Source organism: Astatotilapia calliptera, chromosome 16 (genome assembly GCF_964374335.1).
Source record: "Astatotilapia calliptera chromosome 16, fAstCal68.1, whole genome shotgun sequence".
Taxonomy (NCBI): Eukaryota; Metazoa; Chordata; class Actinopteri; order Cichliformes; family Cichlidae; genus Astatotilapia; species Astatotilapia calliptera.
In genome coordinates, this window is record NC_137437.1 from 22,790,485 (window position 1) to 22,897,297 (window position 106,813).

At 40.2% G+C, this 106,813-nt stretch overlaps 2 protein-coding genes across 12 annotated transcripts; one reads left to right on the forward strand and one right to left on the reverse strand.

Moving 5' to 3' along the window:
- Positions 1-36,619: 36,619 nt before the first annotated feature.
- On the forward strand, positions 36,620-52,052 carry prpf40a (PRP40 pre-mRNA processing factor 40 homolog A). Of its 2 annotated transcripts, XM_026143711.2 has the most exons (27): positions 36,653-36,729; positions 38,139-38,219; positions 39,247-39,390; positions 41,086-41,169; positions 41,594-41,612; positions 41,705-41,724; positions 41,852-41,893; positions 42,008-42,118; positions 42,466-42,586; positions 42,893-42,917; positions 43,031-43,246; positions 45,126-45,231; positions 46,331-46,395; positions 46,496-46,660; positions 47,616-47,724; positions 47,881-48,031; positions 48,159-48,292; positions 48,456-48,570; positions 48,914-49,005; positions 49,132-49,248; positions 49,973-50,110; positions 50,244-50,339; positions 50,436-50,522; positions 50,770-50,860; positions 50,958-51,019; positions 51,119-51,274; positions 51,506-52,052. In XM_026143711.2, exons 1-27 carry the CDS (start codon positions 36,727-36,729, stop codon positions 51,593-51,595), a joined length of 2,640 nt encoding a protein of 879 aa, XP_025999496.1. In that variant the 5' UTR covers positions 36,653-36,726; the 3' UTR covers positions 51,596-52,052. The 2 variants fall into 2 exon arrangements, with proteins under 2 accessions (XP_025999497.1, XP_025999496.1); XM_026143712.2 differs by lacking the exon at positions 38,139-38,219 and having other exon boundaries at positions 36,620-36,729.
- Positions 52,053-52,772: 720 nt separating this feature from the next.
- Positions 52,773-106,250, reverse strand: fmnl2a (formin-like 2a). 10 transcript variants are annotated; one of them, XR_013902387.1, is made up of 29 exons: positions 105,553-106,250; positions 91,522-91,605; positions 88,274-88,354; positions 79,268-79,344; positions 74,808-74,891; positions 72,554-72,709; positions 69,220-69,328; positions 68,952-69,028; positions 68,064-68,157; positions 66,787-66,861; positions 65,425-65,535; positions 65,011-65,160; positions 64,602-64,703; positions 64,132-64,453; positions 63,862-64,053; positions 62,195-62,215; positions 61,183-61,307; positions 60,888-61,090; positions 60,526-60,760; positions 60,357-60,425; positions 60,187-60,267; positions 59,972-60,101; positions 58,759-58,922; positions 58,505-58,606; positions 58,291-58,386; positions 57,738-57,861; positions 56,569-56,688; positions 55,151-55,197; positions 54,471-54,653 (listed from the first exon to the last, which is right to left on the reverse strand). XR_013902387.1 is itself a non-coding variant. In XM_080290872.1 (28 exons), the coding sequence occupies exons 1-28, from the start codon at positions 105,664-105,666 to the stop codon at positions 54,648-54,650; spliced, it is 3,231 nt and encodes a 1,076-aa protein (XP_080146998.1). In that variant the 5' UTR covers positions 105,667-106,250; the 3' UTR covers positions 52,773-54,647. The 10 variants fall into 10 exon arrangements, 9 of the variants coding, with proteins under 9 accessions (XP_080146998.1, XP_080146993.1, XP_080146994.1 ...); XM_080290872.1 differs by lacking the exon at positions 56,569-56,688 and having other exon boundaries at positions 52,773-54,653; XM_080290867.1 differs by lacking the exon at positions 56,569-56,688 and having other exon boundaries at positions 52,773-54,653; positions 55,101-55,197.
- Positions 106,251-106,813: the final 563 nt, after the last annotated feature.

A 106,813-nucleotide genomic window follows, 5' to 3' on the forward strand; every position in this document is an offset into this window, starting at 1 on the left:
ATGCAGATGAACACTGGCTTCAGATCAGACCCAAATTATCCACTAGATGTCACTACACGCCCTCCTTGAGTTAGAAAGTAATAAAAAAAATTGAAAATAATACTTCTATTATCATTATTATTAGTAGTAGTAGTTTTAAGACTTTGAGTAACTAGATGGCTTTGGGGAGTATGTTTTTCTACGACAGCTGATGTATAGTATAAAGTTTTTTTCAAGTTTTAGAGTGAGCTCTACTGGCTGGGTAATTGTGAGGGAAATGTAAAGTAAAACTCAGTGGAAATAACCTGAGTTTTGAACTCAAAACTTTATTTCAAAAAAATTCAGAAAGGATTCCTTTTATTGTTTATGACAGGCCAAAGCTGTGAGGTGTGAGGCATAAACCTCCTAAAGGCAAGATAGGAAAACATTGTGCTATAAGCAGGCCTTTTGCATGTGGCAGTGGAAAAAACACTGATTCATATTATTAAATTTGCCTCCAAGCCATTTCAGGGTCCTCATATTGTGCATGTTGGTTCACTGTCATGAACAAAGCCATTGTTACAAACATCTGTAACACTTGTGTTCTTATTATTATCACGGGGAGCTTAAATCAGCCAGCTAAGCATCCAGTCTGGGCGGCTTTAGATCATGTGTAGGAGGGAATATATTTTGGACTTTTAACTTATATTCATAGGTTTCAGCTTTTCCGGGTAATCTGATAATCATCGTTGCCATTCATAAAAAGGAATTAAGTAACAGATCAACAATAACAATTAAAACTACAGAAATTTCTCTCTCTCTTTCGTTTTTTGTTTGCTTTTCAATTCACAGACAAATTCATCAGGACTTTTTCTGTAATTTTACGCATGTATTAACTACATCTTACTACATTTACTACATCATTTACTTCATGTAGAAAAACTGAGACGTGCCGTTTCAGCTGCAACACGCATTTGTAAAGCTTATGAAGCTCACTTTGCATTCGTATATTGAACAGTTCTGGTCTTCAGTATGGCTGCAGGAACACGATGCAAGCTGCTCTGGCCTCTCTCTGACACGGGGTCAGCAAAGACCTGTCAAGGTTTTGAATGAACCACCAACTCAGTAAACCATGCATGCATACACACACCAACACACAGATGGCCGCAAACACCCAAACATACGTAACAGACAGTACGTAATGTCCTACATACATGCACATTAGTAGCACGCATGCGGTCCGGTCGTATGGTGGCGCTCTTGCTGTGCCTTCCTGCCACTGGAAAACAGCGACAGTCTGGCTATTTAACGGCGGGGCTGGTGGCTTCATTCCGCTCTGAAACTGGCAGCACACCACATGAAATCCCCAGTAATGCGATGCCAAAGCAGCTTGTTAAACTCAAGAAGAGCGCTGTCTGATCTGAGGGAACTTGTTCAACTCGCCGCCTCCTCATCTTCACTTTTCACTTGATGACAATTTCTGCCGGATCGTGCCCAGCGCGTCTTTCTCTCTCCGCCTTCCGCATCTGTCGCACGGAAAGTTTGGTTTTGCGAAAGTAGACATGAATAACACCGGCTTCAACCAAACAGAGAGCGGCCTATTCAACAAGACAGAGGAGGTTTTTTGCTGCAACTTTTCATCCGTGGTGACTGATAATGGCTTTGTGGCAGCCGCTCCGGATGAGAGGAGCCTCTTCATCATGAGGGTGGTCCAGATAGCTGTCATGTGCGTTTTATCCCTCACGGTGGTGTTTGGCATATTTTTCTTAGGCTGCAACCTCCTCATAAAGTCAGAGGGGATGATTAACTTTTTGGTAACGGACAGAAGACCGTCAAAAGAAGCGGAAGCAGTTATTGTTGGAGCCTACTGACTGATAAAGACATATACAGTGATCACACTCTGATCAGATGGCCACAGATCGGAGACAGTGTGATGATCAGCCGCCAAAACCGGGCCCCGTTTTCATAATGGTACTTAGAAAAAGAAACAAGAACTCAGAGGAGCGGTCACCTTGCAAGAGGTAACTGAACTCTGCTGGTGGCTGATACTCACGGGGTGGGTCTACCTTATTTCTGCTGGCCTTTAAAGCCAAGAAAGACTCATTCATCTTCTAGAGGTATAGTGCGTTTTAAGCCTATTGTTGTATTAAGTACTGTAGGCTATTTAATCACGCACTGTTGTCATTTCAGTATAGTTTCCCTGTTTGTAAAGCAGCATCCTTTGTCAAAATAGTGGCAAAGTCTTTGTATTTGCTGCTTAGAAATACCTCCTTGCATCGAAAATGCAAGGGCAAAATACATGAATGTTGTATGCCTCTGCATGCAACATGCAGCTCTCTATTTTCTGGTGACAGTTGTTTGCGTGTCTTTGTCGGCAGCGGTGAAAGTCCGTAATGCTGTGTATCATGTTCATTTGAATAAATTCATTCTGTAATTAAAGTTTTCTTCTTAAGATCTGCTTTTCTGTCATATCCTCCACCACGCCCTCTGCCAAAGTAACTGAGATCTCAGAAGCTAAAATTACAGCAGGAGAAAGAGCTCTTTGATTCATACTGTGATAATGACATGATGTTAAAATACAACAGAGGGTACTGATCCCGATGAATATATATTTTTAAGCTTTATCTATATCTATGAAGAGTTGTACAGTTACAGGGAACAAAGAAATAGCTGCTTTTCCCTCTTTTGATTTTTAAAATTAGATTTAGATTTAACATCTAAATATGAATTATTTTACCCAAAAGGATGCCTTAAAAATGCTCTAGAGTCCAAGAAAAAAAAAAGCCTTCCCGCCTTCCCAAGAGAGCCCTGTCTGGGTCAGATTTTGATCCATGCAGCTTTTTACATCCTTCCTCCTTCTGCCAAAACATCTGTTATGCTCATCCCCTGCTTCACCTGGATTCTACCTCCCCTGGAGCCTTAAAAATGACTTGCTTTCTCAGTTCAGAGAGGATGAAGCTATCGGACAATACGCTGCTGTCTGATTGCCCACCTGTGCTCCGCTCGCAGTTAAATAGAATCAACTTAATTTAAAATGCCCTTCACCCCAGTTACTCCATCTGTTTTACCCTTTCTGATCTATGCATCTTGTCTGACACGGCCTTACTCGTCTGATGAATGTTTGTCAAGGTGGAAACTGTCTCAGGCCACATTTGCTGTCCTCATGCTGGATCTGAAGAATTCAAGCAAGCACTTATTTTACTAATCGTGCTGAGGAAAAATAAATGAGTAAGCAGTAATTAGATTTTATACTCTTATAGGTGGAAGACCTACACATGGGTTACATGAAATTAAAACAACTGCTATCAAATATGGCACAATCCAGTAGAGTGGCAATAAATGCTGCATTTGTGAAGCTTATGATGTTGACTTTACTGCGGCTATATTTTATAGTCTTCAACAGTGGGGGGCAAATATTGCCTAGATTCTTTAGAAGAGAGGAGTTTAATGAAAAACCACCAAAAACAACAGCTTGAGAAATTGCAACAACTGAATCAACACCTCTCGGAGTCAGCCTCCACAGAAACCCAGAGCTGGAAATCTTAAATATACAGCTGAGCTGGGTTTATAGGGTTCATATTCTGTTCTTGTCTTGCCTTCTTCAAATTTCTAATAAGAAATAACTGCAAAAGCACACAATCCTGGGAGGTTATTCATAGCAAGTTAATAGGCTTCTTTACATGTAAAATTCACACCCCATAAATTTACCTCTGAATAATTAAGCCACATTTAGTTTTTCAAGCTGAGCAATAGATTTTTTCACATTTTCACCTCAGGTATGACTCTCTGTAGTTAGAGCAACACATTAACAAAGCAAATGATGCAAAGAGAAACATGTCTTTCTCTGTTAATAACAGCATGAAGTGTTATTAATATAAGTAAACATAAAACATAAACACAAAATTTTTTTTGGCCTAACTGAATATGGGATACAATAACAGTAAAAATGCAGCAGGTATAATTGTATTTGTATATATGACTCCAAGTGTTTCTCTTTTCTGTGATTGCTTCTGTTAGGTAGTGTTGAGAATAGCTCTCAAATATTAAATATCCAGCAGAGAACAATCTTCTGTCTGCAGCTGAGCTGTAGTTAGTTTATCCCGCAGTGCTTCATACACATTTATATAGGCTGAAATCTGGCTCATTTTAGAGATCCTGAAAGAAGCAGATCTAAAGTTGGAAATTCAAGTTTAAATACTATAATTTTTCTTCTTATTTAGGATTTTACTTTGGATTTACCACTAGAGGCCATCTCAAAGAATACACACACCTGTCACACACCAATGCTGAGGGAGATTTAGGAGATTCTAACAGCAAACAGTCATCTATACCGCCGGCCTTCCTGCTCTCAGCAATCTGATAGTTCCCCGCAAAGCTTATGTTAAAGTCCTCTCGATATATTTAGGCACACATTAAGAGTTTTACTCGGTGTAAAACAAAAGCACCAAGCTAGGGCTTCATAACATGGTTCAGTTTATAACTTGATGTTACCTGGTTTTGTGTTAATCATCATTTATTCACAAAGTGTTTGGGATTTAAAAAAAAACAAACAAACATGTTCTTATTTTGTTAATACACTTGCAGTCTGGTTAGAGTAACTTATATCACAACCGCAGCACAGGTAAAAACAGCATTAACTCACTTTATCCCATGTGGACTGTATGCCAGCTTTGTTCAACTGTGACTGCATCTGCAGGGTGTTGATTGTGGGCTAAAAGAGGCTTCGGGTCCTGACTCGCTCTCATATGATTGGCTGGTAAGCAGAGATTCAGTCGATGAACTGGATAGTGACTAAAAGCTCCAAATAGCAGCAAGGCACCACAGCCACCTCCTCGGTTTACTCCTATTCTCCCACAGCTTTATTCCCATTCAGTTTATTTTATAGCCGTGATGTGGGAGAAATAAATCTGTTAATGTCGTCTTATGTTTATCTCATTGAATTGTGGTTTGATGAAGTTTTTCTCTGCTGTGTCTTTAAACAGTGAGATGTTTCTTCTCAAAACTACTCAGGCTCAATGTAATTCTTTATTACTTTCCCATTTTTAAAGAGTTGGTACACTGAAATAAGAGTGAAAATTAAAATGTGAAACACATTTTAAAAAGAGGAAAAAAACATAAGCAAATTTAGCCAATTCTCTATTGCTGAATGTGATTAATTTAATTGTATTTAAAACAAAATAGTGTTTGTGCCCATTTCAAAAGAGTTAGGACAGGGGCTTGTTTATATCTACAATTCACTTCTTCTTTGAAAAACCTTGCATAAGCATCACAGGCAAGAGATTTAACTCGTACTATATTTTTATTACAGATACATGCTGCTGCAGCATGTGCAGAATCTGGTTTGACATTGTCGTTCAGAAATAAGCAAGCCTCATCTGGGTACCATATGACACTCCTAAATCTGTATATAATGCAGTTTACACCCAGAATATGATATTATTTTAATGCAGTGTTATCCAAGGGCCTTAAGATTACAATCCTTCTGTATTGGTTTTCACCCATATCACTTGTATGTGGACAGATTTTTAAAGATTTTACATACCACAGCTGAAATCTACTGAAATCTAGACATTTAGACATTTTATTTTATCTTTTATTTTCCTAAAATCTCAAAGCATTTACCGACACCAACTTTCACAGAGACCTGAACCCCCCTTTATCTGTACTTCTGAAAAACACAGGATTTATGGGATTTTCTTTTTATATCCCATCATTTTCCTAATTAGCGTCATTAATTGTGAGACGTTCTACCAGGTGTTTCTTTTGCAGTATTTTCATACCTCTACTCCAGTTTTTTTACAATGTTTGTCTTGCACCCAATTCCAACTGAAAAACATTTTTCATTTTATCTTTGTTGTGCTATTAAATCAATGTAGGGATTTGCCAGTCATTTGGATAGGTTTTTTTTTTTTTAGCATTTACCACAGCCTTCTTGCTTCTTTGGAAACATGGCTGGAAAAAAGCTGAATGCAGACTATAAAATGCAGATATTTTCATCAACAGTAAAATGTATTCGGTCTGAACCAGCTGGTGCAGATGTCATGAGATGCCAAAATCTAACAAAAGCAATAATTGTGGAAGACAAGTTGTGATAAATCCACGAGGACTAGTTCTGAAGACTGATTGCATTACTTCACATCTCGAACAGCAGTTACAGGATGAGTCATGGCTCTGTTGTACTGTTGATTGTTTCACACTGAAGCATCACTGGGATTTAACATCTGAGGAATCCTGCCACTAACACTTTAGTGTAATCCAACGTGTGTGTGCATACATTACTGAAAGAGTAGGAGCAAAAGTCTGTTCACTTTTAGATTACTCTCAAGCTGAACAACTCGTTCACTTTTTGTTTCTTGAAGTGCAGCTGGTAATGAGTAATGCAAAATCCCAACTTGGCTGAACATCACAGCTCCATGAAGCATCATTTTCAGTTTACGGAGTGACTTTAACTGCTTAATGCTGTTGTGTTCATTCATGTCAGGTTCCCGTTTTTTGTGAAAAACCTCTGATTAAGTTACCGTTCAAGCAATTTTACCACTCAATGTAAGGTTTATGGCACAGCTGCCTGAAATTAACACCATTGTTAATTATTGAAATAATTTTTTATGTTTCTGTGTGCCAAATTACAGCTATTTGCTTGCACTCCTGAACAGGAAGAAGTGGAGGAAATTTGATTAATTTCATAGAAATCCAGTGTGCCTGCTCAAATGTTGGTATAAAAACATGAATTCAGTTAGGTTTTTGTTTTTTGACTAATATATAACAATATGATTTATAGTTATAAACAAGTTTTTGACAGATTTCTAAAACATTTGTTGCAGAAATTTAACAAATGACGGGTTGTTAAGAACGCTAACTTGGACAAAACAATAACTGACTGACAAGACTGACAAGATTACTATCTCATAATATAAATGCTAGAATCTATTTATTAATCAACCAACAGGAATACCACATGAGAGGTACCCTGACACTCATGTTGGTGTGAAAAAACAAAGCAAGTCCAAACCCAAAAGCTCATACACTGCATGTGCTAAACAAGAAAGAAAATCTCATTTAGTTTGGCCAGCAGACGCCTTGTTCGTAGAATGTCTTCCAGCTGTTATCATGGCTGCATCAAGGAGGAGATAATACAGGGATAGAGAAACTGCATCCATGCATGCTAGCCTACAATTTAATAAGTATTATCATCTCTCAGTCTACTTACATAAAACTTGATGTTGTGTATGCAGGTTTGTTATCCATGCTGGACAGCGTGGCCTGCAATAAACTTATAAGACTTCTGAAATCTGACAGTCAGTTGGTGCCTTAAAAAGTAGGTTAATATGAGTTTAAGGACAGAGTTGGGATAAAGGTGTGTGTGTGCATGTGTGTTAGTGTGTATTGAAGAAGTAATCGGGTATTTCTATTTTCTAAATAGACACTTGTTAAGTTTTGTAACAGGATCTTACACCGGTTGTGATGCTATCGTGTTGGGAAAATCCACAGTGATAATAAAAAGAACCTGTCAACGTACTCAAAACCTCTTTTGTGACAACGGCCATAATAAAACATCAATAAGTGAAAGACATAAGATACATTATCATGTAAATAAATCTTTAAACATTTGATAAACTTACAAATACAGTCAAAATTTAAAAACAATGTGGGAAGAAATGTGAAGTGTCCCTTTGTAAAATAAAATGTCCCCTTACTCAAAATTTATGGATGCTCTCAGTGCTCTCTGCCAGCTCATATTTGACCTGTAACGCAACAAATGGGCCTTTTTTTGAAGATCTTTACTAAAATGGTGAAAGTGAAAACACATTTTTGTTGTTACATCACTGTTAAAAAAACTGCTTCTGAAGATTGACATGAACCCTTGTTTCAAAAAAAAAAAAAAGCAGAGTGCTTTTCACATATCTAAACTTGAAAACAAGTCAAATGTGACCCAAACACAATATAAGCGTTCCTCCCTTGTAGTTTTAGGCTGATCGACCACCTTAATCTTGATTATCCTCACTCCATGAGGCAACATCTTGCATGGACCTACAGGCTGAAGGCGATTGATGGTCATTTTATATTTCTTCCTTTTCCGGATAATCGCACTAACAGTTGTCACCTTCACACCAAGCTTCTCACTGATGGTTTTGCAGCCCATTCCAGCTTTGTGCAGGTCTGCACTCTTGTCCCTGATGTCTTTTGACAGCTCTTTGGTCTTGCCGGTGGTTGTGGAGAGTTTGGAGTGGAAGAAACTGATTATGTGGACGGGTGTGTTTTATATACATAGCATTTTTTATTTATTTATTGTGATTGATTGATTGTAATCACAAAAAAATCAGCACACAGCTGATATGTAGGACTCTGGATGAGTTGTAGGGGATCAAATTTCACTCAGTAAAATACAAATCAGTTCATAGCTTTTATTTAATGTGATGTTTTTTTCTGAAATTTTTGCTTAATATTCTGTCTCTCACCATTAAAATGAAACTGCCATAAAAACTAGAGACTTTTCATTACCTTGTAAGTCAGTAAACATACAAATTCAGGAGGGGATCAAATAATTATACCCCCCACTCGGAAGACAGACAAAAATGCACCTGCCAAAGTACGCACAGCCACCTTTGTCATAGATGCGGCTGTGGTAGGTGTACCCAACACAGCGCAGTCACAAATAGACTCACAAGGTAAAAGCAATACCAGCTTTGCTATGGCAGCTTGTAATTAGAGGATACATCAGATTTTGCTAAACCAAACAATTTTCACGCTAAAGACAAGATTCATGACAGACAACAGCAGGAACTCATCATTCACTGCAGTCATGCAAGCACAGTGCAGCACAATATGTAATGAGTCTTTGTTGTTTTAAAATAATAGTGGTGTCGATGTGTTATTGAACCTGCAATCCATTACAGCTGTTGCGTGAGTGCGTTTCAGACTTTACTGACCTTCTAACCATGCCACTCTCTGCCAGCTACAATCAGAACAGTGTTGTCACCGAAAGGGAATTATTACTTGACTTTCGGGGGGAAGTTTCTCTATACACCATTACCACCAGGTAATAACCTTTTCAAGAGACCACTCTGACAGAGTATCAAGGGAGGGAGTTGTTTTTTTTTTTGCTTTTTTCTTAAATTGCACTTTCAAACTGATTTTTGATGAATGAGAAGACTTTGCTATCTTTCATTCCTGATATACAAACTGTTTTAGTGTAGTAATATTTCTGGGTAATGATTTGAATCTGTAATCTGTTCATGTGGATGTAGTGTTTTCAACAGCGAGAAGTAATACTGTAACGTGACAAAATGTGGAAAAAGTGAAATGTTGTGATTATTTTCCACACATCGACAGTCAAGAAGTCGAGCTCACTAACTCAAATCACCAGAATAAGCTACAGCTCCTGTCAATCAAAGCAGCCACACCCCTGACTTATTGTCTTATAGATAAGACACACACGAGGGATATCAGTGGCTGCAAAAAGACCCTCAGTTCTGTATGAATCCATAAGAAAAACAGTCCACAGCCCTGACCTGAATGAGTAAATGACTTTAGATTATGGTTTCAAAACATCAAGATGGTGATTTCAAAAACACTCATTGTAAAGCTCACAAATCAGTAGATGATCTCACAGTAGGATCCATCTATTATATACCTTTAACACAATGGACTGAGCAGGAGAGAAACTACAGTTTTTGCCATTTCTGCAATGTCTTCATTTTTACAACTGCTTGATTCTCCAAGAAAACCCATGAATTTGAAAACATTTGGTAATCTATGAGGAGCTGGACAAGTTTTAGTCTGTATTTCTACTCTACCTGAAGCATTCATCCAAACTACTTCAAGCTTGGCTCTGCATTATCAGCAATAGGCCTAAACCCACCAAGTGTAAAGCAGACTGGATGAATGGTACACAACAAAAGCTAAGACCAGCCCCACACAGACAGATTCTTTTATTTATTAATGAGATGGTTTCAACAGAACAACAAAAGACCTTCTGCGCTCTTCCTGCTTTTACAGTTTGCTGCATCACATTTTCCCTGACCTGTCACCATGACCAAAGTGTATTTTTAATCAAGCGGTCTTTATTTTGAGTCAATTGTGTGTGAAGCTGTTTGTGCACTTTCAGTGGCCAGGAAAACAGCTGAAGACCTCAGTTTGACATCTGGCTCACACTGGCATCACACACCCGTCTGTGGGCTTTCATCATCACCACCACCTCAGCTCTCGTGAGACCTGAATGACATAGAGGAGTACTCATTCGAGTGCTTTACCGTTTGAAAGGATAGAGAGAAACAGTGATGGTGCAGTACAATAAAAACAAGCAATTATAAGGTCACACAACCTCTAATTAATAGAGTTAATAACTATTCTGTTTTCAAAAGTACAAAGTCTTCTGCAGCGTTTATGTGAAGAGCTAATCTTTTGGCTGAGCAAAGATACACTGATGAGAAGTGTACTCTTCATTCCTGACCGTAGAAATGAGCCGTGACAGTTTTGGCCTCCCTGCCAAGCACCACTGTCCTATCTGCCTATGCAGTGCACTCCCATGCCCCAGCTGTCAGCTGCACTCAGTCACTGTACCATTAATGAACTACTTTTGGCCAAGCCATACTTTACTATAACATACAGTATTTCTTAACCTGATCATCTTCATCCAAACTGCATCATTTCTACGCTTTGGCCACAACAGACTTTATATACAGCTATACAGTTTGCCCCATGCAGTATACAGATATAGAGTCAAGTCATTTTATTTATATAGGAAATGTAAATACAACAGATGCTGACCGAAGTGCTGCACAATGAATAAAATCATCAAAACACAATGTAAATGATTTAAGGGCAATAAAATGAATAAAAATAATAATTCAATATTTTAAAAAAACATGTAAAAATCTAAAATGATCACAGTAAAAACAACAATTAAAATAATAAACGTAAACAAGAAAGCACTAGGGGAAATGCAGCATGTTCAAAAGTAGTACGAAGCCCAAAAAGCTATTGAAAGGAAATATGTCTTAAGATGGGATTTGAAGAATTTTAGCGAGGTAGATGGCCTAATCTGAGGAGGGAGACTATTCCAGAGTGTTGGTACTGTGACTGAATACACAGTCACCTTTACAAGCCAACTGGGAATTCATAATAATAATAATAATAATAATAATAATATATTTTATTTATACCACCTTTAAAGAGCCTTAAGGTCACCTTACATTAGTGCAGCAAAATAAAAACCTATACAATAAACAGAATCACAATTATAAACCTAATGAAGGTAACAATAGACTAAGACCAAGAGATACTGGATGATGATCCACAACTCTAAGTGAGCAATATGGGGCATAGGAATGTAAAAAGAAATCCACTAGATAATCTGGGGCAAGCCCTTTTAAGCACTTGTATATCACTTTTATATGAGCAAATATATTTTAAAATGGATCGAATATATTATTACAGGACAGATCTGAAAACAGAATGACTACATTTGTAACCTATTCTATGCATCCAATATGAACAATAGGTCAAATGTGACTTGCCAGCTGGGCAAAGTGTCCTTTCTTTCCGATCTGATGCCGTACCTTGGGAATTCATGCCTAATGGTGCACCTTCTGATTCTGTCACAGCACATGAAAGCCTGAATGCTGCATGATAAAACCTCTACAGGGTCATGACTTATTGAGCTACCTCAAATTGCTTCTCACGGTGTTGCAAGCTCTTCCTCCCCCAGGCCTGGCTCCATTATCGCCTGACTCTGTCTGCAGGTTACGGTCACATCCCTGACTTCCTCTATTTAAGTTATACTGCAGCTTAACTCCACAGTGCATGCGATTGATTTGAATTTAGAAAACTTTTAAATTATCACAGGAAAAATAATAATGCCACATGGCTCAGTTTGTGTTAAAGGTGAACACATGAAAGTATACTACAGTAAGCCTTATGAAAGACAATAATTACTCCCATGTATGACTTTTCTATTAAAAGCATCATATTTTATAAGAAAAAGACAGACTTGGTGAGTAAAGATAAGAAGTTGCGTTGACAGAACAGATCTATCATATAGCCGAGGAGACGTGGCGATAGAGAGAGCGAGCAAGAAGAAAAAGTAAAGATAAGAAAAAGATGGAAGTTGAAGCAAATGAGTCAGAAAAGCAGATAACTCGAAGTGCTCTTTCTGTGCAAATGATTTTCATCTGAGTGCAGAAGAAGAGTGCCAATCACTCAGTGTCAAAATTATCCAGCGCACAAGTAACGTGTGTGACATTCAGAAATGTCACTACTGTAACATATAACAGGGCTTCTCCCACATACAGTAAGTGCATGAGCAACAGCCGCTGGGAAGCTGTTGTTGTTGTGTTGCCAAAATAGAAGTAAATAATCTGGCAAATTGATTTTGACTACAGCCGTCCTGATAACATCTTCCTTTCAGGTCTCTTTTCTTCAGCTTGAGCTGCAGTCGCCGCGGTGTTATCTCCACCATGTGGCGTGCGTCTTTATGTGTGTGACACCTTTCTCTCCTCTGCTCATACACTATAAGGGTCTGCATCGCAGGTGCAGCTGCGACCACAAAGTGTTGCAGCAGCGCGTGTGCGAAATGACTTCTCGGCCTAGCGGAGCCGCACCTTACCGCACAACAGCTGTCGCAAAAGATCAGCGCCCAGCCTGCCACACTCCAGGAGCTGCTTTCTGAAAGACCTCTGCTGTTCTGTTGTCCGAGCTGCTTATTCTTACCAATGAAAGGTCAGCTCCATCATATGACAAATAAGCGCCCACCTGTTTGACTGTGTCGGTTTGCATCAGCTCAGGTGTACGGTGCCACAAAGAAGTGTTTGTGGGCTATTAACGGTATAACTTCCAGGTAAAATTAATAAAGAAATGAAGTTTTTCTTCAAAATTATCAAAACATACTTTGAAGTGTTTAAGAAGCTCTTGCTGGATATTAAATATAATGTGCAATAAACGTCTTATCTAAAGCACCAGTCATCCAATCAGCCACCTCAGATGCTCAGATATTATTAGCCTATAAATGGCTATGGTGAGTGACGTCGCTGCATTTTAATTGCCATAGAACCACCAATTTAAAAGACAAAGTCTGACTATAATATTGTGAATTAGCTACACATAAAAGGTTTGATCCCAGAGCTTTGCACCTGGCTAGTGTTAGAGACGCTTTGATCTATTTCTCTGCTTGTTTTCCGCTTTTTTGTAACCATTAAACAGCTCTCTGGTTTCTTTGAGGGGAAATTGATTAGCGATTAAAAAAAGAAAAAAACAGGAAAGAGGAGGAGAGGCGTCTTTGTGTCTGAACAGACTCCCGGGTCTGTGGGTGGTTTTTACAGTGCAGAGTCACTGTTTGGAGAGGACAGCAAGAAGATGTCCGCAATATAACATCTATCTGAAGCTGCTAAAGCAATCGTTTTATGCATATGGAGGTAGTGAAACACTTCACTGTATTTCACATGTACTCTTACTTCCTCTGTGTTAGAAAATTGAATAAAAAGAAACTGATGATGTGATCTTGGCTCATGCAGTAGACAGACTGTGACGCTGGCTGCAGATTCTGAAAGTACTCAGACCCCTGCGCATTTTGCACTAGATTTAATTCCAGATGGATGAAGCTTCCTTTTCAGTAGAAGGCTTTACACATTTGATTTTAACAGCAGTGTAGGTGATTTTTGCTTTAAGGATCCTGTCCAGCACCTTGAGATTGGGTGGTGTCAGTTGTTACATAAAATCTAAAGGTCTGTGCACAGTCAGGGTTCAGTTTGCTAATATTTCCACACATTACCTATTATGTGGAGGTTTGAAGGAACACTTATAGAACAAAGCAGACAGAAACAGAAAAGAAGCTGTAAGAACTTGAATGAACTATTCAATAAAGTGCATTCCTTAAATCTGTATGAATTATCTGATCTCTGCATTGCACTACAAACAAATGTTTAAAGCTCACATTAAAGTCCATTCAAACTGTATTCAAAGATTGTTTGAAAGTATGCAAAGTAGGGCTGGGCCATATCATACCGTTCACGGTATGACCGGTATAATGTTGGGCAACGATATGAAAAATGAAATATCGCGATAGAATATGGGTAAAACACGCATGCCTTTTTTCATACACACCGTGGAAAAAGCATGGCGGTGACGGAGAATGAGAAGGGCGAAAGCAGATCGTTGAATGAAACGGATGAACCAGAATTGGTTTGTAAAAATGCTGCAACTTCAGGGGTGTGGAACTGGTTTAGCTTTCGTCCATCAGATACACAACAAAGCACTATTTTTGGTAGAGCATGCTAGCGGGTCGTCGTTATTACCGTGTTTTTTGGAAAATACGGCACACTTAAAATCAATCCTTTGATTTTTCTGAAAATCAACAGAAAAATAATACCATGTGCCTTATGTATGAATTCTGGTTGTGTTTACTGACCTCGAAACGATTTTATGTGGTACACGGAGCTGGAAAATCTGTCAAATGTTTCAGTACGACTTTGCTAAGCTACGAAGCCGCACCGCTTGATGGATTGTCGGAGCATTACGGCTATCGTAGGCAGGAGCCTCGAGGAGTGATACATACTGTGCTTCAACATAATATTACTGTATTGTGTGTGTATAACCTCTTTTGTGGATATTATACATGGTTATGCTCAGTGTTGGTCAAGTTACTTGAAAAAAGTAATCAGTAACTAATTACTGATTACTTCCCCAAAAAAGTAATCCCATTACTTTACTGATTACTTATTTTCAAAAGTAATTAATTACTTAGTTACTTAGTTACTTTTTAAAAAACACGATTTACAACCTGAAGAGGTGATAAAGCGATAGATCTTTCAGCCCAATTCCACTTTTTCTGCATAATCCATCATACAAAATGTAATCAAATGGAAAAGTCTCTTTTTTTAACTTGTTTTATCAGTTTTATTCTTTTAACTTTATGCATCAAGCAAAAATTTAACTATAAGCAACATTCTCTGACTTGAATAAATTAGTTTAACATTTAAACCTATTTTCTACACATTCCAGCACATAAAATAAAATATTTTTGGTGTTTACACTCAGTCTTTCAAATAGATGCAAGTAAAACACAGCAGAAAATAAATAAAGTCAAAGACTCAGCGGTCCTGTTGCTCTATTTTCACCTGTAAAGCAGGAGTGCGGTAGGCGGAGGTTTACCCTGGTGCAGGTGTGCCGCAGTCAATGGAAGAATCCGCAAGTTTCTCTGTGAATTTCCCATTACGTCGTAGCGCACTCGGTGCTTGCTTGGAAGTTTAGGGGTTTTTTTCACTGTAAAAAGAAGTTTTCTTCCCACGCACGATGGACGCTAATGTTTTTGTCACTTTTTATGGAATCAAACTCAAAGTAAGGTCAGTACTTCCACGCTTTAAACGCTGCACGCTCATACTCTCTCTGAACTCGATATATGATCCATTGTTGATCTGCACACAGCTGTTGTCACTAACGGCGCACTCGCTTATGTCACTGTCGTGAGACATTCTCGCAAAAAATCACGGTTTTAGTAACGCAGTGTTCCTACGGGAAAGTAACGGTAATCTAATTACCGTTTTTGCAATAGTAATCCCTCACTTTACTCGTTACTTGAAAAAGTAATCAGATTACAGTAACGCGTTACCCATCTCTGGTTATGCTGAGGATATGTCGGCCAATTTCCACTGGAAATGCCTTTTGGTTAAACTGTCAGAAAGGAATTTGCATTTGCACTGTTACATTTTTATATAACTTTAATGCACATAAAAAACAACTGCTTGTTTAAGTTAAAATACATTAATGTTGTTGTTGGGGTTTTTTTGCACTAATAAAGTTGTGGAGTTGTGAAGTATTTTGTCCAGTGTCAATTATATCGTCAGTTATATCGTTATCGCAAATTTTTAAATGTATATCGTGATAAATATTTTTGGTTATATCGCCCTGCTCTAATGCAAAGTATGAACTTGGAGGAAAAGATGTGTTTAAAAAAGCATGAATCTAGACAATTATTTAAATTATTTTCTTTGGTCTTAGAAATGCGTTGCCATTTGGAATATGCTGTACGCAAAAAAGGTTGTTGTAATGTAGAGTAAGTTTTTACACTTCCACTTTTACATTAGTTTATTTTCACTGAAGTTATGCAGGAAACAGTTGGTTTAATAAATATGGTTAATTTGTCTTAATACATTATGACACTACATTACACTTTTCTTCAGTTATCCGTCTGCTGCTCCAATCCTTCCTGGTTTAAATAAAAGAGGAGGCTCCTGGTTTTTTTCTTCTTCTGCTACTGCTCCTTCTTCTTCTTGTGCAGAAGGTCCCAGCATTAACAACCTCTTGCAACAAAATACCCAAAATTAAGTCTATCTTTATTTCTCTATTTCACCTTGAGAACTTCTAAAGCTCTTCTATATATTCATTACCAGTGTTGGGACTAACGAGTTATTAAGTAACGCGTTACAGTAACTACGTTATTATTGTGGTAACGAGCATAGTAACTAGTTATTATGCCAAAACCGGGAACGCGTTACTCGTTACTGGGATTTAGATAGGCTCGTTATTCGTTACTTCGTGTGGTGGCTATCGCAGAGCTTCTACAGATTCAATAAAATTAGCAAGTGGTGGAAGCCAGCAGGTGGATGAAGGAAATGGGAGGCAAGAGGAGAGACCCGAAGCGGCCGCTGGTCCGAGAGTGTCAGCTGAACTGAACTTCAGGTAAGAAGTTATGACCTGCAGTCTCTCTGGGTCAGATATGAACCAAGTTTAGGTGGAGTTTATTTTCGTTATTCTGACTTTTTCGTACTGCATGCTAGCTAGCATGACGGAGTTTCTATACAGCTGGGTGGTGCTATGTTACTGATGTTGAACTTTATTTTGTTCATAAGGTTAATTATTAGAGTTGCCAACCGTCACGTAAAAAACAGAATCGTCTCGTATTCAGAGAAAATATTACGCATTTCGTATTTAGGTGAAAAGAAACACAGTTTGTCCCGGACTTCAGCTACAATGAAAAATACACAAAGCTGGAGTTACTGTGTGTTTGCTGCACAGCTGCCTCTTCTTCTCTCCTGTTTCTGCTTCAATCATGAAACTGATCAATGATCAGCTGATCGGCTTTTCTCTCTTGTTTATTTATCGCCCACTTTGCGCCAGGAAGAGGAAACCAGCGGATGTCGCGCTAAACAACAGCAGCACGTTTAAGCTTGATCAGCTGTTGTTAGAATTTATTTAATATTAATTTCTAGTATCAGCTGATGTTTGCTGGAGCCACAGTTGTAAAGCTGCTGGTCATGATATCGGTTTGGTTATGTGGTGAGAGGGAAACATGAAGCTGAAACCAGGAGATGTCCTTACTGAATCATCAGAGCTGTGATGGAGAAACAGGTTTACCTTTTAGGTGACATGAATGAGTTGAAGGGAAGTTATGGACTGTTTCTGAGAGACAAATAACACCAGGATCCTTTTCTAAGTAGCTGACAGCTGATAACTGTGCAGGGGCGGGTCTAGCAAAGTGTTGCCAGGGGTCCATGTAGGGCATTAAAAGGGAAAGGGGGGCACAAGGAAATACTTTCTTATTCTCATTTAAAATGTCTCACTTTTAAAAAAATAATTATCTGAGTCTTGCAACAAACAATTGATAGATTGATACATATATACCATCAGAACAGTGAACATCACAGTCACAACAGTGTTTATTTTCATTCAAAGACTTTATGATTTTTCCTATAATGGTGGGCCGGTCTCTAGTCAAAATGCCCGGGACGATTTTTTTGTCCCAGTCCAGCTCTGTATGCAGCTCATCTGCAGTCTGGTGTTACCTACATCTTCCTATTCAGAAGGCAGAATTTCTGCGTTCTGAGTACAATCGAAAGCACCACGACTGCAGTTTTTGTGTTGGATGTAAAAAGCGAGGATAGAATGGCTAGGATAGAATCAGGCGTGGGATTTCTCTCGTGGAAATGTGCACATTATTTTTTCCTTTCTATTGGTAGGTGGCACAGTGCACTTGTGGCAAGTAAGCAAGCTAGAAGACTGGCACTCTTGCTGGGTATCCAGTTACGGAAGCAACACATTAACAAGAGAATTCTGAGTTAAACCAAAGTTACTTTCCCTAGTAACTAGTTACTCTGAAAGTAATGAGTAACTTGAAGTAACCGAGTTACTTTTGATAGAAGTAACTAGTAATGTAACTAAGTTACTAATTTAAAGTAACTTACCCAACACTGTTCATTACACTTCAGTAACACTGCTACACTTTTCCTTTTCTTATCATTTTTCAGTGTCCTGTATAATGCTTTTCTAATAGCTGCATGGTTGAATTGAACCCTGTATGACCCAATCAAAACCTAGAGAATATGACTTGCCCCACTTTTTCTTATATATTACATAAGTGTCTTCACTTTGACCTGTTGTCTCACCTGTGCTGCAGCTTCTTTTTCATCGTCAGTGCTGTCAATGCTTTTTGCTTCCATTTTACTAAGTGCCATCTCCACCGTTCCCTGTTTAAGTGCCTGTTTGGCCCCAGTACCTGCCATTTCATTTCCTCTTATACCAACGTGTGCAGGTACCCAAATTAACTTAATTACCTTCCTCTTCTTTACCAGGTGAGAACACTGCAGGAGTGCTTCATGCAGTAAATCTGACCCGCTACTTGAACTAAAGTTATGTAAACTAGTCATGTCAACATCTGGAGGAATTTAAGTACAATAGTTACACAGATAATATATAGATTGAGCTGTCTCCCATTTGGACAGGTCAGTGTGTTCAGATATTATTTTTTAAGCATTATTTCTTAGTGGAATTCACTTTAGGTGACTCATTTATTTCTTAAAATAGTTTTTTCATGATAATGTATTTATTTATATTATTTTGCCTTTTTTAAGTGTATAATAAAACCCTTATTTTGAAAATTATACCTGTCCCTGTACATCCTCAGTTGCTTATTCCCTGCCATGTAGAATTGTATCTTTCATCTTTAATTTTAGTTTAATTATTATGATCAAGTATTGATACTTTTGGCTTGTCTGGATGTACTCACACAACTCATCTCTTTTCTGAATTGTCAGCCGAGCACCGTCTTCAGTTGTCTTTACAGACGTTCTTTGAGATTGAGGGCTGGGCTCGTATCAAGCTCAGAGCACGAGAAACAGTCAAAAAAATTGTTTTCGTGAACTGAACTCAGGACGAAGTAATAACAATGAATGTTTAGAGACAAACACTACTTGTCATCAGACTGTTCGGCTCACGTGGCATAGCAACATTCATTGGATTGATAAGTATGAGCAAGAGGAACATGTGTGTTGTGTTGAACAAAAAGTTTTCTTCTAAAATTATTTCCACAAAGTGTCAGTGAGACAATATTAGTATATTTTATCTATTTTCAAGAGCTTTGTTTTCTGTGTCTAAAGTTAAATCAAAGACAGATGTGTCAAGTGTTTTTAAGAGGCTCTGCTTTGGGGCGAGAACAAAAAGAAAACTTGTGTGTACTAAATGGCTGTAAAAGGGAGGGGCTGTGCTGGGGACATATTCATAAAGTGTGAAAAGAGGGATCATTAGAGTGCTATCAGCCTCCTACTCTCCTGCTGCTGTCGCCTGATGCAAAGGGGTCATGGCTGCCATTAATCTGTGCCCTGCAGTAATGTCAGAAACTGCAGCTGGTGTCCCTAAGCCAAACTCTGACCCCCTCTGCTCCACTATTTGCAAAAGTGATCACATCCCTTGAAAATGCCTCACTTTTACCTGTGAATGCAAATTGTTCTGGTACCTTTTGCAGAGAATATGTCCTGTCTTTGCTCTTTTTAATGTTTTTGTTAGCTTGTGGACACGTTAGGCTCTAATTCGGCATGAAATTCTAATTTATGGGCATTTTATTGCATAATGATTGCATTATTTAGCATATAAATTCAATATAAAATAAATTTGCAGGAACATAATAATTAAAGCTAAAATTCAGAATGAATGCTGCTTTCTGGATTACAATTTCAGTTCAGATATTCTGCCGAACAAAGCCACATCCCCTGCTGCTGCCACGCCTCCTGTTCATTCGTTCTCATTTACAGGACTGAATTAAAATCAATGTGTATGAATCCATGGGACTTTCCACTGCAGACAACGACAGCCATCCTGTGACAGTTTCACCAATATCCCAGTCTTCCTCTTACACTGGCAAAGACATATATGGATTACCTCAGTACGCTCACCGGGTTAGACCAGCTCAACACAAAATCCCCAAGCTGACAGCCAGTAAAGGTTGAGCAGGTCCTTGCTGAAGCTGCCCAAGGGCAGAGAGGAAAGTAGTGCTCTACTGCCCCCAGCTTTTATCACGCAACGCACATCAAAGCACCTCAAAACAGGCAGCCTGTGAGGGGGGACCTCTTTGTCATATGTCAGACACGGGCATTACTTTGTCTGGTTGTTTGAAAGATTATCGGAAAGGTAAATTACTTTTCAAAGGTTTGCTCTAAAAATATCTCAGTCCGGGTGGTGCCTTGTCATGTTAGGTTATTTTTACATAGCAGATGTGATACTGGCACAAAATGGATGGAAAAGCCTGGAGATGATCCGATAATATCACTAGCTCCTTTAATCTTTTTCTAACCTGATAAGATACCAGCACAAAACAGGGGCTGTGGAAAGCTAGAAGAAATGCACTGTTCTTCTTAGACTTGACACTGCATTTGTGTTTTTATGATTAATACCCTCTGACAAAGATGAAAGTGACAGCTGTCGTTCTCAGAGCCCTAAAGCATTCACTATATAAGGGTTAGTGAACTCTAAGAGCTTTCAATACCAGCAGCACACAGACACCTGAGAGTGCATGAGAAGCTGTCTCCATTACACAGACTATTTCAGCTGGTCAGCTGCTGATGGATGAAAGCCCTGAAAACTACAGGTGACATTTGGAAAGCTGTTCATTTCATGATGAAAAAGTAATAACAGAACATGGTCAGCTGCCAGATTTCTCAGGTAGACAGTGCTGAAATGGAGCTTCTTTTGTTTTTAGGCGACACTATGAAAACTTTGTCAGATATAAAATATCTCTCTTTCCGTGGATGTTTATCTGTGCATTTATCCATCCTGTTTTAATGGTCTTCAGTCCTCTTCTCTCTACTCCCCCCCATCTCTGCTGTGTCACTCTTTCTGAAGTCCTCAGTGGGACCCTGTTTGCTTTCAGCTTGCATTTTGGTGACACTAGTGTCAAAACACATCAGCTGTTTCAGCATAGGTTTCAGTGCCACCAGGCTCCACAGCTCTGGCTCTGTAAATGCAAATCTCTCACAGGGGCTACAGACACCCACATCTCTCCCTGAAACCACAACATTAAACCTGCTCCTTCATCCTGCAAAATAAATGCATTGTTTTTCCAATCAGAGCCTGCCAGACTGCGCTGAGCTGAAAGGAACATAAATTGAACTCTAATAATACCTATAAATGGGAGAATGTTTTTTGCTGAAGAATGATAGGGCTGTAGACAGCAATGTGCACATTCACAAGATCCAAGGTGTCAAAATAGGGTACATACGTATAAGACTGAAAGTGTTACACGAAACATGTACTGGGATTAACTCTGCCATTAAGAAGCGGCACATTTTTCTAGGCAACTGAGAAATTGTGACACTTATCATTGTTGGCTTTCGAAAAAAACAATCTTAGCTGCAAGGTTTCTGTCTCTAATCAATCATTCTCATTGTGGGTGAACTGAAATACTTACTTCTGGCGTCTGGTCAAGAATGAGACAAGCACACACTGCGAATGACTGGCTCGGTATTGGCTAGCCTCATAATCCCCACTTGATTTTGTAGCATCCAATTTCAGAGGCTCTTCTGGAAATACGCCACTGTGGGCAATGCTCTGATGGAGATCTCTAAGAAGAGAGGGGGGACAACTGTGGTATTAAAAAAATCAAGAGGCTGCATCTAGAAACTGCCAGTTGTTGGTCTGCAAAAACATAGCTTGTATTATGGCCACAGTGCATTGGGGTACACACTAAAGCTAGCTGTTTGCATACTAATAAAGCAAAACCTTGAATTTACCCTCATTTGTACAAATAAATCTACGTTTGCACAAATCATTATTTTTGTAGTAATAACATTTTTTACATTTATGACTGATTGAATAAATGTGGATGTCAGGAATACAAAACGCTTCACTCTACCAGCAGACTCTGGACCACACCTCAAACACATGAAGGCTTAAGGCAGACCCGACACCATATTCGCACTTTTCAGCACACTTTATTACGGTTGTCGTTCTCTTACACTCAGCTGCAGCTTTTCAGCTGTCAGCCACACACACTACCACCAACAACAACGTCAGGACCCAGTTCATTCTTCCTAAGCAGGTGACGCATAATTGCTGATGCAGCTCCAGTGTGTCAGCGGTGCCACAGACCACGCCCCACCACAGCATGCTTTGAAAATTCAAATTATTTTTTTGTAAAATAATTCGAAATCATTTTGGGAGGGATGCATGTGAGCTAAAACTACAACAAACCCAAAGGCAGACTCTTTACAAATAAAATTTAAAATGTCTTTATTCTCATGGCGTGGTCACATTTATCCTAAAAAGCTCCAACGTGTTTCAGATTACAACCCTTAAGCGATGAGTTGATTACATGAAAACGCCAGTTGTGAATTTCCACAGTTCCAGGGTGTGAGTGTTATATTCAACCAGTGATGCTCCACTAATAAGAGAAATAAGGTGTTGACACAAAGCCCACAAAACGTAACAACTTTAAATCAAAATTATCCATCAACCACAGATAACATGAAAAAACTGTAAGATCCATGTCATTATTTAAACTGGGATATTTAGAGGTTTTTCATTAAAAATATAAAAAGCTTGCCTTTGGTTACAACTCCTTTGTCTGTCACCTCTTCATAAAGGGCTATGACTAAAACTTTTTTTTAAGTCCTTGTAATATGTTAATATAAATATATGCCATTAAAAAGTGTACAATTTTTTTTGCATTTTCAGTACATTAAACCAAAATTCTACGTAAAATATCAGTCATTCTAAAAGCTGGTCACAAGACCATGGTCAGAAACCTCTTTTCCTATGTCTGTGCACAACGCTGAACAGATCCAATTTCTACAGCGATGCCACAGATATGTAGCTGTGAGCTGTAAGGCTGTGTCTTCTGGAAAGATGCGGTGGGTGACATGGTGCATCGATTTGACAACTGTCATGTTGCGTTAGCCTTTGAATGCAGGCACTGATTACTGGCAGGTTGAACAGGTTTGACAGAAGGCAACTGACACTTTGAGATTCAGTTTTGAGCAGCCAGGACACTGGAATGTAATCTGAGAGCTGGCTGTTAAACATGTGACTGTTGCCTGTGTGATTCTTAAACCATGTTTATGTCCCTCCACAGCATCACGTGCAGAACAGGGTGAGGATCGGTGGACTTCTTTCCTTTCAAGCCCTTCATAACTGAATTAATGTTGCCAGCTCTTGACCTTTACTTCCATGTTTAGGTCTAGAGATAATAGGCATCACATCCTTCAAAGATTCCTGTTATGGAAATGAGCGTGTGAGTGGGCCAGCAGAATTAATAAGTGACTCTAATAAGGGGCAGCTGCCACTCAAACAATAACAACACAATCTTCAGTAAATTTCACTCACTAGATTATTTCATGTTGAATTGAACTGCATTGTACACAACTGCCTTTTAGCTAATCTTAGGATTTATTTTTAAATGGGCGAATGTGAATTTTAGAGTATGTTTCATTGTTTCTTATGATACTCGGACTCAAGATGAAATAAAATAAAAAGAAGAAGAATATTAAAGAAGTAGGATAGCATGATCAAACACCAATACCACAGCAGTACAGTACATTAACCTTTCATGAGGCTGTTAAAATTACTAATCAATCAAAAAAGAAGAAAATAATCACATGTAGGAAGTCAGTGAACCAGTTAATTTTACGCATCACACAACTGTTGCTCGTGTTGATTGATTTCTACAGTTTATCCCTACTTATTTCCATACTTAGTGAAGCTATCTACTGCTTTGTGTGTGCACAGAGGTGGTTGACATGTGTTAGTTGGGTCTGTCTTGGTGTAACACTGAAGATTTATTTATTCTTTCTGAATCCTTCCAACATTGTCTAAAAATAATAAAATGCAACATTTAAAAACAGGCAGATCTTTTTAGGTTCTGTAGTTTTAGGGAAAAGATGCGTTAACTCGATTCGTTATTATTTGTTACTTTTGTAGTAGTGATGTCAAATCAAGGCAGATAGCATACACAATATCGGCAAACATTTTCACCCACCCAACCAAATCACTGAAGCCAGGTGTTCCAATGACTTCCACAGCCACGGGTGCATAAAGTCAAGCACCTATGCATGCAGAGTGCTTCTACGAACATTTGTGAAAGAATGGATCCCTCTCAGGAGCTCAGCAAATTTCAGTGAGGAACCAGGATAGCTGAAATTTCCTTGCTAAATATTCCACAGTCAACTGAAAGTGGTATTATAACAAACTGAAAGCAATGAAGAATGCTAGCAACTCGGCCACGAAGTAAAGCAATGCTGCCACTGGACACTATATAGAGTGTAGATTGGTTTATACACTCATCTGCCATTTAATTGGGTACATTTTTTGTCGATATTGACATGACAGCATCACAGATGCTGCAGGTTTCTCAGCTGCACATCCTTGATGTAAATCATCCTCTCCATCACATCCCAAATATGTAAATAATCCACCGAGTTGCTACCACGTGATCGGCTGGTTGGTTATTTAAATTAATTAGCAGTTGTTAGCAGAACAAGTATATCTAAAAAAAGTGGCCATGAGTGTACATACATCATGATGCTGAACAGGCTGAAAACCTTTCTCAGGTTTCAAGACTATTTTAACTTCTGTTCAACGTATACGTCAGCCATTTGTAAGCGATGCAATGACTTCAATCCAAGCAACTGAACACTGGGGAAAATGGTGTATCAGCAGGCATTTTATTGTTGTTCTTAATTGGCTGCTTGTGCAGTTCTAGAAATTAATCTGCATAAGTGTTTCTCCTGGCACTCTCATTTAATCTACTACATTCACTTCAAGAATCACTTAAATGTGTTATAAATCTCATGGCCTTATTTTCAATCTGTGATCACAAACAACTTCAGAGTGAGTCGAGGGCTTTTATCTGCGCTCAGTGATTGGAGAAGTGCAATTACGGCAACATCTAGGCATCTGTTATCTAAACAATTAAACATTTTCGTGTTGATAAGTATCACAACTTTGCAACAGAGTACAGACGATTGAGAGCACTGTTTAATAATGGTAATGCTCTCAATTTACATTTGAATGTGATAATCATAGATTCGGTCCAAAAACTGATCCGAATGGGCTGAAAGGTTTATCAATATTAATGAAACTGGAGCTGTATTTAAACAGATGAAACACCAGACGTTTTTTCCTTAAATACCACTTAACCAATTGAAGGGAAAGTGATACGGCTCAATGCAAGACAGTGAAAAACAACTAAGAAGTGGTCTTTTAATTAAATGCCTGTCTCAAGTCTGACAGGACAGACCTGTGGTATCACAGCCTCTAAGAAACGGCACAAAAGGATTGCTCCATGTGTGAAGTCAACAGGACTGCAGCAGCCTAAACGAGAGCCAGTGGAGAGATGGCTTCAGCCCAACTGTTTCCTGGAGATAAGGGGGAACAGAGCACTTGGGATGGAGCAAATTAAATAAGTCAGGCAAACAGGGAATGACAGTTTAACATGATATCTAATTAACAATCGGGGATTGCCAGATGCTGACACGTTCAAAAGTGTCCAATTTGGCTGAAATGCGGCACTGAGGAATTGCGAATTTCCCCACATCGTTAGCAGGTTTGATTTATCACAGAAGAAGAAAGAATTTTTTTCCCTTAGAGAATGAAAGAAGTTTCAGCGAATATAAATGACAGCAGATCCCAACTCTAAGATTTAACAGGAACATGAGTCAAGGCTATAAATAAATTTTACCCTAATGGAACAACAACTGAACCCTTGGTACACGTAATTATACATCTATTACTTTTCATCTGTTTAAGTTGAAAGAATCTTTTAGATACTATTCAAATTTTGCCATGTGTTTCCACCCTAATTCACATCAGTGATCACAATCAACCTGAGAGAGAGAGTTGAGAGCTTTTATCCATACTCTGTGATTGGAGGAGTGCCATTATGGCGTCATTTAAGCATCTCTTATCCAACAAATTAGATGTTTTCATGTTGATAAATAACAACATTTTATAATGGACTAAAAAAGATAGGAGACAGCAGTTAACAGCCTTGCAGTAACATGTACATCATCTAATGTTTAAGCATATTTAGTATACCTTTTTTAGCTACAAATTCAAATGTTGTTTTAAATATCTTACTTCCAGTCTCCTCTAATATCATAATATGGAAATGTATGATTGCCCCCATTATTTTTTTATTTATTGCTCACAAAATAATAATAATGTTAAACCATGTTTTGAGAATTTGCCTTGTAGGTTGGAATAATCATGAAAACAAACCTCTGAGGAGAGCGTACCACAGAGAACTGCAGTTTCTCACATTGCAGATTAAGGCAACGCTTAAATGAAATATCAAATATGTCACTCAGCTAAAGGGATTTTTAAATTGAGTCACCACACGAGCGTCAGACATGCGGTCATTTTACCTGGGCTCACAGTTTCCATCAGGTTTTTAGTATTTGGTTGATGTGCAGCAAAGCCTGCACATATACATTGCACATACGGAGCAGGTGCATTCAGCACGCTCAATATCATAATGCTGTGCCAGTCACAACATATGAGATAGCAGTGTCTGACTCTGTGAGGGTATCATGGGTCCCTGGGAAACTCAGAAATTGAGTTTTTAATATAGGGCAGAAAACAGAACCCAGAAGGGAGGGTTGAAAACTGCAGATAAACAACATTTAAAAACTGCAGTCATACATATAAGTGGCATTGCACGTTGCATTAATATTACCATTGTTGACTATCAGTGTTAATGATCAGCTCAGTCGCCTATTTGTCAGCATAGCTTCTTGGGGAGTACTAACAAATTACAGTGGTGTGAAAGAGAAAGTTTTCACAGGACTGGATACAGTGCACTGCTTGATTCAGTAGTCTATAGAACTACCTTCAGTAATAAGCATTTCTCAGTCTCTCATGCAATTGTCGAGGAATTTTGGCCCTCTCTTCTATACAACATTGCTTCATCTCATTGAGTTTGGTGGCTATTTGTTTATATATAGCTCTCTTAAAGTTCTGCCACAGTTTTTCAGCCAGGTTGGGGTCTGAATTTTTTCTGACCCATTGCAACATTGCACCTCGATTCTTCTTTTTCAGTCTGTTCTGTTTTGTGTTGTGCTTTGAATTATTGTCCTGACCAAATTTGGGCAAAGCTTTTGCAGAGCACATTTATCTCTAGAATACTTTTGTACACAGAGAAGTTCAGGGTTGACTCAATGACTCCAAGGTTCCCAGGTCCTGTGTCTGCAAAACAAGCTCAAATCAACCACTCCACCTATGCATTGGCTGTTTATTTGAGATGTTTGTGCTATTATGCTGTGTGTAATATTGCCAAACATGCTACACTTTTGGCCACTTTAGTGACCAAATGACAAGGTTCTAGAAGTCTTGAGGTTTGCAAACCTAACCTTTGCAAATCTAAGCAAAGCCATGTTCTCTCTAGAGAGAAAATACTTTCTCATGGCTTTGATCAGTGGTTGTTGATCAATGGTCATGAGAATCTGCATATTAATGATCAAGGAACAGACCACCCAGCCCATGCTAGTTTCAGTCATTATGCAAATGTACTGTTTATAAGATTGGGGAAACCTGCAGTCAGCTGAGACTGAAGAAGTCACTTGGATGAGTGACAAAACGTTTCTCCCACTGAATACGCTACGTCCAGATGAACAGAATCAACTTTTGGGGATTTACTTACCTGGATGATTGAGCATGCATCAAGATGTCCTAATGGCTACCCGTTAAACAAGCCATACATTCCAACTGAGGCCTGGAGCTCTTGCTTTTCTTCTTTTTTTTTGCAATTTCTGTGTGTGAATTTGCTAGAACATCCATTGCTGGGAAGAGCGTGCCATTTTGTTAACATGCACCTCAAATTGTCAAAACCTCTGCTTTTATAGAGGTGCTCACACTTGCTAATGACCAATTAATCAAATGCTTTTGATTAACAGCATCTGGCTGCTAATTTTTCACAGGACTGGGTTTTTTTTTACATGGCTGTATGCTCAGAATCTCATGTCAGCATGCTATTTCCTGATTAAATACAAAATACATTTAAGGCTGGCTGAAATATCACCAGTTTCTCAGAATCACTGACATTCTATTTTTAGATAGCTATATATAAGAAAGTGTGAAATGTAGGGTGAGATGATTTGGTCACACATTCTACTCCTGAGGTCAGCAATAAGATTTCATGCCTAAAATGATTTTTCTGATATGATAAAGTCTTGGCGAGTTGAATTTTCTGCTTCTTCTCACACATTTTGCTGTAATAACTCACACATGCTCTAAGTGCAATATTTTTTATATTAAAAATCTCTCTACATATATCAGTTTAAGTTTAATGCACAAATGTATATTTAAAAACTAGATTAACATCTGACAACAAAACTTCAAAACAAAATGTTCTGCTCTCTTGTGGCCCCAGTGGTCAGTCTTGCGTGTCTAATTGGTATTGCCAGATGTTTAGAAGCATTCCAGTGTGTTACAGAATTAGTGCTGTTGCATAACAGATGTCAAATGTTTCCTCTGAATGAGCATTTTAGGGAGGTATTTATCTCAAGTTTGTCAAGTGCTCTGGGATTTAACAAGGTGTGGTGAACCTGCCATGACGGCCCCATTTTACAGTAGACTACTCACAGCAGCCCCCTTTGGGATTTGTGTGTCTTTACACACCTGATGTTAGTTACCCACCTGATCTCAGCACTTCTTTTTAAAGCAGCCATGCTTAGTTTCACAAACAGATGTCACGTCAGCCCTATAGATGGGAATCTTTTACTTCTGATTGTATAATTCAGAAAGTTTAGTGAGCATCATTATCTCCATGGAGATACCCTTCCTGTCTGATTGACAGGAAGGGTATTAATAACACACAAATGAGTACTGTAATAGCTAATTGACCGCTCATTCGTGTCCTGAACACAATGTTCCATGAAGAGTGGAGGGACTATACTAGCAATTACATTGAGCAGTGTAAGTCAATGTGCTTATCGATTCTGTGTATTTTCCCCTTCCTTTGGAAAAGAAAGACCTGTGCTGTTCCTTTGAGATAGGACGGCTTTAAATGGGCTTTGGTGTTGAAAGAAGCTTAAAATTTGAAGTAATCTTGTGAGAGCAGTATGGAGACTTTGGTAAAAGCCATATCTGATCCAGAGATTACACTGTAACCCATTCCCTCTTCATAGAGATAAGCTGAAGATCCTGTGGCAAATATATTCATCTTGGGTTTGAGGATAAGTCTTATGTATGTGACAGTGTATGTGATGCTGCACTCCATGGAGATCTCATGTGTTAATTAAAGCTGTGGAGTTTACAGATGTGTAATGTGTGGCTGCATAAGACATAAATTTAAGTAATATGCGTCATAAAAAATGGGAGGGTTGAAATGATTTAAACTGCTGCACAGACAGAATAAGAATGAGCTTATGAGCTTTATTCATCATCATCTTCTCATTTATATGTCAAACAAGCAATTACAGTGGACACATCTCTATGCACTGTTAATTTCTACCATGTCTGTGATGCCATTTTCTTAAGCAAAAAATTTATTTTTCATTAAATATTAATTTGTGATTAGATTTCACAGTGAGTTGAATTACAAACAAAAGTTGATGAACACACTTTAATTCAATTTTACTATAAAGAACTTTTTTCCTTTCTTCAACTTAACTCATAGCTTCATCAGAACGAGTGTTCATAGAAAATAATCTCAGGAAAGAAGCCGTCACAAAACAGACAACAGCAAACTACTGTATGTGCACACGTAGATTTACTGGTTTCATATAAGACAAGCGATTTTCCAGCAGCCCTTCATTCCTGATGAACCCCCCACCACCTCCAATGATGAGAACACATCTCAGTAGCAAAATATTCTGCATGAAATTTGAAATATGGGACATTTCAAAGGCTTCTATTACACATAAATCCCCTGGCATCCTCTTTACGCCTCCAACGCTCCCCCCACCCCCCATTTTTTCCAGCAATTTCCCCTCATTATAGGCCACAGACACGGAGGCGAGTGAGTGCCACTGGCAACAGCTGGACATCAGTGCTCAAATGAAAACAACTCACCACCTTTATTCCTTCCTCAGATGAATCAAATGAGAATCTATATTTTATCCTCCCTGTCTTAATGGAAACAGGCAGAAAATACTGGATATAAGGATTGACTGAAGACAAAGTGAATGACATCTTCAGTATCTAAAGCTGAAATTCAAATAATTTAATGTAAAAGTTTCATTGAGAATGCATATACATATATACATATGTATATATATATATATATATATATATATATATATATATATACATATATATATATATATACATATATATACATATATATATATATATATATATATATATATATATACATATATACATATATACATGTATATACACATATATATATATATATATACACATATATATATATATACATATATATATATATATATACATATATACATATATATATACATATATATATATATATATATATATATATATATATATATATATATATATATATATATATATATATATATATATATACACATATATATATTAGGGGTGCAACGATACACAAAATTCACGGTTCGGTTCGGTTCGATACTTTGGTGTCACGGTTCGATATTTTTTCGATACAAAAAAAATGTTCATGCCTTTTTAATTTGACATTTATTAAAATTATAAATATATATTTTAACTCAAAAGTACAGTTTTTAAATTTAACCCTAACCCTTGTGCGTGTTTTTTATTTTGACAGCGAATGCGCACCTGCGGACCACTTATGTGCAGCCCTGGTTATTTAGCTCGTCATATTGCAGCCACAGAAATTCTTTTGTCCATGAAACCATAAAGCTGCACTTTCTTTTTGCCTTATAGTCTGATTTGTCAAAACTTCTTTGTTTTGTGGTAAGCTTTTCTTTGGCTGTCACTTCTTCACCCTGACCTGTCTTATTTGGCTCAGCAGAACTAAAATATATATCTGTCTGTGAAGGTTCTCAGTCATCCAGGTCATCGTAGTCAAATATAAATCCTGCTGCTTTTACACACGCACTCACACACATAAGCTCAGCGATTCTCTGCGCGATCAACCTCTCACATGTTTAAGCTTGCTGCGGGAGATTTCACTTGTCATGTTTGCATAGTAAGCTAACGATTAATAAGACGATGTCAGAGGAATTGGTGCACAAATTATCATCACTCACAGATCAGTGCTGTCGCTCTCTATACACAGTTCGCACGATTGCAAAGTGAAAGCAAAAAAACAAGCGCAAATTCAAACGCGATTTCAATATGTCACATATTGACAGTGGCTCACCCAATGACATAATTACCCAGCTACATTTCTGAAAGAATGCAAAAGCATTGACATATATTTTTCCTTCCTACAATAGCCCGACAGGCAGGGCAGAGATAGCCCCAGGACGTCAGGCTAGCGATATTGCGAGCCCTGTATCTGATTGAGGAATCATGCATCTTTGGAAAAGAGAGTTTATTACAGAGAAATGGCTCTTTCCAAAATAAAAGCTATACTATCCGCTTCTTCTGGGCTATATTCTCAGCAGCATATTAAACATATCAGGTCTCCATAAGGAGAATCCTGTGCTAACAGCTGTCTAAATGACTCGGCTAAAGTTTGTAGCATGCATGCTTGTTGTTTTTGTCTTTGCACTAGGATGATGTCGGCGTAAATGTGCAGTCATATTCGTTGTGTTCCCACTAGTGCTTTCAGGTTGATCTCGTTGAAATGACCTTAACGCCACAACACGGCAAATCTCCGTTAACGAGCTACCGCCGATCGCCCCGTGCATGGGGCTAGACGGCCAACACGTTAACGAGCTAACTGCGCTAACACACTAGTTCCCACCAATGTAATTGAGCATTGCATGGCACATCCAACATACTGTTTTACTTTAGTCCATGACTCGCTTACCTTCAGGGTCATACGTCACATGAAAACCAAAATAATTCCAAATGCCAGATCTGAATGAGGGTGGGGGAGGTGCCCTGCGCTCTTCCTTCTGACTATGCTGTCTGTGTTGAGCGCTCAGTGGATCTGCGCTCGACAGTGCAGCCTAGGCGGAGTAGTCGAACACAGATTCACTGAGCGCTCAACAAAGACAGCATCGTCAGAAGGAAAGTTGATAAAATAAATTACAAATGCGTCAAAGCCACTGTCAATATACATATGCGTACCGAACCGAAAGCACTGTATCGAACGGTTCAATATCGATACGAATATCGTTGCACCCCTAATATATATATATATATATATATATATATATATATATATATATATATATATATATATATATATAGAGAGAGAGAGAGAGAGAGAGAGAGAGAGAGAGAGAGAGAGCTAGATAGATAGATAGATAGATAGATAGATAGATAGATAGATAGATAGATAGATAGATAGATAGATAGATAGATAGATAGATAGAGCAACAAAGCCATTTCTGAGCCTTTGAGACTCCAGTATACCACAGTGAGATCCATTATCCACAGATGGAGAAAACTGATGATATCCATGGGAGAGTTCCAATGTGAAAACTACTATGGACCAAAAAGAACACAATGGCTCATCTCACATTTGCCCCCCAAAAAACAACTTCTTGATAATCTCCTCTAAGTTTTTTGGGAAAAAGCAAGAAAAAAGCTGATGATCTAGTGTAAAACTAACACAGCATTTCATTAAGAAAAACATCATACTAACAGTCAAACATGCACACAAATATGCAAATATAGACAGACAGATTGGCCTGCTGGAAGTAGCCATCAGAAGATCAGCTCAGGAGTAATATTCAGCTGAAAATGAGATCCATTAGAGTAGGCAATTTTTTTTTCTTTTGTCAAATTTTGATGCCTTCCTGAAATCTCAAAGCGATTTATGAACTCTCCCAATTCTCACAGAGAACTGCTGCTAGCTGAATACTTTTTTGGGACCATTCTTTTGAAACCCTGGAGATGGTCACCACGAATTGCTTTAGCAGCCCCCCAAAATATCTACACACCAAACTAACATTAGGTCTTCTGGTAGTAACTTAATACCTAAAGTATTCCCAATACTTAAAGTTAATTGATATGTATTAATTACTTAATTACATGGAAATTGCAATTCAAGTCCAGAAAGTCTGACCATCTAGATACCATTCTGATGTAGTTTTAGCAAGACTTAACTTCATTCATATTTTTTATGATATCTATATCAGTGTTAGTAAACATATTAAATCACCCATGCAGGGGCTTGCAGATGAGACAGTGTGAACGTGTTGTATGCACACGTTTGCTTTCAAACTAAATTAGAGTCTCTGAATTCATCTGGTATACCAAAACATTCAGTGGAAACTTACAAGTGCTGAACATCTCTTACTTATCAGACAAGAAATAGTCATATTTCAGCAACTCAGAAAGTCAACCTTTTCAAGTTGTCTCTTTACTCTATAGACTAATCTTTCAGAGATTTTCTAAGTGAAGTCTAAAAAGTGTACAAATAACACCAAGTACAGTGTCTGACATTTCCCGTGACATTCAATGAGATGCCTGCTTACTTTACTCCGCTTTGCCCTGGTGCCGTGGTCATAGGTTTTCTGTCATTTCTGTCTGAGAAAGCAACGAACGCATGTGTGTGGGTGGCATTGCAAAGGGAAAGAAACAGACCATTTGACCAAAATGACTGATATCTGTGAAATCAGCAACTCTTTCAGAAGCAGAGACTGTGACTAGCTGGTGCTCGGCAATCAACAGATTTGTGTTGTGTGAGATAATTGCACCCCAGCCAAGAATCTTGCCAAAAATAGTTTTTCAACTCCTGCAATAAATTTTCTCTGCAGAACACAGGGTGAGAAAAATTACATCCCTAATTTGCGATCTCTTGAATTCCTAGAAGCAGTACAATGTAAAGTCAAGTAGAAACCAGGCAGCATATAGCAAGGACGCCATATGTCATGTTTGACTTTTTTTTTTAAGAGCAGGGCTGAGAGGTCATGATTTCATTGATTATGTGGCTCAATAATCACCCACAGGTTAAAAAGGCTTTTAGAAAGAAAAAAAATATTTTCTCAAGAAACATAAAAAGCACAAGAGCTTTGGTTAAGCAGCGTGCCTTTGCTTGTCAAAGAAATAACTGGAGGCAATGTGAACATAAAAAAAATCTTAACTAAAAAGAGCTAAAAATAAATCATGAAAAAAATCCATTAATATGCGTCTACAACCCAAAATTGTTTTTTCTTTGTAAAATCTGTGCAGCTGAGAGAAGAAAAAACTAATCTTAACAAAGCTTCTTCTGCTCCTTTATTTTATGAGAAGAAATGGAAAAGCAAGCTGGAATTGTAATACTGTGTTTTGTAGATAGTTAATGTGACTGTGGTTGACAGGAAGCCAATTGTCAGATGAGAGAAGAGTGCCTGTAAGGCAGGTCAGCAGCAGGCTGGGCTCAAAGCTCACTGGGTAAAATGGCCAGAAGCAAACATTGACCACATCAAATATTGTGAATCAATCACAGACAAACAGACACACACACACACAAACACAAGAATGAGGTTCTGGCAAACAGTGAAACTATGGAACACCAATGCGCATAAATATACAGCGTATAGGACTGAAGAGTGAAAACTAGTTTGGAAACATCATAGCATTCTCAAGGATTTTAAATATAATATGTCTTTATTCATAAAAAATAAATCAGTTTGTCAAAGCAGCTATGTACAAGCGATGCTGACGCATGGCTGTTTTTTTGTTTGTTTGATGCACTGTGGTTGACTGACTCCCATCATTAGACTGAAGCCTGATCTATCTCTGCCCCTCACTGTCACTTCCTTTTTTTGTTTTTTAGCTTGTTAAGATAATCGATAGGGAATTCTCCTGCGCTTGTCAGGAAATGCATCAGAGTTTATTGCAGTCTGCCTCAAGTGAGGGCTCATCTGTTTTCCAACTCTTTGTTGCATGCTTCACACCTCGGTGGCACTCTAAATCCCAGGGACAACTCCGGTAAACAACTTCACTGACAAGCATAAAGATAAACCGGACATCGCGTATACCTGTATAATCGATTTTTCATTTTGAAAAGATCTGAACACACACGCACGGATCTGATTGTTCAAAATCTTTAATATAGAGTCCAGGCGATCTGCAGAGCAAGAACAGCAATAAATGAAAACATGTTCATTAGGCCATCAAACTAATTTTCTGTTTGAATAAACACCTTAATGGGTGAGCTACTCCTTAACCTTGTTTTGTGTGGAAAATATATGACTGGAATGCAGAAGCAAGAAGGAAAGGAGAAAAAGTGAGTGCTGCAGCCATGTGAAAGGCACTTAAAGCTAAACTGTGTAGACTGACTGCTTTATAATTTCCGCTGTCATGGGGAGTCTTTGCAGCACCACAGAGGTCTAAGAGCTGTGTCACAGAAGCCAATAATTGGAAAATCACAGCCGGTCCTTCAAATGATCCCCAATACACTGAGGTAATTTTGCTGTGTCTGAACACCAGCTACCTCGGCTTCTGAAATAGGTACCTGTTATAACAGCAAAAATAAAAAAGGGAATCACTCTCTGTTACGGTGTAAAGAGCAACCTGATCGGTATTTATTCACGAACACTAAAACAGTTAAAAATAAGGATTTAACAGTTCGTAAATTAGTGCCATAATGACAATTACCTCTTACCAGGTGTTCCTAATTATTTAAGGCAACAAATGAAAAATAAACTAATTGATTAGTAATATGCATTAAGCTGCTTATCTGATTTGATAAGCTGTTGAATACTATCGATCATGGATGGGCCTCCCCGGAGCCTCGACCTCAACATAATTGAAGCAATCATCCTGACAGATAACAGAACAAAAGGCAGCCAGCATTCAAAGAAGAACTTTGAATGTCCCTCAAGAAGCCTGGATAACTGTTCATGAAGACTACCTTCCTGAAGAAATTACAAGATAGCTTGCCTAAGAGATTTCAGGCTCTGTTGAGGAATAAAGATGGTCAAACAAAATATTGATTTTCAAGCTTGTTAGAATGATTCAGTCTCTGTTTTTGGCTTATATTTTTATTTCCATGTACGTTTACGCAGATTTTAATAAATTCTTGCGCCTATTGCCCATTCTACCTAGCAAAATATGAAGAAATGAGGATTGGATCAAGACTGTTGCACAGTACCATATATCGTATTAATGAGACAAGTCTATGTGGCTTTCTCTATATTTGCATATATTGTATGGCATAAATTAAATTTCATAATAGAAAATAGAATTTGTTTATTTATTTATTCATTCATGCAGCTTTTTACTTTAAGCTATTTAACATCAAGAAACATATAATTTTATGTTTAAGTTTGACTATAGCGTATTGACTTAAAGTGGACTTTTTTTTCCATCGCTGTTTCTTCCTTGGTTAACACGCCAGTTTCTTTTGGAGGAAACGGTGGTGTTGCGCATTGGTGCGCATTTCCAACGCAGAATGACGCTACAGAATTGTTACCTTTGACCTCTGAGCGCTAGGCGGAAGCTCAACCAATCGTTTTGCTTGTTGTTGAGAAGTGCTCAAATTTCTCGGAGGTTGTTCTCTTCAACATGGTGAGTGCAGGCGTTCAAAAAATAGTTTATAGCGGTAACGAAAAAGACGAAAACTGTTAAGACTATGTGTATGAATTTTTAAGGCCTTGTTAGCAGCCATCTTCTTCTCTAAACTATACCGTTACAATGCCGTGTATCAAAGACCACGGGTTAGCATTTCTTGTTAGCAGTGGGCTAATAAAGCGGTATGTGCCTACCTTCGTGTTATAAGCGGTTTCCTTTAGCTGAAGCTTTTTTGGGTATAGCACGCCCTTTGATTTGTTAATGTGTAAAATCAGCAAAACGTGTTACGGTATTCGTGAAGTAAAATTACGGTGGTGAAAGTGTATTTGGTTAGTTGAATAATTAAGCAGTTGAACTCTTGCGTTAGCCTTTTACGATTCATTTCCAGAGATTAGACGGAGCCTGCAGTCATTCATCACAAACAGCAGCAGTTATCTCAGGTTCTTACGATTGTTACCAGTCCACATAATTTACATTAGCACAGCCAACGTTACTGATCAGATTAAGTCAGGAGTTAAGTGAACTTTATCGGTTAAAAGTAGTAATTTCGTAGTAGTAAAATAGAATATCCCACTCATGCACCCAAATGAGTGGACTTAAATAGACCATATTTGACATATGATCACCGAAAACAATCATTACTATGCTATTTCATGATAATATATTGTCTGGTTAAACTACAAGGCTTTCTTTAGGGTTCGTTATTCAGATACAAAAAATGTTAAAGCTTCACGCATGAATTTGTTGTTACCCAGGCTATGGGTACATGTGTTTGCCTGTGCCATATGTAATGTTGGTGTCCGCATTAGAGGACCCTTATTCATTCTGAATAAACCGGAAGTCTTTGAAATATTCTTTATGTAAAAAGAAAAAGGAAGCACTTGTTTAAAAGGTGTAGATTAAGGTAGGCACCGTTTCATCCTCAGTTAATGATGAAGATATTACTTTTTAAATTAATACGTTTTTTTAAATAAACCAAATGCTTGATAATTTGTCGCAAAACGAGAATTGTGTAGTTTTTCTAGTCTTTTGTCTTTAGACATTATAAGCTTTATATATGTCAAATTAAAACTGATTTCATATAATGTTTTGATTACTGACACCCCAATTAGTACTACCTCATTTAAACTTTCAAACCAAATATTCACACACTCGTTGTGGTTTCATGTAACTGCACTAATTGAAATGGGCAATGTAGCTATTACTTTACTTTTTATGTGCATTTTTTATTTGGGAGCAGCCAAATTTATTTAGAGTGCTTTATTAGCTGTAAACTACTTAATTTCACAATTCCTTAAACACATATCTGGAGAAATGGTAGTTTTCCTGATTGAAGCACACTGCTAACTGCACAACTGGCTGTTGGGAGTTCACTAACTCTGTGTGGTGTTTCTTACTCCTCACAGTCTTCGTCGGAAGCTAATAATGGGCCGAGCCAAGCACCGCCTTATCCAGGTGTACCGCCCGCGGCGATACCTCCCCCATTTGTAAGTCATCAAAATGCAGTTTTGTTTACAGATCCAAAAGAACATAATTTGAATTACTTTGATTTCTGCATTGATTACTTATAAATTTGCTGGGGGTTAAAGTTAGAATTATAGGCAGTTATATGAATAAATTTCTTAGGCAAGAATACCAGTAAACTCTTGCTTCCTATAGCAGCAGCAACATCTTACAAAAACTGTTTCCAGTAGCTGTTTAAGTAATGATACAAACTCCCTTTTTTTCTTTTCTTTTGTTTTAAGGAAAAAAAGAAAGGACCTTTCCAGACATTGATTTTATCTTTGCACACATTTCTGCAGGTTTTCAATATTGCATATTGGGCTGATTGGGCTCGTGTCTAGGTACATTTAGAAACTGAGGGGATTTTTTCATGCTCAAACATTTTTTCTGTGCAGGAGAAACCCTGACAGTCTTACTTGTATTTATGTATTTATAGGTGACCCAATCTCAACAAAACTGTACAAACGTCCTCTCTCACACAGTAATTATTAACATCTGTATATTTAAAACAATAACTTTACTATAAATCACAATTCTTTTGATTTTCATATTAATCATCCTCCTGCAAACCTGATCATATATTCTTCACTTGCGTTTGTTTCGCATGTCAACTTCCACATCTGTAGATTTGATTTAGTTTTTTGCTCTTTCCAGTTTAGTGCATGTGTAGTGCTTCTCCTAAGGTCCTGTGAAAGTTAGTGTGACTGAAGCACAGTTCCTCTGCCATGTTCATCACACACTGTGGCAGCCAGTGTTCACACACTCCCTATTTTATCTCCTCAGCTAGAACACCTAACTTAAATTAGCCTTTGAAGGAGCAGAGAGTTGCACTTGCTTTCTTTCATTTCCCTCTTTTAGGTCTTACTCATTATGTGTAATTAACTGTGATTCAGTATAATGTTAGATTGCATATTATATGGAACACTGCAGAGATCCAGGTAATTTCAGAGGGTTAAGAAAGTATTTCTTCTAACTACGATATAATGTTTTTGTCTTCCTTCTTCTATGAAGATGGGACCACCTGGAATACCACCTCATTTCCCTCCCATTGGAATGCCCCCTATGGGACAGCGACCTCCCAGCATGACACCAATGCCTCCTGGTATAATTCCCCCGGGTATAATGCCACCAATGGGGGCACCGCCAATGGGACAGGTGAGCTTTGTAGTAACCTCATAGATTTGTTTGTATTGGGGGTTTTTTTCCCTCTTTTTGTCCTCTGTGCCTTATAAAGTCTAGGGACTAGGCAGCCTATTTATTTCTCCCTCCACTTTAATAATTTAGGGAGAAGCATAACCTTAAATGAGACACATCTCAAAATGTTTTAAAGTGAAAGAATTAACATTTTTTTCTAGTTATTTGCTTGAATTGTTCTGATCATTGTTGCATGTATCAAGTGGTTATACTTTCATGTTAGCCACATCCATCAACATTTACAGACCAGGTATATTTTCTTATCTTGTAGCGCTCCAAATGCTTGATAGGGGCGCTAATTAACTGAAGAAAAAATGTTGTTCGTCGTAGGGCTGGGCCATATCATACCGTTTACGGTAATACCAGTATAATGTTGGGCAACGATAGAAAAATGAAATATCGCGATAGAATATGGGTAAAACGTGCATGCGCAGTGCCTTTGTTTTCATATGCACACGGCAGAAAAAGCATGGCGGCGAAAGCAGATCGTTAAATGAAACAGATGAACCAGAACTGGTTTGTAAAAATGCTGCAACTTCAGGGGTGTGGAACTGGTTTAGCTTTCGTCCGTCAAAAACACAACAAAGCACTATTTTTGGTAGCGCAAGCTAGCGGGCCGTCGTTGTTGCTGTGTTTTTTGGAAAATACGGCACATTTAAAATCAATCCTTTGATTTTTCTGAAAATCGACAGTGCCCCTTATAATCCAGTGGGCCTTATGTATGAATTCTGGTTGTGTTTACTGACCTCGAAACGATTGTATGTGGTACACGGCGCTCGAAAATCTGTCAAATGTTTTAGTACGACTTTGCTAAGCTACAAACCCGCACCGCTTGATGGATTGTCGGAGCATTACGACTACCATAGTCAGGAGCCTCGCGGAGTGATACGTACTGTGCTTCAACATAATATTACCGTATTGTGTGTGTAATACCTCTTTTTAAGTTTTGTGGATATTATACATGGTTATGCTGAGGATATGTCGGCCAATTTCCACTGGAAATGCCCTTTGGTTAAACTGTCAGAAAGGAATTTGCATTTGCACTGTTAAATTTTTATATAACTTTAATGCACATAAAACAGCTGCTTGTTTAAGTGAAAATACATTGATGTTGTTGTTTTGGGGTTTTTTTGCACTAATAAAGTTGTGGAGTTGTAAAGTATTTTGTCTGGTGTCAATTATATCGTCAGTTATATCGTTATCGCAAATTTTCAAATGTTTATCGTGATAAATATTTTTGGACATATCGCCCTGCTCTAGTTCGTCAGTTTAAATCTCTTTCATTAGCTGACAGTTAATGAATAAATAGGCATGATGTAGCTGTAGTCTTTTTTTCTTTTTTTTTATCTAGTGATTAAAAAAAAGTGGATCATGCATGTAATCCTGTCATGCATAAATAGGCGTGATCATGGGGAGGAGTGTTTGATCAGAGTGCCAGAAACGCAAGTCTGAAGAGGTGGTGAAACACTGTAGTTTGGCATATTGCTGCTTCACAGGTGTCAGGCTGTGGCATCACACTTTCAGTAAGCGCAGCATAATCAGTCAAGCAGCCTTCTACACACCAGCAACCTGTTTCACACTGTGTCTAAATACCTCTGCCTGGATTAGGTAGCATGGAAATACCAGATGAATATTTCATGGTGCCTCTTTTATTAGATGCCAGGCATGATGCCACCTATGATGCCAGGAATGATGATGCCCCCTCGCATACCAGCTGCGGCTGTACAGCCAACGGGACCGGTAACTCTTTTCACTATGTTTCTTGAGTGCTCTGCTTCACACTTCTTAAAATACACTGCAGTCTGTGAAATGCCTAATGAAACATTTGCACAGCCATGGAACATGGCTATAAATTTATAACCTTCCATAAAAAATATATTTTCATGTTGAAACAAAACAGCTAAAAAACCTAATTAAACACTAGCTAATGAAAATTTTACACTTGCATGCAATGTGTCTATTATTGTCCAGATGGGTTTAGTGATCATAAGACACATGTAACCAAACACTAGCTATACATCTTGAGGTTGTGGAGTAATGTACTGATTAGTAAAGCTGTGTCTCTTACTGTTTTGTTGTTAATAATGAATCTGTAGATGTGCACTTTAAGACTGGGAAAAAAAATAATCCACCAATAACATTGTTATTTTTTTCCTGTCGACAGCCTGGTGTTGACTCCACAGGTAGGATTTTTTACTTAATGCAGTAAAATTAATGTTTAGGCGTATTTAGAAGTTTAAAGTCTGACTACTTTTTGTCTTGTTTATTTTCACAGCTGCTGCTCCTGGAACATCTGTAAGTATAACTTTTTTTTGATATGTAGTAATTGGAAGTCTACGAGCTTTGACAATTTTGAGCTACCATCATTAGCTCCAGTATTTTTCCTGCTGTCTCACAACCTTTATTTCCGTTCCCCCTGCAGAGTACCACAAATGGATCCCCGCAGGAAGAACAGCCAAAGAAGGTTTGTGCACATGAAACATTGAAAGACTAGACACAATTAACAAGGAACTATAAAATCATTCAAAATGCAACCAAAATAATTATCTGATTTATCTGTCGTGTTTGTTTGCTTCAGAAATCCGTGTGGACTGAACATAAATCACTAGATGGAAAGACCTATTATTATAACACAGAGACTAAGCAATCCACATGGGAGAAACCGGATGAACTCAAATCTCCTGCAGAGGTACAGAGCTTTTAATTTGAACTATTTATATTACTTGCATATTCACATACATTTAATTCATTTGGCACTTAGCAATTGCAGTGCTCACGTATTAAAATTACAGTAATGGTAAATGTACCAGATTAAGCTAAATTGGATTTTGCCCCACTCATTTTGGGGGAATTATTTAAATCCTTTGTGTGCATATATTAAACAATTTTATTTTTAAAATATGTGCGTCATCTATACTTAAAAAAACTGATTTGTTATTGGACTATGGATATTGACTCACACTAATTACCGATAAGGCCTTGCTGTTCATTTAAACTATTAAAAAAACCTTTCCCATCATTCTTTGAATTCTTTAGCAAATGCTGTCAAAATGCCCCTGGAAGGAGTACAAGTCAGACACAGGGAAGCCTTATTATTACAACTCTCAGACAAAGGAGTCAAGATGGACAAAACCCAAAGAGCTGGAGGACCTGGAAGGTAAAGCGCGGTATCTGATTATATCAAAGCTGTTGTATGAAAGGCAGGGATTTTTATATTGAAAAATGTTGCCTTCTACAGAAAAGCCTTTAATGGCACAATGACTGGAAGAATGCTGACTTTGTCAACAGATCACTCCATACATTAGGGGATGTGGTGTGATTGATGTGCAAACAAAGGACTTACAAAACACAGGACACTTGTTGGCTCCTTTAGTACATTTATCTTTGAAAAGGTCTCTTGATCTGCTGCATGATTAAAAATGAAAGCAAGCGCCTTAACTGTTATCTCTTTTGTCAATTCCAGCTATGATCAAAGCAGAGGAGAATGGGTAAGAGTTTGCTGTTACTCTGGATGTCTTCATTTTGTATTGAGGTTAACAAATACAGCAGTCATCAACAATTATTAATCTCGTATGGCTTTATTGTCATGATCTTACATTAGGACTGCAGAGGCAGCGGCTCCTGGAACCACTGCAGCTCCTGCTGTGCAAGCAGATAATGTAGCTCCTGCAGCGACTGTAGTGGAGGCGGAAACTGCGGTAGTAGTCTCAGAGGAACAACCATCCCAGGCAGCAGTGACTCAAACACCTGAGGTGAAGACGGCTGATGCACCTGTGGCTTCCTCTGAGACTTCAGCAGCTACCGAGGCTGTAGCCAGGTAAACAATTATAAATCTAGGGTTTAACTGAGCAAGCGCAATGACATGTCTGCCTGTGTGGCTATCTCCAAGCATACCTGCTGTTGTGGTTGAAGTGGATTATGAATCAGAAGGTGTAGTGATTAATAAATGGACTCAAAGCCAGCCACATTGCTGCTCTCATCGATCTGGAACAGCTGTGCTGGTCAGAGTGATGCATGACAACAATAGCTCGGCAAATGAAAAGAGGCCTCTCCAGGAAATGACATTATTGTGAGAATGGTTCAGAGCAGTGGAGAGAGACCACATAGCTCCACAAATCTGCAGCAAGATGCAGATGGTGGATTTTTTTTTTTAATTTAACTTTTACAGTATTGATGTAAATAAATAATAAAAATTGATTAATTCTCACACTGATATAACCACAGCAGTCTGAGCTATTCTAGTTTTATTATTATTAAACAGTCATATCATAAGATATGACTCAACGGCTGTATCATAATCCATTTCAGAAAATAAATAATGAATGGGCTTTGGCTTAAGAAGAAGTTGGAAAGTAGGCTGTAATGCACAATGATCTGCTGATTTAGCCAGAGATTTTCCTCAGTTTTGTACCATCTTCCTCTCAATTAGTTAAACACAGTAGATACTATGTTTATGACAGTGTATTCCACCATAGTACTCATAAAATCCTAGGGTTCTGATTGATTGTTGTACACCCTGCTGCCTTTTGGTGGCTACAGGGAGTAAGGAATTGAAGGAAAAGGTCTTCATACAGTTTTATGCAGATGTTAACATGAAATACTCAAAGTATCAGTTACAGTGTTTTACATTTTAAACTTGTTGTAATTGAATGGAAGCCTCTGAAGTAATTCATTTTGAAAGTTAGTTTAAGAATTGTTTAAAAATTTTGCTGTTTTTGTTTTCATAAAATCACTATAGTGGTGCTAGAAACCCATGTGATTGTGAGAAGTTAATATAATGCAAGCTTGTAACACATCTGCCATCAAAATACCAACAGCTTAGATTGCGCTTCCTCATTTAATTGAACATGATGGTCAAAGCAAATTTTTAAATGGACCTGTTATGCTTTTCCTCATTTCCTGTCACGTATTGTTAAACCGGTGCTCTTATTAAATGTGGGTAAAGTTTCAAACAATGAGGTCAGCAGTGTTGGGAAGGTTACTTTTAATTGGTAAATGGCCTGTATTTGTATAGCGCCTTATTAGTCCCTAAGGACCCCAAAGCGCTTTACACATCCAGTCATCCACCCATTCACACACACACTCAGATTGGTGATGGCAAGCTACATTGTAGCCACAGCCACCCTGGGGTGCACTTTTAAAATATATTCCACTACAGATTACAGAATACATGCCACAAAATGTATTCTGTAACGTATTCCGTTACGTTACTCAATGAGAGTAATGTATTTTGAATACTTAGGATTACTTAATATGTTATCAAGCTTTTTACAACTACATGACTGTACTATTGCTGTGTGATTTATTACTATTACTGTTACGCCACCAATACCAACACGGTTTTTAAATATTAATATAAAATGAGTAACAGTAGTGTGGACATTAGGTAAGGCTGCACTTTTTGCAGCGATCTTGTGGAAAACTATTCCGTGCATATAAAAAAGGTCCGCTGCTCCAAACTGTAGTAAAGGGACCTCTGGCTAATACGTCAGGTTCCATGTCGGGCTTGTAACCAAAAACTAGCTTTAAAGGGTATCCCCATTATGGTCATCTCAGGCCACCACAGCTCTGTTGGGTTAGCGTTCACAGAGCACTTTCTACTTATAATATTGGTGTAACAAAGCCGTTTTTTAATGCATCTTTGATTGCAGAGAACTACAAAAGTGCTCAGTGTCAATAATTTTCTTTGCTCTTAGTGTCGAGGTTGTAAAAGAAGAAAGGCCAGAACTTCAGAAGAAAACGTACAAATGGAATACAAAAGAAGAAGCCAAGCAGGCCTTCAAAGAGCTGCTGAAGGAGAAGGTGAGTCAGGCTGTTAACAAGCTGTAGGAGAGAAGGCACGCCTTTACTGCAGGGGAGTAATTCTTGTTTTCAGATTCTGACTCTAAAATGTTCTCTATGTTTCAGTGTATAAATTAATTATGTGAGATGTTAGGCAGTCAACAAGTGTGCAGCAAAATTTGATTCATGATGTTGCACGAATTTGGTTCTTTAATCAAGCAGAGTGTGTTTTAAATCAGAAAGCAAATATCTGATAATTTGCTACATTTTTGTGCCCAAAAAGTCATCCTACAGCTTTTCAACTGTCTCCATTGAGGGTTGTTTTTTTAATGTGTGTGTTTAAGTATCCATTGACTGTTGCTCTGTTGTTGGCACTGGAATCCAAATCTTGATTTGTTTTTAAGACTACTTTTGCCACCTCAGTGTTCTCTAGTGCCTGATGTGTTCATCATCACATCATTTGCATTCAGACCTGGATCTAATCCCTGTCCCTGCTCTTGAGCCCCTGGGAGGCCTATTAAACCTCACCTCCTGTTGCTGTGGACGTGTTGTGTGTTCGGCTTGCACGGCGGCCTAGCACCACCCACCTTGAATGTTGCTATATTTAGGAGCTTTTTAATTTTGTGCACAAAGCTCTCCTCTGAGATTGCTTGCCATTTCCTGCAAGATCTTAATGGCTGTGTCTTTATGATTAGCTTTATTGGATCAAAGGCACGAGGACTGGCTGGGATTAAGACAGCGAGAGAAAGTGGCATGCCTGAGTGAGTTAGAATAACTGTGACAACTGACAAGACCGAGGCACATAGTGGAATCAGTCATAATGGATGAAGTAGTCACTCCTTGGGAGAGGCAAGTGACAGAAAGGGCACTTACAAAGGTCCTTGGTGGCACTTCTTGATTTATTGCCACTCCACACCTTTTAACCCACCATCTATTAGTAATTAAGAAAATGTGTTCTGTTCTAGACCAAAGCAGCAAAAAGCTCCATTTTCGTATCCAGGTCGATGTACTTTTTTCTAACAGGACAACAAGGCAATCCATGTGAATATTTTTGAAATATTTCTTGAGTGCAGATTTTATTTGAAACCATCATGAATATTTCTTATCCTTTGTATTTCAGGGTGTATCCTCCAACTCCTCTTGGGAACAGGCCATGAAATTGATTATCAATGATCCTCGCTACAGGTACAATGCTTTCCAGAGATCTGTTTATCCTTCATACAATAGTAAGTTTAAACTGTCACCATCTCTGACTTACAATTTGTTACTTTTCTTGTCAACAAAGTGCACTTCCGAAGCTGAGCGAAAAGAAGCAGGCGTTCAATGCATACAAAGTCCAGACAGAGAAGGAAGAAAAGGAGGAGGCCAGAATTAAATACAAAGAGTCAAAAGAGACTTTTCAGAGATTCTTGGAGAACCATGAAAAGATGACATCTACCACTAGATACAAGTAAGTGTTACTGTGATATGGCAATAAAGTATTTTGTTTTTTTCCCCCCTGCATTGATTTGCAGTTCTCTGAACTGTCAATATGATTATGCAGACTGGTTGAGTGAGAGGACATCTGTGGCGCTTGCACACCATCGTGCAGTTACAGCACTGTTGACTTCCACTTAAGCTGCTTTGACCTGTTAGTGCTAGTCACGTTGATATTGCTGAATTTGTTTACACAATAACAAATTGTTACAAGGTCAAAGTTTCGCATGTGTAATGAGTTCATTAGAAAGTTAATGATTGATGAATCTATTCAAAGTCAAGGTGCATGTGACATAAAGGTTATATCTAATTCAAAATCTCTTAGCTTTTTTTGTTGTTGATTTTGTTTGCTAATGTCTACAACAGCTTTCCAACAAACACACTTATTGGAAACTTACTCGATCTCAGTGAACAACACATAAACACTTAAAATATCATATAACTTCTTAATAAATTCTTGGAACGTCTTTTTCATCGGCACTCTTTAGTTTTTGGATGAAAGTCGTGATGATGGGCAGAGGAAAAGGGGTAATCAACTGGTGACCTTGACAACAAGCCAGCTTCAGTGTTCTGCTGGCACTGGGTTTGTAGTCTGGGGTGGCACACAACAGGCAGTTGGATGGTGAGAGCAAGGCTTTCTGATGCTGTGTGGGTGTATGTCCTTGCATTTAATACCTTGTTTTAGCCTGTAACACCGAGTGACTCTTCTGAGCAACAGGGTTTCAACAGACGTCAAATATATTGAATATTTTCAGCACACATCTTAAAAGACATAACTTTTCTGTGTTGTGCCTGGGATGGCTCGCAAAAAACCATAACTGGTGCCTTAAAGCTAAATTTGGCAAGTGAAATGGTGCCCTCATGTGGCTTTGTGGGAAAAATATTCTAAAGTGTCTGTGTGTGTCTGTGTGCGTACTCTTGCAATCCAGGAAAGCAGAACAGATGTTTGGTGAGCTTGAAGTGTGGAGCTGCGTGCCAGAGAGAGACAGGCTAGAGATCTATGAAGACGTGTTGTTCTACCTTGCTAAAAAAGAGAAGGTAAGGGCTCCAAAGTGCATTAGGAATCTTTGATTTTATTTTTAGTTAGCATGTTTGGCATAATTATTGTGTATAAGTCCTCTTTCAGTGTCCTATTTAGGAGTAGGAGCTTTATGGTCTAGTGCAATTACCATCTGGTTGTATTCTCTACTTTAGGAGCAAGCCAAGCAGCTGAGAAAAAGGAACTGGGAAGCTTTGAAGAACATTTTGGACAACATGGCAAACGTCACATACCGCACCACCTGGTCTGAGGCCCAGCAGTATCTGCTAGATAACCCTACCTTTGCAGAGGATGAGGAGCTGCAAAGTATGAGATAATACAATGGTTTTAGTAGAATTAGAAGAAAAACATTTCTTATCAGGTCATTGTGCTTCTGCATGAATGTGTGTTTGTATATGTTCAGCCAACTGATAGTGCCGTTATTTGCTTACAGATATGGACAAAGAAGATGCCCTTATATGTTTTGAGGAGCATATTCGGGCTCTGGAGAAGGAGGAGGAGGAAGAGAAGCAAAAGACACTTCTCAGGGAAAGAAGACGGCAGCGCAAGAATAGAGAGGCCTTCCAGGTGAGAAGCAAAAACAAAGAATTGATGTCTCAAAAAGAAACAAAAAAAATGCGCTGCATGTAATTTTTCACATTTAATCTGGTTAATAACAGTTTTAATATAAGCCAAAAGAAGAGGCCACATGTACTTTCCCGATCCTCATCTCTTCTTGTTGTTTTCTCAGAAATTTCTGGACGAGCTTCATGATCACGGCCAACTTCACTCTATGTCTGCTTGGATGGAGATGTACCCGACACTGAGCTCAGACATCCGCTTTGCCAACATGCTGGGCCAGCCGGGTAGGACAGCGGGCCACACGCACACATGTCTGCATGAGCTGAATGTGACAGTCGGACTTGAATCATAGCATAAACACTGAAATAAAACATTCACAACTGACAACATAAATGATTTATGAATCACAGTTTAGCTTTTTGAGGTTATATTTTCTTTTAATTTCCATATTTTTTCCTTTTTAATTTTCATACTTATTCCGATAATACACTAGTCTCTAAATCTTTAATTATTTGGCTTCACTGTTTTGCACCCTTGTTGTGGTCCATTGATGCTGTTGAACCTTGTTTATTTGCTGCAAGGATCAATATTTACACATTTTTAAATTTAATGTTGTTTGTTGCGCAGGTTCCACTCCCCTGGACCTCTTCAAATTTTATGTGGAAGACTTGAAAGCACGCTATCATGATGAAAAGAGAATAATCAAAGATATTCTTAAGGTATTACTCTAACCTCATAAAATGTTATTTATATTTGGTATTTTTAAGGAACAGTTCGCACTCGTGCACCTTCCTTGCGTTGATCCAATTATACATCTAATAATTATCTGATGTGTTCTTTCCCAGGACAAAGGATTCCTGGTTGAAGTCAACACCAGCTTTGATGACTTTGGATCAGTCATCAGCTCGGATAAGAGAGCTACCACGCTGGATGCAGGAAATATAAAGCTAGCCTTCAACAGTGTAAGACTCCAGCTCTGCATCATATGCTTTGAGTTGGCACCTGTTCGTAAACATTAATGGACACAAATATTGATATTAAAGTAGGGTGAACTGTTAAGTAGCTGACCCTACAGCAGCTGGGTTTAATCTATTAAATCAGCATAATAAATGTAAAACAGGTCACAGTTTAAATAACCAGCACCTCTCCTTCGCTTAGAGAGCTTTACGTTTTATCCTGTTGTTAGGTGTTAAAATACGTTCATCATATCCATTTGAATTAATAATTATTTTAAAACTCATGTTAGATCTTTCCACACAGTTAAAAGTGATCTCATCAGTTCTGTATCCACATGTAATCCACCTATCCCCGTCACAAGATGTGTCAATGCTGAGCCTACTTGTTTCTACGGCCCCCAAATAAACAAAAAAATGTTATTACAGATTATAAAATTATGGAAAAAGGAGAATAATACACCTTTCAGGATAAACAGGCCCAAATCAATGAAATTTTAATGAGTATACATAAGCACAGGCCTTGACCTGCTTGTTTGAGGATGTATGCAGGTTTGAATTGGCTGTAAGTGTGGATATGGTGACCTTTCCTGGGTGTACCCCACCTTTTGCTCTGTGCCCTGTCCCATCTGAAAGACTTCACTTGGGATGAAAGATGTGTGCGTTGAACCATGGCTGTTTGTTGTATTTCATTATAAGATTAACTCACTTAGAAACCCTTTTTCCTAATTAGTTGCTTGAGAAAGCTGAAGCCAGAGAGAGGGAGCGAGAGAAGGAGGAGGCCAGGAAGATGAAAAGGAAAGAAGCTGCTTTCAAGAACATGCTGAAGCAGGCCACACCGCCACTGGAGCCAGAGACTACGTGGGAGGGAGTATGTACTTTCAATGCGGATCAAATTCGTGTGTTTTCGCAACACAGTTTATTTTCTGTTTTTATCCTCATCCCTTTTTTCCAGTCTTGATTGTGTTTAATGTTTCCTGATAACTGACATTTTACCATTTCAGGTCAGAGAGAGGTTCCTAAAAGAGCCTGCCTTTGAAGACGTGACTCTGGAGTCGGAGAGGAAAAGAATATTCAAAGATTTCATGCATGTCTTGGAGGTGAGTCATGACGCTAGCAGGGGCATGAAGTTTTTAAACTTGACGACGACTATAATGATGTTTAACCTGGTATTTACTTTTTATTTAATTTAACAGCATGAGTGCCAGCATCACCACTCGAGGACCAAGAAACACTCAAAGAAGTCCAAAAAGCACCACAGGAAGCGCTCCCGCTCTCGATCAGTTAGTACCACCACAAGAAAATGAACATTTTATACACTTAAATCACAGATCAAATGTTTAAAAAAACATGTTTTTAAAAAAAAATACTTTTCTGCCCACTGTTTTAGTCAAATACAGGGTTTAACTGAATGCACATCATTCCATTCTGTATTTTATGTAAAGATTTACTGGAAAATGATGTAGCAAAGCACACTTTACAAAAAGCATTGCTCATATCATGCACTGCTAATCTGTAATGTTTTAATAGGGCTCCGAGTCTGAGGATGAGGAATACCACAAGAAGAAAAAGAGGTCACAGTCCAAATCCCCCTCAGAACGTTCATCTAGTGGAGAATCTGGTGAGTGTTTTTACAGCTCCGATCAGTTGATTTGTGTATCTAGGAAGGGAAAAAGTGCCACAATGTGTGTTCATTGACATGTTCTACCTGAAAACAGAGAGAAGCTATAAAAAATCCAAGAAGCACAAGAAGAAGGGCAAGAAGAGACGCCACAAGTCTGTAAGTGTGCAGGAAGAAACAAATGTGTGCGCTTGATGTCTTAAATACAAATGTACTGGCAACACTGGTGTGTGCACTAACTGTAATTATGACAAACAGGCGTCTCCAGATTCTGACAACGAGAAGAAAGGAAGAGACCGTGATGGGAAGCGAGAAAAGGAGGTAGAGAAGGAGAAAGAGAACGACAAGTCTCGGGGGAAATCTCGCTCAGAGTCCAAACAGAAATCTCCCAAAAGGAAAGCAGCCAAAGAGGAGGTGAATGTTACTATTACTATTATTATTATTATTATTATAAAAAATTGCCCCTATATTGTGAGATTAGCTGGGGGGCTCAGGTCAAAGTCAGTGTTTTAAAGAAGTCTCGAGCGTATATGTTAGCTTACAGTTTCTAGCATGAGATAAAGGTCTTGCGGTTAACTAGTTATTTAAAAAGATCAAATTTTCACTATGACTGAATCTTTGTATTTTTTTAATGGTGCATTTAAGGGTGGCTGGGACACGTCGGGCAGTGAGCTGAGTGAAGGAGAGCTGGAGAAAAGGAGAAGAAACTTGCTGGAACAGCTGGACGCACCTTGATAATAATTCATGCTGCTCTCTCCTCTCCAAACATGCATTCCCCTTCAAGCTCATCTGACCGTGCTGGTCATACGCCCATAATGGACTGATTTGTGGTATTTATGGGAATGCCATATACTGAGCTTTTACATAGACTTTGACTAATTTCATATCAGGAAACTGATCAGCTGTTAAATACTGAGTTGTTTTTTTGTTAGCTTACCTTTCTTCAGTTGGCTGTAGTTATACATGTTTTCCATTGACAATTTTTTTTATATTCACTTAAAAGCATATCTTTATGACACACTGCAAATGTGTAGAAATACAAGAAACTTGTCCACATGTCCAGGAATACTGGGGGTTACGTCTGATTTGAAGTAATTTAACTGCAGCTGGTTTGAATGAATGAAAGGTTTTAATTGGAGGATTTGCTGAAATCGATACTTTAGTTAAATGTAATAAAACAGTTTCACTGGAAGTTGTCTGCAGGTGTTGCTTTGACTTACTTAGACGATAAATTGTTGCCAAACCTTCCAAGATTATAGGATTGTTGCCATGCTGTTGCAGATTTACAAATAGCCAACAAAGAAGACTAAATGGGTGATGCCATTGTTGGTTTATTAGGAACACCTATGCTGTCTAATGTTGTCTCAGTCTTTGCATTAACCTTTTGATAATTTTCAGGGATATAGTTTGCATTGCATTGCAGTTGATTTGTAGTATTTTTTAATTCTGGGAAACAAGTGGTCCAATATTGATATTCGGCAAACATTAAGTGGGTGAATATTAACTCCTTGTGTTGCGGAAACACAAAATTACATCTATTGCTAGTTATTGGTAACACTTTACTAACACAAATGCAGCCATAACCACTTAATGTATCTTTCTGCTTATTTTAAGGGACAGAGTTTGCATTGTGGTTCAGTTATGGTGTACTTTACTACTGGTTAATATTCAGTCACTGTCCTAAATATGAATAAGTCAGACAAACACTGTGTATGGACTGTAACTACTTACAGTTTAAACACATAATATAAGGTTGAATTGACATTGCTTAAATAGAACAAATGGAGAAACACTGGTTAGCTTTTTAATGTGAGGTTCTGCTCTTGGCAAAAAAACAAAAGCTACATGAATGCATCTGCACTCACGAACTTATATTTTCATCGTTTTGACAAGAATCAGACAACAAACCACAGAGAGTAAAGAACTTTATATTTAATGTAAATAGTTTATTTGAACATATTGAAAATCTCATCACCTAATTTAAAAATTGTTACTTTGTTATAAGCACAAACTGCCTAAAATACATTTCTGGTGAACGTCCAAGAGAAAAGCATGCTGGTAATATCCAGTTCGAGAAGTTACGCTGCCACAGACAGTGAAGTGCAAAGAAAAGGAGCCGATGGCGTCACATGCTTCAGTGGAGACAATGAACAGAACTACTTTTGATTGTTAGTGTAGCCATTAAGTTGGCGTGTATAAACATCTGCACATCAGAACCTTTTCCAGACTTTCTTTGTTTTTATGCACCTCTGACACCCTAACAGGTAAAGTGCGTGACCCCACTGCCGTCTGCATAACAGTAAAAGATGATCAAACACACTACTGTAGATTTCTGGCTGAATTTGGCTTAATTAAATATACAAAAATGGGGGGAAAAACTAAGTTAAAATAACATTCAAGCTGTATAGCACAAGGCAGGGAAAACTTCTGTTTAAACAATATGTACAATATTAACCATCTGGTGATGTGAATTAGGTAAAAAAAAACAGTTTGTAGCAAAATATCTGTACATTTAGGAAACTTTTTATGTTGTATACTTTTGTTTTGCCCCGTTTTAAAACACACATTAGATGACGACATAAGCTTAAATGAATCTTTTAAGTGGTTAAATACTATACATTAAAATTACAGTAAAGCGAGTAGACTCGGTGACCTGGAATGTTGTTAACCTGTAAAACGCTCGCAGAAGCACGACGTTTAGTTATGTCCAGTTCTGACAATAAGATCATCCAGTAAAGTTTCGCATCTTGCGTGCAGTTTCTACCCCCAACAGAAAAGGTATTCGGTTTTCTTGCTCTGCATAATTCCTTCCACAAAACCAGCTGTGCAGCTACAGATATGCACAACTTGAAAATAAGTTGTTTTTTAATGGATTAGAAGCTACAAATTCAGCCCTTACTGATCACTCGTAATAAGACATGACAGAAGAATCAGTATGGAGATACCTGCTATAAACAGAATTCACATTAAACTGGTCTTTATTTACCTTTATAGTTGCTTTAGTACAAATATAGAGTTCATACCACATTAACAGCCCTTTAATAATTTGAGAAACCCTCATGAGATGTAAAATTTTTTTTAAAAAGTGCAGGTTGAGCATGTTCATGTTGTTAGAGGAGCGGACTAAAGGGCCGTAACAATAATATTTGTAACAGCTAAAAAGAGAACCCGTCCTGTACATTCTACATCTTTCCCCACGTAACGCCATTTCACGTGGCTCTTAAGGCCACCGCATGTCCAGTTTTACACATCTGAAAAATTAAAGCCAGGTCACGTTGTATTGCTCAGAGTGGGATTATTAAGAACAGTCATTAGGCAAACACGGCAACGTGACGTGAAACCACAAAAAAACAACAACAATAAAATTCAGGCACTTGGCTCGTCAAAGGTTTTTAAATCAACCTTTCAGACACTTTAAATTCAGTCCCATACGTGTCCCAGTCCTTCATAGTAAAATGCTGCTAATACTATAGCACAGATGTGGAATATTGAGTATTCTTATGTAATATATATACATAATCATCTCACATGTTGCTACAAACACCTGACTTTCACGCGTCATCCTTCACTCTGCTTCGATCTTTTTGTCACTCCTTACTCTCTTTCTCTCTCTCTCTCTACCCCCCCAATACCTTTCTCCCTTCCCCCCCATCCCCAGCCCTAGCACATGCACTATTCCCTCGTCACATGACTACGTCGCCATTGTTGACCGGCCGCAGGTTCTGATCATCAAAGCGTCTCCTGACACTCCTCCGTACGGCGTCCGCTCTCCTGTAAGGCTGATTCCTCAAATCTGAGATAGAAAAGAAGGGTCGGGGATGGGCATGGATAAAAAGATGGTGTCAGGCGTCTTCATCGGGGTGTTTTGATGAGCTCACATGTTCACAGTGCTGGCAGCCTGTCTTTCAAAGCAGTGTGATGTCTACACAAACAACAGCCAAACAACCTGTCTTTGGTTTTTAAACATGAGACAGTCCACAGAATTTTTTTAAAAACCTCTGCCAGAAATCTAGGAAATCTCTCATGCATATTGTGAATGCATGAAAATGTATCTTTTCTCTACAATAAAGCCAAAGCGACAAGTGAGGAGAGTAAGGTTATGTGCTAATCACTACACACAGAAACTTCCTGCTACAAAGGAGCATTAATGAGTACATCGATGAACAGAAGTAGGTCAATGATGAGTGGACTTGAAATGAAAGAAGTATGACAGAAACTGAGGTAATAAAGAGATGCTTGCCAGGTTTGGGGCACATCCACTACAGGGGTGCTACTGGAGGAGTTCCTTACCCTCGAGTAGACATTGGGAAATTTAGTAATATTATTCTTCTTTAGGGCTAGATGAAGAGAAGACAAAATGAAGGTTAAAAATGGAGAAGGAGGCTGACCGGTGCACGTCAGCCAAACAATTCACACTGGCTTTACTAAAAGAGCGCTGCAAGAGCCAAGCGGTGTGGCAGTAGGCTGGATGTAGAAAAGCTAGAGCTGGGTAAGGACACGAGAGAGGACAGAGCTAGAGGTTGTTAACTGTTTCAACTGGCGGAGGAGGGAGGAGGGAGTGGAGAGAAGGATAAAAGCTTTTTCTTTCTCCTTGTTACTAGACCCAGACTGCTTTGCAAAGTGGCTACCAGCAAGATGGAAGAGAGCCCATTTCTACCTTTCTGTGCAGCACAACTGTAAACTGAAACAAACACAATTCATCACCACCAAAAAAAACAAAACACTGAAGCATGCATGCAGCCAGGGAAAAACACTGACAACCAGTGATTCAAACACCTCAAAACCTTCAGTGAAGCAACCTGGTTGCATGTTAGTAGCACACACAAACTCCTGAAATGCACCAGATGATCTATATGCACACACCATGCAGAATAGCAACGAGCCTGACAGACCACACCGAGTCACCGAGAAGTGACCCAGAGTGGCAAAGCGAGCGTGGCACATGGACTAACTGGGAGAGCAGGGGGTGCAGTAGGAGCAAGCAGCAGGGATGAAGCAATCAGCATGCACACAACTATGAACATGTGATAATGACATGTGATAGTGAACAAACATGAATTTTGAATGAAAACACTCTTTGAAAACACACAAAAAAAAGCAAGGTATAATGCCACAGACACTTCTACATCATACCTGCTGTGAAGATGATGACCTTAGCTTGTATATTGCAAGATGTAGTGCGACATGTTAATGTCAAAGTGACCCAATTAGAGGCTAAGAAGAGAAAAACTTTTTAAGTATGTTCATAGCTCAGTAATTGTTTTTGAGTCTTGGCCACTAGATGGCAGCAGCCAGCTTAACGGCGTTTCTTTACTTCTCAGCACTCTTAAAGTCCAGATTGGAAACTGCTCTCTCTGTGACATTATGGTTTGCTGTATTTGATAAAACAATGATGATCAATGTGGGTGTCACACTCCATGCATTTGTGGAAAGAAAACTGTTACCCCAGCACCTTATGATGGTCAGTGAGGGAGAAAATGTGAACACACGTGGGGTGAGGGAGAATTGTTTTGAAAAAGACAAAAAAAAAAAACAAGAAACACAACACCCGCACTCGGGCATGTCTCCAGGGCTTGTCACAGTGCACATGCACAGGTCCGAGGTGTGAGAGGTGAGCGTAACTGTTAAAGGAGAATCGTGGGGGGGAAGGCATGCAGAGGAGGAAGGAGAGAAGGACACCAAGAAGAGAACTGTTTGTTTCCAGCAACCTTTGAGAAGATAGAGAGTTCTACAAGCTTAGTAATGGTACTCCTCATTGAGAGCGGACTCGCAGAAGAACCGAGAGCCACGCTTGGCTGTGCGGGCGGTAAAGGGCACGGTCTTCAGCACTGCATTGGAAACGACAGGGACAACAGCCAAGACAAAACAAGACAAATACAATGTAAGAAAAGCAGACTCCTACAGGGGTTTAGCACTGGTTAGCACTAAGCAAAATACCCAACAACACCATCTCGATGCAAAGGCGAAGTCTTTTTTTAAAGAAGGTCACAGCGAATTCTACGGCCGAATTCTCCCAAAAACAGATGATATCAAGGTTATACTGTTAAGGAGACATCAGTAACATTTTACTGTTATAGCTCTTTGATAATGAGCCAACTGTCACCACTTTATCTTTAAAGCCTGGGTTGTTACTGTTACAATCCATTAGATGTTTTGTATTTTTATAAAAGTAGCCTGTGTTCTGTAGAAACTATCTAACATTTCTCTCTAAAATGTAATTAAATATAAAAGATAAAACTAAATACTTAAAGTTCATCTTTTATTGCTGCTTCTCAGAACTTCTGTTTGCCAGGGGCAGCCAATCAGTAGAGAGATGGCTTAAAGGGAGGTTGGTGTTAAACTGAACTGAAGAGATTCAATGAGGCCTAGTTTAAGCTATACAAAGACTATAATAAAAGCTAGAGTGCCTAAAAAATACACTGAAGCTTACTTAGGTACTGAACTGAGTTAATACACTCAGTTGCTCGAGTTTACTCAAGTTTTATCTCCCCTCAGTAAACAAAGGGTGAATTTCATCCCTAAGTTTTTATTGCTGGAGATAGTCATATCCGGGATTGCCTATGTACAGATGGTGTTACAAAGCAAAGACAAAGCAGATAAGCCACGATGAGACACATTTGAGTTGAACAGATTGCCGTCAGTGCATGTTTGGACTAGTCAGGTATTACCTTTGGTTCTCAAGAACCTGACAGTTGAAACTTAAAAGAGCCAAAGTCATTGTGTTAGTTTTGAATCCTTCTGTTAATGACTGCTTTTATAGCAGAAAAGGACCTTCATGCAGGGCACCAAGTGTGTGTGTGTGTGTCTGTGTGAGTGTGGATGTGTGTAAATATGAGTTTAGCCACAGACTGTAGCCACGTGATCCGGGGGACGTTACCCGTAATGATGTCCTCGATCGCTCCGTCTTTGCCTTCGTAGACGTGGCGACTGTCTTTCACCTGTTTCCTTCTGAGCTCCTGGATCAACTCTTGCTGCTGCCTCTTGCTCTTATGGGATGGAGACTGAGGAAGACACAGGCACATAAAAGTGTTACGGCCAGTAAGTAAAATATCTTCGACAAAGGATTCTCCCACTTGTAATTTGTTTCAGCTCAAAAAATGCCTCGGTTCATTCAGGCGTGTGTGTGAGTTAATTGAACCGTTCAAGTCGTATAATCGCCGATTCTGAGTTGATGCGATGTGACTCAGCAGGGCGTAAGACTGCAGAACTAGATACAAGCGCGCCCAGCAGGCAGTCGGCACTCAACTAATCCTGTGATCAAGAGTCTGGAGGAAATTAGGATGAAGCGGAAGGGGAGGAAGTGGAGCTGTCTTACCTTCTGGTCATTGTTATCCTCTGTAGACTCCTGTCCTAGAAAGTAGGGGGTTGGGGATAAGTAGAAAAGGGTAGTTGGAGAGCTGGGAAAGGAGGGTGGGAGGTGGGGTGCTTACTTTCTGGTCTTCCTCCATCATGGCTTCTTGCTCCATAAGTTTTTCCAGCATAATCTGCTCCTGTCTTTTCCTTTGCTCATTGTCCTCCTCCGCTTGCTGAGAAGATTTCACATTCATGTTCAAATTCAATTCAATTAAATGAAGTGAAGACTACTATTTATCATGTGTGTTTTGTCTGTTTCTGTCCAATGTGCGAGACTAATATCCAACTCACCCTGTAGGCCTTAACAAATCGCACAAACACAGGGAAGAAGACTGATGGCGGTGTGGTTTTGGCATTCTCGCCGAAGAATTTCACCACCTCATCAAAAGCATCCTTAAAAAAAAGCAAAAACAAGAGCAAAAGGCACAGATATCTGTCAAATGAAGTAACACAGACTCATTGCCTGCACTGTATGTGGACCAATCACGTTTGCATGCAAATACATGCCCCAGTGTCTGACAGCGAGCCACGAATCACCCTTTTACCTGTGCGATCTTGGCATCATCCTGCAGCTTCTTTAGCTTGCTCTCATTGTGTGCAATGAACTCTTTGAGCATGGTGTTGTGGCCATGCATGCTGTATTCTCTTTTGGTCAGCTCCATGCCTCTCTGCAGCTCCTTAACATCCAGCAGGACGTTCTCCAGCGACACTGTGAACACAGAGAAGTTTAGCTTACATGACACAAACCTGTACATGTAAAGTGTGTAGCATCTTCTAGATCTAAATCACATTGTTCTCCTGTGGGCTGTAGTGCAGTTTGAGCATCTAGATTGTTGTGGCATGAGTTGTCTAGCTTTCTACATTTCTGCCATTTTCTTTCTATTCCCTTACTCTCACAGTCAGATACATGCATGGAGTAGATTAACTTCTTCTTCCAACTGCTCCCTTTAGCGGTCGCCACAGTGGATCATCTGACTCCATCTCACCCTAATCCTCCCATCCTCCACTGTCACACTAACCCTCTGCATGTCCCTCCTTCACTACATCTATGAATCTGCTCTGCGTTCCCTCCTGCCTGGTAGCTCCATATTCAACATGGTTTGTACTTTATATCCAGTCTCCCTCCTCTACACATGTCCAAACCATCTCAGCCCTGTCCCGTACTCATTTTTAATCTCATCCATCCTGGTGGTCGCTCCCACTGAAAATCTTAACATCTTGCGCTCTGCTTTTGTCAGTGCCACCATCTCCAAACCGTACATCACAGCGGGTCTCACTACCATCTTGTAAACCGCTCCTTTTACTCATCCTGCCATCCTTCTGACACTCGTTTCCACCTGCTCCACCCTGCCTGCACCCTTCTTCACCTCTCGTGTGCACTGTCTGTTACTTTACATGGTGGACCCCAGATATTTAAACTCATGTACCTTCACTACCTTTACTCCTGTTACACTTGTCTCTATTCTAAATTGTCCATATGTGTGAATCACCCTATCATAGACAGCTGACCTATGCCTGGTGCCTTTCACCCTAAAACAGACTACAACTCACATCTGCACAGGTTGGCAACTCACACTGCAATAATCTAGATTCTAGATGGATAAATTGCACCGCCGGCTAGAGAAAGAAATACACAATTAAATTCTGGAGTTTATTCCAAGAGAAACATGATAAGATTCTGTCTGTTTCTCACTGACAGACGCAGTCAGATTATGCGCTGTTCACTTCCGCCCAACTTAACTTCACTGTACGACTCACCTGCTGCAGCTTTCTCCACATAGTGCATCTCATTGTAGAAAAGGGAAACTTGTGTGTATTTCTCTCTAACCACATTGGCTATGTAGTGTAATAATGTTTGTTTCCGGTCTGTAGACTTGGTATCAAGTAGCTGCAAAGAAAGAAAACACAGACATGTTGAAACATTTTCTAAAAGTCTTTAAAGTTTTGCTAAAAGGTAACAAAATGCAACTTACCAAGTCTAAACTCTGCAGCTTGAATCCATACACCGCTCCTCTTTTGCTGCTGTTCATGTAGTTTCCAAGAGCTAAGATAATCTGCAGGACAGGAGCAAACAAGAATGAAAAAGGAAACCACGCATGCATTTGACACGATGCGTCATAAGGGACGCAAATGGTTCCGTTACCTCTAAAATCTTCTTCAGTTTCTGTGATGACTTGATGGACACAGATGCTGCAATGACTGCATGCAGTTGCTGTGGGTGAGAATGAGACATCAAATCCAGCACAGCGCTGTTGCTTTCTAAGGTTGCAGCATAAAAACATTAAGAATGACAACGTAGCGTCGTTATTCACCGGTGTAAGCATCTGCACGCTTTCGGCGAAGTTGCCGATGAAGGCCATGATGGTCATCTTCTGCATGAGCCTCTCGATCTTACTGAACTGCATCATGAAGCGGTCCTCATCCGTCAAGCTTTCGAGAGGCTTGCGCTCCTTCTCGAACTGTCGCAGGACTTTAATCTCGTTCTCCGTGGGCTGGAAGCGCATTAGACACTCCACGAAGTCCACCGGCAGAGTCCGTAAATCAAACCTGGACGATGAGGAGACACAAGGGCACGTGTTATGAACCATTAGTCTATTTTATAAGAAAAACAGGCATACAGCTATGTGAGTTTAGGAAAACAGACTGCATGCAGGAACACCAGTTGAAGGCTTACAGTTGAATGGCTTTGCAGATCTCCTCGGGTGTCTTGCCCACTTTCCTCAGCGTGATGGCCAGGTTCTTTGCCCTGTTGGAGTCCAGCAAAGTCACCTTGTTGGGTCCCTTCTGGATGACCTTCTGCTTGCTTGCAGTGAGGTCGATGGGCGGGCCCTGGGCTTTCGTCTTAAACATCTCCTCGAACTCATCAACATTCAGGTCCTAAAAAGCAACAGCAGTCAATTCGTGATTCATTTTCCTGGGATATAGGCAGGAAACGGATGCGTAACCTCTGAATCAGCGGAGAACTTTACCTCCAGTATCCTCTCATCATCAATCTCATTGAAAACAGTCCCGTTGATCTGGTTTGGTTTCAGGGCCACCCAGTTGAAGACGGGCATACGGAACTTGGTCTTTATGGGTTTCTTGATCTTAACAGCTTAAACAGAATACAGACAAGTTAGCACAGGCTGTCTATCTACAATCAACAGTTCACATAAGCATGCAGGTGAAAGGGTAGACAAGTACCTGGGACTGGTAACACACATGGATATGACTCTCTGGGTAGCTAGATGCCATATCTGTCTAATCTCTAAAAACAAAGTCCCACTTTGTGTTATTTACATGAACTAAATGCTTTCTGTAAGCCCTTCAAAATAAAACAGAAACTACGCTGCCTTGTATGTATTTTTTCCCCAAATAGAGCAAAGCTTCTTAGCCTTTGGCTGGACAGTAAAGGCCAAAGGGGATCGGTGTACCTGTTAAGTAAACGGTGTATGCGGTAAGCCTGATGACAAACTATTTATTGGACAGATTATAGCTATTTGTAGCCACCACTGCTGCTTCATTGAAGCTGAACATTGACATGGTGCCCTGATTCCCCACACGGACAAGGTGTCAGCAGGGACAAATAAGATAAGGCCGTCATGGGAAAGGTAAACAGCATTCCAGTATGCACGGCGCCTATCGCTTTAATCATCTGCATGCCACAGCAGGTCACTGTGCCTCAGCATGCACTCAACTCTTTCTGATGTTGCCAGATTTCATTCAAATAAACACTTAAACAAACACTGGAGTAATACTGCAGAAATGTGGAGATTGCAGTGTTTTTCAAGGGAAAACTAGTTGGGGATGTGTTGCTTTATATAGCATGTTGGCAAGCGCACGTTAATGAAAATGGTGAAAGAAGACAGAAAGTGTTTGAGAAACGTGAAAATACAGCATGAATACAGCAAAGAGGTTTGTGTTTTTAACTGGGGAAGTGAAATGTGGGACACTAGAGGGAGGGGTGGGGACAAAACAGCAAACACGACAAGCATAACCTACAGAAGAGTTTGATGGGTCCCTCTGGTCGGCAAAAAAAGGAAACAATTATAAGACAAATAAAAAGGAGGGTTAGTGAGAATTAATGCACATCTCAAATCACACAGTACAGTATAGAATCTGCTCTCCGAGGGGGAAATATTTACCCCCATCTACATACAGTAAGAGCTGATTAGTGACAGAACTTAGTCATCAAGTCACACAAGGGTCACTTATCAATACTAATCCACTGAGCAGAGCAATCCTAGTAAAATAAGTCTGAACGTGTATTGTGGTGTTCTACTCAACACAGATGGGAAACAAAATATATAATAAATATGTTCCTGTCTTTCTATTTATCTGATTGCTGTTTTTTAATATTCTGTTTGAGCCCACCAACTAAAATGAGGCCAATCAGTGGCTACTGTCTAACTCAGTACATCACAAACTGACAGCAGCTCTACAGTAAAAAGCCTCCCAGCAGTATCTCTGGAGTTAGATGGTCCTTTCAGCTGCTTGTTTATCTCCCAAGAGGTCACCACAGCAGACGATTTGGCGTGTTTAGTCTTACGCCAGATGCCCTTCCTGACATAACTCTTGACCACAATGTAAGAGTGACACTGCTGAAAGTAATACTTATTAAGAAAAGGAGTTTTACAGGAGAATCGGTACAAAACCCCCCACATTTTTATGCAAAGGAGACACATCGGTAACAGGATTGTTAAGATCATACGGAGCTGAAGAATTCAGCCAGTCCTAGGAAACACTTGTAAGTGACTGGTAATAAAAAAATGTTTTAAAAAAACTGGCACAAAGTAAGAGGCAAAAGTTCCTTTAGGGCTAAAATACATCTTTAAGCAACCAAAGTTTTCCCACTTGCTAAATTGTTCAAACTTGCTGTGGTTTTTCTTTGTATTTAAAGTAATCGCCATATGACTCCATATGCAGTGATTTCTGTGCACTTTATGAATCGCAGGGGGAGGTTTTGATTAAAAAGTAGCTCAGAGCAGCTCATTAAACAAAAAAGAAAAAATGAACCAGCTGATTTTTGGGGGGACAGTGAGCTAAATCTAAAGCTCAAAACTTTAATGTCACAACCTGAGTCAAGCCTGACACCAGAGTTTGACGAAACCTTGGTTTTATTTTTAAAAAATTCTTAATAATCTCAGCTAAAAGATTAACTACTTATCTCCCAGAAAGCACGAAGGCAAGAAGTGGTGTCGCCTCAAAAGCCAACCTCAGGCTCGCCTTTACCCAAACTCCCTCACCCATTAATTAGCAATTAAGCCGCAGTGACACCCTGAGACTCCTGTGCGGCCACTGCAAGGCGAGTAGAGGTTGCAGAGGATTGCAAACAGTGAACTATGAATTGAAGCTAGCTTGTTTGAGTCTGTATGAAAGTGAACACTGAACACAAGGTCTTTACTGTGAAGCAGCGGCAACATGTATCAGATAGCCTCAAGGTAAACTAGAAGCAGCTGAGTACATTAGCCGCTGTTATGTAATATTCCAGAAGTTTGTGTGTACAGCAGCAAACCTGTACTAAAGCAAATCAAAAGCAGTGCTAAAGCAGAGCCACATAAACATCACCTCTTGTATTATCCTATATGAACAAATTGTGCATAATCCCTATTCTACACATTTTCACAATGCATTAAAGAACATTGACTCAGTTGATTTGATGACCTTACCTGCTAACCCAGAGTTCATGATAACGGTGGGAGTCCCACAGCCGGGCAGTGGGGGGGCCACTGGAGGAGGCGGAGGAGGGAGAGGGGCTGACGTCTCTGTAGGCATTCCTGGGGGTGGCGGGGGAGGCGGAGGGGGTGGTGGCGGAGGCGGGGGAGCTGCTGCTGGAATTGTTGACGTTGGTCCGTTTGACACTGGGAGAGGGGTAAGAAAAACAGTTCAGGCTGACCCGCTGTTATCGGCTTAATATTCTGAGCTAATATTAAACTTACGTGTGCCGTTCATCGGAAGCGGCGGGGGCGGAGGAGGCGGTGGAGGTGGAACAGGTGTGCCCGCCGTAAGTGCAACATGGTTTGGACTGACGGCTACACCGTTTCCGCCGAACACGGCGCCCGGCGAGCTCTCCGTAGCGGAGGGCGGCGACGTTAGGATTGAGATGTCTCCGTCTCCTTTCTTGTGGATCTTGATGGTGCCCTGCTTCTCCAGCTCGTGGATCTTCTTCTCGAGTTTACTTTGTCGCTGGATGGCCTCGTCCTTCTCCTTCAGCATCTGTCGCAGCGAGTGCACCTGCGAGCTGGCATCTTTATAGACTTCCTGTGTGGTACAGGGAAACAGAAAAAAGGAACATATGAGAAGAACAGAAAAATACCTGTGGCGATATTTTACATTTTCTCTACCGTTAGCTTAACTAGCTATCACCAAGTTTAAGAACTGATGTCAAGGTAGAGAAAGCGGCTCTGACCCTGATGGATTCCAGCTCCTTGTTCCTTTGCATCAGCTGCTTCTCCAGCTCTACAATTTTGGCCATGGCCTCATTCTCCATGTCCTGCAGCTTCTCTGTCATCTATGGGAACAGTATCAGGAAGAAAAGATTGCAGAGTGATGTGAACTAACTGAAGAGACACCATTCGAATCAACATGTTAGCACAGAAATATACTGAGGCACTACGAGGGTTTCATATTTTCATGTATCTGGATTAAAAATGATCTGTCAGGGCCTAAAAGTTCTGCATTTTTCAAAAACAAAACAAAACTTTGCACCATATCAAGTTGCTATTCCATCAACTTCCTATTGTTAATATTCAGACTGCTGCAAGAGAAATAAGATCAAAACGGCAACTTCGCCTCAACCAACACTAGAGGGTTCTCACATGTGATATGTTCTCCTCCAGCTCCTCCACCCGCTCCAGGGCAGCATTTTTGGTCTCCGCATCCTCCAGCAGCGCTCCCACATCAAACACATTATCCAAGTAAGCCTGGATCTGGACCTGCAGCTTATCACTCTCTGTGTGCTTTAGTTTCTGCAGAGCAGATACAACAAGTTAGGGAAGAGGAGCTGTAGTTTGATTTCAGCTCACAGCATTGGGATAACATCGATCTTTCTGCAGAAAGTCAGGAGACAAAGAACTACAAAGCTGACCACTGTTTCTGAAGTAATGGAAAAGCCATTATTGACAGTGGTTGCTGTCTCAGGGGCACTGTAATGACAGCCTATCCTCTGGACTGTGAGTGTTCAGAAGAATGTCTGTCTAGCCATTTTCCTGCAGCACTATGTCTCAACTCACATCTAAGTAGTCGTCCAAACACAGCTTGGTGAAGTCGTACTGTAGATGAACCCTGAAGTTCATGTCCTCCACTGAGTGCACGACGATGTTGATGAACTGCATGCACGCCACCTGGGGAATGGCAGGTAGGAAAGGTTAGCGAGAGAGAGAGTTCACTGCATATGCATTTTCTATATTACACTGTTTATAGGACTGTAAAACACCTTTATAGATCAGTGTGCAACAAGTTTGTGTTTTTATACACCAGTTTGCTACTTCCACGATTTGGTTTTTATGCTCATATATAATATATGTTGCCTTTTATTATGTCTCGGGTATATAAATCCTTATTATTTTGCTTGCTTAGCTGGCAGGGTAGCTTATCTGGCAGATTAAAAGGATCTGAAAAAACAAATGAACAAAAGCTGCCAGTTCAACACTACTATGGGAGCTTGCATAAACAGATCAAGGGGGATCTACTCACAGTTTCTAATGCACACACGCGCGCTTCCCAACGCTAAAATGGGCTTCATGAACATCCTACAACAAGCTCAGCTGCCCCAGTGTGAGAAAGCAGCTTTTGGCAAAGTCTGTTCACTTCAGAGCTGCTGTCAGGTGACGACTGCCTATCGGGAGGACTGCAAGGGAAACTTGTTCAAAGTGAAGCACTATTCAAGCACAGCCTCTGTTGGTTTTCACTCAGATTAATTAGAATGGATTCACAGAGGTGTGACGTATAAAATCAAGCATAAGGTGGCATGTCCATTGATGTTCTTAAGTCTTTTCTGTCAGATTAATTAACACTGCTGAGCCTTGAAAAAACAGAAGGTCTTTGCTTAGGGATCCTCAGGTTTGATCCACTGCAACACACATCTGTAGCTTATGCAGTGACCTTGCACAGAAACTGATAGTACTGCATATCACAAAACTGGAGGAACAGTTTGTTAATTTTTTACACTGAACTCCTGCTCTACCTCCTGGTAGAGGCAGGGCAGGTCATCTACCATTCGAAAGGTTGGTCGTTTAATTTCTGGCTGCCCCAGTCTGCATGTCAAAGTAATCTTGAGGAAGATACCAGACACTGAGCTGCTCTCGATGTGTTCTCTGAGTGCGAATGTGTGTGTGAATGCTAAAAAGAAAAGAATCGGACGCAGAAAACAGTTGTATAAAGAGCTCATTTAGGTACAAGTATGTTTACCATTTAAGTTCGATTGGGGTTTAGACAGGTATATGAGGACCTGTTTCTAACCTCTTCTGCCCACACATTACAGTTCACATCATTTTCTCTGAACTTTTGACACTGAAAAATCATTCGGCTTCACAGAAACGGTTTTCGGGGATTGCAGCACAATTAACAGTCATCACAACTGTGCGTAGGCTGACCATGAAGTCAATGTTGTTGTCCTCATTCTTGAAGTACTCCATTAGCTTCTCGAATCGCTGCTCCTCCGTACACACCTGCAAAGAAAACCACACATTAATTTACTTCATTTGTTTTAGACCAGCTGGAGAAACAAAGCCAGGGATTTAGCCAGGAATTGCACCTCATAGACTTATTAATCATGTGTCAATATGTGGTAAAAACTACTGATGTAAGCTGCAAAATACTTTACAGCTTCCTATGATCTCAGAGAGAGCTGTTTTCGAAGCGATAATTAATAAGATACGTTTTTATGAAGTGCTGCAGGATCATTCTTTTATTTTATTTCAGCTACAGTTTGCACCGTGCACCTGTTTTCAATGTTACTCGCAGTATGTTAAAGCGTGTTTAGAGTGGAATTTGGGAGATAAAAAAGAGGGAGTAGAGAGATGCTGTGCAGTTCAGGGAGTTCATGTGGATGTCAATGAGGCAGACAGAGGATGATAAAGAATTGAGAAGGAAGGGAAGAAGGAAAAAAAGAGGGATGCAATGCTGTGAGCTTTAGCCTGCAGCCCCCATCATTCAGCAACATATCTAAGTTACTCAGAAAAATAGATCTCGCATTATGGTCGACAGTGTCACTTTTCATCTAAAAGGAAAAAAAAGAAAAGAACAACTAAACCCTGCCTCCACCAGAATAGAAAAACATGCTGCCGTGCTTCCTGCACTCACATTATCCAAATGCTTTCTCAAACTTCGTCTCATTAGACGGGCAACATTCTCTCTATGCCTTAATCTCCCATTAATGCCAGTGCCGCTGAGAGCAACGCTCAATATTTCATTCCGGGAGTGTAAATATTACATTAACTGCAGTCAGCCCATGTTTGCGGGCCGTATGCTACAAAATGGGGCTGCTGTTAGCGCTCTCTCCATCACAAACCTCCCACTTCTTTCTCCAGAAGCCAGAATGCCTCATCCAGACAGGCAGAGGTCAGGCAGGGCTATCTGTTACAACTAACTCACTGCTTTTCTGAGCTTTGAAGCTACTGCCAAATCCAGTTAACACGCATATAACTGTTATCACTTGCGGCTGTGTGTGTCGTCCTATGCGACGCAGCTAAACTGGTGTCTGTAATCTGTTGACTAACAGAATTAATTCCTAGACGCTATCCCTTTGAAGCAACGAGGAATACGCCGGCCTCACAACTGCCAGACGAGCATTCCTCCAGGGCTGAGTCACTGTTTGAAGCAAAATGTAATGACATATTCGTCTCCTCCGAACCATCTTTGCAGCTCGTACCTCCTTAAAGTTGTCGAACGCAGAGAGAATAATTTCGTGGCCTCCTCTCACGAGGCAAACCGCCGCCAGGAGCTCCAAGACCAGAGCTTTGGTTCTGAAAAACAGGGAGAAAATGATGTCAGGAATAATTAATGAATGAACAGAAAAGCAGGAGATAATCGCAGAGGAAACAAAGCGGAAAACTGTGTAATTTAGGATCATCTCGCTACTGAAACGTCTGCATAGGACAGATCATAAACAGCAACCACTGTCACAGCGAAACAAATTTTCATTGTGTATTCATTGGTTTAACCTCTTGAGAGTCAAAAGCCCAGAGTTAAAGGGGGGTTAAAGGCCAGGTATAAAAAATGAATACTTCTTGGCCTGATTCATGTGAGTTTATTAAAGTGCATAGACACTGAAAGTGCCGGCTCATCCCGTCTCCAGTTCATTCACGCGGGATTTCTATGTCTGGATGAGATGAAATGTGACAGGTGATGCGAAGTGGTTCCACATCCACTTTTGAGAAAATCCTTAAACCCTGGGGCATGAAGTGAAAACACGACCACACACACACACACAGAGTGCTCCTCGTAGCCGTCTCAGTGAGCAGCTGCCAGTGTGGTGGACTGTGCCAGCGGTGCCTTGACCCGTCTGTCAAGATGAATGTGCCCCTGAGCAACAAGGGCTCCCACTCTCAGACTGTGCAGGTGCACAAAATCTAGCGTTTGTGCTTTTATGGATGTGGGTCCAAGTTGGTAAAACATAAAACCCATCTTATTGAATCTTTTATCCAGCAGCTCTTTTTTTATTTGAAAAAAGAAACTTGAGATTTTGTTCTTTATTTACCTACCTTTTCATTTTTGGTTCCTTTTTTGTTTTTGTTTTTCAACCTTTGGTCGAACTTACCTCGGGTTTTTGTTGTTGAGGCTTAGTGCAATTTCATTCACAGCATGAGGGTGTGACATGACCATGTTGAAGCCATACTGGAAGATGAAAGACAGAGACAAAGCAGTTCATTAACAGAGAAGATGAGACACAGAATAAGCAAGATGGGACTTGTAATAATAAAAACAACTTAGAAAACTGAATTTAGCTTAACAAAATGTGGCTCAGCTCAGAGAGACGTGCAGTCTGTGTGGACTGGATGGTCCCTGTAGAGGCCTTGGGGGCTGACCTGGTAGTTCATGATAGCACGCAGGCACATGATGCAGACGTGGACATCATCTTTTTTGCAGACCAGTCTGGAGTTTTTCAGCGTTCTCCGGCTGGGCAATGTGTTGAAACTAATAAATAAAGATCAGAAGTCAGTATTAAAGGGAATAAAGCTACAGAATAAAATGTTAAGCCTATGTGACTGAACAAAAGAGTTCACAAGAACTGAATAAACAAGATAACAGATGCCATTTGTAAACAAGCCCTCATTGCACACCATCTTCTGCACATAATGAGGCTGTTAAACTGCCAGGGCACCTTATATTAACACACACAAAGGCCATAAAATCTACAACCGAGCACAGAGCCACCGGATGCCTTCTTTCAATTGTTTCAACAGACCTTCATGGAGATATCACTTACAGCTAACACCACAGCAGCCAGTCATTTGCATGCAGCACAGTGATTGTGCAGCTTTATCTGGACAAAAACAAGGCCTCTGCTCCTGGTGCAGCTCCCACACTAAAACAGAAATGCTGGAGCAGCAGTCTAACTGAATAATATGCAAAAAGAGTCGGAGAAAAGGAGTTCATTTTCAGACTTTTATCACGAGGTACAATTACCAAACCCAAGTTCTGGGGAAAAATGTGTCTTCGGGCTACTGACAGACATGCCAATTCGTGTCATCACCCATGCCTGTAGGCGTGACTTCTCTGTGTGTCAAAACACAGTATGTGAGTGTGCATGTGTGTTTGTCTGAAAAGGAACGGAGCTTTCAAGGGAGAGGCAGCGGTTTGAGGATGAAGACGGCTCTAAATTAGCAGTAAAATGAGCTAGATTTTTTTCCTGCTTACACAAGTATCCACATTTGCTATGTGAGCATTACTGCATATTGCATTAAGTAAAGTGCAGCATTAAAATAAATAAATAAACAAATGAAGTAGATAAACAAGCCTTTTCCTGACAGAACAGGAGCACCTGCTTCAAACTGCAGAAATAACCTTCCATCCAGGAGTTTTTCCACTCCTGATTAGGCAACATCCAGGAAATGACTAATCAGCGCTTTCTAATCTCAAACCAGTGAATAGATACATTATTATGTAACACCAACAACATGAAGGAGAAGTTTGAGAGAAAAAGCACAAAGAAGAAGGGAGACAAGGAAAGAAAAATAGAAAAATAGGAAGGTAGGACGATAATGAAAAGAAGGTAGAAGAGATACAGAAGAAACAGAAGAAGACGGAGGAGGAGAAGAACAAGGAGGAAGAAGAAGAACACGAGTATGGCGATCAAGGAGGAGAACGTGAAGGAACAAGAAAGAAGATGAAGAAGGAGGGGAAAGGGAGAAGAAAGACGAGACAAAGAATGAGAAGAAGCAAAAAATAGAGGAGAAGAAGAACAAAGAAGTAAATGAAGCAGAGGTAGAAGAACAAGAAAAAGCAGAAGAATGGGAAGAAGGAAAAGGAGACACAGAGTGAAGCAAATGTAACACCAAAAAATCCTAAATGTAATTTAAATAACAGAACATCAATCACTACAACTCTATTTACAAGCTATCAATAACAGCTCTAACACGGCTACATGTGACTAGCTAACGCTTCACACATACCGTCTTAATTGAGAACACTTTGGACAGCTCAGTGCACTCGGTGTCCTTCAAGTTGGCAGTTTCAAGAAGACATATGGATAAGACTTAATGTGGGATCTAACAGTTTCTCGGTATTTATCATTCTACTTCAAAGCCAGTCTAAAAAGCATAAGGGAAAATAATCTGTATAATGGACAAAATCGATATTATTAGGAATTATAAAACCACTTAGGCCAAAGCAAAAGATTCATAATTCATTTGCCATTTAAAAAAATATAGAAAACAGAAAAAAGCAACCAAAATACAGAAGCTTGTTAGAAGCTACTTATTCTACTCATACTGGTTGTAGCCTAGTGCTGAGCTTTTAATGGTTGTTGTAGAAACTAGGCTAACGTCTGCACAGAATGGCATTTAGGGAGCCACACAAGCAGCACACAGACACACAGGCAGGAACAATGAGTGCAGTAAAATCCATTTGCTCCAAGGAAAGGAGAATTCAGTCACAAGTGCAGGGGGGGTGGGCAAGCAGTACAAATAATTCACATCCCCAACACAGACAGCGGGACAAATAAACTGGGCAGCTCTACCAGGGAGGTATAAAGTACAATGAGGCCGGGGATCGTGCGTGGACATCCATGTGTGTCTCTGCTCGTAGCATTATAAGTGTGTTTGTTTCTCTAGAAGGGACGGGGATGCTGGGGTTACAGCCGAAGAAAGCTCACTCTGAGCCAGCAGAGCGAAACTGAGACCTGCCTGCTGTCGAAGACTGGCAGACAAAAGAGCAGATGACTATAGGAGGGTGGGGGGGCATTAGGACAAAACAGAAAAGACAGTCAGCCAACAGTGATGTCACATCTGGGGCCAGCAGATGTGTAGGTGAGGTGACATGGCATGGGAGGGTGAAGTTATTTATGGGACAATATTGATATTTGACAGTCATTTAAATATCAGTAAAGCATGGATGAAATATGTGCAAGTAACAATAAAACGAGACCTCATCATGTGGTCTGTCTACAACTTCCACATTTAGCAAATTAGCATCTAAATTCCTGGTGAAAAATGTGCAAAAGCCAAAACACCAAGTCAGTTTGTCTGGTCTGCATTTCTTCCATTGCATCTATTTACATATTTATCAAGAAAACACCGCTACTTTGTGACACCACACAACAGGAAAAACAACAAAAAGTGGCTGACTTGATTATCATTTAAGGATCTCATATTAAAAAGACATGTGCTTCCATGAATCAATAGTGCTCTTTGTGTGCAGTGTGTTCAAGTTAACCTCTTCAAACTAAAGGATTAGAGGCCACAGAAGTCAGCAGGAGTGCTGTACCAAAACATTAATGGAATGATGGGAAAGATTAGAGAAATAATGCACAAATGAACAGGATTTATGCACCTATGCTGGCATGGGTTTATAAATAAACTGCTCTGAAATCCTCTACACACTGGATTTTGAGTGAAAAGGTCTGTTTGGTGTTTATAAAAACCTAAACAATAAAACCTGACGAAAACCTAGTTCCATAAGAAGATCTGTCACAGAAATTACTGTTACTCATGTAATCACAGATTATCACAGTCAAAAAATCCAGGCAAATGGTACTTCCCCCCTGCACATATCTTAAGCCATTTAAAGACTTAGACCTCATGACTACACAAAGGACGTGGCTGAGGCATCATATGAAATGTGTGAGTTCTCAAAATAATCACGATTCCCTTGGCTAGTCATTTCGTCAGCCAGAGAGGGCAGTTCGTGTGTGTGCTGTACCGTAACGTGGAATGTCGCCCGACTCGGGTGATACCGTTCCCAGTGATGGGAGATGGTAGGGTGCTTCCTCCATGGAGGTCTTCTATAGAGCGGCTCCAGGGCTTAGACTTATCCATCGCAGCCTCTGGGTTGTTCTCCAGGCACTCGCCATCGAAACTGTTGTAACAAGGAACATCTGCATTTACTCGGATTGCTTTACATCTGATGCTGTTTACAGGCTGTGAACAACAGGTCGTCTAATTTATAAGACTGCAATGCCAATGCAATGCAATCAATCTGAATCAGTCTGTGCCGATAAGTGCAAGTTCTCTGCAAAGCATCTGTTAGCAATAATGACTCAACTTAACTGGCTGCCAACTAGTTGTATTCTGGTTGTTCCTGTGTCATTTTGTAGTTAAACACCATCCTGTAGCAGCTAAGTCATTTGGGGAGGAATTTTTGCTTCGAAATTACAAGGTTATGGCTGGACTCTGAATGTAAATTTTAATGTGAATTTTTCTGAATGTAGACAGCAACTGATTTGTGAGTTTCAGTGTTGCCAACTCCTCAGTAAGGAAAATCGCTATTGGTTGTCCTAAAAGTCGCTAGAAGTCGCTGAATGATGTCATCGCCTAATTTGCATAATTGGTCATGCTAATGTAATTGTAACCTACGCTGTTGGAGAGAGAAATAACATCGTGGAAGAGACATAAAGTCAGTAAAAAAAAACGTCTTAAATGCATTTAGAATTTATTTAGAACTACAAATTAAATTTATTTTAGCAATTATTGTTTTTTTAATGTCACAATTCCAACCCTGCTCCTTCATCCGGGCTTGGACCGGCAAAAGTGACCCGAAATAGGCACTCTGGTGGAGTTACTTTGTGTGTGTTCATAAGTAGTTTTAAACGTTGTGGTCCACAAAACAACATAACGGTAAAAGAAGAACTGACTGCGTTACAGTCAGTGCGGGAGCCCTGCCCTGATAGCAGCTGGGGGAGGACTATCCTCTGCCTGTGAGCGCTTTGGCACGGGCGAGGTGCCCACCGCAGCACCCGCTGCTTATTGAGAGGAGCAATATGCGCTTTCACGTCAAAAAGTCCGTTTTAGGAAAAAAAAAATTTCCTTGGTGTGACTGTAGCATGAAGTAGTTATTTCCTACTACTACAACCAAATCAATACATCGTGTCTGATACACACTTTTTTTTTTTTAAATTTGTTTAACCATGCTTACATGGTTAAACAAAAGTGCCACAAAAGTGCCACAGAAGTGGCACATTGGAACTATGCTCTGCAAAGTGTATGAATTAGCATATTGCTATCATGTTATGAGCAATGTACATGTAGTCATAAGCATTCCTAAAACAAAAATATATTTTTTTCTAGATGTGGGTGTAAATTCACTGAGGACTACAGCAAGGAAAACATGCAGTAAATTTTGAAGCAGTGGCATTAATAGGAAGTGAAAAATGCTGATAATTAGCCAGACTCTTGCTAAGCTAATCGAATGATGCTAGGCTAGCCAGCAGATTTTTAAAAAAGCCACACTGACCAACCGATAACAGATGAGGAATCCATTAGTAAACCACAAACCCTGCTTCTGCCTATAACATATCCAAACATAACATATGCAATCTTATTATCTTATATATTAGGGCTAATTATAATTATATATGAGGCTAATTCTTTTAAAAGTAAAAAAGTGTTCAACTCCATGTTTAAAAAAAGGTAACAAATGTTTTAAAGGGTTTTCGTGTTAGACATGATCCTGTATATTAGAAAAAAGCTCATGTTTTGTTGTAGTTGGCACAAACTATGGAAAGCTGCTTGTTAAATCATACCTTTTATGATCTATTTCAGTTTTTAGACTGGTCCTTTGACTTTAATTTGCTGCTGCAGTGGTACTGTGTAAACACAATTTTACGGCTAACCATTCATAATTTCGACAGACTATAATAACATATGGTGAAGTGGAGTGGTGAATTAAAAATTTAACTGTGTGGCACTCTGGGCCTGAACAGCGACTCTGTGAGTGACTAATAACCACACTGTCAATCCATGAATAGAAGCATATGGTTAGCATAACACACAGTGCCTATGTGTCAGCACTGGGCGTCGAGTGACTCAGTGTTTCTGACAACCGGGCAGCAGCGACGGTGGTGCTGGCCCTGTGTGGAGATGCATCAGCGGTTGTGCAGAATAGCATCGTTGTGTTGATTATGAGTTCTACATATAGACCATTGTGGTGCAAGGAGAAAGAGCTGCTGGAGACTTACGTGACAGCATACTGTGCGAAAGAAAGATAGTCCACCAGCACATCCAGGCCTTTGTTCTCTTCATTTAGGAATTCTCGTACCCACCTGACGAGAAGTGTAAACTATTAAACCAAAAACACTTCAAATGTGTTAAATTAATTGACAATTACAAATTAGGCAAGTTAAAGCAGGACAGTTGTGAGCCTAAACTGTAAAATAGAAAGATGGAAAGGGAGAGTAATACATTGCTTTTAAGAGTACACGGTATTTTAAAAATGTTTATTATCCAGACAGACACCCAGTGTCTGTCTGAAGTCTAGAATTCACCACCAAATTCTGCATTTCCTCCCTTGAGATCCTTAATTGAAGCCACCTTCAGTTGATGCTTGTCTGTGGGTCTCTCTGCATTCAGTACTTAGTAATGGAAAAGCATGCTCTGTTCGGTTGAGATCAGCCAACTGACCATTGAAAAATAATCTGTCTGGTACAAAAAAGTCTGAGCTGTTTTGCAGCATTTGGCTGAATCTGAGCAGAGTTTAGTTCTGTGCACTTCAGAGTTCATCCTGCTTCTTCTATCAGCAGTCATATCATCACGAAGCACTAGTGGCCTGGTTCCACTGGCAGCCATACACGCCCATAATTGCATAACACTGCCTCCACCATATTAGATGTGATATCTGTTCTCTCTTCCTCCACACTTTTCTCTTGCTGTCATTCTGATACAAACTTGTTGGTTAACCTTGTTTTATCTGTCCGAATAATTATTTTTCTGAACTCTGAAGGCTCTTTTAGATGTTTCCTTGCAAAGTCTAATCTGACCTTCCTCCTCTGGAGTATAATCAGTGGTTTACAACACAAACTATATACTATATTTCCATTCATGAATGCGTCTCTTGATTGCAGGCCTTGACAATGATACGCCTACGTCCTCGAGAGTGTCCTTGACTTGGTTAGATGTTGTAAAGGTTCTTTTTTTAACCATGGAAATAATTCTGTCATCATGCATTTTAGCTGTGGTCTTTCAGGTGTTTTGGTGTTGCTCCCTGATAGATTTATTTGGGTTTTTCTGCCTAATTTTGGCTTTACTCATTTGCAACAACATCTCTTTGTGCCTCATATTAGAAATCAAATCTTTGTCCCGAACATTACGTATAACACATTATGTGCAATTAGTTTTTTCTAAACATTCTTCCCGGGCTGTAACCTGGCCTCGGTAGATGTTTTCAGATTATTCACCCTGTCTCTCCTCCTTTGCAGAGAAGAATTGCATTGACCATTTCAAAGCTTCCTGGCTCAGAGAAACAAACGTGTTCACAAACACGCAAATAGAAACTCATTATTAATCTTTTATGTATTTATTTCTCTATCGCTCACACACACTGATAAAGACAAAGCTGAAGAATGATCAAAAGCCCTTTATCGCTTTCCTTACAGCCACTACAGTGGGCCACCCATCCAGCGCTTTGCCTGCTTTCTAGTTTTCATTCTGCACAGAAAAGCTGAGCTTTTCACAGGAAAGCTCCCACCACCTTTGGTATGTGCTGCTCTCCTTTCGTATTTATAAGCACTGTTAGCTGAATCACAGAGGATCTTTATTTAATCGCGTCTTGTGGAGGTGCCGTTTCGTTTTATTGGTCCCACAACTGCTTCGATGGGGCTGATTGCTCAGCGATTAAGTAAATTTGTAGGGCATACACATAATGACACAGGCAGGCTTCAGAGTGGTAGTGCGCTGATGAAAGCTAAACTGCTTTAAAAATCCACTAGCTGCTTCTTTATTAGCTCCCCTGTGGTGTAACTACATGGGACTGAAAAAGACTAACAAGATTGTCCAGTGAACTAGTGCCTAGTGGGGTCGGTGGTGGTTTAAGTAGGCTCGGGGGTGTGGTCTCATAGTAATTATTACCAAAGGACCCTAACTAACAATCCTCCATTCACTGCATGTTGGTGACCAAGTCAGAAGCAGGCTCACATCAGCAGTGCTTATAAAGGGACAATCTGTCTATTATACACAGCCTGCATAATTAATATCTGTTAACCTCTGACACTGTGTTCCAACATCATCAGTCGCTTCTACCCTCCCAATCTCCCTTTCCCTGTCCTTTTGCTATTATGGTACCGCCTCATTGTTTAATCTAGATTAGTGAGACTATTTGTGTAATCTAGTTACCAACAATAAGGTTTCTAAAATAACTTTATCCTTGTAAACATAGCTTCAGCTCTGAAGGCGGACATCGTCTCTGGCTGTGGTTGGAACGTATTTTTGGTTTGAAGAGCAGAATTTGACTATTGTGTAAACAGCGTGTAGGAGTGTGAGAGACAGCGTTGTCAGACACATGAGATAACTTACGTGAGTGTCGCTGACATGGACACACTGAACTAAAACAATATGTGTGTGGGAGGCAGGAAAAGAGAAAACCAGAGAGACTGAGAGATGTAGTTTAGGATATAGAGTATTGTTGCTGTTACAACAGCCTGTGGGCAGCGGATGTTCTCAGGGTTGCTTCATCCAATCCTCGACAGGGTGTCCATGTCTTCTGTGACCATCCAACCCACCATTCTGCTTTGAGTTGCTAACTTTCATTACTCGTACAGTAAATCCAGGTGCCTCATTCACAAGCAGCACAGGTTTTCCACAAGGTTATACTAAAAATATTCACATCTCTTAAGCACGGCCGTGAATCATTCTCCATTGAAGCCCACAATACTAGTTTTGGTCTCTATCGCATATTTTACTATGTAATAACATGTAAATGGTGGTGTATTTATAGTGTAACCCATTTAAATTTTATTAAGGCTTAAAGTAGTGCATTATTAGAGACTTAGATACCACTTTTGGGTGACGCGCAGGTGCTGCAAGCTGACTGCAAGGCCTCACCTCAACAAACTGGAGTCAAGGAAATGTACTCTTTTTTTTCTTTATTATCTTAAAGATTTGTTGTCATTTTTGACTATTGCAGAAATGCAGAAGACAGTAAAGTTCGGAGAAGGGAGGGGACATATAGCAAATGACCGAGGCGCATATTCAAACCGCGGGTCGCTGCACTGCAGCCACGCGGCACGTGGTCGCCTACTCTTTTAAAATGGACCTTTCAAACATGTTTGTTGTGCTGATGCTTTTTACTATGTAATTATCTGACAGATAGCATGGCTTGCTGTGCAGGTAATGGTACTAACAAACCATCCAAAAAGTCTGCTCTCCTGTGTTTGTGAGTGAAATTCTTGTATTTTCTCTGCAGTCTAATTCAATCAGACACAAAAAACAATCCACAGGTGAACGTTTTTAATAGGAAAGCAAAGCGACTGGGAATCTGTGTCTTTAAAAGAAAAACTTTGAGCTCCATTCAAATTCAGGTCTGTGTGTTCTATTGTGCAGAAGAGTGGGTCCGCTCTAGCTCTGCATATTTTTTACACATTTTGTCCTCTTCCAAACTTTAAGCCATCAGCAATAACCAACTATCATTTACACTCGCTTTATGCTAATATTTTCAAAGAGGAAGCAGTGCTCTTGAACCGCTCCCTTTAAAGTATGAACATTTCAAAGGATAGCTGCTTTCGGCTGCTTCCTTGCCACAAGGGGTCGCCACACCAGGTAGCGCTGCATGTTTGAGTTGACAGATTTACACCAGATGCCTTTCCTGGTGCAACCCCAAAGGGGATTTGTATGATTATACCTAATTACAAGAGTCTCTAACCCTTGTTTTGGTTGCTATTTGTTTCTCTAGTACTGCAGTAATAACCTCTTAATTCTTTTAACCAAGCAAAGAATATTTTCTGCTTAGCTGACAAGCAAAAGAAAATTAAACTGTAATTTTTTTTATGTCTCTCTCTAAATGTTTGCACCATCTTCATTTATTTAAGTAGTAATAGAAGTCTCCTGAATCCAACATGTCCCAGAATCCAGTGGGACTCATTAATGTCGAGCAGGCCATCGTTATCCTCATACAGGGTCTCTAGTTAGTGACTCGAGCCCTGTGATCTTCAGCAAGACAAAACACTGAGACCTTGTATGACTCTCACCGAGATATTGATCTTTCCTCAAGGCTAAACATACAGCACTGAATCAATAACAGCTGCAGCCAGTCGAGGCTTGTTACCCTGGAATACCAGAAAATGCAGATGAATGCATCATTGTTTTATCTGTTACAACATCAGTATCTCTTTAGCAACCGTATCAATACGTCTCCAGAATCGCAGACTAGCGAGCAACTATTGCAAGAGAAATGTGTTTCCCCTCCAGACGCCGTTCATGTGTCAGCTGCCTGAAACAATCAATTGATTCATCTTTTCTTCGTCGCCACATGGCTTTCGATGTAATATTAGGTCAGAGCACAGATAGGAATGGGGGATGGTGGTGGTTAGTGTCAGTGTCTGCGTCTCCGGGTGTCTGGAATGCCAGACTTTTCCCCTTAAATCTAATATAGGCAGGTCGCGGACATGCAACGCTACACAAGCCTCGCGCACTTTCTGCAGTGACTCACCCTATATGATTGGTCCGTAACGAAATTTCCAGTTCTCTCAGGACCTGGGTGGACTCCTGTACTCGTCGTCTGAATTTCTGAAGGAGGAAAGAAAGTGGGGGAGGTAAAGTTTCATCATACTCCTGTAAATCAACATGTGGTAGCACAGAGATATTTTGGCTGGAGAAAGCTTTGTTTCTGACAGAAAGGTCAGACAAACAGACAGAAGGAACCACATTGGCATTTAGATATAAAAGCAGGCAGCCTGCACACTGATTACAAAATAAAAGAATGAAAGAGGAGATGGAGCTGTTCCCATAGGTTTCTAAATGATGCTTTTATTTGCCAGTAACCAATAAAGAGGCTAAACAAGAAGGCCAGCTGAGTCATTGGAAACTGTGAAAGTGCATGAGTTGGATTTTTTTTTTTTTTTTATCCACTTATGTTGTTTCTGTTTGCTCATGTTGGTTCTGTAAATAGCAATAATCCCTCCTGGAAGCAGCATGATAAAATCAAGTCACCTAATTGGCTACCTCTCAAGCCTGGCCAGGAGCAGTAGCAGCTACATAAACACACACACACACACACACACACATTCTCAACCCTGTTACTGTGGCTACAGACAGAAGACAGCACGCAGGAAGCTGTGAACTAACTAGTGAGGGAAAGAGAAACGAGAGAACAGAGAAGATGAGCGGGTTCCTCTTTTCTTTCATCCTCTAACGGGAGGTGTTCTGCAAAACCAAAAACAAAAAGGCCCTTCAGGCTGTTATACAATCACAGGAACAAAACAAGAGAAGTGAGTGACCAGTGATGATCAAACAGCCTCACAGTGCAACAGGAGGGCGGGGAGGATCCCTGATCAGAGAGCGGGACAGAGACGGGGAGAGTAAAAGTGTTACATCAGAGGAGTGAGGAGGAGAGGAGGGGAGAAAATTGATTGTATAATAGAGCACTGGCACTGGAGTTTGAAACACAGTGTGTCAAAAGGTGAAAACACCATCTCATATCCCATTGCCGTCTTGTTAATAAAAACTTCAGAAGAGTGTAATCGGAGCGGTGCTTGAACTCAGGCAATTTCCAGTGTTGGAAAGAGCTCGTGAAATATCACCAAACACAAACGTGTGACTGCAAGTTAAAGTTTTAGAGGGAGGAGAAAATGCTAGCATTTGCTCTAAGAGATGGAGAAAGATATTAAAAAAATAAAGGACAGGAGAGGAAGATAAGAAAATAAGGACTGCTCAGCAAGGAAAATTTGATATACTGGAAATTCAAGTTTGGGTAGATTATAAATGTTGCTTTAAATATCTTTTTTTAATCAGTTATTGGATCGAACTTACTTAAGTTGAATGACTTAAAAAAACAATTTAAAGTATATAACTTTTGTATTATTTAAACATTGCATGAGCATGATCTGCAGTTTAGTGCATGTTAAACTAGTTCGTTTCCAGTATTGTGATGAATTTTGCACTAATGCAGCGTATTGGACTGTTATAGGGCAAAATGGGGTGTTTATGGCCGATGTTTGGTTACATCGAGGGTCGTTGAATTCAGTCAAATCCACAAAGAGCACACAGCAGCTGCGCAGGTCAGCTGATCACATCCTGTATGCAGAAAAAACAAACCCAGTGCAGCTCACAAGCCAGTTTTTTATATGTCTTATTTCTAAGTGATCGTATTTTACTCTGCATTGCTACACTGGATATTACGGTACCCACACCAGCCAAATCCCACTTTAACCCCCGGTCTTATAACACTCAGGTATATTCATGCTAATAGTTAGCCGTGTAATCGTTTAGGTATTTTTTCCTGACAAAACAGGATACTGTATGCGCCAAATTTTGATAATCCAGGTTTTACAGATGCACTTTTGAGTAGTCTCCCTTCCCTTGATACTCATCTTTTGATATTGGGTGGTGACCTAAACTGTGTTATTGATCCTGCCTTAGATCGTTCGAATCCTCGGACCCTGACCCAATCCTCTATGTCCAAGTCTATTTCTGAGTTTATGTCTCAGAATGGTTTTGTAGATCCCTGGAGGTTTTCTAACCCTACTGCCAGAGCGTACTCTTTCTTTTCTCAGGTACATCAGTCCTTTTCGCGGATTGATTATTTTTTTGTGGACGGTTCCCTTATTCCAAAAGTACTGTCATCTACATATCATCCTATTGTCATTTCCGATCACGCACCACTTAGCGTTGACATCAAGCTCATAGCCCAGTCCTCTTTTTCCTCACCCTGGAGATTTAACTCTTTGTTGCTTTCGGATGAGGGGTTTGTTACCTTTATCAAATCCGCAATTGATGAATTTATGGTGTTTAACGACAGCAATACTGTTACGAGGTCATTGCTTTGGGAATCTCTTAAGGCATATGTGCGTGGGCAAATAATTTCTTTCTCTGCCCATTCCACTAAAAGCCACAAAGCCAAACTTCAAACTTTGACTACACAAATTTGTGACATAGATAGACAGGTTGTTGACAGTCCCACTCCCGATTTGCATAAAAGACGACTTGACTTGCAGACTGAATTTGATTTACTTTCTACGGCAGATGCTGAACGTCTTTTACTTCGTGCGCGTGCGACTTATTATGAATATGGTGATAAGCCCAGAAGGCTTTTGGCCCATCAGTTAAAACGTCAGGCCTCGTCTCGATTAATTTCCCAGATTAAAGATGCGGCAGGCAACTCGGTCTCTGATTCAAAGGAAGTAAACGAGGTGTTTAAGACGTACTATTCCTCCCTATATGAATCTGAATCTGCTGCTGACGCCTCAGAGATGGATTCTTTTTTTAACGGTCTTACAATGCCCACTGTCGATCCTGTTATAGCTGAACAATTAGATGCCCCTCTTAGGCTGGATGAAATTGTGCATGCAATCAAGACCATGCACAATGGTAAGGCACCAGGACCTGACGGGTTTTCAGTTGAATTTTTAAAAACTTTTATAGACAAGTTAGCCCCACTACTTCTTTCAGTGTATAATGAATCTTTTGAACGTGGTCTATTGCCCCCTACATTGTCTCAAGCACTAATTACTGTTCTCTTAAAGAAGGGTAAGGATCCTACGTCTTGCACCTCGTATAGGCCTATTTCACTGCTGAATGTTGATGTTAAAGTCTTGGCTAAAATTTTAGCAATTCGCCTTGAAAAGGTTCTTCCTACTATTATTTCAGATGAACAGAATGGCTTTATTAAAGGCCGCCAGCTGTTCTTTAATGTCCGCACGCTTTTGAATGTCATTCTTTCCCAACACTCAACCACTAATCCAGAAGTAGTTATCTCACTTGATGCTGAGAAAGCTTTCGATCGTGTAGAGTGGAGCTTTCTCTTTGCGGTCTTGCAAAGATTTGGTTTCAAGGACAGATTCATTTCATGGATTCGACTGTTGTACAGGGCACCCCAAGCCAGTGTCTATACAAATGGTGTTTCCTCTGGCTACTTCTCATTGTCACGCGGGACGAGACAGGGTTGCCCCCTGTCCCCCCTACTTTTTGCTATTGTAATTGAACCCCTATCTGTAGCTTTGAAGGCCCTTCCTCATTTTCGTGGTATTTCCCGGTCAGGCCTTGACGTAAAATTGTCTTTATATGCAGATGACCTGCTTCTATATGTTTCTGATCCCTTATCTAGCATACCATCGATTGTGTCTCTACTAAATAAGTTCGGCTCTCTGTCAGGTTACAAAATAAATCTTCTTAAAAGTGAATGTTTCCCCATAAATTCTTTAAGTCTTACACTTAAACAATCTGACATTCCTTTTAGACTTAGCCCTGCTGGCTTTAAATATTTGGGAGTTAACATGACTCGTACTTTGTCTTCTCTATACTCTTCCAATTTCTCCCCTTTAATGACTCAAATTCAATCAGATTTTCAGAGATGGAAATCGCTACCTTTGTCCCTAATTGGTCGGATCAATGCTGTAAAGATGAACATTTTGCCTCGATTGTTATTTCTGTTTCAGAGTATTCCTATATTTTTACCTAAAGCTTTTTTCAAAAAGTTAGACCAGCTAGTTACATCGTTTTTGTGGGGAGGGAAACACCCCAGGGTGAGGAAATCATTATTACAGAGACTGACATTTGATGGTGGTCTTGCCTTGCCTAACTTTTTATTTTACTATTGGTCCTCTCATGTTCACAAATTGACCCATTGGCTTGAATCTCAAGACCTGCTGTGGTGCAAACTGGAACGCCTGTCGTGCACTTCCTCATCCTTAGAAGCTTTATTATTCTCTCCACTACCACTTAAGCCTTCTCATTTCACCCAAAATCCCGTGGTACAGTCTAGCCTAAGGGTCTGGTCACAATTCAGGAGTCATTTTAAGTACATCTCTGCATCAGTACACATGCCCATCACGCAGAACCATCTGTTTACTCCTGGCCTCATTGATGGTACCTATGTACAGTGGAAGCGTCATGGTATTAATACATTTAAGGATCTCTATAAAGATGGCACTTTCTTAACTTTTTTAGACCTGTGTTCAGAAACAAATCTTCCGGCTACCAATCTATTCCGTTATTTTCAGGCACGGCATTGCACTTCTGCTCTCTTCCCCTCCTACCCTCTTCTCCCAAATGTCCAACCATGGGAGGAATTCTTATCCCTTAAACCCAATAAGAAGTCAATTATATCTTTAATATATAAACAACTTATGGATTTAAATGTCCATTCCGTTGCTAAAATTAGGAGGGCTTGGGAGCAGGAGTTAGGAATAATTTTTTCGGATCAGCAATGGGAGAAAGCAGTATCCAATGTCCGTTATAGTACGTCCTGTGCCAGGTTACAACTCATCCAGTTCAAGGTGTTGTACAGGGTTTACTATTCAAAGTCTCGTCTGTCTGAGATTTACCCACAAGTGATGGATCAGTGTGAGAGATGTCATGCCACCCCATGTGACCTAGGCCATATGTTCTTTCTGTGCCCAAGACTCCATGGCTTCTGGAGTCAGTATTCAGTTATTCTTTCCAAAGCTCTTGGGACCCAAATCTGCATGGACCCTTTTCTAGCTGTTTTTGGGCTTCCAGTCAACACTGGTCTAACCGACCCTACACACTTCAAAATATTAGCCTTTACATCACTTTTGGCTAGACGTTGCATCTTACTCCTTTGGAAATCTTCAAAGCCACCTTCAGTTTCTTTTTGGTTTAGAGATGTGATGTCATCTCTTAAATTGCAAAAGATAGGCCTTGTGGCGAAGGGCAAATACAAAGAATTTTATTCTATCTGGGGCCCCTTCGTGGACTATTGCAAGTCATTAAACGCTCTACCAGCTGATTAATATCATGTCTCTTCCCCCCCCCCCCCCCTTTTTTTTTTTTTTTTTTTTTTCCCCCCTTTTGGGGTTTGTGTTTGTTTTGGGTTTCTTATTAGGTTTTGTTTTGTTTGTTTACTTAAGCGTGTGTGTAGGTGTGCCTGTGTGTGTGTTATTGTGTCTGTTCATGTAAGAAAAACTAAAAAATATGTGAGGGGAACAGATTGTGTTGTCATTGTAAACTACTGTACACTTGTCTCTCAATAAAAATATTAAAAAAAAAAAAAAAAAAAAAAAAACAGGATACTGTAAATTCTACTGTAGACTTTTCATGCTGTTTTATATTCAAGTTAAATAGAAGATAGTTCTGCATTAGTGTTGTCCTGTTTTTCCTGCTGTATATATACAATATACTAAACATTGCCATTGTTTCAAATAACGAGGTCAGCGGAAGTGCAGGCAATCCTCATGAGACTAAAGCAAATACAGTTTTTTCTGCTGTTCTCCATATGATGTCACTGAGAGTGGATATCCCTAATATGGTCATCTTGGGCCGATAGCTGTGGTTGAAAAGAGAAGAGAAGAGAAGAGAAGAGAAGAGAAGAGAAGAGAAGAGAAGAGAAGAGAAGAGAAGAGAAGAGAAGAGAAGAGAAGAGAAGAGAAGACCATCGAGGGTTGGAGGGCCTAGTCACTTTCCATGATGCGTTTGTATCAGGGGGGGAAACGAAGCTCAGTCCCACGTTAACCTATTATTAACATTCACAAGAGCTGTTCCCATAGCTATGACCTGTGTCTTTGGGCTTAGGCGGCGTGTGTCTGGAACATGAGGAGATGAGAAACAGAGTGTTTTTATTAGGGAGGAGTCGTTTGTGCGCTTGTGTGGAAAGCCGAGCAAATTTTGGGAGAACTGCGCAGGCTCTCGGAGCCCCCACCAAACACCCCGCACTCCACACTTTAAGTGCTACCAGCTGCAACACGGAGAAAGCAGGAAGAGAGAGGAGCAGACAGTGGGGAGGGAGGGCGAAGACGACACGAGGGGAAATGAGAAAAAGGAGGAGACGCGGAGGGAGAAGTGAAAGGGGAAAGCAAGCGCATGGAAAGCACTGAAACCGTAGAGAAGGGAGGGTAAAAAAGGGAGTTTTTAGGGAAGTGTGAGCTCAGGAGGGCTCATCCTGGAAACAAATCAATAGCTGATACATTCTTGGGGACTAGTTGGACTGCAGCTCTTCCTCCTTGGCTGCCTATTGGTTGAGAGCTGCCTCGAGGAATGCACCGGAGCCTGCCTATGGAAAAGCAGAGGCAATGACCTCCAGCTCTCTCACAGTGGCACAAAGTGGCAATTGTTTGAGCTTGAAGAAAAGGGGGATGGTGCAGGAATGTAGAAAGAAGCCCATAACTCTTTCTTTTCCTCCACACTCTCTCATGCTTTTTTTGTCTCTCACTCTCTCATTCACTGTCCATCTCTTTCAAATCCCCCCCACCTACCCCTTTAACCCGCTCTATTATTCACTATTTCTTGTTCCCTCCCTCGCCATTACCCGACTCACTTTCTGTTTTCATTTGATTCCCCTGTGCCTGACCACTTGAGGTTTCCGATCAGGGCAAAGAACAGGCAAAGACTTTCCAAAATCCCACATGGCCCACTCAGCCTATGAGACTAATCGGTAAAAATATGATGGTAAATAAATAAAGAGAGCTTTGTTTTATTTAAAGGGGTTTAATATAGATCAGTTAGTCATGTAGACACAGATGACTTTAAGATAAAGAGAAAAGAAGGAGGATGCGACTTGAACCAACAACGAGTGTGCTGAGTGTTTAGACACCAACTCCTTCAAGTATGGCACTGTGGAAAATTTGCTTAGTCAAATTTTACGGGAGATTTGGAGGAGAAAGTTGAGACACCAAATTTAAAGCTGCAACCAGGAGGTGGACAGCTCAGCCTTGCTTACAATTACACCTACTAGCACCACTAAAGCTCAATCAACAACATTGTTTTTGACACCTCAGCTTTAGGCGGATAAAAAAAAAGTTAATTTGAGAGCTTAAAAAGTGCTTGTAGGTGGATTTTGTTACCTTCAGCCAGAACCAGGCTTATGCATTTCCTAGCAACTACAGCTAAACAGATTTATTACACACCTGAAAATATTCTTCCGGTTCTCTTATGAGATAAGAAATGTGAAAATTAAACACAGTGATAGCCAGTAACTACCTCATACTAGGCATTCATGTGTGAAAACTTCAGCAGCATGTGTGAAGGAAGGGAAGAGGAGTACTTCTCCATCTATAGTTTCACAGTCGGTGTCAGTTACCGAGGCAGATTTATACTAGCTGTCAACAAACCTGCACCTCTACCACTGACACAGCCTTTCAGTGTTTTGTCTATCATGTCTCCTTTGACATGCGTCACTTTCTTTGTGCTTTCTGCCTTTATCAGATCTTCTATAAGTGCAATCTCTCAGGCATTACATTAGCCAGATAGGTGAAGCAGTCTCTGTGACGGTCGATACTCCAGATCAGCCTAGTTAGCTCTTTATCGTCACCATCTAACATGCTGCAAATGCAGTTCTTTGTGCCAAAAAGCAAACAAAGTCCCAGCCTGGCAAGGCCGAGAACTAGGAGTCAAACTGCTGAACTTATCATTGAAAAGCATATATTTTGCAGCCTAAGCCACCATCACCAGTCAGTCTTAACCTGAGTGGTTGTAAATTAAACTAGCATTCAAAATGCTCTTAAAATTCTGTGAGAGCCTCGTATTATTGAACTGTCAGCATTTCAACAATTTAGGTGTACTAGGAGTATGTGCAGAGAAAACTTTTATCGCATTAATTTTATGTTCTTTCTCTTTAAAGATTATTGAAGCTACTCTTTCATTCCTGACTAAACTGCATAATTTACCATTAGGAGTCACTCCTCACTGTACCCATTAATAACGCTGATTTTGGCTACACACAGAGAATGTGCTGTCTGGGGTATTTTCTTGCACCAATAAAACATTTCTGCTCCTCTTTTTACCTTAGTCATCACAGCTTTTGTTTGTGCTGCTCTAGCTAACCAGTTGTGCTTTAACATCTTAACTCCAGTCAATCCAAATTGAATTATTCAGCGATTTGTTGTTATTCTGGCAGAGTCTTCTGGTTAATTTGTTTATCACAGACGCTGGTCTCCCAACCTTCCCCCCACAGCTCGCTCAGCAAGGCCAAAAAGACTTCATTTTGGCAAACCCCTAAGAGCTGGCTGATACTTGTCTTCACGAAGCTCCTCCTTTTACTCCCTTCTCCCTTCCAAGCTGCCAGGAAAACAGCCAGAACTGGCTGCTCAGATGACATAAGACCATCTTTATCATGTTGCTGGGACGCTCCTGATCTCTTCAGTTAGTCCCTGCTATGCTACAAGGTGATGTGAGTGCAGCGCTTCATGTGACTGCGTCGCTCTGCATTCAAGTAGCTTGTTTCAAACTTTTATTTCTCCATTGCTCTTTCTGGCAGTGCATGGTGAGTGCAGAGCATGCCCTCAGCCACAGAACAGCAGTGGCCAGTGGTTTTCTCAAACCCGGGCGGTTCCAGATAAACAACTGTCTCCTTTCTATCTAAGTCACTCTGATACCCGTTTTGCAACTAGTTCCCAGGTTGTCTCCTCCAGAACTCATGTGCACAATTTTTCCTCAGTTGTAGAGATATCCTGGACAAGAGATAGAGGGGTCAGAGGGGAAGGAAAAGCCACAGCGCTGAAACGGCCAGTGGAACAGGGAAGCATGTTTTAGCAAGGCCACTCACCTTTCTTGTGACCGCTGGATCTAGATAACTCCTCAGCTTTTGGAGGTACGTGTGAGGCGGGTTTTTCACTTGGAATCGCTCCTGTAAAAAGGAACAAAAAACAAAAATACTGAAATGAGCAGGGGTGGGAGGAAACAAGACGAGAGGAAGAGGAGAACAAGAGCACAGGGCAGAAGCTAAACATCTGGACAGTTCTCGTGTAACAATAGTGGAAGTTATATTCACAGTTTCACAGTTTTGTTTGACAGAGCCACTTTGTTCATTCAGATGACTGCACACACACAGACACACACACCACAGCCTCACAAGTCTGAACTCATGGCTAGTAAACAGCAACCAGCCTTTATATGCAAAACAAATTTCACTGATGATCTTTTCATTAATTTCAGCGTGCTGTAAAGAGCTGCCTGCCTGAGAACTGTGGCCACACCTGGCTACATGAATGTTTAAGTCTCCCAAGTTCAACCAGCAAGACTTTTGACGCCAGACCATTATATACGATGCTCTAAATATATACGATACAGCAGATTAGTGCTGGATTTGGATCACTGTGTTGAGCAGGAAAGAGCGTTTGGATCAGGCTGAGTGCCGCATCGTAGCCCACACTGCATCAGTTTGAGACTGCAGGCCATATCACAGAAAGGAAAATGTGTTCTTCATGCAGTGCGGTCACATTTCTCCAGTGTTCTTCCTAATTTTGAATGCTCTGATCTTGTATAGATTTATAGATCGGGAGGTGATATAGATCGGCGGCTCGTTTCACTTACTAGCAAGAATATTTAAAAAGAAAAAAGAAAGAAAGTTACTGTCCAGCGTCAGATTCCCCAAAAAGAGGAGCGAGAATTTAGCAGGCAGTGACAAGAACTTGATCTCCCAGTGGCTTTCCTCTAACGGACAGCCATATCTCTTCAAACAAATGTAACAGGATACAGTGATTCTGATCTCGTTAAAGGTCAGCGACAGTTACAGGTTGGCCGTACATGTGTGCGAATTACTGGAACACATACACTTGCAAACCTCCCTCACTGGTAACCAAAAGCCATCCATATCACATGCTTTTATGCAAACAACTTCAAACTGTCAGCTTCATCAGCGCAGTATTTGCTGTGCCGCTTTTGTCATGAATCACATCCTGGAAAGGTGTCCACCCTCCGCACACAGATACAGAGAACGGATCGACAACATCACATTTGTCACTGCCACAGGGTCTGTCGCATAAAAACAGGAAAGACGAGAGAGCTGTCAGGAAAAAGAGCCGGCTCTCAGCAGACAGCAACACGCAGGCGGACAGCTCTAAAGCTTGGAAGCTCGAGCTGGAGAGTCTGCAAAATAACGAGCGAACGGTACGGTGCAAATCATGACGAGCGCAAAGACCTGTGAGGTGTGTAAATACCTCACAAATATAAAAGTGTGAATTTATAAAGACCGGTGAAATCACAGTGAGCAAATATGTTTGGTATGTAGAGGAATATAAGCGGGTTTCAACATGCTACGTGGCAATGAAGAGTCCAGAATAGCAGGTTTAAGTTAAGTTTGAGCAGTGATCTTTACTTCCTGCTCTACATCTGAGAAACCTTTTAAAATTAGAGTTGCCAACCAGTTGTTGTACTCTCACAGCGACTCATCTATATGAACTACGCCTCTGTACAACGCTCCGATGGCTAGAAATAGATCACAACCACAGCATTCGACTGGGAAGAGTTGATCGTGCCGATCTCCCTCTTTGTACTCGGGATGTTTTAACCTTGCGTCCACCTCAAGAACAACCTCAACAATTTATCAATATTTCATAAATCCTCATAATTGCTGGAAAGAAAACGTTTAATATTTCATCCGCAAGGGCTGTTTTCCAGAGGGGGTGTGTACCTGTCGTCTCTGCTTCTCTCTGTTGCCATGGTTACATTAAGGGCTTCACTGTAGCTATGACACAGAAAGTAACTTAGTCCCACAGCTGCCTGCAGTGTCATGGGTATAGGTTTATTTTGAAAACAAAAAATGAATAAAGAACTGGAAGAACTGGGTTAGCAATATTCTTTGATGTCAACAGTAAAACTGAGGAAAATGCATTATTTCATTCTACAACTTCAACCTAATACCAAACAAAGTGTAGGAAAGAGATGGAGCATACTTTCAAATGACTGATGTCCACCTTTATTGTCTGAACAGGTTAAGCTTCTAAATTTGGTTTTCCAAATGTAACCTTTCTCATAAGAGAGAATTATATAACTAGATGTTATATCTGACAGGATTAAAGCATTACCATAGTAAATCTATATTTAGATGAATTTACTGTGGTTTTTTCCTTGCTAATTTCAGTACCACACAAATTCATTGCTGTAACTTTCCTGCGCTGAAAATTAGTTTCCTTTCAGAACCGATTTTCTGGCTGGAAAAATTTCCTCCATAGTTTTCCAGCTCAAAGCGGTCTGTCTCAAGGTTCCCATCCTCACAGAAAGGATAAGAAACTTTAAATTCACAATATAAAACGTTTATTATGAACATGAACTGTGGCGAGCATGTTCCCTTCTTCTGTGCGTGACCATCGAGAAGCCAAGACTGTCAGCAAAAATCACCGGGCAACGTTTAGCTTCAATGAAAGCGACTATTTTTACTTCAACTGTGACAGTTTGCAGTCAGCCCCATGAAGATCTCTGACTGCTGGTCAGCAGTCTGGTGGTTTCTCTCTGTTACAGTTCCTCTCAGGGTCAGTAACTATCAATACAGTTTTTGGTGGGTGGTGGTCTTGATCTTGTCTCTGTTTTTCTCCTCTGTTCAAGGAGGCAGAAAAACTTTCTGGCACAGAGGTTGCGGACTGAGTAGAGCGCTCAGACCACAGCTCATTGCACAACGTGCACCCTCTGTTATTTCCTACACGCAGCACTGACGCCAATAAGAGGCTGAGTTTTTTCAACTAGCTAAGTGATGTGCGCTCCCTGCTGTGCCACTTAACCCACTTGACCAAGGAAGCCAGGGTGGCGTGTAAAGATGGCAAAAGGCTTACTGGATAAAGGCAGGGCAATGGAGCATGAGTGTTGCGGTCACGACACACAGTGGGGTGGGACCTTCTCCTAGATTACACGCTCAGCTGACAGTCCAGACAGCACATATAACATCATTCTGTGTGAACCTTACCCAGATGTTTTCAGCATTTAAAATGATTTAGTAATTAAGCAGCTACAATCAATTAAATGTGACTTATGCAGCAGCTACATCGGATCACATCATTTAGATGAGTGGCTGATGCTCACCTGATCACAGATCAGTTCCCACTTCTTCTCATTGTCATACTGTCGCAAGAGCCGCGCTTTGTCTGGAGGAAGATTCATTGAGTTCTGAAAGAGAGAGAAAGGTCCCAGTTAATCAAAACAATGATCAATGTAATGAATAAATACCATCATTAATCCCAAACATAAAATCAAACTAAGAAACCTGTCATCATTGGTAAGATGCAAGCATCTATACACTATACTCTGCACCAACAACATCAGGGTGTCCGTGGCTCCCAAAGAGAGTAATTAAGAGATTGCAAGCTTAATGGACCTCTGACCTAACAGCTGGTTACGGGCTCTCTCGTTGCTAAACATAGCAATGAGCAGGCAACAGAAGAGTTACATTAGCCAAAGTGTGAGTGAGGATCATTAGGGAAAGGTCGCCAAAAATGTTTACATGTGCTCTTCCCTCCTGTTCATTTGGGATAATCCAGCTGTAAATGAAACTGACCCCTCCCTAAGGCGTCTTAGAGGTTTTACAAAAATGGGCCACAATATATAAACAGAAAACAAAAGGAAAGTTTAGAAGGAAACACAAAAAGTTCCACTCTGTTAAGAAGAAAATATTCTGTTCTGTAAACAAGATTGGACAAACAGCGCACAGAAAAAGATTTTCTATGATTAAGGAAATCTGACCATGAATTTGTTTTCCAACTAATATGTGTGTGTGTGTGTGTGTGTGTGTGTGTGTGTGTGTGTGTGTGTGTGTGTGTGTGTGTGTGTGTGTGTGTGTGTGTGTGTGTGTGTGTGTTAGTTTGAGCCTGTTGCTAAGTAGAATTTTTTTTACATTCCTTACAAGATTTTTGCCATCAGTCTACAAATAAAATATCAAGTCTTCCACTAACCAAACAGCTGATGGTTTATCTGTCTTGCCAGATACAGAAATCTGCTGAGGCAGGACAGGTAAACATCTAACCCTGCTTTCTAAGTTACTGCTATGACTCTTCAGCCAGTTATCCCAGGGCAAGAAACGAAGGCGTAAGTACAGAAGTGAGTCTGAAGTAAAGGTGGATGCTCTGAACATCTTTCAGTATTTTGCTTTGAAACTTTTTTTAAAGCTGTTCCTCTTTGATGAGGTTAAGCAAGTGATTTCCTGTGAAGAGCCTGTTGTTCAGTCACACCTAATGTGACCCATGTGTTGGCGAACACATTAAGACTGAAAATAAGCTTAGATCGTGCAAAAAAACACAACTCTTGCACAACTCTTTCTCTTTATCCGGTTTTACTTTATCGACATCTGCTTCATGTACGAACACCTCTGCAGCTGTCCAAAATGTTGCACTTTCCAGCATTATTCACCACACCCTCGTGTGGATTTAGAAAGGCTACAAACAATTATCTAGCGCTCCCAGTATGCTGCGCAAAGAACATGGAAACACAAGTGCGACCCAGCTGGATACTGGTTAACCAGCTATTCTTATAGAAATAAAACAGAAACACATTAAGAGCACAAAAATAGCATAGAGGTGTATAGCTAAACTGAGTGTTTCTGCAGCTTTCGGTCATAGAGAATACACAATAATACAGATGCACAATACAGCTGTGTGAGAGAGAGCCATTCAGCAAAGAGCAGGGGAAAAAATTAGAAAACATAACCATTAGAGTTGAGGTTGTTTTTCCCATCCACACTGGTTGGGCTGCATCATCTATCAGAGCGGGTACCGCACTCAGCTTCTACTTTTCCTTGTTCTAACGTTTGAGTCTAAGGTTTATTTATTAGCACCCGGCGGCTCTTTTTTACTTCTCATCCGTAAATAATCTGCTCTTTCACGTGATTCGGTTTATTTTGAAAAGTCTCAACAGGATCTTGAGCTTTATTGTGAAAGGTTTATGTGGAACACGCGATGGTGTTACCGTCGTTGTTGCTAACCACAACGCTTAAAAACAGGGCTTGTCCGTCTGTAGTGTGGTTATATAAAATATAAGAGAAAGAGAGAACTTTAAGAAATGAATATAGCCACTACAGTGACCATCAAAACGATGAAAAAACATTGCCGTAAAGAGTTTATTTTGCGACACCACGAAACAAACAATAGCGTAAAATGAAACAACAGCCCTACTTGCACCACCTATTTTTTTTTTTTTGTTTTGCCTCCTAGAAGACAGACTTCAGCCAGCAGTGTTGGGGATCTTCTGAAAACTGATGGAAATATGAACATAGAAAAGTATCCTCAGAGTCTGATCCACCAAGTATCATCATCTGGAAAGCTTTTGATTTGTCAGCCTAACATTGATCCCAAACAGTGTCAGTGCAGTGAAACCCCGCATGGATAGAACAAACACGGAGTCAAACACTATCAGCCGTGGATTGGCCTCCCCAAACCATGGACCTCAACATTACTGAAACAACCTGTAATCATCTTGGTGACAAATGGAACGAAAGGCAGCCAACATCCAAAGCTCTGAATGTCTTTTAAGAAGCCTGGAGAACTATTCCTGAAGATGACTTAAATAAATTACAAGAAAGCTTGTGTAAGATAGTTCAGGCAGTGTTGAAGAATAAATGTGGTCATACTAGATATTGACTTTCAAACTTGCTAGAATTGCACAAACTATTTTCTCTTATATACTGTTATACACTCTTATATAAATTGTTCACCCCTTTCTCATTTTCATGGCAAAATAGTAAAAAAAATAGGGGTGGCTAATGGATATGGTAAAAACTCAGGTTGTAGCCTGTAGATATTTAACTAAAGGAAATTGAATTAGTATTCTGCCGAAGCTTTGAGTCGAATGATCGCTGCTGTGCTGACTGCAGGGAATTGGGAGTCATAAGGGTTCTATTGACTCATTCTGGCTGCTGACCAGATGACTAGGCTTTGTATCCATTCGTCTTCCCTGAACACATTAAAATACAATCTGACGCCTGAGCGGACGGTCACATTAAGTGACAGAAAACCACCAGCGGGTTTACTATGTTACACACAGAAGTGCTTTTACATTTTGGAGAGAGAAACCTGAAGGAGGGTAGACTTTTACTTCTAAACGTCTACCGTGTTTTGTTTGGAATTAAGAGTACCTTTGGCCTGGGTGCTTGTGTGGCTTGGGTGGTTTGCTGAGTCGCTGTGGGTGCACTGAACTGCTTGGTGAGGCTCCAACTAAAGCAAAAGACCACTTCTACCAGCCTTCATTTCATCCCACTGCTAATGAGCTGTGACAAGCACTCAGCTCACTGGGTTACCCCATGTCTACAACCACACTGGTATCTGTGCAACTGTGTTATTAATGGGGTGCAGCTGAGGAGGGCTGGGCAGCTTTTAACCAACACCTGATGGCAGACCACCCTGACGAATACGCACCTAAATTTAACTGGTTAGTAAAACAGTAAAGCATAACAGAAATTTGAGACACAGGCAAACACGCTAAAAGGATGCACTCATTCATGCTGAAAATTAATAATAATCTGATATAAAATGGTGGCAAAGCCATTTTAAGTATTGGTAAAGCAGATGCGTGCAACCAGTGCAGCTGCAAGGAAGTTTAAATCCTAAAAAAGCACAATGAAAGGGATTTAGTCAACAAGACAATCCTGTTGGGAGACCCTGACAAAGCATCGGAGACTCCCTCCAGACGGCAACAAAACGCAAGCGACAAGAGGGAGAAAAAAAAAAAGTGTAATTCACTGTGCTAGATGACCATCCCCTCTCAGTGAAATGTGGGGTTTCAATGCTCTCCAGCCTCCCTTCATGCTGCCAAAGTCACATTTCATCTCCAAAGCAGCTGTCCCACATCTGTACAGTTACTGAGTGAGTTCCTTTAGAAACAAAGCTGTAGCCTGAACATGAATCCAGGTCATTAATAACTGTCAGTACTGTGGAGACAACGAGCCAGTATGTCGTGCTAAACTATGCCATATTTACTCAGATACAGGGGGCCAATTTTAGTGTAGCTCAACTTTAACAGTTGCTACTAATAACTTTATGCCAATGTTTAACTCACATCAGAACTTATTAGAGCCCACGTATCCTATCATTATCCAGCTTAAGTCATAAAAGAAGTAAAAATAGACTGCTGGCTCAAAGCCCACCAACCACCACTACCTACCAGGAGGTCTGCTCAGGCACAGCCTTCACAGCACAGCTGGCTAGAAAAGCAAACACACAGCCCACATGAAGGACCTGCTTCAGTCAGTAATGCTTCTACAAGATCTAAACTATATTGACACAACTGGCTAACTAACTACTTGCTTTGGAACGTGTCTAAAATGTAGTGTTTTGCACCTTTAGGTGTGCAAACATACACACACACAAACAAAACACACATTTTTATTTCCATTTTCTTAAAACACCCTGCAGGTCTTCAAATGTGTCACAGAACAAACTAGGAGTAAAACATATACTGTGAAGTATACATAAAAATAGTTATAAACTTCATAACGTCTTTGATGGTAACTGCAGTTGAAACATAGATCTGGGATTAAGGAGAAGCACTTGAATTTTCTGTGACAGCCAACAAAAAAAATGATAAAGCACCAATTTTACATCAGATAGAATCCACAACCACATGTTCACATCATCACTCCACATGCTGCCTGCTGTGATCTCACATACCAAGCAATTTTGGCTTGAGCGAATGCAAACAAAAGAGCTCGATCCAACTAGGAAAATCAAGAAACCCTGGTAGACCACCTATTAAAGAAAACATCCACTTTCAGAACATGCTCCACTGCGTTTACTTGTGTTTACTACACAGTAACATGAGACAGAACCTGACAAAAGTGTGCCGTACATCACCTCACTGTCACCAGCTCTCCTCTCAGATATCTTTCAGCGCAGTGATTGGTTTCTCCTTGAGGATTTGGGTTGCCATGAGTTGGTAGCAAACCCACGCTCCCCTCTTTCTTCCTCTGCGTCTACCTTCTCCCTGCTAACGCACCACAATCCAGAAGAACTTAATCTCTGTGTTCAAACCAACAGATGCGGCATAACTGTTTTGTCAGCATTAATGAAACTAATGACCTTAATAGAAGACCCGTCTTTCTGCTGTAAACAACCAATTTGCATCATTCAAAGCCACGTTCCGACCTCTAATCAATTGCTTTTCGCTAAAACGTCTCACTTGTCTTTTTAAATGAGCAGACTGATGCCACGCTGCGTGCCACAACAAGAAAACCTCACATTGCATCAGTTATTAAAAACTAGTCAGAGCAATAATCCTCAAATTGCTCAACGCTACGGAAATGACTGGATGCTGTACTGGTCTCTCCCAATGCTTGCTTCATCAAATGCTGGGGTGTTTTGTTTCTGAGGCATTTACAAATTTATATTGAGGTTAATGCTGCGCTTCAGGCTAGTGTGAGTTGTAAAACACCATCCCTATGAGTATTAATATGTGACGGCAAAACTGCATAATAAATGATTCACTTCACTTCTTGCTTTTCACGTTAACCTTCAGGGGAGCGGAGGAGCCCCGCAGCTCAGGCAGAATCGAAATCTGTCATATTCATAATGGAGTGTCAGAGATAAGAGCCTACTTAAAGGAGAAAGGAGCTGCACAGCCCCGAGGCGTGTGCTGTCCAAACCGAGCTGTCCTCCACTCATTAGCACAGCGTGGATCTGTAATCCCTGGCGTTCTTTGGGGGCACAGGTGTCCCCTGTCTGTCCTCAGATTAGCTTTGTAATCCCCAGGACCCCCCTGACCTGACAGTAGCGTTTGTGTTTGTGAAGCTGTTCACTAGAATGCCTCTTGACCACTCGGTGAGTCAAATGTTTTTGCCTCTCGTTTTACACATTCCAACGACATTTCATCCATTTACCTCACTGCGCTCACCGATAACATGACATACTGGACTTAGCAGACCATCTGTCAGCTTCACACTCTCTAACAAGAGTGGGTACTCGCTATTCTCATTTTATCCACGCTGCTCACAATGCCATCAAAGTGCCTTCAGCAAGCCTCGCCACAAATGCAGCGAAACGCAGAAGAAGTCAAATGATCGATGTTGAAATCGGAGCCCAACAGCTTTGTTCAATTTTAAAGCATGACACAGAAAAAAATATATATAACACTTTGTGGGTAAAATACACAAAATATTGCAAAAATATGTTTAAGTTGTGGATTAAAAAGAAAGGAAAAAAACTGTGGCTTGAGTGCTGGATGCTATCCAAATTCCGGAAACATCATGGAGGTGGTGTGGAACAGCAGGAAGCTATCCAAATAAAACAAGTGATACATGAACACAGAGGCACTCTGGCCAGACCAGATGTTGTGAGGTTGCGAAAGTGACTGGACTGAGGTGGAGTCCACGTTCCAGAGCGAATATGAACCCGAAATGTTGTTTGTTCAAAACAGTTAATAAAAAATGGCTCGGCTGAGTTAAAAATGATGAGAAAAATTAGTTTACATGGATTATAATATTTAAAAGAACCTTTTAAATCTTCCTCCTGTGGCAGGAAATCTTCAATGAAATGAAAAAGAAGCCGGATGATTTAATACTACTGCTCAATAATAGCATTTAATTTGTCCTTTATTAACACAAGCCTGACAAATACAACCAGCTTAGTGCCTAACTGTAAGCTGTGACAATGATGGCCACATTTGTGTCACTGTGTCGCATTTAGATCTGTAATAAAGTAAAAGTATTCAGCATCCTGTTTTATGTGTGCATTTGGGTGGGTGGGGGTTGTTTTTTATCCTGTTATACACACTTATTCATTAGTCACAAGAGTGGAATTCAAAGGTTAAATGCAATAACGAAACTGATTACATACAAACTTCACAAGAAAAAGTGATAAAATAAAAAGCCTTTGAAATGGCTTCCATGATGTCACCCGCACGCACTGATGGCAGGCATGACGTAACCTGAGAGCTGAGTGCTTTCGCTTTATTTTCACTGGAAAACCAGGAAGCTTTACCGTTGCTTCGAAAGAATTACTGTCCCCTAGTTTGCAGTTTCAACGCCTTTATGTGGCACTGCAGCTAAAACATTACTTTCCTGCTCTGTGACACTTCTGGAAGGCGTGCAAACATTTCTGACAGAATCATGATTACCTCCCCCACAAAAAACCCCCCAAACACACCTGTAAATTTTGACCCTCCAATCCCACCCTGTCTAAACCGGCATCCCTCAAACGCCAAAGAGCCGTACACTCACTTTTTCTAACGAGACGATAGAGGCACTCTGAACAGCAGGTGCCCGCCACAAAAGTACACTTTTGCATGGGAGCTTGAAACCACATGATTACTGAGCACAGAGCTGCTTTTATGGTATAAAAAAAGGGCTGCAAGTGGCATCCCTGTCGAGCACACGGACACGGTGCCTGCAGACTTAACAGTGTGGATCAAACTGTTCAAAGCTGAAACATCTGAACACCAGCGTCAGTGATCACAGGTATTATTCAAACCTGTTCAACTGTCCCATGGTGAGCATCTTAATACAAGATTTTCATAGGAGAGGAAAATTGCCTGCTCACCTGAATTTGAAGGATTCAATCTATTATTATATATTATAGATTTATTTTATAGGTGCATAAAATTATTTACCATTTGTTGGTAACGTGTTTTTTTTTAACGAAAAAGCAATCTGAAGCTTCTACTGTAGGAAAGAAACAAAACTGATGTCTTGCCAATTTCCTATCTCTGTTTTTGAGATTTACTGGAAGCGCTTGAGTTGGTACTGAATCCAAATCATAACCCCGGATAGGCTGGTGCTTCTCTGTAGCTACTTGTAAAGAGTCTAGAGTAAAAGGCAAATCTTCTGTCCAATAAAACCTGAAACAGCAGACTGCCACATTGTCTTCAGGTCTAATGGAGTCCATTCAAATTCAACAGCACCTCCCATTCTGCTCCGCAGATGTTAATTCTGGCAAGTTGCTACCCGACAGAACCTGCCTTTTTTACTGTGGCCATTTCAAAAGCAGCTTATGTCTCACAAAGAATAAAATAATAAAAACGTACTAAAATAAAAGCCTGAAAAAGAATGTTAAAGCTAACTTTTGAGACAAAGTGTTACATCACATCACAACTGAGGACAAAAATTAAGCTCAAGGCCCAGGATTGACAAGTGTCAATCCCAGAGGATAAAGTGTATCCTTGTCATAATGACACTAATAACTGATGAATTTGCTGGAGGTTTTAGATAAAACTCAACATAATTAACATTAACTAATTCTTAAGAGGTCACAACAAAACACCCACTCTTATGCAGAACTTTGACAGACCAAGCAGAATGTCTTTCTAGTGCAGCTGCCACCTTGGAGCCTGGACAGATCCTGACCATAATGCACTTCTCAAAAGAGCTGCAACTCTGTTGCTCTTTTGTGTGAATTTTGGACTGGTCCTGGCAATGGACTGTTACCCACATGAAAGGATCAGACTGGTCTTTTTAAGACTCCATCATCATACACCTGCAGGAAGAATTACACCAAATATAACTATGGATGGCCAAGTCTAAACAATGACTCCAGGCTGATGTCAAAACTCCCAGGGACATTTTCTTTTCCTCTTAACACAGTTGCTAGCTGGCATTCAACATTTCATTGATGCCAAACAAAGTGTTCGGCTGCTTTATTAGTCCACAACCACGCAACTGAAACTTCATTCAGCAGGTAAACAAAAGCAAAGTAAAATCAAAACAAAGTCCAGCTGACAGGTTTAAAGATTATTCTAGAGTCAATGATTTCCTTTGGGTTTATGTGCCACCCACATAGTGGAGTAGAAAACCGAACCCCCGAATGTGCACATGTCAAAACTGAAGTTAGACCAACGATACTGATTGGACCCTAAGTAGTACTCAACTGGGTGGTGACTGCACACAGCTGAGAGACTTTTTCTCACATAATCAGCTGAGCCTCTGCCAGCCAGGCAAGATGCCTCCAGGCTATGCTTTGGGATCTTGAGCAGCACATTATCGCTTCACACCGCAGTACCTCACATCCCCTCTGAGATTTCACAGGCCAGAGCGTTGGTTGCAGGATTTCATTGCTCCCTGAGCATAACATCCTCAGTGCTGTTCTGGCTAATTGGTGGGTGAGTATCCTGGGGATCCAGCACAGCAGAAACCGATACAAACACACACACGCATAGAAACGGGTATGTGTGGAGGCCTCTCGTGGCCTGCCGGCTCTGGGTCCAGTGCCAGGCTCCGTCTTGGGCTTCACACAGAATAAAGAGCAGCTCTGTCTGGTGGTCCTGACGCACGGGATTCAGCCACTGCTCATCCTCTGCACCACAGACAAAACCCACTGTTCTATTTTATTAATGAAGAAGAGTCAACGTGGAAAAACCTAAGAGGTTTAGCTTAGTCACTTCCTGGGTTTCATGTAGCACTGTGTGAGATGCAGGGCTCAGTGTCTTCGCACATTTGAATGACATTCTAACAAAAAGCCAATTTGCATATTACCACCAATGCACTTTGGATACACCTTACCCTGGGAAGTACCAGAAAGCGTTTTCCAGGTAAAAACCCACTCTGGACCTGCCGATGTGACAGATTAGACTTCATTTAAACATGAGGGCTACTCTTGTGATTAATCTGCTGGAGTGGATTTCAGATGCGGTACCTCACAGCAGAAATAACAGCAGATTGTGGTGCGTCGCAGCCTTTAAACAAAGCAGCTTAGACGTAATCTGGGCAGACTACTGAGAAGAGCAACAACAGCATCCAAGCTACAGTCCCCCCCATATGGCATTTAAACAAGTAATGACTCTGAACTTCTCTGTCTCCATGACAGCAGGCACGATACTCAGAGATTCAACTCGACGGTCTCCTGGATGTGGGTGCAATCTAATTTGATTGTCAACTCTGTGGTTAGCTGAGGCAGAAGAGCAGACATGAGGCCTTGGCTGCATTCCTGTTACAGAGTCATTTTCCTTTGGTTCAGTGTGAAGCATATAGACTGACTAATACTGTACATGTGACTCCCAAAGACCGACTGTAATCATTTCACGTGCTTTCAGCTATTGTGCACTTATAAGCCAAGAAACATGTTAAAAATGCCGTTCAGAAATTTTGTCTGGATCTGGCAAGTGCATGGTTAACTGATCAGCAGCACACTGACATGACAGAACTGTGCCGTGCAGATTAGACATCAAGAGGGCTCACTCATGATCATGTGGAACTCATCTGTGGTTGACTTATGTTACCAATACTACGACAACAAGCGAGCAAAGATGCTTTAAAAGAACCAGCAACAATGAGGAGTCATAGAAAGCAGAGAGCCTTGGCATACAAACAAATTCCTATTTATGTCTCTATGACAATCTGCGCCGTCTAAACAAAGATTATTTGGGTTTAATCTCCTTCTGACTGAAGGCCAAGGCTGCATGTGAATCAGGCAGTCCGATCACAGCAGAGGCCTCAGATTACTATTAGCTCAAGTCTGTTTCAGAGATCAGTTCTTGGCCTAATGAGCCACTTCACTGGGAGCTTTTCATTTGGTAGAAACTGCAGACTCCACCAGAGGCAAGCCACTTGTATGACAATCACACACAGTGAGAGCAAACAACCATATCTAAGGAAGGTGGGTTGAAATTTAACTTACTACAGCTTTGAAGGAGCTGAAGGCAGTTAAAACTACATCAGTATAAGTTAGGGTTAGCTCACTGAGCACAGGCAAAGGTTATAGTTTCTATTATTTCTTTGGGTCTTAAATACAAACGTTCAACTATTTTAATGAGATAAATGCGATAAGTACAAAAAAACAACAACAAGATATTACAACGGCCAAGAAGTGGGGACAAATCATTAACTACAGACATAATATGGTGATAAACTTTAACAACACTGAATTTTGCATTGATCTTAACAGTTTATTCTTGACCTTGGAAACATTTTTGCTAAAACAATCTCCAGTGAAGGACCATTTAATGGCATTGACACATTAACTCATCTTGTGGACTGTGCCAAGATCCTGGACTTCCTGGATCTTCTAGCATTCAGTGGGTAGTTTAACAGAACACCGTGACACCAGTTCCTGTACAACACAAGTCAACATTACTTGTGCAGCTACACAAAATCTTTACTGTAGAAACTAGGTTAATTTTACATGTGTGGTTACACACAGATGCAGTCTGCTCAGATGATTTGAGTCACGAGTTCATATTTGAAAAGCTTTTCACATCACACACCGTGCAAATTTTAATAGAGTGTAGTTCTGTGCAAAACTCTTGTCACCCTTCATTTCTCTTTATATTTTGCTTCCAAGGCTCTAGACTTTCATGTAATTTTTAAGTGCTCTTGAGCAACAGTTCTCCACGCTTGCTGAAAGTTTTTCTCTGGGCATTAACTGCTATTTTACTCGGTCTGTTGCAAAAGCATATGTCCTCATTTCTTTAATTGAATTCATGAAAAATGCCAACGATAACACATGAAAGGGTGGTTTTAACGCAGATACTCATAAGGAAGAAAAAACAGAGCAAAGGCTGAGTTATGAAAAATTACACTAGAACTGGACTAAGAATCGGTGGCAACAGGTCTTATTTAGTGATGAATCAAAATTTGTAATCTTTGGATCAAAGTGTCATCATGTGTACGGAGGAGCTCAGAACAATGGATAGAAAAAAAATAAATGATGGAGCAGTATCAGTCGTGGATTGACCTCCTCAGAGCCAACACCTCAGCATTATTGAAGCAGTGACAGAGACAATGAGGAAAGGCAACCAGCATCCAAAGAAGAGCTTTGAATGTCCTTCAAGAAGCCTGGAGAACTAATCCTGAAGACTAATACATAAAGAAATTACAACAAGTGATGGTCAACCTCATTAGAATAGTACAAACTCTGTTTTTGCCTTATATGTTTTGTTTTTAATCTTTCATGTTTGCACACTTTAATAAATCACTGTCTATTTCCCATTTTCCTGACAAAATATCATGAAATGAGGGGCAACTCAAGACTATTGCAAAGAACTATATGTCCTCGATTAAAAAGAAAAAAACAAATACAAAGCTGTGGACAACTTGAATGTGGTTACATACTGTGCAAGCCTTTAATCCAAATGGTTCCCTGCTGTGATCCAAAGCTTGCCTGTTGATCAAATCTATTAAAAGTGGCAAGTAAACAGTCCTGCAGCTATTATTTGACCAATCTGGTGTCAATATGCAACAAGAAGACTAATATCATCATGTCCAAAAGCAGTCATTTAGTTATAGTTTACATAACTGATAAGGGGAAACCAGCCAATCAGATCGATAAAACTTTATGGGTGACTAACAAGGGGCTAAATGGCCCACTTAAATCTTGATCAGCTCTGAAGGCCTCTGTTATGTCAGGACACAAAGCAGAGCGAGGGGAATCATCCTAATCGTTTGCCACTCAAACTGAAGTGAGGTGATCAGAGTCACGTAGTGCCACTTGATAGTGCCAACTGCCATGAGCCACAGCTGAGACACATTAGGGTTTAAACGGCAGTAACTAACACTAAATGCTGTGATTATAGCACTAAGTTCTTTTAATGCTGGAGGGCTTCCATCCCACCAAGAGATGAGGCATCATGCTGGCAGCAAGGAAGAGGAGGGGAGTCAGCGGGGGAGTTCCTGACATGGTATGAGGACGGGCGTTTCAGATAGCCATCCTAAGAAATTTTAGACTTAAATAGTTTGATTAGGGCGGGGGTTTGTATCCTGGGAAGCGTAATAATGATGAGTTTTATAATCAACAAACTAAATTTTCTAGATCCCAACTGTTTTGCTATTTCTCATTTGAGAGGGGAATTCCTAATGCTTGTAAAATGTAGGAAGTAGGTGGTTCTAGTAGCAGATGTGATTAAGAAAAGGGCCTAAATCCCTCGGCAGTGTGACGTCAAACCTCTCTCTCCGTGCTGCCTCCAGGACAGAAAGGGATTCACCAGTGTCTGACAAGCAGCAATCACACCCCAACACAGCACAGCGAATTGACTTCCACCTAAACTGCTTTTTTGTGATGTGCTTACAGGCTAAACGATCTGCCCCGCCACCACTAACATAACAAAAATGCTCTGTAGCGAGTTGAAAAAAAAAAAAGACAAGCTCGAAATGAAAAACCTTCTCCTCGTCTCCGTGACGAGTGCACGACGATGCAGTGATAAGAACCGGCTTGCTCAAGTCAAATTCCTTCTCCTAAAGCAGTTAATGTGTATGAGGGCGCGAGGCCAGGCGACAATCACGTTTGACCCACATTTTGCCGGCTCTCAAATTTCACCTCACTGTTCCTCTGTGCAGGTTTTGATTCACTGACTGGGGCACAAAGCTGGAGAGCAGAAAGTCATGTGTTACTCTGTGATGGCTTAAATAAATAAAATTGTCCAAGAAGATGGTAAATAACACTTTAGTACACCAGTACACCAAGAAATGAGCAACACATCTGGCCAATCAAAACCTATTATATACAAACCTTTTGTGAATCCCTGCAACACAGTCAGTATCTTGATCAACTGTTTAGAACTGTTTTGCATGGAGGACTCTTTATGTTGGTGCCCAGGTAAGGTAACTGTTGACAGATCCACTGCCTGCCTATGATGTGACAGATGTTTCAAAGGACCTGACATGCCAGGCACTTAAAGCTTCAATGGGGAGCTTGTGTCTGGACTCATAAAGTTACCAGTGTAGGTGTCTCATGCATATACTTGTGGAAGTGCTACAATATTAACATTTTATCTTTTTTTTTAAATTTATTTATTTATAGGGCCAAAACGTAGTGTCTGATCTATTTCAGGACTATGTGGTAAAAAGTGTAAAAGCTGACTCAGATACTTGTTGAATCAAAAAGAAAGAAGGTATCAATAAATTCCCAGTCCTGCTACAACTTCATCGCTACTTTGATTACGGTTTAAAAAAAACACACAACAAAGTTTAGAAGTTTTGTCAAGGTCAAAAAACGTCATATCAGAGGAACAGATGCAGATCTTGTGCAAATAAACAAACACTTTTCTGTTTGGAATGACTTTTTTTTTTTTTTAACTGAGCAACAAAGAGAGGATCGGGGCGTGCAGGACGAGAAACAGAGGGTCCAACCTACACACACAGCTGTCCCGTCCCGGGGCACCGGAGCATGGAGGGAACAAAGAGAAGACAGATGCAAACGACTTTTTTCTTACCAAAACGATTGCAAATCTCTCCTCCAGTTCACCTGCGTCTGGCATGGGGAGTTTCAGGGGCATGTTGTGTCCCCTGAGATCAGTGTGGTGGTCCATGCTCCCTGCGTTCCCCATGATTCCTCTTTTGACCAGAAACCCCAACTTTTTCCCCTCTTAGTCCACTTGAGAAAAAAACAAAACAAAAAAAAACTCTGCACGGCGATAAAAAGGGGAAATATCCGCACGCTCTTCGCTTTGCTCAGTCGCCCTGGCAGGATCCTCGCAGGTTTATCCAGATCACTTCTTCTTCTTCTTCAACATAAAGCACATGTGAGGGAAGTAACATAATGCGACGGGTCCGAGCGCAAGCAGCGGCGGTGGCAGAGGAGTCCCTGATGAAACATTTTCACGGCAAAGGGAAGAAACCTGGAAACGTGACTCCTCTTACTCACTCGGACCTTTTCTATGCAGTTATCCGTATCTTGCACAATTTCGGCTCCACTCCCAGCCGGTAGTAATGACGACGAGCATGATTCACGATTACTGCAACCCTATCTGTTACTTAGTAGTGACTGAGTGAATGAGTGAGTGAGTGGGTCCGGCTTTCCTAATCCCTCCACTGCTGACCAGCAAGTTAAGGAGGAGGGGGTGTCCACACGCTCACACACACTTGGACACACTCGCAGCCTGCGCGCACACTCTCATCCCTCTTTTACAATGAGTCCTTTCAGGGGGGCGAGCCTCCCACTTCTTCTTGGGGCGTAGCTCCCAAAGCCGTAGCTAAGGAGATGCTCGGTGTTGCATTGTGGTACTTTGAGTCCAGAGTCAGGGGCCAGTAATCAAGGGACGCCCTCGTGCAAAAAAAGAGCGAGTGCAGGGACTCTGTGAAGTGAATCCATCCTTCTTACGGTGTGTTTTTCACTTTTTGTGTAGATAAACTTAATTTGTTATATAATATCCTGCCAAACTCTGTCACAATGACTTCATTAGTCAAGCGTTTTCTACACATGTATGATTATCAGTTTTGAGCTTAACCAGTTATCATATTGAACAATGTTTTCCAAAAACAGCACATGAGTGTAATAAATCAGTAACTCCAGGCATCATAAGTAGTCACAATGAGATAAGGCTATTTTAATTTACACCTATTTCTAAATTTTGACCATGACTATTTGAGGGAAAAGATTTGCACACAATGACCTTTTCCCTCAGAACAGTCATTTATTAGACAATATTTATTGGCTGAAAATGTGCAAACCAATCACTGCGGTCAAAGCAACAA

Excerpts from the sequence above, each read along its gene's own strand:
- fmnl2a (XM_026143707.2), bottom strand. The coding sequence starts at position 105,666 with ATGGGGAACGCAGGGAGCATGGACCACCACACTGATCTCAGGGGACAC. Across the intron at positions 65,536-66,786 it reads ACAACAACATTGACTTCATG|GTGGCGTGCATGCAGTTCAT; the intron begins GTCAGCCTACGC and ends GCCATTCCCCAG. Across the intron at positions 58,387-58,504 it reads GATTTGTTAAGGCCTACAGG|CAAGCGGAGGAGGACAATGA; the intron begins GTGAGTTGGATA and ends AAATCTTCTCAG.
- prpf40a (XM_026143711.2), top strand. Across the intron at positions 41,894-42,007 it reads AGGAAGAACAGCCAAAGAAG|AAATCCGTGTGGACTGAACA; the intron begins GTTTGTGCACAT and ends TGTTTGCTTCAG. Across the intron at positions 45,232-46,330 it reads AAGAGCTGCTGAAGGAGAAG|GGTGTATCCTCCAACTCCTC; the intron begins GTGAGTCAGGCT and ends TTTGTATTTCAG.